Source organism: Loxodonta africana, chromosome 19 (genome assembly GCF_030014295.1).
Source record: "Loxodonta africana isolate mLoxAfr1 chromosome 19, mLoxAfr1.hap2, whole genome shotgun sequence".
NCBI lineage: Eukaryota > Metazoa > Chordata > Mammalia > Proboscidea > Elephantidae > Loxodonta > Loxodonta africana.
This window is the reverse complement of record NC_087360.1, coordinates 959,826-1,101,986: the sequence shown is the minus strand read 5'-3', so window position 1 is coordinate 1,101,986 and position 142,161 is coordinate 959,826. Positions and strand designations below refer to the sequence as shown.

At 50.7% G+C, this 142,161-nt stretch overlaps 2 protein-coding genes across 6 annotated transcripts; both read left to right on the top strand.

Moving 5' to 3' along the window:
- Nucleotides 1–29,949: 29,949 nt before the first annotated feature.
- On the top strand, nucleotides 29,950–110,061 carry SFSWAP (splicing factor SWAP). 5 transcript variants are annotated; one of them, XM_064272026.1, is made up of 19 exons: nucleotides 29,950–30,496; nucleotides 32,979–33,148; nucleotides 33,734–33,865; nucleotides 37,094–37,179; nucleotides 41,404–41,629; nucleotides 43,285–43,397; nucleotides 44,776–44,911; nucleotides 68,088–68,325; nucleotides 69,360–69,491; nucleotides 70,114–70,207; nucleotides 71,335–71,512; nucleotides 78,385–78,615; nucleotides 79,750–79,940; nucleotides 92,187–92,455; nucleotides 97,111–97,266; nucleotides 98,575–98,700; nucleotides 106,243–106,407; nucleotides 107,585–107,657; nucleotides 108,158–110,039. In XM_064272026.1, the coding sequence occupies exons 1-19, from the start codon at nucleotides 30,279–30,281 to the stop codon at nucleotides 108,221–108,223; spliced, it is 3,000 nt and encodes a 999-aa protein (XP_064128096.1). In that variant the 5' UTR covers nucleotides 29,950–30,278; the 3' UTR covers nucleotides 108,224–110,039. The 5 variants fall into 5 exon arrangements, with proteins under 5 accessions (XP_064128096.1, XP_064128098.1, XP_064128097.1 ...); XM_064272030.1 differs by having other exon boundaries at nucleotides 30,381–30,496; nucleotides 31,347–33,101; nucleotides 108,158–110,061; XM_064272029.1 differs by having other exon boundaries at nucleotides 30,383–30,496; nucleotides 32,979–33,101; nucleotides 108,158–110,059.
- Nucleotides 110,062–119,114: 9,053 nt separating this feature from the next.
- MMP17 (matrix metallopeptidase 17) lies at nucleotides 119,115–141,610 on the top strand. Its single transcript, XM_064272025.1, has 10 exons — nucleotides 119,115–119,221; nucleotides 126,806–126,938; nucleotides 127,887–128,016; nucleotides 128,974–129,257; nucleotides 129,696–129,872; nucleotides 130,879–130,969; nucleotides 133,293–133,375; nucleotides 133,476–133,628; nucleotides 139,178–139,435; nucleotides 140,563–141,610. The coding sequence occupies exons 1-10, from the start codon at nucleotides 119,135–119,137 to the stop codon at nucleotides 140,916–140,918; spliced, it is 1,752 nt and encodes a 583-aa protein (XP_064128095.1). The 5' UTR covers nucleotides 119,115–119,134; the 3' UTR covers nucleotides 140,919–141,610.
- The last annotated feature ends 551 nt before the right edge of the window (nucleotides 141,611–142,161 follow it).

The window sequence follows — 142,161 nt, the reverse complement described above, 5'->3', positions numbered from 1 at the left end:
GACAGAAATTCTGAGCAAAACCCTTTTCCTAGCAGACTTTTCACTATCATGTCCCCCAGGAGACAGCTCAGAGCTGGAGGCGATTTGAACAAAGCTGCTCTTGGCCTGAGGTCTGAGTCCATCCAGGCGGGGCCTGGGTTCTTCCCTAGTGGATGAAAGGCTGGGGCGGGAGGGGGGGCCTGGAGGTCTTCTGAAGACGCACAGACCACCCTGAACGGCAAACCAAAAACCAAACCCTTTGCTATCAAGTTGACTCCGACTCACAGAGACCCTACAGGGCAGAGTAGAGCTGGCCCATAGAGTTTCCAAGGAGTAACCTGGTGGATTCAAATTGCCCACCTTTTCGGTTAGCAGCCATAGCACTTAACCACTACACCACAAGGGTTTCCCTCTGAAGGCCAGAGGGTGGCATTTAGCTGAGAGCCCTGCAGACTGGGCTATTGTCCAGGCAGTGGCCTCAGGCCTGACCTCTGACCCCCTGAACCCACTCTTGGCTTCACTGGACACCGTGGAGCCCCTGGAGCCTCCGTGCCTGCAGGTCCTTGGCTCTAGTGGGATCGTGGGGGAGCTCATCCTCCATCCCCACCTGTGCCCTTCTGATCAGACTAGCGCACTCTCTGCTCGCCGCGCTGTGCAGAGACACGGCGTGGCTGACCGTGTGGGGCATCCATCCTCACGCCTTGTTGGTGCTGGGGGGCTGGATGGGGGCCCCAGGAGCCCTGGTCAGGAGGACGGGTGGTCTGCTCTGTCACTCATGGATGTCATCGATGCCCCGTGGAGCCCTACTGATGCAGGCCAGACTGGAGGCCGGGCTGACCTGCACCGAGGGAGATGCGCTGGGAACATGGCTCAGGGATGGGGGCTGAAGGGATGGGGGGGCCTCAGCACAGGCTGGAATAGCAGCCAGTGATCATTCTCAGCAGGGCCACCCTCCCCAACTCCCCTGCCCCTCACAAACTATTATGAAAACAAATCCATGAATTAAACACTCTGACAAGCTAGCAACACAGCATGTGATGCCCAACGAATTAGAAGAAAATCTTGACAAATTTATGCCTTAATTCATTCTGTGTCACAAACCGAATGCGCTGCTCAGGCTCATAAATCTTCAGGAAGGAAACTTGGCTCAGAAGAAGCGGCATGTTCAGAAGTGTCCCCTGCTCTCACGGCCGTGAAACAAAAGCCCCTCACAGACCAAGCTGGTCCACCTCCACGTCCCCCAGGTGCCCAGGGCCTCGCTGTCCTCACCGTGAGACCTGAGGGCCCTCAGCTCAGGACTGTGAGGGCGCAGGACTGAGGGGCACTCCTCGGGCTGACTTGGACTTCACACCGTTGCTGGAGTTTCTCAGCCAAAAGAGATTCATTAACCTGCGAGGCCAGAGGAGCCCCTAGGAAGCCCGGGGGCGAGGGATGTGAAGGAAGCGGGGACCTCACACTCTGAGGGGGCTGTTTCATTTCCTCTGGCTGTGGCCCTTCCCTACGCCTTTTCTGGGGGCAGGGCTGGATACACAATTTTGAGGCCCAAGGCAAAATGAAAACGTGAGGCCCTCTGTCCCCAACCCTGGTGGGACATGGCCCCAGGGGTCTCAGCTTCCCGCCAGTTCACCCTAGTACGTATATTGGGATGGACCAGACTCCTTGGCACTGCCAGCCTGGGGCAGGGCTGGCCACAGTCATGCCCACCCTGATCCCGCTCTCTGTGACCTTGGCACAGATGACGGTCAGGGAGGGGCCAGGGACACTCTTTGAATCCTGCAGGGCCTGCGTCGCATTTATCTACGTCCACCCAGTGTGTGACCAACATGGCCCCTCTATACCAACTACCCCCACCCCCAGGCAAAGGCCAAGCCAGGCCACTGTGCTTCCTGGAGATTCCTGGACCCAAAGAGGCTCAGAACAGAGGTTGACTCAGGAGGTTGACTCAGGAGGTTGACTCAGGAGGTAACAGGCCCAGGGGACAGCAGACAGCGACCCTCCAACTACACCAATCTTCGTTTTCACCCCCAAACCTACGTCCAGTTGTTAACCACCGTGCGCAGCTCACCAGACTGGGGCCAGTCGATGCTTCCTTTTTATATGGACACTAAGCCAAGCACATTAGAGCCCGTGACCAGAAGGCAGGTGAGAGGCAATGTCCCATCGTCAGGTCAAAAACGACAACAGTCTAGACTCCTCCATAAACACACGTCATAAGGACCCAAGCGCAGCACTCAGTGAGCGCAGGGCTGCAGTCCTCACTGCTACTGCGCAGTCACACGCGCACGAGAACGCTGTCCCCTGGCCGTAGGGGGCCCTGAAGGAGCCCCCACTCCGTGTGCTCACCCTCCGCGAGTGCCCGGAGAGCAGGAGAGCGTTTGGACAACATCCCATTGAAATGCCACGCACCCGTTACACATAGTCCCTGAGCTTTGTGTCGCTCGCTTGGGGAATGTCAGTAAAGTGTGGTAAGGCTGATAAAACAAGGGCAGAAACAGGGTGCCTCCTGCTCTCTCCCCTCCTCCCGCACAACCTGTCCTCCATGCAGCTGCCACTCGGGTCTCACCTGCTAAAGCTGGAGCTCTGAAAGCACCTACAGTGAGATCCACCTGTCTCACCATGACCTGCCTGTGGGTCTCTACACCCTGCCTCACCGTCCTCCAGACATCTGCCTCCACCCCACACCTTCCAGCCTCTCCTGCCTCCTCCTGTCCTGGAAGACCTCAGGATCCTTCCTGCTGCAGGGCCTGTGCACGTGGGTTCCCTCTGCGGGAGCACGTGCCCTGCAGGTTGTCCAATGACTCCTCCCTACTATTCAGGTCTTGGCCAGAGGAGCCTCCTCAGAGACTTTCCAGACCAGCCTGCTGAAGACCCTCCCCTGCCCCTCTGGCTACTCCCCATGCTGCTGTCCTGTTTCCTTCCCTCTTTGCACTACTCTCTGAATGCAGCTCACTTCTCTAACTGTTCACTTACTGTTCTAGAGTGTCGGCTCCAGGAGGACGGGGGTGTCTGTCCACTGACAGACAAGCAGAGCCCAGAGCAGCACCAGGGATGGAGGAGGTGCTTGGTGCACGGTGTTTCACTATCAACGTTTAGTGAATGAAGGAATAAAGGAGTGAGCGAAGGAATGAATGTGGGCCAGCACGAAAGGCGACCAGGGCCGTGGGGAGGACGGTGGGTCGGGCAGCCCAGCATTCTGCCCTGGCCCCAGGCTAGCAGAGCGGCAGGTGAGGGGAGATTTAGATTTGCACTGATACTCCAGGAAGACTCTCTCAATTGACTTGTATCATGACCCGAATATAGCAGGTAATTAATTTTCAAATTAGCAAATGGAATCTAATTTGGGCAAAGCGCGAGAAGTCAGATTTTGGAATCCTTTTGTATGTAAACTGCATTTTTAAGGCTGTTCCAGAAAGATTAAGTGAAGGATCAATTCATCCACATCACAATTATAACTGCTCTGTTCCCTCCCCTCCCTGGGTTTGAGGGCTTGTTGTTAACTCGGCCAATGTCTGAGCACCTGGGTGCAGCCTGGAGTGAGGTCTGAGGGCGAGGCTGGCTTCTCCCTTCACACAGAGAGGGATGTGCAGGTGTCGAGGGGTTCAGGATACACTCGCACAAAGCAAGGGCCGATGGGCATAACCACAGGACTCAAATGAGAGCTGGGACAACCTGGTTGGCCTGTCAGTCAGTTCCATCTAACATGAGTCCCTGCACCCTATAGACCACCTTGTGCCACCACTTCGGGACACGGCTGCAGGAGTTGGGGGCTTCAGCACGACTGGGTTGAGTGACTGTCTGCAGAGCTCACTCTGGTGTCAGCGGATCTGCTGAGATGGGAGGGACACCTGTTTCCTGCCGGCCTCCCACACGTGGGCTGCCCTTCGGCAGGGACAGGAGCAATTTGGTGTCAGATCTGATACTTTTCCCTCCCCCTGTCCTGTTCAGTAATGGCCCTGTCCCTCCAAGGCTGAGGCACCTGCCCAGGTGACTGACGTGGATGAGCTCACCACCCAGGAAGTGGAGAGAGGAAATGATGACGGGACAAGGAGAAGAGGGTTTGAGGAAGAGCTGCCCACAGCACACAGAGGGTGACCCCAGGGGGGCTGGGCCTGAAAGTTTCTCCCCTGAGGGGATGTGAGGCAAGGCTCTGGCCCTCATCCCCAGTCATCACCTTGCCCCTGAAAGCTGGCACCACACGGACCAGCACTTCAGACCACCGGTTACTAGGGTGACAACTGTTCCCACTGCATCTGCTTGTTTCAGGGGTGAGTGCAGAAAGCTATCCGGACACCCTCTTGTTTCTTCTAATCCTTGGCTCAAGCACCAGAGAACTTTCTAGAATTTAAGATTTATCAGGGAGAGGCTGAGTGTTCTTGGAGAAACTCAGAGCTTCATTTGGTGCCAGACCTCAAACAGACACAGGGTGAAGGGTTACAAGAGACAGAAATCCCAGCTCAAAGTAGTTTAAGCAGAGTTGAGAAGGTAATGGCTGTCGTCAAGAGTTTCAGAGCTTGAAGGGCATCAGGCACGGCTGGACCCAGAGCGCCAGCGAGGTCACCAGGACTCATTTCCTTTTCCCTCTTCTATCCCAGTTGGCTTTCCTGCATGCTGGCTTCGTCCTCAAAGTTTCTTCTCAAGAGGATGGTTCCTGGAAACCCTAAACTTTCATTCTCCCATTGATCATTTTTGCATAGCAATAATTTGGGAGGTTTTTCCTGAATAGTTTCAAGAAAAAGTGAGGGCGTCTCTGAACCAACCACGGTGACAGCAACGAAATACCCTAAGGGCCTGCATCCAGTCACTGGCCAACACTGAAGCACCTGCACATAGGGAAGGAGTGATTCCCAAGGAAGAGGGGGTGCTGGGTGGGAAAGCAGCCAATGCCCATCACACGGCGGTCAACGTGAGCAGGAGCCATGAGGGCAGGGAGTAGGGAGAGCCTGGCCCTGCCGATGGCTGACACGACAGAGGGTCTGCTGGAGCAGCCACAGATTCAGGAGTCAGTGGGAGCAGCCGGCGATGTGCCACAGGGCTCCTACTTAGCACCCTGGTCAGGCCACTTTCCGGGGAAGGCCGTCATGAGGGGTGGGGTCCTCCCCTCTGCCCTGCAGACCCAGAGAATCTGAGCATGCTGGGGCTCCAGCTCCATCTGGTTACCATGGCAACGGGAGACCTGGCCAATTGGACAGCAGCCCACTGCCTCCCTGTTGCCCTGGTGACAGGATGCAGAGCAGTCCCAAAGGTCCCTGATGTGAAGTACAACTTTGTTCCCTCAAGATAATGTTTAGCATCTCCAGTGCTGAACTTCTGCTTCTCTGGGGCCTCCTAGATTCCGTGGCCACCTGCCTACCCAGTAACCTGAAATCCCCTTCTGCTGAGTCTCTGCCCTGCCAAGCCCTCCCCTCGCTGCTAACCACAGCCCAGGACAGCCCCCTCCTTTGCAGCGCTCCTCTTCTGTCCTGGTGCATCTGACCTCTCCCAGGCTGCCGCTGGGCTCCCAGAGCAGGACGACCACCCACCATCTCAGCACCATTGGAAACACTACTTTCTTTTATTTTTCTGCGATTGAGCTTAGTTTTTGTTTAGACTTCTTCTCACTCTGGATGATAGCTCATCTCAGAAATGGGGGATCCCCACCCCCATGCTGCCTCTAGTGCCGTGTCAAGGTGTGGGGGGTGCTCCTCTGCATGATCTCAGCCAGGATCTTCCTCTTGGTGACAAAGGGGCTGCCAGAGGCTCTGGGCCATGGCTTCTGGGGTTTAATGGTGGAAAAGTGCCATATCTGATGGGCCTGCTCAGTCAGGAGCTCACCCTGAGTCCATCTCGGTGGTTGGGATGGAGTGCCCCGAGACTCAGGCCGGCATCCTGCCCCCTTCCTGGAGGGTGGACTCGGCTTTGCAGAATTACGGAGTACTGAATGTGCCCAACGTAGAACCTGGCAGCTATGAAGGCTAGAGACAGGCCTCCAAAACCAAACTGCTGTCCACTGGCTTGAATCCTGAGGGGGAGGGGGGGTGAAGTGGATGTGGGAGGTGGGTGCAGGTAAGGAGACTGAGGCACAGGCACCCATGAGGCCAGTAATGGGGTTAGGGCGAAGCCCACATCCCCAGCATTAGGGCCGGTTAGAAGTTGTACATGTGGACCCTGGTGACCCCTGCAGCATCAACAGGTTGGTTCAGACCCCAGACAGAGTGGTCTAAGGCCCCCGAGTATAGCGCCCTTGAAGGAGGCTGCCTGGCTGGGGCATTTGTGGGGCTTGTCTTCTGGGTCTTTGATCCCTTCACCCTGCATGTCCCCACTGGCTGCCTCCTCCCAGACCTCAGAGCAAGGTTGGGAAGACACAGGACAGATACCTGAGGGGGAAGGGGGTGCCAGCTAATGTGGCCCAGCTCAGCCTGTCTGCCCCTGCCCCCAGCTGTACCGTCCCACCTGCTGTCCATGCTCTGCCATTCCCCAGGGCCCCCAGAAGACAGGGAGGAGAACAGCATCAGGACACAGGTAACCATCAGACAGATGTCGGTACACTGCAGTCTGGGGGAGGGGGGGACATGACCCACTTTAGCACCAATTTGATTTAAAATCTCCTCATGGCCCCAGGTCTGGCACAGCTCCCCATGTCTGAAGCTCTGAGTCGTGGTTGCAGAAAAGGAAAACAACCTCCTCGCAATGTTGCTTAGGGAGGGACACTCAGGTGTCCTACCAGGTCCTAACATCTCCCTCCCTGGGGTGCTGCAAGTGCACGTGGGGCTTGGCATGGACTGGACCAGCATTGCAGGGGGAGGCTGAGGGATGTCACTGACATGTGGAGGACCAGCCAGCATTGTGGGGGCAGGCTGGGGGATGTCACCAACAGCATGGTGTGTGCAGGGCAGGGGCTGCATCAGGTAAAGACTGACCGAGGCCCTACTAGGGGCCACCTCACTCCAGGCCCCAAACGCACAGGAGCACACACACCCAAGTCCCGTGGGCAGACGTCCGAGATGAGAAGGAAGCCAGCCTCTCAGAACAATGACCTGGGTGTCCTTTCTTCCTGTGCCATCACCGTCCCCCCCCTCATCAGCCAGCCATGTCAGCTGTCCTCTAATTGTGTCTAGACCCAACCCCACCCAGTTCTCCGTGGTCCAGCTGCCACAGTGTCCTTTGAGGACATACAGAGCCTGCTGGCCCCGTCGTCAGCTGCCATATGGGTGCTGCAGGACACACAGCCCCAAGCTCAGGGGTTAAAACAGTGAGGGTTTTGAAACACGTCTGCAGCTCGTCTGGGCAGCTGGACATCTGTCCTGGGAAGGCTCATGTGTGGGGCAGCTGAGGGCTGATCTAGGGTGTCTCTCTGGACAACCGACGATTCGTTCTGCTCCACAGGGCCGTGGGCTGTCCTGGGTGCACCCGTCCATGGCAACAGGGAAGGGCAGGAGGCAAGTGGCCACATGCTGGCCCCTCGACACCAAGCTCAGAACTGGTAACCATCACTCCCAGATCAGTCTGCTACTGAAGCCAGTTTCAGTCAGGGATGTAGACCATGTCCCTCAGTAAGAGAACCTGTGGGGGTCACACGCTGAGGATGCAGGCTCAGGGGTGGGAGCTGGGGGAGGACAGAGACCCTCTACTACAGTGAGAGAACCTGCGGGGTCACACGCCAAGGATGCAGGTGCAGGGGTGAGAGCAGGGCGTCACTGCAATTTGCCCTGGCTTATACCCCCCTGTCAATTATTCTCACCTGAGCACCTGGGTGACCTGTCTGAGGACAGACCAGGCTGAGCCACTTCCCCAGTCCCAGCCCCCAAAAATGCCCATGGAGTGACCTGGAGTCAGAGGCCCTGTGTGCTGTGGGGACAAGGCCTGGCTAGTCAGTGTCCCAACCCTGTCTCCGCCCCCACGTCTCCCCTCCCCAACCTCTTCCACTCACTATGGTCCAGTCTCAGGGCCTTTCCCACCTCTGTGCCAACCCCGGCTGGAACGAAGTTGAGCCCTGGCACTCTGTCACCCTGGAAGGACCCCCGCTGCTCTGGGCACTTAGAGGGAGCCTTCCCCAGACGCTCTGCTGCCATCTGCTGGGAACTGTCCCTGTGATGTCACCCTATGACTGCAGTGGACAGGCGCCCAAGCCAGGCAGTGCACGACCTGGACATCCGTACCTGGTGGCCCTGCCTCCTCCTCTGCCCCCACCCAAACAGTATGTGTTTCCGCTGTTAGTTGTCTGTCTCCCCGCTTGTTGTAACCTCCCCAGGAACAGGCAGTGTTGTCTCTGGTACCCAACGTTGTGTTTCCGGTGCATGGACGGTGCCTGTCACAGAGAAAGGACTCGGCAAGTGTTTATAGGACGACAGCGTGAGGTACCGCGTGAATAAACAGTCCATTGATGAGTGACTCTCCTTTCTCTTGTCCCCTGAGCACTGCCCAGTGTTCCGAGAGGCCACGATCGGCAGTAACCGAGTAATGTTGTTCCCCAGCTAGACCCAGGTGTTGGGCTCCATCGCGTCCTTTGTTTACAGGACAGTGTCTGAGCCCATCACCAAGTGCCCAATTAAGCTGTCAAGTGAGGCCTGGAGAAAATGCACCAGAGTCAGGCTTTATATAAATATTTGCTTTGAAAATCATTTGACTTCTGTGAAATTTAGTGAGTAGAGTGTTGGGTTCCTGAGCAGCCGGTGATGGCTGACATGGGGAGGCTGTTTTGCATCACAGGGGAGCTCTCTCCCTAGTTTCATCATCAGTGGGAGAAGTCCTGACTGGTTAATCTTCCTTCCTGTGACCTGGGTGACTCGAACAACTTCAACCTCTTTAAAGGTGGCTATTTACCTTCCCGGTTTGAAAGATGGTAAAGCTGAGGACACCTCATGTGACCAACTGGCTGCTCTGAGGTGGCGTCGGCCTCCCCGCGAGGTGGGTGGTGGCAGAATGTGACTGGGAGGGGCACGCAACGTTAAGGTGCAGTCAGCTGACTGCATAATGGGCTCTCACTGTGGATCGGAGCACGACGACCACACCGGTCTGTGGGCATGACCGCCTCTGGGGCCTGGCAGATGGGCCGGGGGGGTGTGTGTCCACCCCGAGAGTGGTAAGGGGCTTCCCCAAGGTGTGGAGGCACAGGTGAGAGAAGAGGGGGTTGGGTGGTCAGCACCCCAGAAAACAGCAGCCCAGCCCATCCCCCCGTGTGAGCATTGAGGCTCTGAGTGGGTGACTGAACTCAGGGTGGCTGGCAGGGGCAGTCAGGACTGAGCCGCGTCTGTGTGTCTCACACCCCAGACTGCACTGGCAGCTGTGTCCTGCTGTCTGAGTCGGAGTGAGAAGCCACATCAATATTCCGTGTGTGGGCGAAGTAATTAAACTTAGTAGCAGGGAAGAGCTGACTGCGCCTGCTTCTGGAGATAATGAAATGACACCTGCCACACAGGAAATGGACACCGGCTTCCGGGCCAGAGCAAGGACCTGTCAGCTCAGTCCCTCTATCCCAGCGTCCCTCTGCCTGGGGTGGGAGGCTCCGAGGGAGGGAGGGGTTGGGTGGGAGCAGGCGCCTGCTGGGTGGTCTGTGGTCTTGAGGAGGGTTTTTAAGGCCACCAGCTACAATGGGGGTGGATGTGCCACAAGAGCTCACAGCGGGGGAGCTAGAGGCAGCCTGACATCAGCAACAGCACAGGCCCCTGCCCCCCAGGACTGAGGGATGGGGAGGGGTGACGGGGTCTAGGAAAGGGGTGGCCCTCAGGAGCAGGGCCTTGTCCAGGCCGAAAGGGCACAGAAACCACACGGGGAGATGGCCTGGAAGGACCTCCCAGGCACTATCTCCTGTGAGCCCAGTCATCCCTGCTGTCCCCTGAGTCCCTCTGAGCTGGGTCCCCTGACTGCACTGAGGGCTGCAGACACACTTGCCCACCGACAGGCCCCTAACAGGGAGGCCCAGCATGCAGATGGCCCACCTCTCCAGGACCAGGGGTCCCGTCACCCCAGCCCCTGGCCTCGCAGGAGCCCCTCCTGTTGGGGACAAGGAGACAAGCCCGCTTCCACACAAGACACAGACACCTCCTGGTTCGAGGCAGATGAGCCTGCCTGACTCCATCTCAGTGAATTACCAGTCACTCAGCTCAGGGGGCCCGGCAGGGAGGGGCGTCTTCCCAGCACAGCCGAGGGGACAAGATCAGACCGAACTCCCACCGAGAGGACTAAGGTCCTGCCTCTGGTCGCCGGGCACTGGGCGTCAGGACGTGAGGCCAGGTCAGGAGTGCAGCCTTCCCTTGTGCCTGCACCGCAGGCAGGTGTGGCTGGAGAGGGCGTGTCCTAATGGTGAAGCTACTGTGCCCTGTCCCCTGGCTCCCACATCTCAGAACAGGGTGCAGGAAGGTGTCTGCACGTCACTCCCCAGCTCCTCTCCAGGGACTCGCCAGCTCGGCCCTCTGCACGGCCACTGTCCTTCAGTCCCTCGGGGCACAGGTGTTCCACCCTGTTTTTCCCTGACCATACACCTGGCACCACCTGGGAACAAGGAAGAGAGGTTAGCTGCTCGGCTGCCCTGGGAGGGGAGCACCAAGATGCAGAACTGAGCCAGCAGTTCCCATCCCACAGGCCCTGCAGTGTGGTCACTCGCCTCCAGATGCTGTGCAGTTGATGGGAAGTCACTGGGTTCCCGGTGCCATAGCGACGGTGCCATAGCAACCTGCACATAGCAACCGACAGGTGGAGCTCCTGAGTGGAGGTTACTTTAGTAACATGATCACCCTGGAGAGTCAAGGCTGGAGCCACTTAGCACATGGGGCCTGATGTCAAGGACTGACTGTGAGATTACAGGAAGGAGCCGAGACCCAATGTGAAGATCATGAGGGAGCCCACAACCACCACTCGGGGCCCCCTGGAATCACCGGCCATCCCCTTGAGGGCTTCTGTCCCATGGTGGAGATTTAGGAGAGGATGAAGGACAGAGTCACAGGAGGGCTTCAAATGGAACATGACAGCAGCCTCATCCCGAGGTCACCAACATCTCCATCACCGTGTGCCGTGACACTCCATGCTTGCCGTTGTCATGAGGATGATCACATTCACCCCTGCACTCAGTCCTGTGAATACAGTGACAGACTCCTTTTACAGGTGGGTAAACTGAGTCTACCCCAAGTGTCTGTCAGTTAGTCATACTATGGGGGCTTGTGTATTGCTATGATACTGGAAGCTATGCCACTGGTATTCAGGAACCAGCAGGGTCACCCATGGTGGACAGATTTCAGCTGAGCTTCCAGACTAAGACTAGGAAGAAGGACTCAGCAGTCTCCTTCTGAAAAGAATTAGCCAGTGAAAACCTAATGAATAACAGCAGAACATTGTCTGATATAGTGCCCAAAGATGAGCCTCTCTGGTTGAAAGGCATTCAAAATATGACAGGGGAAGAGCTGCCTCCTCAAAGTAGAGTCAAACTTAATGACGTGGATGGAGTCAAGCTTTCGGACCTTCATTTGCTGATGTGACACGACTCAAAATGAGAAGAAACAGCTGCAAATATCCATTAATAATAGGAACCTGAAACGTACAAAGTATGAATCTAGGAAAATTGGAAATCGTCAAAAATGAAATGGAGTGCATAAAGGTCGATATCCTAGGCATTAGTGAGCGGAAATGGACTGGTATTGGTCATTTTGAATCAGACAATCATATAGTCTGCTACACTGGGGATGACAAGTTGAAGAGGAATGGCTTTGCATTCATCATCAAAAAGAACATTTCAAGATCTATCCTGAAGTACAATGCTGTCAATGTTAGGAAAATATCCATATACCTACAAGGAAGACCAGTTAATATGACTATTCAAATTTATGCACCGACCACTAAGGCCAAAGATGAAGAAACTGAAGATTTTTACCAACTTGTGCAGTCGGAAATTGATGAAACATGCAATCAAGATCCACTGATAATTACTGGGGATTGGTATGCAAAAGTTGAAAACAAAGAAGAATAATTGGTAGTTGGACAATACGGCTTTAGTGATAGAAACAATGCCGGAGATCGCATGACTGAATTTTGCAAGACCAACGACGCTACTGCAAGAAACCAAAAGAGACCTACGTAAGTGGAAACACTTACCTTGCTCATGGATGGGAAGACTTAACATTGTAAAAATGTCTATTCTACCAAAAATGATCTATAGATACAATGCCATTCTGATCCAAATTCCGACATTTTTTGAGATCATTGCAAATACATTTTTTTACCAACATAAATGATGACTATACACATGGACCTCGCCAGGTGGCATACACCGGAATCAAATCGACTACATCTGTGGAAAGAGACGATGGAAAAGCTTATCAGTCAAAACAAGGCCAGGGGCCAACTGGGGATCAGACCATCAGTTACTCATATGCAAGTTCAAGTTGAAACTGAAGAAAATTAGAACAACTCCACTAGAGCCAAAGTACAACCTTGAGTATATCCCACCTGATTTTAGAGACCATCTCAAGAATAGATTTGATGCATTGAACACTAATGACTGAAGACCAGACGAGTTGTGGACTAACATCAAGGATATCATACGTGAAGAAAGCAAGAGGTCATTAAAAAGACAGCAGAGAAAGAAAAGGCCTACCTGTATGTCGGAAGAGACTCTGAAACTTGCTCTTGAACACCAAGTAGCTAAAGCAAAAGGAAAAACTGATGAAGTAAAAGGGCTGAACAGAAGATTTCAAAGGGTGACTTGAGAAGACGAAGTATTATGATGACATGTGCAAAGGCCTGGAGGTAGAAGATCAAAAGGGAAGAACATGCTCAGCATTTCTCAAGCTGCAAGAACTGGAGAAAAACTTCAGGCCTTGAGTTGCAATACCGAAGGATTCTTCGTTTAAAATATTAAATGACGCAGAAAGCATCAAAAGAAGATGGAAGGAATACACAGAGTCACTGTACCAAAAAGAATTGGACGATGTGCAATCATTTCAGGAGGTAATATGTGATCCAGAACTGATGGTACTGAAGGAAGAAATCCAAGCTGCACTGAAGACATTGGCAAAAAACAAGGCTCCAGGAATTAACGGAATACCAGTTGAGATCTTTCAACAAACAGGTGCAGTGCTGGAAGTGCTCACTCGTCTATGCCAAGAAATTTGGAAGACAGCTACCTGGCCAACCGACTGGAAAAGATCCATATTTATGCCTATTCCCAAGAAAGGTGATCCAACCGAATACAGAAATTATTGAACAATATCATTCATATCACATGCAAGCAAAATTTTACTGAAGATCATTGAAAAGCGACTGCAGCAGTATATCGACAGAAAACTGCGAGAAATTCAAGACGGATTTAGAAGAGGACGTGGAACCAGGAATATCATTGCAGATGTCAGATGGATCTTGGCTGAAAGCAGAGAATACCAGAAGGATGTTTGCCTGTATTTTGTTGACTATGCTAAGGCATTCAACTGTATGCATCATAACAAATTATGGATAACATCGCGAAGAATAGGAATTCCGGAATACTTAATTGTGCTCATGAGGAATCCGTACATAGATCAAGAGGCAGTCGTTCAAACAGAGCAAGGGGATACTGCATGGTTTAAAGTCAGGAAAGGTGTGCATCAGGGTTGTATCCTTTCATCATACCTACTCAGTCTGTATGCTGAGCAAATAATCCGAGAAGCTGGACTATATGAAGAAGAACAGGGCATCGGGATTGGAGGAAGATTCATTAGCCTGCGTTACACAGATGACACAACCTTGCTTGCTGAAAGTGAAGAGGACTTGAAGCATTAACTAATGAAGATCAAAGACCACAGCCTTCAGTGTGGGTTATACCTCAACATAAAGAAAACAAAAGTCCTCACAGCTAGGCAGATAAAGAACATCATGACGAACAGAGAAAAGATTGAAGTTGTCCAGGATTTCATTTTCCTTGGATCCACAATCAACACCCGTGGAAGCAGCAGCAAGAAATCAAAAGACGCATTGCATTGGACAAATTGGCTGAAAAAGACCTCTTTAAAGTGTTGAAAAGCGAGTATGTCACCCTGAGGACTAAGGTGTGCCTGATTCAAGCCATGGTGTTTTCAATCACCTTATATGCATGTGAAAGCTGGACAATGAATAAGGAAGACCAAAGAAGAATTGATGCCTTTGAATTGTGGTGTTGGCAAAGAATATTGGATATACCGTGAGCAAACCTGTCTTGGAAGAAGTAAAACCAGAATGCTCCTTAGAAGCAAGGATGGTGAGACTACATCTAGCATACTTTGGACATGTTATCAGGAGAGATCAGTCTCTGGAGAAGGACATCATGCTTGGTGGAGGGTCAGCGAAAAAGAGAAGACCCTCAAAGGATGGATTGACTCAGTGGCTGCAACAATGAGCTCAAGCATAGCAACAACTGTGTTGATGGCGCAGGCCCAAGCAGTGTTTCATTCTGTCGTGCACAGGGTTGCTATGAGTTGGAACCGACTTGATGGCATCTAACAACAACAACAAACTGAGTCTGGGAAGTACTGTCCTTTGCCCGGGTCTCATGGCTGTGAGTGTTGAGTGCTAGCGAGATTCTCACCCCCTGAGCCTGCGCCTATCCCTGCCACTAGCTGGCTCCATGACACAGGGTTCTTCCAGTCTGACCCCAGAACTCCCAGCTCATGTGACGGCCTCAGGCTGCCTTCCGGCCCCAGCTCTCCCATTGCTCAGTTGAGGTGCGGGTTTGCTTCTTCTCACCGTTGCAGCAATTCATGACACTGGGGACCGGGCTGCCTTGGATGGTGTCATCAAACACCTTTTTGTCTCCAACTTCCTTTGCACACGCCAACCCTCAGACAGAAAAACAGCATTGGCATTAATCCTGAGCAATACGGTGCAGCAGACACACTACAAGAAGAATAAGGGCTCGCCACGTCTAAACTCCGGGAATTGCGTCCCAAGTGATGGCGTGGATGGAGCTTCCCGAGCCATCACTCCACCGCAGAAGTTCGCATCCCCTCTGAGACTTGATTTGTCACTCAGGTGTGAAGCAGACCGGGCTTTCACCCTTTTTCCACGGCGCTGGTGGTGGGTGATGTTGAGATGCACAACAGACAGCTCCCGGCTGCTCCGGGGTCTCGCAGACCCAGAAGGGTTCTGCAGGGAAGTGGTACATGCAGAAACTCCAGAACACCAGACCACGATGGCCATGCGTGCTTTTCCTCCCCGTGTCCTTCACTTCCTCCGTGAGGAACTTCTTTCCAACTGGGGGTCAGCCCCCACTGTCATCCCTGTGGTCTGGGTGGGACCCATGCTTGTCCAACATGTGACCAGGTGACCAGGTCCCCTAATGGACACCCACATCACAGACACAGCTTCAGGGTGTGGGCATGTGACATGGCCTGGACCAATCAGAGTGGCTGTCAGGACAGGGTGAAGCTGGTGGAAAAGCTGTGCTCTACTTGACGGCACCGGGTTTCTGGGATCGTGACAGCATTTGGGGTTCAGGACTGATGCGGTCACAGCTGAAGAGGCCCTGGGGCGGCTAGAAGACACCACATGGGCCTAAGAGTGACCCCCACACAGGGGAGGGCGGAGCGAAAAGTCAGACAGAGAAACCACTTCCTGATGGTAACTTCAGAGGCCTGAAGGAAGCCACACCTGAGACCAGGTAAAAATGCCGTCAATTCTTAGTGATGAGAGCCAGCAGACTCCCTTCAATGTGCTGAGACGTTCATATAAACCGTGACATGTTCAGCTGATACACTCACGACTGTGACCGTTTCCTGCCCGGCCACAAAAAGTACTATGAATGGGGGCTGCCCTCTCCTCCCTCGTGGGTGGCCTCTACCTGTGATCAAGGAGAGAAACAGGCATGAGTGATACTGCTGCTACAAAATCTCCCCCCGAAACGCTCGTACTTCACTGTGTGATGGAGATGTGTGCTTCGGACCAGACCCTCAGGAGGATGGAGTGACAGAGGAAGTCTTCGATCAGCGACAGGATTCTCACCTTCCATGCAGGAGACCTCATGCACAGCACCACCTGTCAGTGGAGGATTCCGAGTTGCTGCGATATTGAACAGGTTTCTGAAAGCTTCAGGCCAAAATGGACCAGGAAGAAAGGCCTGGAGATCTGCTTGCAAAAATTCAGCCAATGAAAATCGTGTGGATCACAACAGCCTGACCCTGTTGTGCATGGAGTCACCTTGACCCAGGGTCCAAATGGATGGCAGCCAGCAACAACACCAGCAATATTCAGTATCAAGGCAATAAGGGGGTATCTCTCGGGTCATTGAGTCGTCTGTCCACATGGATGGTGGCTGAGATGTCCGCTGTCCCAACCCTGGGTCCTGTGAGTCACCTGTTCTTGGGCTCTTGGGTCCCACACATGAACACAGCGGTCCTTGGGTGCTACCTGTGACCCCAGTTCCCTGTCCTGCAGCCTCTCCTCTGTGGTCACAATTTAGGCTGAGCTGAGGTAGGGCAGGAAGATGCCCCTGTGAATGGTGTCATCGAGAGCACAGAACACGTGCTTCTGAGCAGCAGACCCTCTTGGTGATCCTGATGAAGACCCTCGTCGTGTGTATGGTGCCCCTGATGCAGACAGCCCACTCGAGGTATGGACAAGTCGGAGGGCTGGGTGATCCTGTAACTCACCCTCAGCCACCTCCTCAGATGGGACCTGCTTCTTTCCCACACAGGCGGACCAGCTGTCTGTCCACCTGGGTTTTCATCTCACTGCCAGACTCCAGAGCAGTTGTGCTTCTAGAATCCAGACTGCCGACGCTGTGCTGAGGAAATCAATGTCAGAGTCTAGATGAGGAGAGAGCCACTTTGTGTCAAAGCTGGTTATGTCTCCCTCCAAGTGGAGCTGAAACAGTCGACTCTCCCGCCTGGCATCCGTCCCTAGGGACCCTGCGGCTCAGAGAAAGTAGTCCCCCCACCCTCAGGCTCCCTTTCTGGACAATGCAGTCCAGTCACTTAGTCTCTAAAGCTGCATTTCTAACTTCTTGTACAGCTATAAAAAGCTTAAAGACTTTTTTCCATAATTGTTGCTTTTGAAATGCTACGGACAACAGTAACTCCTTATATTTCCCTTTAACAACGATTTTTTCTGCAGTCCACATGCATACGGAGGAATTTTTGTGAAGTGAGAAAATCTCACCAGCAAATTCTTTCCAAATGCAGTATAAAGTTAGGAACGCTAAATTTAGTAGTTAGTGGAGTTGACATTTTATCCGTGATCGTAGACATTGAGATAACCATTCCTTAATTCTGGTTTTGCAGTTTCTGCTTTACGTTTTGTAGCTAGTATCTTTATTTTGGGTCCAATATATTTTTGGAGAGCCTTGAAACTTTGGCAGAATCCAGACCATCTCAGGCCCAGCCCAGTCGACAAGTGGCCCTTCACCGCGGCTCACATCTGTTGGTTTCCGCCCGAGAGACATCTTCACCAGCGTGCACGCACCTGGGACCAGGTGGCTCGTGCCCAGGGATGTGGTTGCGGGAACTGTTTGGTCTCCAGGACATCCCTCAAACGCAAGAAGACGGGGACTTGGGGGGGACGTCGGGATCCTGAGGAGGGACAGCCCGAGAGCAAAAAGTGTTCCCACCAGACCGTGGAGTCGGGTGGCACCGATGGAGTGTGTGTGTGTGTGTGTGTGTAAATATACGTGCACCCTCGCAGCTCCCCCAGGGTCTCCCCCAAATTTTAGCATACTTAATTTGTTATACTCTGTGGGCCTTTCTCTTTCTGTGAGAAATACATCCTGAAGATCCCCTAGACTTGTCCATAAACAGCATCTCAACATTTTCACAGGCCGCGTTGGGTTCCTGTGAGCAGACATTTATTGCGTCTCTTGTAACACAAGTGGCGGTGTGGTGGATGTCTCTGTGTGCATGACGCGTTGTTTGTAATGCCCGCCTGGTGTTCTGTCAGAACAATGTGCGATCACGTATTCGTCCGCTTCCTCGGCCTTAATCATTTCGATTGTCTCCGGTAATTTCTGCCGTTATAAACAATGCTGGTTGAACATAAATCTCTGCAGGCACCTCTGATTACTGCTCTGGGATGAGTTTCTGGAGGGAAGTGCTCGGTGAAGACAAACATCTCACCAGGCTGAGTCAGGGCTGCCCACGTAGGGCTGTCGGGAGGAGGCAGGATGTGCTGAGGAGGGGCAGGGTCCACCCACCAAGTCTCCAGGGGTCATCCGGACCAGGCGCCTTTGCTAGTGTGCTGTGTGGGGACAGGGGACCCCCAGGGCAAGATCAACTGTGGGTGACACAGAGGGGTAAACCGGGAGGGAAACTACATGTCCCCCGCGGTACCAACGTGTGTGTGTTTTCATCACCCCTGTTACCTTTTGTTGGTTACCCTTATCTGTGCACACTGCACCCTGGGAAGGCAGGTGACACGAGACACAGGACAGTTCAGAGTCCCAGCCAGAGGCCACCTCAGCACCACCTCCTTGCCAGTCCCTATCCAGGTCCCTGCTTCTCCTTAGACTACCTCTAAGGGCCTTGCGTCCTCGGTACCAAATCGCATCACTTTTCAGACAGACAGACAGCTGCAACCTCTCCACCTGCATCTTCCTGAGCCCTGTTTACATGAGTTTCATGGCAAGTGCTGCAACGAGGGATAAGGGAGGATTTACAGTGCGCAGCTCCGTGTCACTGGTCGTGTTCCATTCTTGGTTTACTGCATGCACATCGTGGCTAGGTGGCAGCGGCACTGACTTCTGGGCAGGGCAGAGCTCAGACCTGCACCTTCCTTCTGTCTGCCACATCCCACCCTTGTTCAGGGGAGGGGAGGACACGGGTCGGATGCAGCAGAAGCCACATAGAGGCTTTGTGGCCTGATGGGGAGGCGATGGGGCTGTCTGAAGCCTGACCCCCGTGCTCACACCATGGACTGGTTTTCAATCAGAGCTCTCAGAGGCTGATCACTGGGTGCAGTCCTCCCCAAATCCGCACCTCTGTGAGGGCAGGCACAGAGTGTGTGGCCTCAGCAGATTTAGCATTAGAGAGGATTCTTGGGTAAGTTGGGGTCCTTGGCTTCTGAAAAAGCTTCAGTGGAGCTGCAGGAGGAGACAGCTCATTCCTGTTTCTGTTTGGAGCTCAGGCCAATCGTGTCTTACGTAACCCCCAGGATCACCAGCAGAGTGGCTGCACGCAGGGAGGTGTGTGCTTTTTCTGCATCTGGCAGGGTCATGTATTGTTATTCTCTTACTGTGGTGCATTGTATGGTCTGGCTTTCTAATGTCAGCACAACCTTACATTCGAACAGCTTACCTTGGTTGTGGTGCCTTGGTGGATTCCATTTGTGAATATCTTGTTGGTGATTTTTGCATCTACAATCATGGACATGTTATTTTCTTCCTTGTCAAGGTTTGGTGTCAAGGTTATGCAGCCTCATAATACTTTCTGAAAGAGTTTGTACAAGATAAGTGTTATTATTTCTTTAAGTTTGGAAGAATTCAAATTTTTGAACCCATTTAGGGCTGGTGAAATATTTGTAGGAAGGCTTCTAATTATAGATCCTAGTTCTCCTATAGATATGACTATCTAGATTTTCTATTTCTTCTCGTGTCAGTTCTGGTAGACCTGTTTCCCCTTGAGGAAAAACACAACACACAGTGTCAGGCTCAGTGCATTAAGTTTTCTTCCTCTCTCTGATCTGGGCTCCTCAGGGTCTAACTGCCTTGGCAATGCCTTCAAGCAGATTTTTTTGTTTTTGTAGTTTAATGAGCTTTTCTAATGATTGTCAGTTGGAGGTTTGTGTGCTATGAGGTGGTCTACCATTACCACCAAAGGAGTATATCTTTAAATTAACTTTTAGTTACATAAGCAATATATGAATAAATTTTCCTCATTTAAAAACCAGACATTACAGATAAACCCAAAATCCCTTTGGCTCACCCTCTTCCCCTTCTCTGGCTGGTCTCCAAAGTTAAGTACTCTTAGTTGGTTGGTGCGTGCAGTCCTTGCATGTTTTGCTGTGCGTTTACCTACGTTTGTGTTTTCCCATCAGAGATATTTACAGTCAAAATGGGTCAAAAATCACAGCCTAGAGGAGTGACTTGGGGGGGGGGTGTTCATGTAGTTTCTCTGTGCCTCAGGTTTCTCACGTATAAAGTGGGGATAATATTCTACAGGGTTGTTGGGGGGACTGAATATGTGAACTAAGACAAAACCCTTATGCAGCAGTGCCAGAAAGTCAGGGTTGAATAAAGGGACCGTTGCAAGAATCCTGCCCCACTGCACACGTCTGTCTGTGGCGTCCTTTCTGTTCTCTCTCAACAACACACCTGGCAGAGTGTTCCACGGCAATCCACACAGATGAGCTAGACGCTTGAAACGACTGCGTGTCACTCCATGGGTGACTGCACCACAGGGCAGTTTGGCTAATTCCTAATTAATGGACACTTCGGCTTAAAAAAAAAAATTTTTTTTTTTTTGGCTATTCATACATTTCTCTTGTACAAATATGGTTGCAATGTGCACCCTAAAGCCAGCTTCGTGCGTGTGTCTGCTGTTTATTCCTCATCACAGCACATGAGCAGGCAGGCCTTCCCCACCTGGTGTGCAGAGCATGTCTGGGGAAACCAAGGCACATCGCTCTTCACGTTGGGGCAGCTCCGAGCTGCAGGTTGCCTTCCACAGCCCGCGGGGCCCGCTCAGAGCAGCTGTGGGGGGAAGGAGAGAGGCTGCCGGGGAGGAACAGAACTTCTCGAGCCCTCTTGTCTCCAGGGAGAAGACGGCCCTGCTTTTCAGCCACACTCAGCCCGTTTATTGGAACACCGCAGAAAGAATTGCGATTTTCATGTTGACGTAATCGTGTGCTACTTCTGAGAGCAGCATCATACTGAGAGCAATTGCTGTTTATGTGCACGCGGGAAAACAGAGGGGAACTGGAAGGCAATTTCTGTCCTTCCTGGCTAGGCAGAGGGGCTGTGCTCAGAGCGACCTCTCCAACTGGAGCTGAGGGGGCGGAGGACACAAAGAGCCGCCTGTGAGGGTGGCCTCAGATAAAGCTGGCCCTGGAGGCCTGGGCATCGATTCTCTCAGCTCAGCTGCCTTCATTGTGGACAGAGCAGAGACTGAAAACAGATAAATACAGGGATGAGAAGGGGGATGAAGAGAAGAGCCGAGCGGCTCTCAGGGGCCTGGCTCGGGGGGGTAGCCTGTGACTGCCGAGTGCTGTGGTGGAAGGGGTTTGTTCCTGATGAACCCCTCTCGTCCTCCACATCTGGGATCCCTCTGACCCTCCACGCTGACCTTTCGGTCCACATCCTCCCTCACCCCAAGCGGAGCCCTCTGAGCCCCCAGCACCTCTCCCAGAAGCCGCCTCCCCATCTTCTCACTCGGGACCTCCCTCCCCAAAATGCAGTAAGCTCACATGTTCAGTGCCCCAGCAAAGCGGCTCAGGTCACGCAGAGCATCAGCCCCTCCTTACGGGGCTCCCAGGTGGACAATGTGTCACTGTGAGCCCGTGGTGATGCCGCGGTGAATGGTGAGATCGGTCACTTGTCCAAGGGGCGATGTCATCAAATGAAGGGCATTCATCGTGGGTTGTGAGTCTCCGGATTAGTGCAGCTAGAATCAGGAAAGGGGGTAGCAGAAAGGGGGGACGGGCAGCCCGCATCTCTGACCATTTACTACCCCCAAGGCAGCAAGAAGACTCAGGGGAGTCCAAGGCTGGCCTGCAACCAGTGATTTGAATAACCTTTTTTATTTGTTTGTACTTTGATAGCTATAAAACACCTCCCTGTACGTCCCATTTGTTCAGAGAGAACATCACAATAAACGCTAAAACAAAAATGGCAGAGTTTAGAATGGGAAGGAATCTCGAAAGTGCTGGTCCTACTCACCTGCCTCACTGATGAGTCTAACTAAAAAAAAACCAAACCCAGTGCCGTTGAGTCGATTCCGACTCATAGCGACCCTATAGGACAGAGTAGAACTGCCCCCACAGTTTCCAAGGAGCGCCTACTGGATTCGAACTGCCAACCTTTTGGTTAGCAGCCGTAGCTCTTAACCACTACGACACCAGGGTTTCCGATGAGTGTAACAGTGAGCTGAAGCGGGGTCTCAAGGCAGTCCAGGGGTAATTGTCAGTGGGTCGTACAGATAATCGCTTCTGTCCTCTTATCTCCAAGCACTAACGCTGACTCTGGGATTGTCTGATCCCAAATTTATCAGGATGAATCAATGCAGATTAAATAGCTCATGAGTGGCACTCCAGAGTTAAACTGGACTGTAACACCAGTTGGTGGCTGAAATGATTACTGGGAACAATTTGATGAGGAGTTAAATAAAAAAAAACAAAAACCCATTTTTACATGACGAACTTGTGCAGTGGCTAATTGCATGTGTGATTCCAGCCTCAGGTACCACATGGCTATGTCACCAGGAGTAGAGATTGCCACTTACAGATTAGAGTCAGACCTCGACCCTGCAAAGAAATATGAGGCAGTTTCCAAGAGTACGTCATCACAACTGCTCAGAGCTTTCACTCTGAAAACTAGATTTCAAAAAAACTAGGCTAAAGGCCCGATGAAAAATATATTAAATGTAATAGCTCAGAAAAATGGGGAAACTGGAGATTGTGCTGGCTATTCTGTTATTTTATTTTTGGGGTTGTTTCTGAACTAGAGCAAAACACTGCTGGAGAGGGGAGACAATAAGAGACGTTTGTCTGGAGTTCAGGTTTTTGTTTCTATTATTCTTTTTGCTGAGAGAGTACTTTCTCTTCCTCAGAGTTCAAAGAAGCTTCTAGAAATAAAAAATGAGGAAACGGTAGGAGGAAGATGAAGAAGTAATTGTTAAGGTTTAAATGTATGTTATGAGATACACTTTTGTCTTTACACCGACAAAATTTCCCTTTACCAGATTTGATAGAAACCTTAGGGGAGGGTGAATTTATGTTAGTGGGGGAGGAGCAACTCAGAAAAGGAGGGTGAAAATAGTTACAAGACTCAAAAAATGTGATCAGTGTCACTAAATGGTACCTGCAGAAACTGTCGATGTATGTTTTGCTATGTATATTCTCAACAACAACAACTAAATAAAATTAATACATATAATTTTAAATTTCCCTTTACCAGCTGATGCACACTCTGTCGTAGTGGGCATAAACCAAAAAAAAACCAAACCCACTGCCGTCGAGCTCCGGCTTTTTCATCTCCAATCTAGGTTTTTAAAATATCAAATGGAGGAGACAGCCTCGGTCACACAGCAGCCAAGATGCTTTTATTTCAAAAGAACGTAATGGCGTAGGGGGACTAAAGAGTTTGTATTCAGGGTACAGGATAATAAAACGTCCTTCAAAGAAATCCCGACTTATGTAATGTTCTGCCAGAAAAGGTTTATTCTTTTAGGTATCTGTCTCCCCAACTTGACTTTGAGCTGCTCAAGGACGGAGCCTGCCGACCACTTGGTTTCATAAGCCGAGCGTGAGCTTTGGGCAGGACGGCTTGTTAAGGGCGCAGGCTCCGGGGTCAAACTAAGACCCTGGACATCATCGCTTCATGTCTCTGTGGAAGACACAGGTAACAGTGGCGTCTTTACAGAGGTCTCAGAATGGTGCCTCGTCCTCAGACCCTTCCTGCCGTGGATCTCCAGGCTGGCCTCGCAGGCTGGGAACCACAGGCTCCCTTGCCCATAGGTATGGAGGAAGGAGGAGGAGAGTCAGAGTACTGCTCTCTGTTTGCATTCTTTGTGTCTTCCTCATGGCTCCCACTCTCCCTGGACAGCCCTTCCTTCATAATCCACTCCACGGGGTGACCTCCTTCGAGAGTCCAGTCCCACCTCAGCTCCGATGACACCATCTCCTCCCACCATTCCTCAGCCCTAAGCGTGACACTACTTCCTGCTGCTGTGGGTCTCAGGACCGCCTCATCTGCCTGTATTCAGCTCCTCTCTGACCTCTATAACTAGTTCAGGGCGTTCAATTCCCTCTATCAAACCGTCTGCCTCAGGCTGTTTTCCTGATGAACACTGACTTATAAAATGCGCAATAAAATGAACCATTATTTCTAGAATGGTGGTTGTGGTTGTGTGCTATCGAGCCCATTCTAAACCATAAAAAAAAAAAACCATAGTGACCCCATATTACAGAGTAGAACTGCCCCATAGGGTTTCCTAGGCTGTAATCTTTACAGGAACAGATCACCACGTCTTCTCTCCCGCTGAGCAGCTGGTGGGTTAGCAGCCAAGTACTTAAACGCTGCACCACCAGGGCTCCTATGAACCATTATTTCTAAACTAAGCATTTTCAGATCCATAAAGACAGATTTTGTGCCACGGTATAGTGATTGTTTACGTTTCCCTCCCCCCCTCCCCGCCCACCCCGCATTTGATTAGGATTCAACAGTAGGAATAATGTAAAATGTAGCAGACACTGCTAATTGTCCCACCCAAATACCATTCTCCCTTCATGGTGAGACAACCACCTTTATTCAAGGAGACTATTAATAGTAACTGCGGTCCAGTTGGCCCCCAACTCACGGAGACCCCATGCGCAATGGACTGAAACCCTGCCTGGTTCTGTGCCGTCCCCATGGTGGGTTTCGGATCAGACTGTTGTGATCCATAAAGTTTTTTTTTTTTTAGATTGCTATATTTTTATTTAAAATTTAACATTTAATGCATGGGGAGGGGTCATTCTTAGTATTTCTACTTGATTATTTATTTTCAGTTTTGATAAGGTTTCTGATAGGAAGATCTTCAATGCAGAATATTCTTTATTTTTCTATTACATTTTTTAAATTTTTATTTTGTTGAGAACATACATATGCAGCAAAACCTACGCCAACTCAACCGTTTTTACACGTACAATTCAGTGCCACCGATAATGTTCTTTGACTTGTGCAAGCACCTCACCTCCTTTTGTGAGTTGTTTCTCCCCCATTAACTTACTGTCCCCTAAGGTTCCTATCTAAGTTTTCGAGTTGCTGCTGTCACTGATCCCACATAGATAGTTCTTAAAAGAGCATAATGCCCAAGGCAGACATTTTTTACTAGTTAACCTAAACTTACTGTGCAGTTTTAAGAAGACTTCAAGGGATATTTTTGGTTTATTGTTGTTAGGGGACATTGAGCTGGTTCCGACTCGTAGCGACCCTATGTACGACAGAACGACGCTCTGCCCAGTCCTGCACCATCCACAGAGTCATGGTTATGCCTAAGCCCATTGTTGCAGCTACTGTACCAATACATCTCATTCAGGGTCTTCCTCTTTTTCAGGGGCCCTCTACTTTAATTAGCATGATGTCTTTCTCCAGAGACTGATCCCTCCTAATAACATGCCCAAAGTATGTGAGACAAAGTCTCACCATTTTTGCTTCTAAGGAGCATTGTGGCTGTACTTCTTCCAAGACAGATTTGTTTGTTCTTTTGGCAGTCCATGGTATATTCACTACTTGTTGCCAACACCATAATTCAAAGGCACCAGTTCTTCGGTCTTCCTTATTCATTGTCCAGCTTTCACATACATATGAAAAAATGAGGCAACTGAAAATACCATGGCTTGGGTCAGGTGCACCTTAGTCCTTAAAATGACATATCTGCTTTCTAGAGGTCTTTTGCAGCAGATTTGCCCAATGCATCATTTGATGTCTCAATTGCTGCTTCCATGGGTGTTGATTTTGGATCCAAATTGTCCTCGTTATCAAGTCCTGGCTGTAACAGACATTCAACAAGTGGATGGCTTTAACAAAGAGAAATTTATTCTCTCACAACTAGGAGGCTAGAAGTTCAAATTCAGGATGCCAGCTCCAGGGAAGGCTTTCTATGTCGGCTCTAGGGGAAGGTCCTTGTCATCAATCTTTTCCTGGTCTAGGAGTTTTCTCAGCACAGGGACCCTAGGTCCAGAGGACACACTGTTCTCCTGACTCTTGTTTCTTGGTGGTATGAGGTTCCCCCATCTCTCTGCTTCCTTCTCTCTTTTATATCTCAAAAGAGATTGACTCAAGATACAATCTAATCTTTTAGATGGAGTCCTGACTCATTAACATAACTGCCTCTAATCCTGCCCCATTAACGTCATAGAGGCTGGAGTTAAAACACATAGGAAAATCACATCAGATGACAAAATTGTGGACAATCACACAATACTGGGCATCATGGCCTAGCCAAATTATTACACATTTTGGGGGGTACACAATTCAATCCATGACCAAGTAAAATGAAATCCCTGACAAGTTGAATCTTTTCTCTGTTTATCATAATATTGCTTATTGGCCCAGTAAGTATTTCTGTTTGAGTATTTCTGTTTTGTTTCTATACTGAAGGCTGTAGTCTTTGATTTTCGTCAGTAAGTGCTTCAAGTCCTCTTCACTTTCAGCAAGGAAAGTTGTATCATCTGCATAACGCAGGTTGTTAATGAGTCTTCCTCCAATCCTGATGCCGTTCTTCTTCGTATAGTCCAGCTTCTTGTATTATTTGCTCCGCATACAGATTGAATAGGTATGGTGAAAGAATACAACCCTGACGCACACCTTTCCTGACTTGAAACCACACAGTATCCCCTTGTTCTGTTTGAACAACGGCCTCTTGATCTATATACAGGTTCCTCACGAGCACAATTAAGTGCTCTGGAATTCCCATTCTTTGCAATGTTATCTGTAATTTGTTATGTTCCACACAGGTGAATGCTTTGCATAGTCAGTATAACACTGGTAAACATCTCTCTGGTATTCTCTGCTTTCAGCCAGGACCCATCTGACATCGGCAATAGTATCCCTCATTCCACGTCCCCTTCTGAATCCAGCTTGAATTTCTGGCAGTTCCCTGTAGATACACCGCTGCAGTTGCTTTTGAATAATCTTCAGCAAAATTTTACTTGCATATTAATGATATTGTTCAGTAATTTCTGCATTCTATTGGATCACCTTTCTTTGGAATAGGCATATAGATCTCTTCCAGTCAGCTGGCCAGGTAGCTGTCTTCTGAATTTCTTGGCATAGATGAGTGAGCACTTCCAGCGCTGCATCCATTTGTTGAAACATCTCAATTGGTATTCCATCAGTTTCTGGGGCCCTGTTTTATGCCAGTGTCTTCAGCGTAGCTTGGACTTCTTCCTTCAGTACCATTGGTTCTTGATCATATGCTACCTCCTGAAATGACTGACCATCGACCCATTCTTTTTTGTACAGTGACTCTGTGTATTCCTTCCATTTTCTTTTGATGTTTCCGGCGTCGTTCAGTGTTTTGCCCACTGAAGGTTGCAACTCAAGCCTTGAATTTTTTCTTCAGTTCTTTCAGCTTGAGAAATGCTGAGTGTGTTCTTCCTTTTCAGTTTTCTAACTCCAGGTCTTTGCATGCGTCTTCATAATACTTTACTTTGTCTTCTAGTGCTGCCCTTTGAAATCTTCTGTTCAGCTCTTCATCATTTCTTCCGTTCACTTTAGCTACTGCATGTTCAAGAGCAAGTTTCAGAGTTTCTTCTGACATCCACTTTGGTCTTATATTTCTTTCCTGTGTTTTTAATGACCCCTGGCTTTCTTCATGTATGATGCCCTTGATGTCATTCCACAACTCATCTGCTCTTCAGTCATTAGTGTTCAATGTGTCAAATCTATTCTTGAGATGGCCTCTAAATTCAGGTGGGATATACTCAAGGTTGTACTTTGGCTCTAGTGGAGTTGTTCTAATTTTTTCAGCTTCAACTTGAACTTGCATATGAGCAATTGATGGTCTGTTCCACAGTCAGCTCCTGGCCTTGTTCTGACTGATGATATTGAGCTTTTCCATCATCTCTTTCCAGATATGTAGTCTATCTGATTCCTGTATATTCCATCCAGCCAGGTTCATGTGTATAGTCACCATTTATATTGTTGAAAAAAGGTATCTGCAATGAAGAAACCATTGGTCTTGCAAAATTCTATCATGCAATCTCCGGTGTCTTTTCTATCACCAAGGCCATATTTTCTAACTACTGATCCTTCTTGTCTCCAACTTTTGCATTCCAATCACCAGTAATTACTCCTGCATCCTGATTTCATGTTCGATCAATTTTGGGTTTAGCTTAAAGATTATCTCAGAGCAATAGTTTCAGGAGTTCATCTAGCCTCCATGGCTCCAAAAAGTCCGGAGCCCTTGAGAATTTTAAATTCTGTTCTATATTTTCCCCTTTTTGATCAGGATTCTTCTGTAGAATCTTTGATCAAAATGTTCAGGAATGGTAGCTGGGAATCATTCAGTTCTGATCTTATGGCAGAAGCAGCAGCTCTTCATGGAGGCAGTTAACCACACATTCCACACCCTAGTATTCCTGACTCTCCCTCTTCCTCTGTTACTCCATGCAAATAGCCACCAATTGTCACGCCTTGGATGGCTACTTGCAAGCTTTTAAGACCCCAGGCACTATGCAACCAACTAGGAGGTAGCACAGAAGCACTAAATATTGTTAGGCTAATTAACTGGGATGTCCCATGAAACCATGAGTCTAAACCTCCAAACCAAGGAACCAAATCCCATGAGGTTTTTGGTTGCACATAAGCAGCCTCAGCAGCTTTTTTTTTTTTTTTTTGGTCGTTTTAAGTTCCATAGGGTTTTCACTGGCTTTCAGAAGTAGATTGCCAGCCCTTTCTTCCCAGTCCATCTTAGTTTGGAAGCTCCGATGAAGCCTGTTCAGCATCACAGCAACAAGCAAGCCCCCACCAACAGATGGGCGGTGTGTACGAGATGCACTGGCTGGAAATGGAACTGGGTCTTTGGCATGGAATTCCACCACTGAATCACCCATGTCTTCAAAGCTAATTGTAGTCTGGGGCTAAATATATGATGTCATGTGAGGTGGTGATAAGTGATATAAAGACAAATCAGGAGGTCCATGGGCGAAACCAGGAAGGGGAAGCTCCAGGCAGTGTGAACCACTAAGGTCTCCCTGAGTAGGTGGAGATTAAGACCTGGGTGGGGAGCCTGTCAAAGGAAAAGCCAGAGGAAATAAAAACACCAGAGGCCCTTGGGTGGGAACTATTTGTTGGACTGTTGATTAAATGGTGCCAAATTTTATAAAACCCTATGGGGTGGTTCTACTCTGTCCTATAGGGTCGCTATGAGTTGGAATTAACTCAACGGCAATGGGTTTGGTTTTTGGTTTTAATTTTATTAAAAGGAGCCCCGGTGGCAGAGTGGTTAAGTGCTCGGCTGCTAACCCACCAACTGCTCCAGAGGAGAAAGATGTAGCACTCTGCTCCTGTAAAGATTACAGCCCAGGAAACCCTATGGGGCAGATCACTACGAGTGAGAATCAACCTGACAGCTCACAACAACAATTTTATAAAGCCTATTAATCTTCACGTACATTATCCCATTTCAACCTTACTAGCAGGAAAACGTGGTGTTTTTTTTTTGTTTTTGTTTTTTTTGTGGAGAAGGAATCTGTAGTCCAGAAAAGAGAAGAAAGAGCTTACTCACTTTCGATTTCTCAGACTGACCCCTGGCCCCAAAGCCAGCGCTTTGGCACTCCAGCCCTCTTTACTCTCTGCCCCTAAGTGACAGGCGGACTGGAAAGCCCCTTAAGGAACCACAGGTGGGGAAAATGAGGGCCAAAAGGACAAAGGGTCGGCAAACCACACTGAATCCCAGCCTCCTAGACTGAGGCTCCCCCTCCGCCCCAGCCGCTTTCTCAACTCAGGTGACAGAACCCTAAATGTCGGTCACCCGGGAGGTGTTCACGGCTTACGAAGCCCTTTGACACCTGCTGTGGAAGCCTTCGGAGGCGGGATAGGGGTCACGGCCCTTCTGATCAGGACGCCAGCAGGGCCTCAAACGGCAGCGGCTCGCCCGGCGCAGAGCCTGGCCGGCGCCCCACCCCCCACGGGACCCCTGCCCCGGCGACATCAGGGACGACGAGGCTCGGGACGGTCGGAGGCCTTCCAGGCGCGCAGGAAGGCGCCAGCCCCCGCGGTGGGCCCGGAAGGCGAGGCGGGCAACGTCGCCAACCGCTCGGACCCAGGTCTCTTCCGCTCGGATGCGATCAACGCCTCCGCCCGGCCACGATGAAGCCGGCGCGCGGTTCCACTCCGCACTTTCGTAGCCACTCGTTGCAGCCGCCTGAGAAAACGAAGACTAAAAAAAATGCGCTCCCGTCTGTACACAATGTTCCCTATCGTGAAGGCGCTCCTGGATGCTAAAAATTAAAGGTAGAATATTTTCTAGCGGTTCAAACAGGCCTGACGGGTTACGAATCTGCCGAAACCCCTGCCGGATGTGCGGCTACCTCTCGCCGGAAGTGGCGTTGCCTCCATTTTGTTGCCCGCTATGGCGGCCGTATTAAGGTTGGGCCCGCGATGCAGAGCGTTTGACTGAGGGGGTAGGCCAGGCGGAAGCATCGGGGCCCTCGGCGCCGCGCAGAAGACGATCAGCCTGGAAGCCGGGGACGCTGTCATGTACGGCGCGGGCGGAGGCCGCGCCAAAGCCGAGAGGAAAAGCAGCGCGAAGGAGGAGGCCGGGCCCGGCGGCGCCGGCGGTGGGGGGAACCGAGTGGAGCTCCTGGTTTTCGGCTATGCCTGCAAGCTGTTCCGGGACGACGAGCGGGCCCTGGCCCAGGAACAGGGGCAGCATCTCATCCCCTGGATGGGGGACCACAAGATCCTCATCGACAGGTCGGTTCCTCCCCTCACCCGCCGACCCTCCCCTTCCCTCACCCGCTTGATTTCGTCTGATGTTGACTTGGTGGCCAGGACTAAAAGGGGCTTTGCGGAGCCGGCGGGGGCCCGGGGGCTCCCTCCCCTGCCCCCGCCTCCTCCTGGTTTTGGGGGTGGGGACGGTGAAACCTGCCCTAAGGCGCTGGCTGGAATCACGCGCCGCGTCTGCCGCCGTGGGGACCGTCTCCGCTCCCGCAGCCCCTCTCGACCCGGCCCCGGTCGCTGGCTTCCACTTGGCGGCTGTGGAGGCGGCCCGCGCCCCGGGCCTCTCCTGACCTGCGGGGGCTGCCGCCGGCGCTCCCGCAGATGAATGCGAAACGCCGCCGGTGAGGCGGGGGCTAGAAGCCTCTCCCGGACCCTGTGCGTTAGCCTTGAGCCTTTTCCGCCTCCAGCGCCTTCCACAGTGGAGCGCCCCTACACGGCCGGAACGACATCTGGTCCCTTTCCCTGTAGTAATCCGACAAGATGGGCAGATTCCGTTAGTGGGTGAAGTTGCCATTAAATCGGAGGCCAGTTGACTTCGTGATGACACTCTTGGAGCCAGTGTTCTTAGGGCCGGTTTCACCGTCTCTCAGAACTGAAGGGTGGAGCTGGGATAGAAGTGTGTTGCTCCTTTTCAAATCAAACCTGCTCTAAGGAATCACCCTTTGAAGATGTTTAGGATCGGGGCAGAGGGTTCCCAGAACTGGGATGTCCAAAGGTGTCTGATTTGAAAAGGATGACGTTACATGATGTAGGCTGTTTGCTCCCCTTTCCTTCCCTTTTTTTGTCAGACCCTCCTTTCCCCTCACTGGGGTTTTTTTTTTAGCCGATTTGGCAACACTACCTCTGGGGCCCGGACTGAAAAGCTAACTGTGACCAACCGTTAAACTGTGGAATAGCCTCCAAGTGAAGGAAATCCATCGTTTGAGACCATTAAAACTGGATTCTACAAAGTTCTGGAACATGACTGTAGGGGTGACTCCTGAGCTGGCCAGAATGGAGCACATTATTGACCAAATAGGCTGTTTCCACCCCTGACGTTTGCTTTTGGAGTTAGGTCTAGAAAACAAGGACTTGTGAGGGAAGGGTTGCCAGACCAGCTGAGATCTGCGTCTGATGGCTCTTGCTCTGCTCAGACAAGCTGTGCCTTTAAACCTGGGGGCATATGGAGCGATGTTGCCTCAGTTACCAGGCAGCTTGCTTTTCCCAAGTGCTCCTTGTGATGTTTATTGAAGTTTGGTAAGCGATGAAGACTGAGCTCTTTATACGGTTTTCACAGCGATCTGTGTAGTTTGAGTTAGGTCTTCCACAACTGGTGGGGAGCAGACTCTACACATGTACGTGTGTAATATCTTTAAATAATGACCTACATTTGTAAGTTAAGGAGGTTTACAGCAAAGTGAAATTAAATAAAATGCAGTAACTTGGCTACTCTGGAATTTTTGGCCTTCCCCCCTCCACCCCTTGTAAATGTCTCTTTTTTTAGTTAATATTTTTTTGTCCTGTTACAAAAATCAGCATTAAATAATTTGGCAAACTTTTGTTTGTTGCTCTACATTTGTTTTTGCAACCCTAAATCTGAGTGTTTTAAGTAAAATTCACTAACTCACTGATTTGCTATCCAACAGATGCGTGCTGACGATTAGCATACTGATTGAGTCTTTTCTGTTAAAAGCATAGCACAAAGTACTGTTTTTAGTCTTCATGTGGCTATAATACCTATCGGTCCATGCAAGACGAACGTGGATGTGTCTTCATGTATGTTATTTCCTGGGGGTAAAAAGTTCGGAAGAAAATATTTATGCTGCATCTTCTAATGGTTTTGCTCTGTTTCCAGTGAACCTCCTTAAACTGCATGTATATGTTACTGTTCCTATGTATGTGTGTCTCTCTATCACATAACCCAGCACTTATTTCCTCAGCCAAATGGCTAGGGGGCGAGCCTAGCCAAGATTTTACCTCCAATGGACGCAAGTTTCTTTGGTGAAGATCTCTCCTGAGAGTTCGGGACTAGCAGAAAGAAGCGAGGAAATTTCGACCGTTTGGTTCTTACGGATAGGTATTTATGTATTCGGGTTTGTGTGAATGTAAGCTATTTGACTTTTCAGAAAAATAATTTTTTTTTTTTTTGCAAGTGGCATTGAATGGTTAGCCATACATAAACGGTAAGATTTGCCAGTGAAGCGGATACCATTTATGTTATTATTAAAAGATTGTTTACCTTTATTTATAAGTCTTATTATACTGTAGAAAGAAATTTAGACTTTATTAAGATAACTTGACTTTAAAAGTAACCAAGACATGACTAGCCAAATTAAATATAAATCTGAGGAATTTTTATATTTGCTTTAATATTTTTACTTCTTTATTTTAATTGGTAAGTATGTATGTACATTGTCGCACACACACAGACCTAGACTTCAGTTCCTTTCCATTGACCAGTTTGTTCACATTACAGATATGATGGACGTGGTCACCTGCATGACCTTTCCGAGTACGATGCTGAGTATTCTACCTGGAACAGAGATTACCAGCTGTCAGAAGAGGAGGCACGAATAGATGCCCTGTGTGATGAAGAGAGGTATTTAGCCTTGCATACGGACTTGCTTGAGGAGGAGGCAAGGCAAGGTACTGCTCAAGAAAAACTTACTTAAGCCACAAACTTTTTTTAAAATTTTAAGTATTTAAAAATTTACTCCCATTCATTTTTTTATACTCACTCTTTCTGATATTATCTTGACAGTACCCAGTGGATTGGAAAAACAGGAGTCTTTGCGTATCTGAGAGGACCTCAGGATAGTTTATATATAGAGCTACAAAGAAATTTCCCAGCTTTTGAGGGCAGACTGGGATTTGAAAAAAACAAAAACCAAACTCTTTAACTGTTCTTCCTTAACAGTATCGTATGAATTAAAATTGATGTTCTTGTCTTTTCCTTAAGGATCTTTAATACAGTTCTTAATCCCCAAATTTTCCCAGCAGGAAGAAATTTTCCACAAAAGACGTGTACTCTGCTGTCTGTGGGTAAACATGTACTGGCAAAAGTACATATTGATAGACATGAAGTGTGCGTTTTTAGAAACATTTTCGCCTCAAAAAGAGGTTGAAAAAAGCGTATTGTATGCGTTACCGATAGCTACAACATTAGACATGTTTAAAAGTTTTCTCAGTAAATTTCCATTTTTGTTAATAAAATTCTCATTTTTATTCAAGAGGAAGAATATAAGCGGTTGAGTGAAGCTCTAGCAGAGGATGGGAGCTATAATGCAGTGGGGTTCACTTATGGCAGTGATTACTATGACCCCTCAGAACCAACGGAGGAAGAGGAACCTTCTAAACAGAGAGGTAAGCAGGGTAGACAGCCCGGGATCACGTTGGCCCACTGTGTGCCACACGTGTAATGGTCAGGCCAAGTCCTCAGCACATTTACAGAGCCCCGTGATTATAGCATCCCTCTGACACACGTTGAGGACTTGAGTGGTGCTCCTTCTTGTGGTGTAACAGTGCTAATCTCAGCGAGGATGGACAGTGGAGTCCGACTTTCTCTCGTGAGCTGTATTGGGTTGAGTTGCCTTGTCATTCATTTCTCTCAGATTCAGGTAACAGAAAATAACTCACTCCGGATTCTTTGTTTCCAGATTGATAGTTTATGTATTGGTATCGTTAGTGATCCATACTTGGGCCGTTAAAAGGATGGGCATTAGCTGGAATAAGTTAATGTGGCCTTACCCTCCTAGTAACCTGCCTCTACATAACCAAAACCAAACCCATTGCTGTCGGTTCAATTCCAACTCATAGCAATCCTATAGGACAGAGTAGAACTGGCCCCATAGTGTTTCCAAGGATCGAATGGTGGATTCAAACTGCTGACCTTTTGGTTAGCAGCCAGGCACTTACCCACTGTACCACCAGCTGAAACAGTGACAGATGCCCAGCAGAAGGACCCCTGCGGAGTTACAGTTATTACTAAACAACACATCGCCACAGACTTCCTGTTCGTGTTGGTAGGACCGAGGCATGTACTGCTTACGATACTTTAAAATAACGTGTATGTGAAATAAATGTTTTTCAGTTTATGCTTTTCTGGGTTAACTCTGGAAACTTTGAATATAAAAATGGCACTCCTCTAAAATCTGGGCACACATAGTGCAGTGACAGATACGCCTCGTCTCTGGGGTCAGCCCGAGAGCACTGTTCCCACAGCTCCTCACCAGTGCTCACCTCATACGACCAGAAACAGTGAGGATGGCTCACTTACATTCAGGGTATTTTATTTATAAAGGGAGGGAGAACTGCAAAAGCGTGTGCTAAACTTCAGAAACCCATTTAAAATGTTTAAAATAATTGCAGTTGCATCAGATGGGGATATAAGAGCTAACTTGATCCGTTATTTGGTTTATCTTTAGGTAACAAATCTCTTGGTGTATAAGAAGCAGTTATAGAGGTTTAACGTTAAAACAGAGAATGGACGTATGCCCCGCAGGCACAGCAGTGCACTAGGCTTCTCCCCTTACCCTCACTTACCAAGGGTTTTTATCTTAACAGAATAATAGGATATAGGGCCAGACATGTCGTAGAGACTTTCCTTTTTTAACTTCCCTTAGTCCTACTCACTACTTTGTGGGCAAAAGAATTACCGTTGTACATACAACATCTCAAATACTCTCTGAGCTTTTAAAGAGATTTTTCAAGTGTGATTTTAACTCTGTGTGATACCCAACACCTTTTGTGTGGACTTTTGAACCTGACCACCCCCGACATGTTCTGATGCATTGGAAGTGTTCTTCAGGGTCCAAGAAGTAAGCTCTCATTCAGTTATCCAGAACAGGTCCTCCTTTTAGGGTTCTAGATAGTTCAGATTTTGTCTTGTCTTGTCTCTGAACCACATACATTATTTCTGCTATAAATAAACCCACCGCCGTCTAGTCGATTCTGACTCATAGCGACCCTATAGGACAGAGTAGAACTGCCCCAATAGAGTTTCCAAGGAGCACCTGGAGGATTCGAACTGCCGACCCTGGTTAGCAGTCGTAGCACTTAGCCACTATGCCACCAGGGTTTCCTAAATATAATACATAGTGTTTTTAATCAAAAGAAAAGAATACATACAGTCAATGAAGAATTGAAATTTGTAAAGGCCAGCTGTTTTTTTCAAGATCGTAGTGACAATCTTTACAAAAGTCCATAATATTAATTCCTTAACATTCCAGAGCAGGGATCCACAAACTACGACCCACAGGCCGGATATTTAAATCCGGTCTGCCTTTTTAAATAAAGTTTTATTGGAACACAGCCATGATCATTTGTTCACCTATTGTCTGTTGCTGCTTTTTTGCCCTGCGGTGGCAGAGTTGAGTAGCTGCATAAGAGACCCTGTGCCTACAAAGCCTAAAATATTTACTCTGTAGCGTTTTACAGAACAAGTTTGCCAAGCCCTGTTCTAGGTGTTGAACTATTGTTTCCTTTAATTATTGAGCTGAATAATATTAAACTTGGTTATAATTACTGGATTTTAAGAACTGCATTATGACTTAGTTTCTCTTCTAAGTTTTAGTATGCTTTTCTGTTTACCGTAAAGTTCTCCATATTGTTTTATAGTTTGATTTCTTTTTTCTTTAATCATGTTCTCAGAATTTTGCCTTATATCGTAATAATTTTTTTTTTTAATGTGAGTTGGGCCCATGTGAAACTTACAACTTGACTTTTTATGTTGAGTTTGCACTGAGAGAAATAAAGCGCCATGTATGTAGACGCACACATACACACCTGTGGACGTACGTACATGCACACACACAATAGAATTCAATTTGGAGCCCAGTGCCACTAACAGTCAAATTTATTCATTTTAATGGAGATTTAATGTTCACTTTTTTTAGCATCTTTTTCAAAATAAAAATGTCAGTAAATGTTAAAATTTTTTAAAATGTCAGTCTCTGTAAGTTTACTATATTTTTATGCATTTCACTGTACTTTTAAGTTGGTAATCATTTGAGTTATTGGAATGTATTTAGGTACCTTAGAACTGAGGAAGTTATAATGTATAGCACTTGAGTACCTTGTGTTTGTTATGCCTGATACCACTGGATTCCACAGAAATAGTTTGAAAAGAGGTTTTAGTGATATCAATTAAATGCACACATTAATAAAAAGAGAGAGGCTGGGAAGGGAAGAGAAATGAACACTTACCGAGTACTGCTGAGTGTCAGGTATTATGGTCACTTGAACGTCACAACAGCCCTGGAGTTGATGATAATTGTCCACTTATACACACGAGGAAGCAGGCTGAGAGCAGGGAAGGCACTCTGGGCATCAGGAGGCCAGAGCCAGTAAGCAGAGGGCTGGGGCTCCCACAATGACCTGACCCCAGGCACATACTCTGCTGCTCCACCTCCCACCACGCTGGAAGTTGGTGAAATGGCTGAGCTATTTACACGCGGTGGAATGGGGCAGAAAACTGGAAAGTGTTTCTAGATGTAATAATAGGGAGGCGAAGAGTCGGCAGTTGTCGCGTACTGTTGGTGGGCATTCTTGTTGTCGTGTAGGTGTTTTATTTATTGATTTATGTTTATGTAGAAAAAAACGAGGCTGAAAATCTGGAGGACAGTGAAGAGCCATTCATTGCCCCGTTCGGATTGAATGTACCACCTGACGTGGAACTGGTATGTGTTTCTGCTTCATAGATACTGCTACTCTGCATTTTTATTACTGGAGTTACTAAATGCTGCTTGTGTGAGAACTCAGCGCCAATCATTACTGCCTCCTAACTGCTTCGTAGCTGTATGATGGCTTAAAATGATCTGTGAGTTTGTTAATAAGGAAGAATTCATACCCCACTTACTTTTCTCCGAATGAAAATGTCAGATACATTTCAGAAATCATATAGCTGAACCCACCTCCAGATTTAACCCAGTAGTGGTAATGGGGTGTCACCCACGCTTGAGGCTTAAAAACAGTCTCTCTCAAGGCAGCTTTGCGTTTTGTCTAGTCGCTGTGTTCTGGCTTTATCTGGGTTGGTATCTGTGGGTATTTGAGATATATATCTTCCCCTAAGACTTCCAAGCACTCCTGCTTCAGCCCAGTTTTCTTACTTGGGGTGACGAGGTCCCCCTGACGTATTCAGGGACAGGACAGGCAAGTTGGAATTCCTCCTGATCTGAGTACCGTGTAGCCAGTTCCCTCCTAGTGGGGCAGGTCTCCGCACTGCACTCACCTCACTGGCTCAGTTACCGTTCAGTGTGAGTCATGATGGGCGTCAGCCAAGACCAGGAGTGGTGGTTGTGTCATCGTCTTTTTCTGAGCATCGATTGAGGGCACTGTACTAGGGGCTCTTTATGTATTATCTCACTTAATGCTGACAACCCTAGAATATAGCTCTTGTTGTTATCCCCGTTTTACAGATGTCGAGACCGAGGTTGGCAGGAACCCTGATGCTCTCTTGCCTCACGTGTCTGTGGGGCTTTTCTGTATGCTTATTAGGAAGTGTTGAAACGTGTACGTGGGGCGGGGCGGGTATTCATACTCAGCGCGAAGCTTCGTCTTTGACATTTTCCTAACTGGACTACAGACATCTGCCACAGAAGCAGGTATTCGGGATTCTTTTTGGTTGTGTCCTGCACAGTGAGTCACTGGATGCTCAGTAGATGCTGAGAAACTACTAACCGGGTGAATAGGTCTCACGGTCTCGCTGCCGTCCCTTGCTGCTACTCTAGTTCAGCGTGAACTTGGTGGCTCTTGCCCTTCAAGTAGGAGCCCTGGTTGCCCAGTGGTTAAAGTTCTCGCCTGCTAACCAGATGTTGGTGGTTTGAACCCACCAGCCGCTCCGTGGGAGAAAGATGTGGCAGCCTGCTTCCATAAAGATGACAGCCCTGGGAACCCTATGGGGCAGTTCTGCTCTGTCCTGCAAGGTCGCTGTGAGTCTGAATCAACCGACTGGAGAGTAGTGGGTTTTTTGCCCTTCAATTTGATGTAATGACGGGAGATACCAGAACAGCCCTCTAAATTGCTGCCTCTACCCCATTCCTTCCTTCATCATCTGTATAGCTCCCCCTCACTTTATTTTTTTTTTCTCTTACAAATACAGGTAAAATTTTCTTTGGTTTTTGTCTTATGTTTTCCTCCACCTGTTTCTACCACTGAGCCTTTGCTGTAATTAAAGCTACAAATATTATCTGGAGATTTGATATCCCAAGACTTGTATTTGTATATTTTAAGTATTTGTGTCTGTTGTCTTCCTCCTTGTTCTGGAAAATGCTTTTTCTCCTACTTAGGAGACCTTTGAGATAAGTCCTCAAACCACTACTGCTCCCTTAGCTATAGTGATGCTAAAGCGCTTTTTTAAGGTTGAGTGTATGGAATTTTTGTTCTGGACCCAAAAGCAAAGTAAACCTGAGTATGTAGCAGTTTTGTCCTCTTATTATTGAAGAGTTTCTGCCAATATTTTTATAAAAAGATGTCTCTTGAATAGGAAGTATTTTTCTGGTTATATGGAAACTGTCTTTGAGAGCTTAATTAAGTCACTGATTTGCATGTTTTTTCCCTTTACCATAGTGTTGGTATTTCAGTATTCTTGAGAAATACTGTGTTGCTTTGTTTTGTTTTTTGTAGTAGGTCATTTTATATGGAGCCCTGGTGGCACAGTGGTTAAGAGCTCAGCTGCTAACTAAAAGATCGGCAGTTCGAATCCACCCGCTGCTCCTTGGAAACGCTGTGCGGCAGCTCTGCTCTGTCCTATACGGTCACTGTGAGTCGGAATCAGCTCAGCTGCAACGGGTTTGGTTTTTGGTTTGGTCTGTGTGAGAGGAGAAAGTAGACTGCAAGGATCTGCATTCTAAGTTCTGTTTTTTGGCCTAAGTATGGACATGAATCGTCACTGCCGTAGTGGGCAGAGAGGGTTGTGTGATTTGCCAAGCAGGAAAGGTCGGGCAGTTGGTAAAGAAAGCAGGGACTTTAGAGGATTCTCAGTTTTGAAACTAAGCTCCGTGGATTAGGAACTTTGTTAGTACAAGCTCTCTGAGGTTTTTGCGTGAAGAGTAAGGAGTAAAAAAAAAATTCGTGGCTTTCCCGTTGGATTTAAATTAGAGAAAAAATTTTCCCTTTTTCTGTCAATCTTTGTAATATATGCATATTTATATATTTACTAAAAATTTTACATGAGGAATGATCACGATATTCTTGAGTAGAAAAAGAACTTACCGTGAATTTATGTAATAAAGAGAGCAAAGGATGCCTTTTTCCACACTAAACATCTCATTTGTACTTGCTCTGTTTGCAGACTTTGGATATGTTAATAAGATGCTTTGTTTGTAATCATCGTTGCTCTGTAAAACTACCTAACATTTGCTTTTTAACCACCGTAGGCATAGTATAAATAGGTCTGCTTCTAAGAAATTTTGGATCAACCATTTGGCTTGATCAATAGAGAAAGCCTGTTCTGGGCGGGGGGGAACGACGTGTCCTTTTGAGGACCATTCCTTTGAAGTGGTCAGAAATAGCTGAAATACAGTTCTAAGATTAACCTTCCTGTGAAGCCCAGTGAAAACTGTATCAGGATCGATACTTCGGTGTAAAGTGTGTAGAAACTGGTATGGTGGGCCTTTAACAGACAATCTAACTTGTTTTGTGGTCAGTAAATAACATTATTTAGCAACGTTTATCTTTTTTAAACGCGAAAGATCGTGTTAGTTCGGGATTAAACTTGTGAATTAAGCTGTTTATATTTTATGACAGATGAGGCCCTGAAATTATAATAAGCATCTTAAAAGCTGCCCATTTCTAATGAGGATAATTTCCATCCCATTTGCGTGTGATTTGCTGGTAATGACCCCTTTGTTGATAGTAAGGGTGTTTTAGACAAGCAGCTCCCAGCGCCTGGCATCACGGGTCTCGAGTGGGTAGGAAGCGTCAATACTTGATGTGGTGGACGTGACCTGCTAGCAGCATGTGCAGTAAAGGTCTAGAAGTAAATTCGATAAGACAGCAGACCGACCACCACCTGGAGGGACCCCCAGTGTGGCTGTTCGCCTCGGCCCTGGCCGCCCACACCTGGTTGTCTTCCCCCGTGGTGTCCAGCCCACTGTCTCAGGGAATGTCGGTGGGCTCCTGCACAGGCCACACCTTGCTGGAAAGGGATGTGCGTGTAACCGTCGGCGAGGTCAGTTGCGGGAGGAAAGATGGCATGAGCGCGTTGATGGTCAAAGCTTTGGTGTCAGAGGGAGCCTCCCGGCTGTAAAAACAGTCCCAGAAGAAAGAGGGAAGAGGAGGGACCCTGAGAGTCCTGGAGGAACCTACTGAGACCTGGGCCCTATTCCTAAAAAAGTGCATACACAGTTAAACCTGCGAAAACCGCACCCCGTGTAAGGCGGAAACCTGTCAGAAAAGGAAAGTTCAAATCTTTTCTGCTAAAACGACCGATAGGTGGTAAGACCACATTCTGTCAAAAGCGGAAAACTTAGGAGCCCTAGAAAAACAAGCCAGTCCCATGAAGTTTCAGCTGCCGCAGGTTTCACTGTGTATGTACAAAACCTGAGGCCCATCTGCAACCCAGATCGTGAGCCCTGTTGTATAGGAAACGTGCTGACTTGGTGTGAAAAAAGAAATTGCCTCCTGTCAGTTCTGTGCAAGATGAAACCGGCTGCCTTGGTAGGTGAGTTTTTCCCCCACAAAATACTGGTGAGATACAGAGCAGACAGGGGTGGTCCTGTGACCAGGTGCAGAGCCAGGGGGTCCTTCCCAACTCCTCAGAGTACGCATTGGCCTCTTCAGGGGACCTGAGTCTTGTTTCCTATAAATGGCTGTGAAACCTAGTGATTTCTGTTCGTTAATTCAATCACATGGCCAGTGACAGAGGAAAAGTGAGTAACATGAATATGTGTGTTTTCCCATAGCCACCAACAGCAAAAATGCATGCTATCATTGAACGCACAGCCAATTTCGTGTGCAAGCAGGGCGCCCAGTTTGAAATAATGCTGAAAGCCAAGCAGGCCCGGAACTCACAGTTTGACTTCCTGCGTTTCGATCACTACCTCAACCCCTACTACAAATTCATCCAGAAAGCCATGAAGGAGGGGCGCTACACAGTTCTGGCCGAAAACAAAAGCGAGGAGAAGAAAAGTACGTGGGGCCACCCCTGTCCTGTTCAGACTCTGACCTGTGGGGCTGGGGAGAGCTCTGGAAGAGGTATAAAAGCTCTTCCTCTTAAAGAGGCCGGCTTGAGATTGAGACTTCAGAGTCCTTAGGGTATTTATGAAACCCTGCCGCTTGGGCAGGCTGCCGCTTGGGCAGGCTGGACACCCTGCTGGCTGGGCCTGTGTGTCACCTGAGGCTCCATGATATACCCTAAAGGCACACTGAATTCTGATGGGGTATTTTTACAGGTAGGTGAGATATGCTTCAATACTGGTCCTGTCAGACATCATCTTCTAGGTTGCGAGATGTTTCTTCTCCCTTGTTGGCTGTTTAACACGTCATAGAGACGGCAGGGGCTCACACTCCCTGGGGCATCTCCCATGTTGGCTGTTTAACACGTCATAGAGACGGCAGGGGCTCACACTCCCTGGGGCATCTCCAATGTTGGCTGTTTAACACGTCATAGAGACGGCAGGGGCTCACACTCCCTGGGGCATCTCCAACGTTGGCTGTTTAACACGTCATAGAGATGGCAGGGGCTCACACTCCCTGGGGCATCTCCAGTGTTGGCTGTTTAACACGTCATTGAGACAGCAGGGGCTCACACTCCCTGGGCCTTCTCATGAAGTACACTTGTCCCGCAGCCTGAGGGTTACAAGAGTAGTTCGAAGTGTCCGTGTCTCACCCAGAGTATCTGCTGCAAAACTCTTAGATTTGTAATCATGTCTGTGTTTGGTGCTCTTACACAAAGGCCAGTTAACTTTATTCTTAGTACTTTCAGAGAACAGTCTCTTTGTATTTATTTGTGTGTGTGTGTGTGTGTGTGTGTGTGTGTGTGTGCATATATGTAATCTTCCATTAAATTTTGTTTTTTTCAGCTGACCTATGTTCAAAATCAGAGTTGTGTAAATCTTATTGCAGATCTCATCTTCCCAAGTTAGTTCGTTTATTGCTGTTTTCTAATTTCTGTTGTTAACAGGAATCATAAATCATTGTAATTCCATTACGTCAGTAAGATTTTTGCCTTTTTTCCAAAAGAAAACTGAAACAGCTCAGTGAGTTAAAATAACACATAATACCTTCAGACTCGTTAATGCTGGAGGGAAGTTGCCAGACGGTCATGATCCATCTCCCTTTCTCTCTGGCTTTCTTCTGAAAACTTGGATGGCAGCGCTGTAGGGAATATTTGCCAGGCGTGTTTTTTTTTTTTTTTTTTGATAGATACCAAGAAATGCCCATATATAGCTCTGCCTTTGTCTGCTTGTAAGTTTTTACTTAAGTTATTTTGTACATTTTTCGTTGCTTCATAACAGTTTTAAAATGTAATTTTAGCCCCCAAAGACCCTTTTAACTCAGTACCGAAGCCACTCATTAGGTTCAGCCAAAGATTAGACGAGCCCGTAAAACAAAATGAGACTAAATGGACACACCAGCCCAGGAACAAGGATGAGAAGGCAGGAGGGGACAGGAAAGCTGGTAATGGGGAACCCAAGGTGGAGAAGGGGGTGCGTTGACATGTTGTGGGGTTGGCAACCAATGTCACAAAACAGTATGTGTATTAATTATTTAATGAGAAACTAATTTGTTCTGTAAACCTCCATCTAAAGCACAGTTTTAAAAAAGTGTAATTTTAATTTCAGAATCAGGGGTCACCTCTGACAACGAAGACGACGATGATGAAGAAGACGGTAATTACCTGCATCCGTCTCTCTTTGCGTCCAAAAAGTGCAATCGCCTTGAAGAGCTTATGAAGGTTTTTATCTCAATATTGAACTTTTTTCATGCCCTGACAAAGTGTCTGTGAATTTAATTTTGGAAGATACTGAACACGCTGTTTCTTGCTTATTATGGCTGTATCTTGTTTTATCATCATTGAGGTGTGTTGTGAAGATTGTTTCTGGCTTGGTGGCAGAGGATTTCCTTTGCCTATTTCTCGCATATACCACAGTATAAATTTTATAAGCAAATTATTTTTATTTTCTTATAGTTTTATCATTTGAGATATTTATCATAAGTAGGCTGTTGGTTAAGATTTGGAATTGTTTTGTCATGTATATTTCACTATAACAGGATTGGGTTTTATAGGTATTCAGAATATATGCTTCTTGAAGTACTCTGCCGCTTTTATAGGTGATTTTAAAGTAAGGATCTCTACATCTGATCTTCCCCTTATGACGCTTACTATGAAGGAGTCACTCAGCGTTGTCTGTGGTTAAGGCATGCCTGCGTTCTGCCATTTGTGATATGAAAAGGAGTCCATTCAGCCTACACATGTCGTGTCCCGAAGTCATACAGTGGGCCTACCCCTTGAGGGAACGACTCCTGATAGATCTGATGCTAAAAGTTGCTGGTGATTACAAATGACAGATTTCCTTCAGGAGGGACAAAATTTCGAGCTTTCAGTGACTTCAGAGGTTTTATTGGTAGCTGTCTTAGTCGTCTCTGCTTCCTTCCCTTACTGCCTGTTACGGAGATGATAGCTCTCCATTGCCTGAATTCCTCTGGAACTCACAACAAGCTGGAGGACTTAACCACAGTCAGTCAGGGACCTCCATGGGTGTCCATATTTGTGTGTATATTTTCGAAAGCATATGGTACACCAAAAAACTCATTGCCATTGAGTCAATTCTGGCTCATAACGATCCTACAGGGCAGAGAAGAATTGCCTGTAGCGTTCCCAAGGCCGTGAATCTTTATGGAAGCAGACGGCCACATCTCTTTGTGGAGTGGTGGGTTTGAACTGCTGACCTTTTGGTTAGCAGCCGAGTGCTTCGCTGCTGTGCCACCAGGGCTCCTAAGCATGTGGTTTAAACTGTTGCCATCTAGTCAGTTCCGACTCACAGTTGACCATGTAGGACAGAGTAGAACTGCCCTGAGGGTTCCCGAGGAGCGGCGGGTGGATTCACACTGCCAGCCTTTTGGTTAGCAGCCATAGCTCTTAACCACTGTGCCACCAGGGCTCCAGGCATGTGGTAAGACCTTAGTATTCTGAAAGCGTTTTAGAGATAAAGCTAGAAGGAGAATTATACATTCTGTATTGTAAAGTTGAGTTGGGCCTTTTTGCAACAGAAGAGTTCTGTGTAGTTCAAAATACAGACAATGATAACACCATGTCCTTTCTCTGTCTCTAGCCTTTGAAGGTAGTGGACCCTGATCACCCTCTTGCAGCGCTGGTTCGTAAAGCCCAGGCTGACAGTGCCACGCCCACCTCCCAGGCGGCCGAGGGCACAGCTGCACAGCCCGCCCAGGTGGAATACACTGCCGACTGTGAGTACTCGACCCGCGTGGCTGTGTTATGCTGAGTTACACTCAGCCTGCATGTAACAGATCCACGACAGTGGCTCAGCCCAGCAAGGGGTCTCTCTCCCTCAGGTAGACAGTCCAGGTCTAGTGCACGGTGCCACAGGAGCCTGGGAAAGGGCAGACGAGGGGCAGAGGCAGAAGCAGGTGCCAGCTGACTCAGCCCCTCTTTAAGGATCGTCCCAGAAGCCACACCACTGACTTCCTTTAAATCTCACCAGCCTCCCCTTCTGTTAGGAGGAAAAGGGGGAGAATAGATACTGAGCAGGCACCCAGCATTGTCTGCCACGCTGCTTTCTGAAGAGAGAGACAGCACGATACAGCAGACACGCATTGCACAGATATGCTTCTCAGTCGCTCTCGCAGACTGCTATTTTTATCTTTTTAATTACTTAAAGATTATTAGTTGAAGGTGAATCTTGAAGTTCTATTCAAGAAATTATTTTAAAGTGTTTGACCTTGGTCTCAATATCAGCTCCTTTTCGTTATTTTATTTGGTGATTAAATATTTAATGAGTGAAGGACCTTTTGCAAAAGCCACTGGTGTTTCTCTGTTCCGTTGACTTTTCACGGAAGTTCGATATAATGAATCCATCTGGGACGCTCATCTCTGTCATTTAGTTATCGGACGTTCAGCCAGAGCTTAATTCTGTTTTAAGATGGAAGCTGCTCTTCGCTTGGGGCCAACCTTTTACTAAAAATGATAGTTGTGCTCTTGGCATTCCCTTTTGGCACTGGTATGCAGTAGACTACTGTATAATTTTGACATGCTAAATTAGCACTTTTAGGCTTTAAAAATCAATCACTTGAGTGAACTTTCTTCCATGTTCTCAAAACCCTTAAACTTAAGAACCTGGGTGATTTCTTTAAGTGATGAAGTGAAATCAAGTGTCTTTAATTGTTCGAGTCAGAGAGCAGATCTTGTGTCACACAGCTGTGTTTTCCCTGGTGTTTAGATTCTGCAGTCAGTGCAGAACAACCGTGTCACAGCTAGGCAGGGTTGTTCCGGAACATTCTGTGAAGCACTCACAAAGCGTGGTACACGTGGCGTGCGTTTCTGTATGTACAGCCCTTATGTGTGGCACACCGTGAAAAACTTTAATCACACTTAACAATGAGATGCTCACGCTGGGGCGTTGTGTGAGGACGGGGCTCCGTAGAGACCAGGACATCCCGCTCCCCCCTTAGATTTGGCCAGGATGGAACTCACTGAGGGGAAGGTCTACTCCTTCTGTCTTGTTTCCTTTTTCAGAGCCTGCACTGAATTTGCATGAGTTAAATGTGGTTTTCGGGTACCTCTGCTGAATTCCTAAAGCCGGTAAACTTTGTTGCACAGAAAAGGAATAGAAATGGGGGAGACAGTACCTTGATTGTTAGCTTTGCTTGTCACTGGTGCACTTATGCATGGAACACACCTACAGTCAGTGGTTGGGTGTATGAGCTCCCATAGGGAGCCGAGGTGGGAGACAGGGCTCCTAAGGAGAGGGTGGGAGTAGGCTGTGGAGCAGGTGGAGCCTCCCTGTGCTGAGTGGCATCACAGCAAGTCACACAGGGTTTGCAGAGGTGTGTAAGGTCAGAGGGTAGGCAGGCTCCAGAGAGGCCACGGCGCAGCTCCCACAAGCCCTGCGTGTCCCTGCTGCCACCATTGCTTCTACTTGTCTTCTGCCCCAGAGGCCCGAGGTGAGTCATGGCCTGTGGCCAGGAGTCCTGGTCAGGCTTCGTTCACAGCCTCCAGAGGCCAGGGCCACTGGGAAGGGCGGGCTGGTGGCTCAGAAAGCTACGCAATGGTCTTATCGGTCTGTCACTACAGCAAAGACTGTCTTTGGGCACCAGTTCACAGCCTTCTTTCTCAATAAAATCATTGTTTGGAGTCCATCTTTGCCCTTTTTACAGTGAGAGGGGTGGTTCCTTGTCAGTGCAAGCACTGGGGTGTCTGACTGAGGCTCCCAGGTTTTAGATGCACACTCCTACAGTGGAGGCCCGCCTCCACGCCCAGCTCAGGCCCAGCGGAGGTCAGGCAGGGAGAGTGACAGGACCCTGCGGCAGGTTAGACCAGATCGTGGCAATGCCAGACAGCAGGGTTCAGGGCTCCAGATTCTCCCAGAGAAGCAGGAATCCACGCTGTCTGTGTCAGATACCTCAATTTACAAACGTCGGCCATGGATTCATATTTTAAAAATATGAAAAGCACATTGACAGCCCAGGTGCTGCTTGCCGGCTGTTGTGTATGCCTCTGCTGCAGAGGAGAGGGCCATGGGGTGGGTGGCGTCCCAGCAGGCACATGGGACAGGGTGCTGTCGCAGCCCTCCATGGAGATAGGGCCGCCATGTGAGCGCTGCCCAGAGGGAGGCGGCGCAACATCGTGTCCTCAGGTTCTACAGTAAACAGATTGCTGAGTGAAGTGAGAGCAGTTTGACTGAAGTCGCAAGGATCAGAGCCAGCTCCAGCCTGGGGAGCCATGAGCACCAACACCTCAGAACTGCAGAGGGTGAGGTCCAGACGGGGGGACATCACACCCTTCCTCCACACCTGCACACCCAGGGTCAAAGCTCCGTGTTCTTGCTTGTGCACCCTTTATGGCCATCTTTGCTCCTGTCTCACCTCCTTGTCCCTGCTCTCCCCTCACCCAGCAGTGTACTCCCAGACCCCCAGGGCTCTCGCCCCCCCCAGGTGCCAGCTCTCGCCACCCTGGATGCCGGCCTGTGCAGTTGTTCCTTGGCCCACTCTGACCTGACCACCCCCCAGTCAGAGGCACTCTGCCCAGCACTCAGCATGTTGATTTCCTGTGCTCGACGCCACCTGGCACGGCTCAAATGTGTCACCCACTGCTGTGGAAGGGCCCTGCACTGCTCTGCTCTGCTCTGCTCACCTTGAGCTCAGTACTGGACCCCAGTGCCTGTGGAGAGGGTTTTGTGTTTAAGGTGGGAGAGGCTCACCTGTTTGTGTTGTTAGAAAAGAAGCAGGAGAAAGGGAGAATTAGATGCAGGACAGAGGGGGAATACTTGCCTCTTAAGAAGGAGGGCTGGATCCCAAGCCGCTGGTGTGAATGAGATGGCGTTTATAGGAGGTGGGATTCCAGACCTGACTGGGCCTCTGAAATGGCCCATGCCGTGACCCAGGGTGAGCTGGTGCCACGTGTGCACTCTGTGTGGCCTCAGCCAGTGGCCTCGCTGGTCTGCCCACGAGGGCCCTCAGCATATGCCTGGCACGTGAGAGCTCTCTGAGTGGACATCAGCCTGGGCTCACCATCACGGCTCCAGGCCAGGATCCAGTCAGGTCCCAGTAAGAGGGGCCTGATGAGCTCAATGCACTGACTGTACTCAGGGAAGAGCCGTGGCCAGCACTCGGGTCTAAATCACATAAGGCCCAGCAAGTCAAGGTCAGCTCCAAGCTCCACTGTAGGGGAGGCAGCTCTGCCCAACCACTGCGTGCCTCAGATGACCGAGTGTGTCTGGATCCTGGAGCCCAGTCTGAGCCCTTGGGGAAAACAGCTGCCGCAGGAGCGCAGCCTGGCTCTCAGCTTCCCTGGGGCTCTGCCAGTCCTCCTCCTTTTCTCTTCCTGGGCTCCTCCTTGACGTGCCTGACCAAGCCCATGCCCGCATCACCATCTTCATCTGCTAATTCTCGGTTATTTTGTTTGGCCTGTCTTTGTGATTCTCTGAGCGCTCTTGAACTTCCACATCTAGAAGCCCCTGGTGAGCTTTGTTTCTGTGGCGTTACTGTGAAGTAGCCAGGGAAGCTGGAGTCCTGGTTGGGGCTGTTGGCTGTGGGCTGGTGCAGACAGTGGTCCAGACTGCAACTACTGCGTGGACACTCAGGCTCCAGCTCACGTCTGAAGTCGGTCATTGACAAAGGTGTTCACAAGTGCAAGTCTTTGTGCTAGAATTCAAGATAAAGTCTATTTAAATTCACTGTATGGTGTTAGGTCACACCATTATTCATATGGCAAGATCTTAACTGTGTTGAAAAAAACCGATAAATGCAGAGAACCGTACAGAAAGCGTTGATAGGCTGAGTTGCCTGTGATAGAATCGTGGTCGATTTTTTTCTCTATGCATACTTTAATTTTCAGATTTTTATGTGAGCATGTGTTGCTGTTTTTAAGGAACAAAGTAACAAAGTCGATAATCTGAAAATCTGAAGTACTGTGACAGCAAGGGCTTGGTTGGTTCATGACTTGATTCCCGTTGGTGTTGAGACCAGGTCCGTACATACCCTCATTGGGTCTCCTCTTGCGTTGTTAAAGTATATCGCTAAATTGAGTAGCAAAAAGACTATAACTTACTGCGGGGGCCTCATCAGTCTTTGTGAACATGGTATATGAAGTAGATGGGTCATTTCAAAGTTACTTCCTCAGCCAATCCAAAGACAAGCTAAGGCACTACCTTTCCACCTGGTATTCTCCTTGAGGCAACCCACAGGAGAGCTTGAGTGAGCCGTGCTCTGCCAGCTGCATGCTGCCCAAGGGCCTCCCCAGGTGCTCAGCGTCTGTCTTCTCTGCCTCTGACTCACAAATGTGCTTACAGCAGTCTTCCTCCCTGGGGGTTTTGGTACGCAATCTATTATTCCTTTCTTTTTAGTGTGTTATTTCCAGTACTCTGGTGTGCTTAACCTTCCTGCTTCTTAAACAACTGGTGTTATACAAAGAATGAATAGCATTCACGGCCATTTAAGCAATTCTCAGCAGAGGGTTAATAACAGTTTATGTTGCGGACTTTGCACTTGGGAAAATATTCTGGTAAGTTTTTAGAAAGAAAGCTTTCTTGAAAATTACTAAAATTACTAGTTAACTACTTAAATCAAGGTGATATGTTTAGTTAAAAAATCTGCAACCACCTTTAAAAAGGAGCAGCAAATATAAAAATGCATATACGGTCAGTAGCCTGTTACCGCCTGCTTTTACTTCGATAACTCTTTCCATGTGACAAGTTTTAGAGCTAGGGGACTGTGGGTGTACTCTGGCAGTTTATACAAACCCTAAACTTGGGAACAGATGACTGGATGTGAGTGTCTAGGAGCTGTGTGGCTGGCGTCTGTCACCATGGGCACAAGCATACAGAATTGCTTTCTCCTTCATGCAGGCTCTAGGACGGGCTCTCAGCTCCCCCGGAGCCAGCCGACTCCAGTGCCATGCCAGGTGGTTCCAGAACTTTGGTTTAGTGGTTGTTGGTTTTACTGTGATTTAGGAGAAAATGTAAAGCTAGTGCATCAAGCCATGCTGTTAAGGTTTGTATTAAACCACCAAACCAAACCCATTGCCGTCGAGTTGATTCTGTCTCATGGTGACCCTATAAGACAGAGCAGAACCGCCCCATAGGGTTTCCAAGGAGTGGCTGGTTTATTCAAACCACCATCCTTTTGGTTAGCAGCTGAGCTCTTAACACTGCTGACATTTTTTTTAGTGTGTCCAGCTAAGAAAACTGATTCATTAATAGTACAGGTGTAGGTGACAGCGTGGCCGGTCGTGGGTTGGTATCTCTTGAGTGGTATAGTTTACAGTATACCACAGTACCTAATTACTTTATCGTAAAGAACAGAGAAACCATACACAAGGGAAAAAACATCATTTAAACCTCAAAAAAGAGGACATGCCCTACATGGAAGCAGAGCTCTTTAACACTGAAGTGCACGCAGCTGCCCATACAGGAGCCCAGGAACGCCGTAAGTGCCTGGAAAGGAAAGACACGCAGCTCCAGCAGGGGATTTGAACAGCAGTTTCTTAAAAACAGGCTGGGTGGCTGCTGTTGAGAAGCCGGGGAGGTCTTGCTGGGACTCAGAATGGGACTCCCATTATCACATGGGCCTCACCCTCGAGATCACCCAGCTGTGTCCATCTGTGGTGTCTGCAGAAAGCGGAGCACGGTACCCACCATGCTTCTTGTAAGTCCTCACCTGGGAAGTTGGGGCACCCACAGGTCTCTCAGGGCCCATTAAAGGTGATAGCTTAGGATTTTGAGGACAGGTGTTGCGGGTGGTACTTTGTCGTTTGTAAAATAACTTCCTGATAGTAAAGGGCAGTGTGCATAATGAGAATGGTGCCCTAAGCTGTGCAGTGTTGAAGCATTTAACTCTCTGTGTAAACAGATCTGAGACAGGCCCTCGGGGTTTGTCTCTAGAGCTAAGGCTGAGAGTCAGGAAAAGGTCCAGATTTTCTAGGATCTTCTCAGTTTATGGACAGGCTCACAGTCAGGTGCCTGCATGCCTGCAAAGAGGAGGAGGCAGATTGAGATGGCCCCTCTGAGAGAGCGGCTTACAGGGCGGAGCTGGAGCCTGGGAGGAAATGGGCACTTCACAGTAGCTGTGCCAGGGCTGTGGCTTAGAGCAGGCACAGGGCAAAGCTCCCTTGGAGTCACAGTTGTGACAAAGCAGTAGGGAGAGTGAAGGGAGGGTCCCGAGCTCGCAGAGACTGTGCCACGACCTGTCTCCCCATCCCAGTGAGGCAGCTGTGGATGTGCACTCTCGGGCAGATCCTCCAGAGGAGAGGGTCCAACCTCCCAGATGAGAAAAAAGACCCCAAGTCAGCGCTGGGGAAGCTCCCTCATCTTCACCTGGGGAACTGGGGCAGGAATTTGGGGCAGTGGCTTGAGATGTTCCAGGGCTCTGTGTGGATTTCCCACCATTCTTTGGGAGGATCCAGGGCTCTGTGTGGATTTCCCACCATCCTTCGGGAGGGTCCAGGGCTCTGTGTGGATTTCCCACCATCCTTTGGGAGGATCCAGGGCTCTGTGTGGATTTCCCACCATCCTTCGGGAGGGTCCAGGGCTCTGTGTGGATTTCCCACCATCCTTTGGGAGGGTCCAGGGCTCTGTGTGGATTTCCAGCCGTCCTTTGGGAGGGTCCAGGGCTCTGTGTGGATTTCCCACCATCCTTTGGGAGGATCCAGGGCTCTGTGTGGATTTCCCACCATCCTTTGGGAGGATCCAGGGCTCTGTGTGGATTTCCCACCATCCTTTGGGAGGATCCAGGGCTGTGTGTGGATTTCCCACCATCCTTTGGGATGGTCCGGGGCTCTGTGTGGATTTCCTACTATCCTTTGGGAGGGTCTAGGGCTGTGTGTGGATTTCCCACCATCCTTTGGGATGGTCCGGGGCTCTGTGTGGATTTCCTACTATCCTTTGGGAGGGTCTAGGGCTGTGTGTGGATTTCCCACCATCCTTTGGGATGGTCCGGGGCTCTGTGTGGATTTCCTACTATCCTTTGGGATGGTCCGGGGCTCTGTGTGGATTTCCCACCATCCTTTGGGAGGGTCTGGGACTCTGTGTGGATTTCCCACGGCCTGCGAAACCAGCAGTTGTGCTGACAGGTGAGCGTGTCCGCTTCTGACCCAGCTCAGACAGGTGGCAGTAGAGACAGTGTGTGTCACTTCTGTCTGCCGCTGCTAAGGAAATTGAGTTCTAGAAAGGAGCTGGGCGCGGCCTCCTGTGCAGGGCAGCACCCAACGTCGCACTAGTACGTTTGCCTCATGACTCTAACAGTAAAGGTGCAAACTCTCGGCTTTCATGAAGGAAAGGATGCATATGTTTGTGGCTAACCAAGACCTAACCCATTCATTACTGAATGAGTACCTAGAAAATTGAGGAATAAAGGTCCAGAAGCACCTGCGTTTTGTCCGAGGGAGCAGTCGCACAGGTGTGTGGGAGACAGTAGCCATACAGCGGTAAACACAGGTACCTACATGTACGTCACAGTGAACGTGAGTGGGAAATGAGGAGAATCCTTAAAGATTTCACACAGTGAAAACCTGAGGAGTGTTTGTGGGATGGTGTGTTTTTATCTTGACAAGATGATTCTGTGGTTATCTGAAAAAGTGATGAGCAAGAACGTGAAAAATTTAAAACAGAGGCACAGAGGGAGTCGTGCCCTGTAGCAGTACAATGTGCTATTACAGTAGAAGTGCTCTGCAGGCCAGGACAGCTGGTGCTTTAAGCAGCAGCAGCACAGTTAACATCGGGTCAGAAGCATCTTGTTTTGACTAGAAATACCCACACGCACCATTCACCAGTCTTGCCCGCGAGGAGGCCACCTGCCTGTGCCACATACAGACATCCCCAGGCACAGAGCGGGGCGTCCAGGTGAGGCTCCCCTGGAGGGGCTGTGACACAACCACGATGGCAGAAGTCTTCATCTTTATCATCTGACTCCAAGGCTTTTGCAATCATTTATCCCTTCTCTAGTTATACACTTTTTTTTTTTAAACAATTTGCCTTTTGTTTGGTCTTTCCAAAGGATTCAGTGTTCACAGAAACAGTGATTCACTTTCTGTCTCAATTTCATTTGCATAAATGTTAAATAAGTATGTAATTGCCATAAGTTTAACTGGAAAAGTGCTGGTGGCAGCAGCCGGGCGCAGGTCTGGAGAGAGCCTTCTCCTTGGTGTCCAGGGTGTGTCAGCATTGGCATCCAGCCGGTGAAATGAGGCCCAGAGCAAGCCAGCAAGTCGGCCCAGAGAGTTTCTTCACTCTACTTACCACAGCAGTGCTAGCACAAAAATTAACAGAGCCCTGAGGGGGAAAGAACGAGTAGATAAGGCCCTGCAAAGAGACATACAGACTGCAAGGAGGGAATGCCTTAGTAAAGCAGCACCTTTGGGAAAGAGCCACTTGGAAACTAGTCACGTCAGCCTCACCCTGGGCTCTTCGTAAAGTGAGGGTGCTTTTACCTCAATGAAAATCATCTCGTAAACCCAGCTGGTGAAAAACAACGGAACTATTGAGAAACCAGGGAAAAAAAGCATGTCTTTAACATATAAAGAGCTTTTACAGTCAAATAGGAAAAACAAACTTAATGGCCCTGTGGAGAAATGAACTGCAGTATGAATAATTTACAGGGGTCACAATGGCCATAGATTTTTAAAAGGTTTACCCACACAAGCCACTAAAGGGCATTACATCTGTTGGCTTTGGACACTAACCTCTATAAAAAATGCAGCTTCATTTTTCACTTAAAGCTGACTGCAACCAGTGTATAAAGAACACGGAGGCTTCATAGTAGAAGGGAGTTTGCCCTGTGGGCAGACGGGGGACCTTTGGAATTTAAGTCTTAAATCGAGATTTCTAGGCTGTTAAAAAGCCTATTTCATGTGTTTAAGATTTTGGTATCTTAAATTACAGAGATTAAATGAAAGAAATGCAGATTTGGCCTGCAGTGACATGCTGGTCTTCGGCTGTCTCGTAAGCAAAGGAGGAAGCAGTACAGGCACCCCTCGCGTGGCGGATGCCTGACAGGGCATGTCAGGGTTACTCTTGTGCGTTTTTGGGGTAAGTTTGCACCCCTCGTGTGCCGGACACCTGGCAGGGCATGTCCGGGTTCGATCCGGGGTGTCTCTTTCCATCCACAGATGTGTGTGTAGGGAGATGCTGCGATAGTACTCTTTCTAAGTCAGAGTCTGAGTCGCTGCGGCAGGCTGAGCATAAATACCTACGTACACGTGACAGTGGGCTGCCCACACTGTGAGGCGAGAGCGTGACACGCGTGACCTGGGGCTTCATACTGATGGAGGAAAGAAGCGGAGGGCACAAGGGACAGCCGTCGGTATCAGACACTGCAGCAAAGGGACACGTGTACCCAACAGAACAGGCAGGAAGAGAGTATAGGGGACAGCTGTCGGTGTCAGACATGGCAGTGGAGGGACACGTGTGCCCAACAGGACAGGCAGGAAGAGAGTAAAGGGGACAGCCGTCGGTGTCAGACACTGCAGCAAAGGGACACGTGTGCCCAACAGGACAGGCAGGAAGAGAGTAAAGGGGACAGCCGTCGGTGTCAGACACTGCAGCGAAGGGACACGTGTGCCCAACAGAACAGGCAGGAAGAGAGTATAGGGGACAGCCGTCAGTGTCAGACACTGCAGCGAAGGGACACGTGTGCCCAACAGGATGGCAGGAAGAGAGTAAAGGGGACAGCCGTCGGTGTCAGACACTGCAGCGAAGGGACACGTGTGCCCAGCAGGACAGGCAGGAAGAGAGTAAAGGGGACAGCCGTCGGTGTCAGACACTGTAGCGAAGGGACATGTGTGCCCAGCAGGGCGGCAGGCCACCAGGAGCAGTGGTTAGCCAGGGCAGGGCAGGGCCTGGGGGAGGAAGCCCAGGGAGGACTTGAGCTCTTTACAATAAGACCGTATTTTACCTTCTTTTCAAAAAGGCACAGATTTATATGCTGCTTAATTTGGAGCTAAGCTGCATCCAGAGCTGAGTGTTTACAAACTCGTGGCTTTACGTTGGAGACTGTCTTCTCAGCTCTTGGTATATTCCGTTCAGGCTGAAGCCGTCTCCAGAACGTCTCTTTCCTTCATAACCTCGTGGGGGTGGCTCTGCTGTGACTCTCTGGAAGTGGTGCAGCCACTGTGCTTTTCATCTTTTCTCATAATTACTTGGCATTTAATAACCTGTAGAATATATACTCAGTCATTCTTTGTTATTTACTTTCTACAGATAGAGTTTCGGCAGCCTGGGAAGAAAAGCACCTATTTTTATGTGTAAGGAATATTTTTCTAGAAGCTCTTTAAGTATACATATGCAACACTGACAGTTTGTTTCATTTATTAGTCTGACAGTGAACCATTTTTCATGGCCTTTATTTTTTGTTATTACTTAGTTGTTCTCTGATATCTAGCTATGAATCCTTACAGAAGAATACAATAAATGTAATTATGCGGGAGTTATAATGCTGAAATACTGCCCACTGTCCCAGCACACCATTGTTTTAAAATGATAGGCCGCCTCAGGTTTTACACAGTGTTCATTCTGTAAATAGCTTAAGTGAAATTAAATCGTATCACATGGCTAGGCTGGATGTTTCCCTGCCACGATCCCAGTTTTTTAAACATGGTTTTGCTGTTGCCATTTATGGTATTTTCTTCTTTTCTGCAAACCATATTGAGCTTGAAGTGCTTTACTTTCCAGTCCCTCTTTTTAACGTGATCTGAGATTCTACCAGCCAGAAATGACTGCTACTAACCTTAGGTGAGCACCACTGACACGGCGGGAAGGACTGAGGTCATTGTCACGAGGGAAAGAGAAGACAGCACGTAGAGGTGCTCTGCATGCATCCACACAGAGTAAAAAGCTGGGTGCATGGGTAGAAAAACATTAAGTTGGAACTAAATTCTGGATTTTACTTGAATTTAACAGAAGAACCTATAATGTAAAATCAAAATAAAAGTAATTGCTGGACTTGAGATAAAAGTTTCTTCTATATCTCAAGAATTCAGTTCTGAAAGAACCCTGTAAGATCCAGAAAAGAGATTAGAACGTTAAGAGGTTGAAATTGCAGAGTTTGTTTGTTTTTAAGTTTTATGTTTGCTTTTTAGCAAGTATTAACTGTGCAGCTAGAGGAAATCACCTCTTAGAAAACACCTCTTCACGCCGTTTCCTCAGCTCCTGATTTTGTTGGCAACATCCATCTGATGCTCAGAGAGCTTATCAATAGTGTTTATGTTCTGTGCTGTGACTGCAGCTCCCTAGTGGCTTCGTCTGAATTGTACAGTGAGGTGGCTTGGTGCCCTCTGCATCACCTCTCTGGTTGAGTTCTTCGCTTGATCATCTCTGGGTCATTTGGATTTCATAAACGAGTGAGTTCTTCCAGGAAGAGCTCCATTTCGTTAACTTCATCCCAGCTAGTCTGAGTATAACATCCTCGGTGACACTTTCTTCCTCTCACAGCTTTCTCACCATTTGCTCTGCTAGAATCTAGCATGGTTGCTTTCTACCACAGAAAAACCTGGGGCGGCTGGTTTGCCGTTGACTAGTTGGGTTAGCTGGTTGGTTGGTTTTCATTAGTTGCTCCTGTGTGCCAGATTTTACTCTGAGATCTTTGATTTTTGGAAGCCCCTGTCCCTTCCCTTTTAGCCTAGATGGCAACTGGACAGGTGCTGTATACCTGTCACACTTGCCTCGAGCTCGGGAGACTGCTGCATTGTTTTCAGGAACCGAGCATTGCTGTGAGAAGGTGCGAGGCCAGCGTGGACTTCGCACCCACCCCTTGGCAGGTTTGCCTTTCTGACTGGACAGCTAAAGAGCCCCCTCTGCCCTTAAGCTTTGGTGATTTAATCAGCGTGCATGGCCCAGTTTTCCTGGAATATTTTGAACACCCTCCTGGCCTCGGGTCTGTTCTTCGTTTCAGCCAAGCTCTCTTCTGTGTCTCTGAGCGCCTTTTATGTTCCCTTTGTCGGCTTCTCTACTGAGAAGACACGTATTTCCTGATTTGGGATCATTTCTTTCTTCTGAGTCTGCAGTTTTCTCTGTGTTGTTTTACTCTTTGCTCTTCGTCAGCGCTTCTCAGGGTCATGTCCCTCTTGTCCTCAGTGTCACTGACTTCATTTTTTAGCCATGTCTTCCCACGAGCCCTAGCGGCACAGTGATTAAGAGCTCGGCTGCGAACCAAAAAGTCAGCAGCTCGAATCCACCAGCCACTCCTTGGAAACACTATGGGGGCAGTTCTCCTGTGCCCTATAGGGTCACTATGACTCGAAATCGACTTGATGGCAACGGGTTTGGTTTTGGTTTTTGGTCCTACTCCTTGCTGCTTAAAATGTATTGGTTCTACAGTGGTGGTGTTTTGGTCCTTTGTTTTCTCAACTACCGCAGGCGTCAGCAAGATCTTTATGTAAAGGGCTGGATGGGGGAGGATTTTCGATTTTATAGGCCATACAGTCTCTGACAGCAACCCGGCCTGCTACCGCAGGACAGGCAAGTGCGCGTGGCTGGGCAAGATAAAAGTTAAATGACGGACTCCGAAATTTGAATTTCATAACAAATTTTGCATGTCATGGTTTTTACGCCCCCCCCCAGCTGAGCTCACGAGATGTGCAAACACAGGTGGGGAGCCACTTACCCTGCTCTGCAGCATGTCTTTTGGTCTCTTGGTTGTTTTATTACCTTTTCCTTGCGCTTTATTGAATTCCTGTCTTATCACATTGGTCTGTGGGTCAAAACACTCAAAATGAATCTGAGTTTACTTCTGCACGGGTAATACTTTCTGCCAGACTAGGTTCTCTGCCGTCACCGTAGACTCCCATCCCCTCCCACCCTGGCCAGGCGACACTGGTAGCTGGTGGGGCTTCTGCTCACCAGGGTTCCTCCTCAGCTCTTCCTGGGCTATCCCTACATCCTCTGGGTGCTCCTCACCACGTTTGGACATCTTAGGCTTTGGCTGCTTGCTTTCTTTACCGAGAACTCTCTAAAACCTATTTTTATGTAACAAGTCTCAAAAACTCGTTACAGAATTAAAGATTCAAGAGTTTTTATTTGAGGGCCACTGATGAAGATTTTAAATAGTGTTTAGAGACGGGCTTTTCTAGAATAGTTTTATTTGCAAAAAAAAAGAGAGAGAAAGAGGTCACTTTTAAACACTGGGCTAAAATTCCAAAGGAGCACACTCATATATCTAAAATGAATTTGCATTGGCAGCTTTCCAGTTTTACAAATGTAATATTCTCACGTCTCTGCAGAGATCATTCCGATCATCCTATTCCCATTTGGTGATACGGAAACAAGTCTTTCATTTGGGGATTTTTTAAGACGTCAGGTGGTCTCGAGGTTACTACAGAGTGCAGCTCTGTGTGGTTATGGTGAACTGCACGTGAAGCTCTTCTCAAGTATGTTCGACCTCCAAAATATTTTCGGTTCGAAAATATTTAGACACAGTGAGTCATAATCCAAATAATAAGCACTTTTAAGTATTTTGGTAGATGGAGGAGGGCAGTAATTTTTTTTACTTAAAAAGTATGGATTGAGCATTTTAGGGAGGTTTTGGTTTGTTTGGTTTATTTGATATGATTTGTTTTCCGTTGTGGTACAAGAGTTAGTACTATATAAACCTAACAAATAAATGCCCACCAGAGCCAGAGGGTCTTAGGATTTCTGGAAAATTTTCCAAGTTCCAGGAGGTGAGGCCAAAAATCTTGAGAATGGAGATAGTTGGGTGGATAAGAGAAACCAAAAAGAGAGAGAGAAAGCGCTTCAGCTTTGTTTCCTCTTACTGGACTTGTGAAAGCCTTGAAGGTTTTCGTGCCCCCTGGGTTCACTAATCACTTTCCTCGCCCTTGAAAATGTGAGATTCAGTAATTATGGCAGTTGTCATTGGATTGCGGTTTGGGCGCCTAATTAAACTGATATTATCATGACCTCTCTGGGGTAAAGGTCTTCAGTGGGAAGAAAGCATAACATGAACACTTGTCAGAATAGAACTGTCCAGTTGAGTAGGCTGCTAGAGCCTGGAGAGCGTGTGAAATTAAAACTACTGCAAGGATCTGAGGCTTCACGTAACAGCGGCTGACTTCAGAAAGGCTTATTTTCAGCAAAAGAGATGCTTATTGTAGAATTTTATATTTGCTGTTGTTAGATGCCGTCTAGTCAGTTCTGAGTCATATCGGCCCTGTGTACAACAGAACAAAACACTGCCCAGTCCTGCACCATCCTCACAATCATGGCTATGCTTGAGCCCATTGTTGCTGCCACTCCGTCAGTCCATCTTGTTGAGGACCTTCCTCTTTTTCGCTGACCCTCTACCAAGTACGATGTCCTTCTCCAGGGACTGATCCCTCCTGATAACATGTCCAAAGCATGTGAGACATAGTCTCGCCATTCTCACTTCTAAGGAGCGTTCTGGTTTTACTTCTTCCAGGACAGACTTGTTCATTCTTTTGGTAGTCGCTGGTTATTCAGTATTCTTCGCCAACACCACAGTTTAAAGACATCAATTCTTCTTTGGTCTTCCTTATTCACTGTCCAGCTTTCACATGCATGTAAAGCGATCGAAAACATCATGGCTTGGATCAGGTGTACCTTAGTCCTCAAGGTGACATCTTTGCTTTTAACACTTTAAAGAGATCTCTTGCAGCCGATTTGCCCAGTGCAATGTTACTTTTGATTTCCTGACTGCTGCTTCCATGGGTGTTGATTGTGGATCCAAGTAAAATGAAATCCTTGACAACTTCAATCTTTTCTCCATTTATCATAATGTTGCTCATTGGTCCAGTTGTGAGGATCTTTGTTTTCTTTATGTTGAGGTGGAATCCATACTGAAGACTGTGCTCTTTGATCTTCATCAGTAAGTGCTTCAAATTCTCTTTATGTCAGCAAACAAGGCTGTGTCATCTGCATAACGCAGGTTGTTAATGAGTCTTCCTCCAATCCTGATGCCCCGTTCTTCTTCATATAGTCCAGCTTCTCAGATTATTTGCTCAGCATACTAGTGAAATAGTGAAATACCATGAAAATAATTCTTTCTGACATTGGTCTACCAGCCAAATAAATACATGGGATATGACCCCTCTGGAGCGCTGATCACCTGCTCACTTTAGGTGGCGTTCCTGACACTTAGCAGGCCATCAGCACTTTACTTTGCACTAAATCCTGGTTACTCACTGTGGCTTCCTCCGTGAGTCTGAGCTTGAATGTTGAATATACAAAAGCAAACCTAAATTGTCCTTTAGGAAATAATGCTACACATCGCGTGTTCTGTGCATAATACTGCAGAGTCATGTGTTTATTGGTTGGCCGTTGAACTAAACTGGAGAACGATCCCAGCGGGAGCAGACTGGACAGGAAGACAGGAAAATCAAAATCACAGCGGGGTTAGGGACCTGTGGCTACCCCACGCCCTTCCTGCCCTTTCTTAAGTGTGGTTGCCACCCACCCTGATGGTAAAAGCGTTCCCTAAACTTTTAAGAAAATGTTGACATTTAAAAAAAAAAAGGAAGAAACTTGACTCCAGTTTGTAGAGAAAAGAGGTGTTTTGCTTGAGGGTAAAAAAAACCTTTGGAATGTGGCACTCTGTCCCAGGAGTGAACAGACTCCAGCCTGCAGGCTCTATCTGGCCACCTGTTTTTGTACAACCCACAAGCTAAAAATGGGTTTTAAAGATGAACTTTTGCAATCAATTTGATGATGAGAACACTAACTTTGAACCCTAATTAAGTGATACGTTATCCCGCCCCCCCCCCCAAAAAAAACTCACTGGTCTATTTAAAAAAAAAAGTGCCCACTTGGTTTTATTATATTTTTAATTTCATCAGCAAAAAATCCGTGTAAATTTTTTTCTCATATATTACTTACAGAATACCCTGTTTTAGCTCTTGGCCCACAAAGACTTAAAATATTTGCCATCTGGCTTTTTATAGGGAAGTTTTGCCAAGCCCTGCTGTCCCAAAACTATTAAGTAAGAGAACGTACCTGAATGTAACTACACTCATTTATTTACTCCCTGTTTTCCTGATAGTCTTACAAACTTTAAAGTTAAAGCAGACATCTGTTTCATTAAACATTTGGCTCTCACAGTACATCATTATTTGCTTGCTTAGAACAGACAAACATGTTTATTGTTCTAAGACCTGATACTCTTAAATGCATTGTTATTGTGTCTCTAGCCTCAAGCTCTAGACGTAGTGTCCAGTGCCTCCCAGTGTCTCCCCTGGATGTGGAAGGGACCACCTTAAGGGTCTTCATTTCTCCCATGTCCTGCTTTTCCCTACTCCCCCATTTTAACTAACATGTCCCTTTTTGGGGGGGTTCAGCCCAAAGCACCACTGACCATCACCCGAGTTGTCTCTTCCCTCTTAGCCATGTGTAATTTCTGTGTGTCCGTCAGGGCCATTTTCAGGATCTGTCCCGACTCTGACGTGTGTCTCCAACCCACAGCTGCCTCCTGGCCCAGCCGTGACTCACATCCCATGTAAATTCTAGGGTCCCCTCTAGCTGACTTGACCCTCCACTGTTACTTGGAACTCAGCTCCCTCCCTCTGCTCTGTCACAGTTCTTCCTGTTCGCAGGACATGGGAAGGGGGTCCTGCCTCAGATCTGATGGGGCCCTCCCCGTTCCTCCAGACCTTGCACAGCTGCCTCCCTCTCAGCCCAGGCTGGGCCTTCTGTGGCTCTGCCATCAGAAAGAGTCCTTTGCTGTAAGTGGTCACTTTGGTGAAGGGTAAGACAGTACACAGGACTGGGGAAGCCAGCACAACCTGTCCAAGGCAGGGTCACGGAAGCTCCATAGACACATCCAGACTCCCTGAGGGACCGAGTTATGGGGCCAAGGGCTGTGGGGACCATGGTCTCGGGGCATGTAGCTCAATTGGCATAACACAGTTTATAAAGAAAATGTTCTACATTCTACTTTGGTGAGTAGCGTCTGGGGTCTTAAAAGCCTGTAAGCAGCCATCTAAGACACTCCACTGGTCTCACCCTGTCTGGAACAAGGGAGAATGAAGACAACCAAAGGTACAAGAGAAAGATTAGTCCAAAGGAGTAATGGACCACAACTACCATGGCCTCCACCAGACGGAGTCCAGCACAATGAGTTGGTGCCCCAGCTACCACCACGGACTGCTCTGACAGGGATCACAATAGAGGGTCCCAGGCAGAGCTAGAGGAAAATGTAAAACAAAATTTTAACTCACGCATTAAAAAAAAAACACCAGACTTACTGGTCTGACAGAGACTGACTGGAGAAACCCTGAGAGTATAACCCCCAGACACCCTTATAGCTCAGTAATGAAGTCACTCCTGCCGTTCACCCTTCAGCCAAAGATTAGACAGGCCCATAAAACAAAACAAAACAAAGTGGGCACACCTTTGCTCTGCCCCATTGTCTTCTGCTGTGACAGCCCCTCAGGCCCCAAGAAGCCTCCGCTCACAGGCCAGGGTTTATTTTGGCTTCCTCTGTAACTCTGACGCATTTAAACCTTTGTTTTATAATCAAAAGGATGAGTCAGCGATTTTGAAGGAGTGGTGGGTGTGGGGCCTGGAGCCTGGGGTGTCAGGGAAGGAGGGGCAGCACGGCCTCCTCCTGAGATGGGGCTGGGGAGGAGGGTGCAGGGAGGCCTCAGCTTCGGCCTGGACATGCGAGGTTTGCTGTCTTGTGAGATGTCCCAGTGGAAATGCTGAGACAGGAGCCCGGGGGTCCCGGGGGTCGTCAGGGCACTTAGAGAAGACCCAGGGATGGTGTAGATAGAGACACTGGGCTGATGGGTGTAAAGAGCGAGCCTGGCCCCTGGGCAGTGGGGTGGGGGCGGAACTGAGAGAGACAGACCTGCGCCAAGGCTCCCAAGCGCTGGGCGGCTGGAGGGCCAGGAGGTAGAAGGCTGTGTCTCTGGTGCTGCTTCCCAGACATGCTCAGCCAGTAACACATGAGTGCCTAGAAAGCAGTGCCATTTTTTAAACATTTTTTTATTCATAAAGTAGGTCTGTTTTAAGAACATACCTATTTATTCTCTCCATAGGACTCAGTAAAACTATTTTCATTTTTAACATAAATATACATTTCTCTTTCCTGAGTTGTCTCTTCAACAAAAGAGCTTGGTACCACTCATCTAAGCATCCCTGAGAACCTTTCAATGTGAGACTTCTGTGAGTTAAATGTACATGCGATTAAGATCACGTGGGAAATTGACTCTGAGCTTTGCAAAAAGCCAGTTGAATAGAAAGGTGTTTGGACGATAACCAGGCAGCTTTATCTGACCGTGGGCTCGGTAGCTCCGTACGTTCTGAAGCACATGCAGTCCTGGGGAAGAAGGGTTCACGAGCGAGCCTGGTGCTTCGCAGCACAAGGTTTTGCTGTGTGACTGACTGCGTTTCCCTTTAGGAAGCAGGGCCCAGTAAAGCATCTCTTGGACATTGGGAGTCGGCTTTTGTGATTTACAGATGGGAGTCAGTCCCTTCACGTCAGCATTTCACTGACTTTAAAACCGATCCCTCCAGAAATTCAACATAAAAACCTGGGAACAACAACAGACGTGGTAATGGGTCGTGTCCTGAAGCCTGATGTCACACAGACCGGCAGGAACCTCGGGAACTCCCTGCGCCCCATCCGTGTCTAGGGATGGGGCAGTTATCTTAATGTCCATCGTGTCCTGAAGCCTGATGTCACACAGACCGGCAGCAACCTCGGGAACTCCTGACGCCCCATCCGTGTTTAGGGATGGGACAGTTATCTTCAAGTAATGCCCATCATGTCCTGAAGCCTGATGCTAACACAGGCCGGGAGGAACCTTGAACTCCCCGCGCCCCATCCGTGTCTAGGGATGGGACAGTTATCTTCAAGCAATGTCTGTCATGTCCTGAAGCCTGATGCTAACACAGGCCGGGAGGAACCTTGAACTCCCCGCGCCCCATTCGTGTCTAGGGATGGGACAGTTATCTTAATGTCCATCGTGTCCTGAAGCCTGATGCTAACACAGGCCGGGAGGAACCTTGAACTCCCCGCGCCCCATCCGTGTCTAGGGATGGGACAGATATCTTAATGTCCATCGTGTCCTGAAGCCTGATGCTAACACAGGCCAGGAGGAACCTTGAACTCCCCGCGCCCCATCCGTGTCTAGGGATGGGATGGTTACCTTGGAGACAGGATGGTTGGTCAGTGCCCCTCATCTGCTTGTGGACTTTGTTCCTTCCTTGTCATGCCAGTGGTTCTCAAATGTCGTGTGTGTCAGAATCACTGTATGGGGGGTGTGTACAGAAGAAACGTATCTTGTAGTTGATGGCCAGGTTGACAGCTTTTCAATCCAGGTAAAGGATTTCTCAAGCTGCCTCTAGAACTCGAGTGAGAGGACCCTGACACTGTGCGTTTGCTCAGAGGCCACTGCAAAATGAGGACGATGTTGGCGTGGTGGCTTCATATAACCAGGGCTTCCTGCAGGCTCCTGAGGCACCGCACGCTCTAGAAGGGAGGCCAGGCTTGCCTGCCCTCCAGGGTGTCTGTCAGTGCCAACCGTGGGCCAGCTGCCAGGCGAGGTGGACGCTTTGTCATCGTCTGTAAGAGCCCGTGGGGCAGTGGCCGTGCCAACAGTCAGTTGCAGGGGATCGCCGCAGTGGTATGTCCCAGCTTCACTGTGCGCACAGAGCAGGGGCCTCCTGAGTCAGCCTGAGCACGGGGGCGTCCCCGGTTGAGAGCAGGGGAGGCAGGGCAGCAGAGGCGCCTGTGTGTGCACAGAGGGAAGTGTGGGCGCTTCCTGGGGCTCCCTAGAGAAGCTCCACAGCCCGAGGGGCTCCAGCAACCAAAACTTCTCTCACACGCAGCCTGGGGGCGCAGCCTGGGGTTGGTGCTGGGGGGAAGTGCCGCACCTGAGGGGAGCTGTGGGCCAGGGCTTTGGCTTTCTCCCGGAGACATTTTCAGGAGTGGGGCTGTGCTTTATGTTTATACCTAGAGACCATTTTTCTTTGCGTGAGCTCAGCTATGCGTTGTAAGTTTTTCATTACGTTTCAGTCGATATGTTCAGATGCCTGTCTGCGACTTGCCAGCACTGCTGTTGGTTACTGCTTGGTTGTTACCGCTCGATTCTAACCAACCATGGTGCTGGTTCTGGGAAGTCCTGACCTGCCCTTGACTGTGTTCTAGTCCTTTCACAGGTGTGAGGCCGCATCTTGAAAACTGCTTCTTCCCTTCGTTTCCATAAAGAATACATTGCGTTGGACTTGAGTAATATATACTGTTGGCTGAAACTTAATCCTAAACTGTTGTTTGTTTCTATAACTTCGTATGTCGTATTTGTTGTGGCTACAGTTTAAAATTAGGCTTTTGTGACCAGAGAATGGCTAATACAGGACATATGGTTTTTCCTTTCCCATTCAGATTGACATTTGGGCCCAGCAATGGTAGTGGGTCAGTGCTGGGTGGTTCCACCATGACTGCTCCTGGAGACCATGGGTGCACTGTGGGGCATCCTCTGGGAGCAGAGCACAAGTCGCAGGGCGAGGCAGGGCCTGGCCTGGTCCACTGGCGCCCACCCCCTCCTCGAGAGTGGCTGTGCTGGGGAGAATGCAGAGGAGTGTGGCGGAATGAAGGAGGAGTGGCCCGAAGGACTGCCTCCATAATTTCAGGGTAAATGTCTGTTACAGAAGCAGGTACTTATACTCGAATGCTTCATTCTGATAGGAAGAGCCGAACGGGAGCCATTGTGCCAGTTTGTCCGTCCTCTAATAAGTGTTGATGTCGTTGTCAGTTGTCACGTAGCCGGCTCCAATGCATGGTGACATTACGTACAGCAGAACAAAATGCCACCCAGTCCTGCACCATCTTCACAATCATTGGTATGAGTCCATTGCTGCAGCCACTGTGTCAGTCTGTCTCGCAGAGGATTTCCCTCGTTTTCACTGACCCTCCACTTTACCAAACATGCTATACTTTTCCAGAGATTGGTCTTCCCTGATGACATGTCCAAAGTCTTGCCATTCTCACTGTGAGGAGCATCCTGGTTGTATTTGTTGATTGAAAAACTCTGGTGTGCTCAGTGCCGGGGCTGCAGAGGCAGGAAGACAAGCCCTGGGCCCTGACTGGAGTGTGCTCAGTGCCGGGGCTGCAGAGGCAGGAAGACAGGCCCTGGGCCCTGACTGGAGCCGCAGGCCCAGCGCATGCACCGCCCTGCCCCCGGCCGCCTCCTGGCAGACAGCGCCATTTCCCCCCAGCCCTTCTGCAGAGTTCTTGTCGGGAATGTTTCTGTCCCAGAGGCAGGTGTGGGGGTGCACTGAGGCCGCAGAGTTTATTCTGAAATTTTAAGATACCGGTTGCACTGTGGGGAAACCCTGGTGGCATAGTGGCTAAGTGCTAGGGCTGCTAACCAAGAGGCCAGCACTTCGAATCCACCAGGCGCTCCTCGGAAACTCTAGCGGGCAGTCCCGCTCTGTCCTAGAGGGTCGCTATGGGTCGGAATCGACTCGACGGCAGTGGGTTTTGGGGGCTTACACTGTGGAATAGCAGTGCGTCGAGCTGAAGGATGACCCCTGAGGAGGCCCTGCAGCGTCATTAGTCAAGTCAGCCATCACCAGCATGATTTGGGCAGGTAAACACTCGGCTGCTAACTGGTGGGTTGGCAGTTCAAACCCACCAGCCGCTCGCTCTGCAGGACAAAGATGTGGCAGTCTGCTTCCATAAAGATTACAGCCTTTGAAACCATATGGGGCAGTTCTGCCCTGTCCTGTAGGGTCGCCGTGAGTCAGAATCGACTTGGTGGCAGTGGGTCTGGCTTTGGTTTGGTGCCTACAGCATCCGTCGCGTAGATACTTTCTAAGCTGAGCCAGAAAGGCCGTGACCCTGGTTGATGCTGGGAGCTTTAGGCTGCTCTGCCTCCGTGATATTCTCCTGCAAAGCAACCATGACCGCAAGCCGTGCTCAGCACGCAGATTCTGTCATCCGTAAAGTCACTGGTTTCTAATTAAATGAAACTCCTTAATCAGAAAAGAATTTTTACCATCCTCTAATGAAGATGAAATTAAATCTCTGTGCAGTCAGTACCAGTTGCTGTCTACAGTAGGATTGAAAATAAAAACTCTTAAGTAGCTCATTGAATCTTCTGTGATTTGTGCTGGTTTTAAACATTCTTCCAAAACGATGAATAAACTTAGAATGGGCTGCTGTCCCACAGGTATCTGTATATATGCCCAAAATGCACCACTGTGTGGAGTGTCCTGAGGCCACTGTCCCTCTGTGGGGGACCTGCTAAATGCATTACAGGATAGCCATATGAGGGAAGAGGACACATACTAGCAGAAACAGCCCCGGTGGGGACCTCGGTGGGGACACCCAGATGGGGAGGGGACACCCAGATGGGGAGGGGACACCCACATGGGGAGGGGACACCCAGATGGAGAGGGGACACCCAGATGGGGAGGGGACACCCAGATGGGGAGGGGACACGTGTTAGTGGCTATCCCATGGCTGGAAAGAGTAACATGCATTACAGAGGGAGTGGTTTCCAAGATGAATGTTTAAATGAGAAACCAAGATTCTGAAGAACATCGTTAGTGTCAAATAAGAAAGCAAAGGGTACGTGTTCACATGGTGCTTTTACAAGGTAGATTATCTCCTCAGATTGCGTGAGTGGCAAGTTGCTTCTAGAGAGAGTACTTTTTTTTTAATCTTCGCATTCTGAATTAGGGAGAAAATTCATTTTAGTGTGTTTGTGTTTGATTGCTGTGAATGTCCATGAGACCACACACGTCCCATTTGTCCCTGGCGTGTGCCTCAGCATTGCCTAGTTCTTTCAGATTGTGTGTTATGTGGGCAGCCTCTCTGGTCTCAGGAAAATGTAGGAGGAGGAGGGATGGCGTGCGAGCAGCAGCGGCTGCATGTGGTACGGTGTCTCGTGCCCCGTGCAGCGTGGACTGTGGCAGACTGGCCTGTCAGCTGCCGCTGATCCTCCACCTGTGTCTCCTGACAGCGACGGTGGCGGCGATGTACTACAGCTACTACATGCTGCCTGACGGCACCTACTGCCTGGCGCCACCCCCTCCCGGGATTGACGTGGCCACTTACTACAGCACCCTGCCCGCGGGCGTGACCGTGTCCAGCTCTACCAGTGTGACCACTGCCCCGCCACCTCCTGGGACCACGCCACCACCACCCCCATCCACCACAGAAACAAGCAGTGGGGTGACCTCTACGACCACCACAACAAGGTATGTGCATGCCCCGGCTCACTGTTCTGGGAGGGACTGGGCACAGTGTTACCCAGTACGTTGGAGATCTTGATTTGGGGGCTTTTGTAATCAGGATTCCTCAGAGCTCTTTACCAGGGGAGCATTTATTACCCAAATCCCCACGCCACAGAGGTGATAGGAAGATAGAAATGGTCGTGATGTTAACTAGCAATCAGAATGGAGTCTCATTTGACGTCCCACCTCTGCCTCAGCCCCGGCCTCTGGCCCTGTGTCAGCGTCTCAGCTGGCAGTCCTGGCCCAGTCAGTGCAGACGGAAACCACGGGTGTTGGCAGAGATGTCAGTTTCATAAAGTCGATGAGCGTGACACTGGCATACTTCTTGACTCTCATACGAGCCTCAGGGAAGCAGGGATCTGGCGAGTAGGCCAGTTAACTGCCAAAGAAGAACCGGTGGGTGCCGGCCTGGGTGACTGAATGCTAGGTTGCCACCTCACCAGTGCCCGGCCTCAAGTAAGGGTGCAGGGCAGGTCTGTTGGATGAATGGGTGCCTGATCAAGGGACTGGAATAGCACAAGTTTAAAAGAAAGAGACTCAGGACATTGGATTAGGCACTTGCACATTCCTACAGAAACGGCCCTTTTCCGCGATCGTGCACAGACATCACAGGTGAAATGAAGGGTGTGGAATCATGCTGACTGACTTTTTTTTTTTAACATGACAAGAAAAACGATTAGTGCTTGATTTGTTAGCATGTAATTGAGGGGAAGTGCTAACCAGGAGAAAAAAATGAACCTATTTTTATGACCTGAAGTCTCATTTTTCAATAAAGTCCTCATTTTCACCATTCTCTGTGATATTTTGGCCCCGTCTCAGGTGGATTGACACGAGTTAGCTTTTTATAGTACTAGTTGTGATTACCTATCACATGAATATCTGAGACAGTGAAGGCCCTCTACCAACCAGTGTGGCACTTGCTGCATCTAGCCACGGGGGAGTGTGTGCTTGCACCCAGCTTGTCCATGTGGGAGAGTAACCCCAGCTTCTCCCTGCAGTGCCCTTGCCCCCGTGGCTGCCATCATCCCCCCACCCCCGGACATCCAGCCTGTGATCGACAAGCTGGCCGAGTATGTGGCCCGGAACGGTGTGAAGTTTGAGACCAGTGTACGCGCCAAGAATGACCAGAGGTGAGATGAACTGTGTGCGCCGCGTGTGTGGGATCCGGGGTTGTAGCTGAGCTTGGTTTGGGTGTTTCCTCTAACTACATAATCCCCTTTTGTAATGTCTTTAATCCTTTTGTTGGTTCAGATGTCTTGAGATAAATACATCTTATAATTATCTTGTTAAATTACTTAAAATTGGGGAAGGTTTCTCTAATGTGTTATCTATATGTTTAGTTGGCTTGGTTTTGTTTTTTAAGCAAGACTGTTGAAGCTTCCTAAAATAAAAGGCTGAAGTCATGCCTTTCAAGAATCTGCCCTAGGAATTTAGACACAACCTTCCCCCTCCCCTTTTTTTCTCTTTCAGTCGAGTAATGTTCCATGCCTCGAGTGGTAAAATATAAACTGGGGGGTTCATTTGCAGGATGGTCTGTGTAACCCTGAGGCTCTGCACGCTGCAGCTTCTCTTATGTGCGATAGAGTGTAGTAGTAGCTCCTTCCTAACGTTGTTGAGGTAATGGAGAGTTAGTAATTGTGATGCATCTAGGACAGTGTCTGGCTCGTGGAGAGTACAGTGCCTGTCGGGTGGCATTATGTTGCGGCGTGCCAGTCGTGTTAGCTGACCGGCTTTCCTCCTGTCTGTTCCTAGGTTTGAGTTCCTGCAACCATGGCACCAGTACAATGCCTACTATGAGTTTAAGAAGCAATTCTTCCTCCAGAAGGAAGGTGGTGACGGTGCACAGGTACTGTCGTGGGAAGGCAGGGAGGATGTGATGCGCCTTAGCCTTCACAGCTTAGACTTACATACGCACAAGTAACTCTGTGAGTCCCAGCACGTCTGAAAAGCCCTGTTGATTGAACACACCTTGATTTTAGGTTCCAGGTACATGCGATATATGAGGTAGAACGTGCCTTCAGTCTGCTGACAGCTCATCCCACGTTCACGGCCCACAGATGCACATTTATCCAACAGGTTCTAGACAAAACATCCTATTTTTTCAAGCATTGGGTGTTTTGGTTGGCTATTGTTCTTAGTAACTTTTGATGAAAGCCACACACTGTTAATTGCATTAACATATACTTAAAACATACAAAATTTAAACCTGCGTGCTCACAGTCTACAGCCTGGAGCTACCGGGCAGTGCACCGTGGGGCCCTTGCCCTGGAGTTCTGGCTCCATGCACCCAGGTTCCCTCCTCACAAACGCCCACCCCCGTGTGTTTGTTGCATGTCCTCAACACTTGAAGCATATCTTCATGCCCTTATCATCCTTTCTTCTGCCTCCACTTCCCTCTTCTCAGTCAGATGAATGCCCTGACATTTTTAAAACCTAGATTAGTAGAGAGATGAAGTAGACCTTGGTTATCAGTAGATTCCCTCAGACGGAGAAGGTCGCCCCGTGCGAAGGCAGTAGGCAGATTCCCTCAGAAGAAGAGGGTTGCCCCATGGGAAAGCAATGGGCAAATTCCCTTAGATGGAGAGAGTCACCCTGTGGGAAGGTGATGAGCAAATTCCCTAAAATGGAAAGGGTCACCTGTGGGAAGGCGTTAGGCAAATTCCCTCAGACAGAGAGGGTAACCCTGTGGGAAGGCGATGGGGATAGCCTGGCTCACTGGCAGTGCCCTCAGCGGCCACCCTCCGAGGAAGAAGGCACTGAGTGTTGGCTACAAGACCACGTCAGAGCTCTGAGAAGCATTGTGCTCTCCCAGGGGGACAAAACCTCCTCCTCTCTTCTTTTCCAGAGAGTGGCAGCTCCGAATTTGTGCTGCCTGGGCAGTTCTGTAGAAATGCTGTGTCCAGTGAAAAACACATACGCACCTCTCGACAAGCTCATGTAACTTCCTGTGTAGCGATTTATAGTCCTGTTCAGTCTCTGCAGGCTGCAGCAGCACCAGAAGAGGCTCCGGCCGAGTCGGCCTCTGAGAACCCGAGTGAGGCTGCGGACGACGGGGTGTCTGAAGACGCAGCTGAGGGGGGAGGAAGGGCAGCCTCGGGAAAGAAGGAGGCGGCATCCGGCAAAGCCGTCCCTGATGGGAAACTCGTGAAAGGTATGCTGTGCGCCCCCACATGCCCACCTCCTCACCTGAGAGGCCACGCTTTAAGCGGGCAAGAAGGAATTCCGGGTGACTTAGATTAGTGCCTGTAACTGTCGGACAGGCTGTCGGACAGGAAGGAAATGGCAGTTCGTTCTGAGGTGCTGTGATGAGGCCGCATCCTTTGCAGCACTCTCCTAATTTGGAGATGGGGTCGTGTAGACATAAACTAGTCTTAGGTACGCGTGTATGTAACAGCCTGTTCTTCTGAGCAACTTGTGGAAATGTTTAGGACGTTTCAAATAGCGCTCCGTAGCCCTCAGACTTAGAAGATTCTCTTTATCACCGGCTGCTGTACCAATGAAAGTAGCGCTCTGTGTTGCTTAGAAGTGCCTTGAGGCTGTCACCAGGCAATACTGCGCACATCCAGTTTTAGTTACTTTGTTATGAACCATTCCCACGGGGAGTCTCTCGTGTGGCAAGACAGGCTGACATGTAAATAGCCAGAATCATAAAAAAAAGTAGGATGAAAAAGGCAGGAGCAGATGCATTAGCAAAGAACTGTGTGGTAAAACGCAGATAAGCAGTTAGTTCCACCTGGGAGGGTGGGCAAGGCTTTGTGGAGAAAGGAGCACTTGAGCTAGGTTTCCTGGGCTGGGCAGTGTTCCAAAGACAAAGACGGGGACGTAATCATGGCAGAGGCGCAGGGCCTGGCTAAGGGGCTGCATGGCCTGGGCACACGGATGGGTGGATGAGCTGGAAACGGAGAGTCTGCCCACTCTTGGGGGTTCTTCCATGCTGAGGTCACTGAACTATTTACAGAACCCCTCCACAGGCTTTATGAGAATAACCGCATCCCATCTGGTGGCTGAGATAATGCACGTTGGAGCGGCAGTACTGCTCTCACGGCAGGCCTCGGTCACAGCTGGGTGGGTCACAAGAGTGGGCAGAGCAGGCCCAAGACTTTCAGGACTGCCCTTCTCTGCACAGAGGCCCGTGTTTTAATAGGAATGGTGAGCGTGACAAGTAACTAAATTGGCTTCCTGGGAAAATTCAGCTCTTTAGGAAAAAGTTTTACAGTTTCTTTGGGCCTTTCATTCTAGCAGGTTAGCTGAGCACTTGTGTTCATTCTCTCACCCCTCCTGGCCCCCTGCAAACTGTCACTGAGACCTCTGAAGGATAAATGTGGGAAAAGCTTTAGTTGCTCTGGAAACCAGGAACAGGCACTGTACATACTTCAGAAGCTATGAGGCCTTTGATCAGATGCAGGCAGAAGAGACAGTGGTGGAGGGCATGCCTGCCAGCCTGGACCTGGACTCACAAGGAGCCTGCTGTCAGCTGGGGTGCTGGGAGGGGCTAGAACAAACGGGGTACTCGGGGAGCAGCTTGTTGGCCCTGCCACTGTCTCCAGAAAGTGCACGGGCCTCCACTGCTGGTGGGCTGAGCACAGTGCACCTGCCGCAGCCAGCATGGGCTTCCCAGGTGCCAGGGCTGAGTCACCTGATGGATGCAGCATCTTCCACTCTCCGTGCCCAGTCCTGTAATCTGGAAAATGAAAACAGCACGTTCCAATGGGGCACCTGGATAGAGACCTACACGGGGTCTGACCAAACCCTTCCCAGCTCACTTCCTGAGAAAGAGGCGCACCTCCCGCAATGATAAGGAAACAGGAAACCCACTGCCATTCCTGTAAAGATGCAAAAGGTCAAAGGAGACACGCCTGAGCTCCTGGGCAGATGGGCACCCGTGAGATGACATAGCAGGTCAAAGGAGACACGCCTGAGCTCCTGGGCAGATGGGCACCCGTGAGATGACATAGCAGGTCAAAGGAGACACGCCTGAGCTCCTGGGCAGATGGGCACCCGTGAGATGACATAGCAGGTCAAAGGAGACACGCCTGAGCTCCTGGGCAGATGGGCACCCGTGAGATGACATAGCAGGTCAAAGGAGACACGCCTGAGCTCCTGGGCAGATGGGCACCCGTGAGATGACATAGCAGGTCAAAGGAGACACGCCTGAGCTCCTGGGCAGATGGGCACCCGTGAGATGACATAGCAGGTCAAAGGAGACACGCCTGAGCTCCTGGGCAGATGGGCACCCGTGAGATGACATAGCAGGTCAAAGGAGACACGCCTGAGCTCCTGGGCAGATGGGCACCCGTGAGATGACATAGCAAGCAAACCTGTAATTTGCATTCTCCCATCTGCCTGACGTCTGTGAACCTAGTGTAGCCCGTAATCCGGCATCTGGGAAAGATTGCCAGATTTTAAAATATAACAGAGGCACCAAAGGACAGATTGGGTAAGAAGACAAGTTCGGAATTTTTCTCAAATCTCAGAGGAAAAGGATGGAGATGGAGAAAAGTGTCCAGACAGAAAAATGTACAAGTTGTCCTCCACGGGGGAGGAACCCATCAGGCCACGCCATTCACCATAGACCATGGAGCCATACCTGGAGTTCTGAATGGAAGTGTTCTGAATGCAGCAGGTAGGCTTTCAGACACATCAGCACCCTGAAATAGTCAGAGAGAGTGAAGACAACGAGATAGTTCTTACCCAAAGATTACCAGATGCAGTAAACATTTTAGAACAGTAGAAAGCCTGTTACGCCTGTGTTGATTACAAAAAATAAGCACAAAACAAGCGTCAAATTCAATCTGGGAAGAAACTATAGAATGCATCAAAGGAGGCAGGAAAGGGGGCACGATAAAAACAGAAGCGCAAATTAGTGAGGAAATAGTAGAAAAGTCTGTAAAACAGTCGTTGTACACGTTTAATAAAAACACATATAGATACATAGTACCATCGAGGAATATCTTTTTTTAAAGTATACAAGAATAATATATGTAACTAAATTTGAATAAATTTGAAAATCACTGAAAAATGTCATTTTCTAAGAAAACACAAATTGCTAAACTTATTTCAAGAGGAGGTGGGAAACCGCCATGTTACCTACAGACCTGAAAGAATTTAGAAAATAAATTGGTCGGCGAACCAGCTCTGAGGACAGGCAGCAGGCCAGCACAAATGGACGGCAAGTTCATGTGCCTTCAGGAAATAGAAAGACCTGTGTCATTAAAACTACCCCAGAGAATTAGGAGAGATGGAAAATGATGACGCCTTCAGAGCCTTCCTATTCAAACCTGGCAATGCTTAGCAGTCTGTAGACCGTGATCACTTACAAGTAGAGATGCTGACATCTTAAATTGAACCCAGCTCTGCATAAAATAAGTTGTGAACAAGTGGGATTCGTTCCAGGACTTCGCGTATGGCATACCACCAGACGGCCTTTCATACTTTATCGTATTAACAGGTGAAAGACTTTTCATGTTTTTATCTCAGTAGAAGCTGGAAGAGCCTCAGTATTTCCTAAAATTTTTAAAGTGAAAACTATTACAACAATTGATATTGTAAAAACAGGCTTTCCATTTTTGGGGAAAAAAATTAAACGTGACCCCTATAGCACGTGTGACAACAGGAATAATTCCGGGGAGATTAAATATCTAAATGTGAGAAATAAAACCGTAAAAGTAGAAGAAAATGTAATTTTTTAAATAATCTTGGCGTTTCGAAGGACTTCTAAGCCACAAATCGTTAGAAAAGATTAGTAGGTGTGATGGGGTAGGGCATAAATAAAGGACAAAGGTCAAAATAGTGGTGATTTCTAACATAATGGAAGATAAAGAATTGATACCCTCACTATAGAAAGAGTGCTTATAAATCAATAAAAAGACAGCCACTGCAGTAGAAAAATGAACAAAACATGAAAAGATAGCTCCCAGAAGAAAAATAGATGGTCTATAAATAAAACTTTTAAACATACCCTCATTGACAAGATGCTGTTTTTTGCCTCTTGAGTTGATAAAGTTAGAACAGGTAATACTCAGTGATGGGGAGGATTGTTCTGGAAGTGGAGTCTGGCACAGCCTTTGTGGAGGGCAGTCTAGCCCTGTGCACCAGAATTTAAATGTGAACAAGTGTCTTGGCACGAACATACCATTCACAGAGGCACAGCACCTGCTGGTGTTTAGAAGGAAAACCTGGAAACAGCTGTGGGTAACTGCGAGGTAAATGGACGTGTCCCTTCTAAGGCATACTGCTGCCACTGTTATAATGTGGTGTGTTTATTGACATGGAAACGTGTCTGCAGTATTTACGTGGAAGGATGTTCCTCGCCAAGTGAACACGGCAGGTTTTGAAACTACGTCTCTGTGAAAATGTGTATGAGGGCAGGCACACATGCCTGGGAACGCCGGCGGCTTCTCTGTAGCCCATTTTCCCAGGTCAGAATTGCAGTTCATCTTTGATCTTGTTCATCTCTGCTTTCAAGATTTTGCATGGAGAATACCTATTACTTAGGAAGTTAGATGTCGAAAGGCCTACGTGGTAAGTGAAGCCTGTGTGCTCTGGATGGTGGAAGATTTGGTTGGTTCATTCGCCAGTATTTGCCACGTCTGTCACGTGCCAGGCACCAAGCTGGGTCCAGAAGTGCCTCTACCACACAGTAACCCATCTAGGGTCCTGCCCCTGAGCCTGGGGGCGAACAGACAAGAAACAAAGGCATAGATACAACTATAGGTAAACTTAGACACGAGTACTGCGGTGATGAAGGGGAGAGGCTGGGAGGGCAATCTCCGGAGGTAACATCTGAGGGATACTCTAAGGAGGAGAAAGAACCGGCACGGGAAGAGCAAGGTGATTCTCCAGGCAGGTTCAGGGCACAGCGTGCCAACAGGGGAAAGCCTAGTGCAGAGGAGCAGAGAGTGGAATAGCGGGGAGAGGAAGGCCTGCTGCCTCCAGGGCTTTCAGGGTTGGGGGGCACCACTGAGGACTGTAGGAAATGCTTTTCCTATGCTGTGGTGTCTCTGCAAATAAGATCGGGGGAAGAAGCAGTAGTTGTGTAGTTGAATAGTGCTACAAAACGAACTAATACCTAATCCCCTGCTGACTAGCTGGGTTACCTTGGGAAGGTCTGTAAGATGGGAGCCTAATGGCACCTGTCTCACGGGGCTGTTACTGCCAAACGAGGTGTAGGTGTGGAGAGTGCGAATGAGCCCCTTCAATTAGATTGCTTTAAAGCACATACTGAGTAACGGTGCTATTTGGTGTTGTTTTTGGTACGCTTAAATGCTCACTTGAGGATGTCTGCTTTACAGTGAGTGTTACATGTGAGGTAGAGAACCTCGAGCTTTCCTTTTAATATTTGTTGATTGCTTACTTTCCTAGTTTGGGGCAAGAGATGGTTAAGGAATAATTGTAAAATTATTTTGTGATTTAATATTCCATTGCTGGCCCCTTGAGTAATTTTGATTAACATTTTAAGTGAAAGTTTCTCTCATTTTGAAAATTTCCTTGGCCCTTTGTTTATTAAAGAGACCGTATTACTACAGGCAGTAAAAGGTTAATTTTGTTAAACTTTTTTTTCTTACGGAAAATGTCAAACATAGACAACAACAGCACAGTGTATAATGGCCTCCTGCCCCACACAGACTCATCAACCAGCTTCAACGACTCACCCAGGGCTCATCTTCCTTTGCGTACTCACACAGAGCCCCCCCGGCCGATCACCTTGTCCATGAATATTTTAGCGTGTATCTCCTGAAAATTAGGACTTGACCGCAATAAAGTGGTTACTACTGACTCTACTTACAAAATATTGTTTTTAGTCCCCTGTGTTATATCTTTGTTTTGGGGGATTGCTCTGAACGTGAACATAAAATATGTAACGTTGCAGAATCAATACAGAGACTAATTTCTCTCTTTTTTAATTTTAACTGACATAAGTCTCCCAGCACTCACTGCCTTTATCTTGGGGTGTGCTTTGGTGCTTGAAGTGACTATTGATGAAAGGAGGTTATATTTCAAGATCATCTTTAAATCATTCATGGGTTTGGAACCATAAAATGTGAAAAGTGGGACAGACCTCCTGGACCAGCTGGTCTGAACTATTGTTGGGACCTCAGTTACATCCTTCACCACGTTCAGGAACCTGCCGTTGTTTACCCAGAATCCATTTTCCTTTCAAAGTCTGCTGGTTTGCAAGGCTTTTAAAATTTCTTTTCATTGTGTTTTACCTGAATATTCTTTGTGAATAGTAAGGATTGGGTTGTAAAAATAAAGAGTATCTTATTAAATCAATTAGCAGTTGTAAGAGCCATTTCCCCCGTATCTAAAGAGAAGGGGCTCCATGAGCCTTTACTGAAGTGAATGGGGGTGAGGAAGGTGTTTTCCTTTGGGGCCTTTGTGTTACTCTTAAATAAAATTTTCCAAATACTCTACGGGAGAAAAGTTCAACCACCTAAGTTTTTGTTATACTAAGCTTAAGAAATTGTTAGAGGTATGAGAATAAGCTAACCTAATGCCTAGCACAGTCAGCATCCAATAGAATGTTTGCTGAATTAAGGAACGGGTCCCCTGATTTTTGCTTCCTAAGAGAGGACTTTTTCGTATTGCCAGGATCTTCTACTATACCTTTTTATAGTGGAGTCGCACCATATGCTTACTTAACATATATATGCTGTGTTCCCTCCACCTGCAAAAACAGGAGAATTGACCATGTGGAAATGCCAGTGGTCCCACTGTGCCCTGCAGTGTCCCCGACATGGGAGCTCTGTCAGTTGGGTTTGATGTGGCTCTCTGTGAGCGCCCCCGGTGAGAGTGGGTTGGTGGTCGTAATAGCGTCTTACTGTGCGCAGGATACACAGAAATGGGCTTGTGTGACAGGCTCACCTCCCTCCTGCATGCGGTGCGGCTCCACTCTAGACTGTTCCCTTCCTGCCGTCGGCGTGCCCACAGGTCCTGTAAGACGACGGTAGGGCCTGTGACCATTTCTGCTCTGTTCTTCTGGTTTCCTTAAAATGTGTTACAATTTTCGCCTTTTCTCAATAGCTTCCTTTGCTCCAATAAGCTTTGCAATCAAGGCCAAAGAAAATGACCTGCTTCCCCTGGAAAAAAATCGTGTTAAGCTAGATGATGACAGTGATGATGATGAAGAAAGCAAAGAAGGCCAAGAGAGCGCTAGTAGTGCTACCAACCCTAATCCAGCAGTTGTCCCACCCTGTGTAGTTGTTGAGGAGAAGAAACCTCAACTTACCCAGGAGGAGCTAGAAGCAAAGCAAGGTTTGTAGACACGTTTTGAACTTCTTGAAAGAAATAAAGTACATAAATCCAAGATTAATCTTACTAAGCCAGAAACACTGAGACTGCCAGCGAGAATCTCAAGTGTCTGGAAATGAGAGCCCTCTGGGTGTTGTGTACTCTTTGTGAGCATTTGGAGAGCTGGAGTGATGAGCGTGCCCTTCATTAGCCTCCGCTGCCAGGCCGCTGGCGATCTGTCTTCAGAGCCGTCGTGTTGGCCGTCCTAGCTTGATGCACCACAGCAGAGTGCTCTAATGGAGAGGCTCTTTGCGCTTGGATTGCAGCCTGGGGTGGAACGCTCGGCCTGCATCCCCGCTCGTGTTAATGTACGAGGCGGGGAGAGGCCTTCTGTGAGGCTGTCTCACCACAGAGCCCCCTGGCCCTGAGACACCCGTGCCCTGCTGGCTCCCAGACTGTGGTCCCCGCCATGGACATGGCACGGCCTTCACGCACGCCTCTGGAGTGTCTGCCTGCGGCAGCCAGGGGCAGGACAGCCTGAGTCCTTCCACCACAACCCAAAGTGAAATTACAGTCTGTATCAAATCAACTCATTGACGTTTACCTTTGTGGTTTTACCTATTCTGACTGGTTTTCTCAAGGTGCTTTTTCTGTACTTACATGAACAGATCAAGCCATATGTGTAAAAGGTACTTTTTAATCACAATATGCCTTACTGTCTGGAGCTGGCGTTGTGCCCGAGCTGCTGTCCCTCAGCAAACTCGTCTTCACGCGTGTGTGTCTACAGCCGCACTCACTGTGTGCAGACTCAGCACTTGCCGAGTCATGTGGACGGAAACACTTCATGGGGTATTCATTGCTTGGTGTGGGTATTTGACTGTCCGTGTGTAGATACGTGCCTTTCTGAGGTTCTCCATTATTCCAGCTTCCACTAGTATGGACCTTCTCACTGTTTCCAAAGTAACATGTCAGAAAAATAAACATAAACTAATTCCCTCAAAATCTCTTTGCCCATTTGTTTACCTGTTCTGAATTTTGTACCACGTTCTCTTTTTTAGTAACTCCATTCATCACCTTTTTGCTGCCTGTAAAAATTAAGATAGCACGATAAAAACACTGCTTGCCCTAAACCTCATCTTTTGTCATTTGTTCCTTAAGCAAAGCAAAAGCTGGAGGACCGGCTCGCAGCTGCTGCCAGAGAAAAGCTCGCCCAGGCTTCTAAGGAGTCAAAGGAGAAACAGCTTCAAGCAGAGCGTAAAAGAAAAGCTGCTCTATTTTTACAAACCTTAAAAAACCCTCTGGCAGAAGCAGAAGCTGGGAAGATTGAGGAGAGCCCTTTCACTGTGGAGGTAAGCCAAGGAGGCAGCGCCTCAGCTGCTGGGGAAGCCCAGCTGGTCGTCACCTCTGGCCACCCAGACCTGCTGGCGTGGAGGATGCTGGCACGTGTGGGTACCAGGCTGCACCTGACTGCTCTGGGCTTGAGGACCTGTGTAGCCTCCCTCCCTACGTGCACGTGTGCACATTCTCGCCAAGTGTGGGGTTCAATACCAAGACTCATAGGCTCTGGGGCCCCAAGTTAGGGGATAGTGCTTTGTGGCCAACTTCACAGGGCCGAGAGGAGAGCTTCCTGGCACCTGACATCAGGTCTGCAATGAAACGCATCAGACAGACGAGCACACTTGGATACGTGGACTTGGGGTCTGGCAGCTGTACTCTGATTTATGTGTGTAGACCCAATATTAGACAATAGGTAAAAAGTTGTGGCTTTTTTTTTTTTTTTAACATAAGAGCAGTTAATTGTTTTTAAAAAAACTTTGTCAATTTACTCCTTTTAAAACAATAAGTGTTAACTCCCAGAATTTGACTTTTTGAAAAGCTTTACACCTTCAGAAAAATGGACAGAAAAGTACAGGGAGTACCAGTGTGCCCTTCACCAGGTGGCCAGACACACACGCCTGCAGGTGTGCACATGTATGTGCTCACTGGCACATGGATGCACATGTCTGCATGCGTGCTCTGATAAATGTGCCCACGCCTTTTTTTCAAACCATTTGGCAATCAGCTGCAGACATCTTGCCCACTTGCTCTCCCCCAGACACTTCGGTGCCTGTCTCCCAAGAAAGAGACCCTGTTCTGTGTGGCCACAGTGCCATGGTCACAGAGTAATGCTGGCACGTGTCATCTGGCGTGCAGCCGCATCTGCATTTCCCCAAGCGTCCCAAGAGTGCCATAGACAGCTGGGCAGTTCCCTGTAGTACAGAAAACTCCCTTGGCTCTTCTGACTTTAATTACCTTGACATTTCAGAGTCTGGGGCCATTGTTCAAAACTCATTTTTGCTGAATGTAGGCATTTGGTTCATTCGTTCCGTGGAGAGCAGCATTGTTATATCAGACACATAGCATTCTATCAAGGCACAATCCGCTTTCTCGTCTCAGAAATCCATCTCAAATTCTCGCAAATCTGGCAGGAGACCTCAGGAAGTAAGAGCTAAACTCCCTGGGGGAGAATTTGAGTTTTCACTGGATCTTGTCAAACTGTGGAATGTAGCCTGGTGGGCTGAGCCCTTCTGCCTCACTCTCAGGTTGTCCAGGCTGTGGAGGTTAGTGTCAGCTCTGACACTGCTAACGGCTCTGCCCCTGAGTGGTCCTCTGCGCTGCTGTGCCCAGCAGTGGGGTGGTCCCAGCCGTGACGGCTGTGACTCAGCCCCCCATGGCCCTTGGGATGGCCACCTGAGCTAGGGCCTCCATCGTGTCCTCCTCTGGCATCTCACCTCAGCCCGTTATGGCCAGAGCAAGAATGCCCACTGGAAAGGGCTCATGGCCACTCCTTGGCTTCAAGAAGACTTCTGCAACAATAAGGGAACGAAATAGGCAGCAACTAGAAATGATCTTTCAGCTGACCATGACCACACAGACGAATGCTTTTATAGAATAAAGAGAAGAAGCAGAATAGAAAATGGCTCTGCTTAATGGCTACAACTATGAAAAGTATGTGTACGGTGAGGTGGGGAGGAAACTGCAAAATGCAAGGGAATTGTTATGGTGGTGGGAATGTGAGTGGTTTATTTTGCTTTCCTTTATTGTTAGGATGTCATTTGTGCAGTGAATAAAGGGTTTAATTAAAGGGTACCTGCAAGTATAGATACTTTAACCAGTTATATTACATATCGCATCTATATTTTCTAATGAAATTCTGTTTTAATGAAAACTCAAGTCGCAGCTCAAACTGTTCATCGTGAATCCACTGTCTTTCCCCACATGCCACATGGGCCTGGTCGCAGCCCGGTGTCATTTCCTCACAAGCACACACACTGTGCCCCACTTCCTGCCCGTCTTCTGCTCACCTCCAATTGTAGCTGCTCCCACCCTGCCGTCTTCAAGGACTGGTGTTGATGCAGTAACAGAATGAGTTTTCTGCTGCTTTTTAAAATCGCTTGGATGATTTGTCTGGATATATAATGGTGCAGATTGTAGCTACTAAACTATTTCAACAAAAATGTAATGTTAGCAGATGTCTCTAATTGCTTAGAAACAAAAATACTTGTAATTAAATTGACAGTTGTCATAAATAAGGTTCATACTCTGGAATTTTTAGCCTAAAGCAATTCTTGGCGATGTGTTGCCTTTGACTTTTAACTGAACATCCTCATGTGCACTGTACTCACAGATTTTGGTACATGTGACCACAGCGCATAAACACGGAGCGCTTAGCATTCAAAAGCACCTACGGCATTACCTGGCTTGGCGGCATTGCCGGGTCTGGCTGCCTCAGGCCCTGGATATGCAGAAACCTTACAAGGCTGAGGAGTGAGTGGTCTCATCTTATTGGCATTCCCAGAAGATGTCCTCCCAAGTGGTCCCCTCAAGGTCCTGCTCTGCTGTGCCCCAAGACACAGGTGGGCAGTGTAGATGCTCACACCAGGAGGCCAGGCACAGACGGATGGAAATTTCCCTTTTTATAACTTCCAGTTTCCTGAAAACAGCCATAGTGCTTCTGCTTTGTCTTAAAGAAAGGCAGTTTCAGACTTTTTACATTTTGTAAAAGCAGTGCATACTATGGTTTAAAAAATTCATCACACGCCCTGATTTCAAAACATACTATAAAGCTATAGCAATCAGAACAGTCCAAAGCTGGTATAACGATAAGACATGTAGACCAGTGGAAAAGAATTGAGAATCGAGAATAAACCCATACATCTGTGGTCAACAGATCTTCAACAAAGGATTGAAGTACATCCAGTGGGGAAGGCAGGGTCTCTTTAACAAGCAGCAATGGGACAACTGGACCTCCATGTGTAGAAGAATGAAGCTCGGACCCCTGCCTCACACCATATACAAAAATCAACTCAAGATGAATCAAGGACCTAAATGTGAGAACTGCTGAAACCATAGAACTCTTAGAAGAAAACACAGGGATGGTGTTTCAGGAGCTGGTTTTCAACGGTGGGTTCTTAAATATGATACCGAAAGCATAGGCAGCAAAAGTCAAAGTAGATGAATTGGATTCCATCAAAATTAGAAACTTCTCTGCGACAAAGAGGTAACCTGCAGAATGGGAGACAACTTGGAGGACCCGTCTATCCGATAAGGGTATAATATCCTGAATATGTAAAGGACACCAATAACTCTACAACAAACAGACAACCCAGTTAGAAAACGGACAAAGACTTGGAGAGACAGTTCACCAAGGAGGCTATACAAGTGGACAGCAAGCACATGGAAAGACGTTCGGTGTCACTAGTTGTTAGGGAAATACAAACTAAAACCACAGTGAGATACCACTTCACCTCCACTAAATGGCTACAATTAAAAAAGCAGAAAATGGTGGGTATTGGCAAGGATATGGAGAAATCGGAGCCCTCATCCGTTGCTGGTGGAAATGGGAAATGGTACAGCCACTGTGGAAAACAGTTCGGTGGTTCTTCAACATAGAACGACCATGTGACCCAGCAACCCCGGTGCTAGGTGTACACCCAGAAGTGAAAGCAGGACCACACACAGAAACCTGTATAATACCAGTGTTCACTGCAGCACTGTTTTCACAATGGCCGAAGTGTTCCAAGCATTCATCGACAGATGATAGATAAGCAAACTGTGGTTTATACACATCATGGAATACCGCTGAGCCGGAAAGAGAAACACAGTCTTGATGCACGCCACAACATGGATGCACCTTGAAACGTGGCCCTGAATGAGTTAGACACAGAAGGACAGATGCCGTATGGCCCCACTTGTATGAAACAGGCAGTTGTCTATTAGTGGTTATCGGGGGGGCCGGGAAGGGGAAGGGGGAGCCTTTGCTGAGGGCAGCAAGTCTGTGGATGGTGCTTTCAGAACACGCTGATTGTGGCCCATGTCGCCGGATCCTGCTTGTGAGGGATATCGAATGGGCGGGCATTTTGCTGTAAATATTCTAACCACGGTAAAACAATTAAAAAAAAAAAAAAGGGCATGTCACTGAATTGTGCACGAGGGATGCTGAATTGGCAGATGTTGTGCTATAAATAATGTCAACCACAGTGAAACAGCTTTAAAAACCCAGGGCCTAAAGCTCATGAGCGTAAAACCCAAAGCTGAATAAATCATGTGAGTTAATTTTGTCTGTCTTCTCTTTTTCAATAAAATATCATTTCACCTGCAAAAAAAAAAAATTCAGATGCTAAAGGAAGGTATAGAGTGGAGAGTAAAAGCCTTTTCTATCTTCTTTCCCCAAAGAAACAGTTTCTGCTTCTTGTGTATTCTTGAGGGAAAAAGTTGTATTTATCAGTGTATGGCTTTAAAATTTCACACTAATAGACCCACACCATGGACATTACTCTGGCATCTGCCTGTTTTCCCTCACCTCAGAGGTCCCTCCTGTCCTCTCGCAGCTCATGGTGGTGCTGGGCACCTTGGGGCATGCGGTGAATGCTGGCGGGGTGAATGACTGTGGGGACTTACATACCCACCCTAAGTACACCACAGTTGAGATGTCCATGACTCAGCCAGCCCTTCCCTGTGCTGGGGATATAGGCCGCCCCTGGTTCTTGCTGTTGATAACAGGCTGTAGTGAGCACATGTGTGTCCTGTCCTCATGTGTGTCAGCATGCTTATCCCTCAGGCAGAGTCCTGGCTGGAAATTGCTGCATCGCGGTCTCTGTGCCTTTTTATTGGAGACACTGCTGAATGGGCCTCCAAAAAGGCCACTTGCCCACCTCCGTAGAATAGGAAAATAACCGCCCGCACCCCCTGCCAACACTGGTTCTCATTAACCTTTCATTTTTGACCCTGTTGGGATGGCAGAGCCCTTTGTTTTAATTTGCACGTTTTACTTATCAGGGATGTGCAGTAACCTTTCCTGTGGTGCTTGTCCATTTGTGCTTGTTTTTCCCATGAGCTCACACCCTTGACCTGTCTTTGTTTTGGTTGTCTTTCTTTGTCTGACTGTGTTAGCTCTTAGTCATCAGTGTTGCAAACATCACGTCACTGTGTGCTTTCTAGTCTGCCCCACCTGGGATGTATTTCTATATGAGAAGCAAGTGGAGATGTACTCCCCCCATATTGCCAGTCAGTTGTCCCCACACAATTCAATAAGTCATACATCTTTTCCCCACTGATTTAAGAAGCCTCCTTTTTCATATACAGTCACGCACTGCGTCACATCCATTCAGGCAACCTCCAACCGCTTGTTTGTCTGTGGTTCCGTCAGGTTACACAGGCAGTTCCTGGGTTACAAACATCCAACTTACATACAACCAACCCCCACAAAGCCTATTAAATTAAGAATTCAAGGTACATACAATGGTTCGTAATAACAAACGGGTGCTATTTTGCAACATGCATTAAAACATTTTTATTTTTATTGTTCTATTATGTTAAAGATGTTTTGGTGTATCTGGAAGGGTGTGTTTAATATTTTTATGTCTAGAAAGGTACACTGTATGTACTAAGACAAACATGACTGACTGACGGTAGGTACAAATATCACCTTACTGTTCCAACTTAAGGTACAAATTCCACTTAAAGTCAGCCTTAAGAATGGAATTCGTTCATAATTGAAGGACTGCCCTGTGTAATATTGTACAACACCCGAATCACCAATGCCCTATTTCACAGAACATACCATAGACGGTAAGTGATGCATACCAAACCACTGCCGTCGAGCCGATTCCGACTCATACCGACCCTATAGGACAGAGTAGAACTGCCCCAAAGAGTTTCCAAGGAGCGCCTGGCGAATTCGAACTGTCGACCACTTGGTTTACAGCTGTAGCGCTTTACCACTACGCCACCAGTGATGCATGGCTATACTAAATCCCCCGTGTTTGTTTCCTGTTTCTGCATCCCGCCTGTTCTGTTGGTCTGTATCAGGAGAGGTGGTTTTACGTATCAGGTGTAATTTTAAAATGATGGCTCAGAATGTCTGTTGACATGGAAAGATGTTAACACTACATTAAAGTTTTAAGCAGTATGTAAAATACAGAAAAGCAATCTCATTTTTGCTGTGTGCATGTGTATGTATTTTCTTAATTTGAAATGAAGATAAATCAAAAGTCTTGAAATGGACCCCTTTTGAGTTATATAGAAGAGCCCTGGTGGCTCCGTGGTTAGCTGCTTGGCTAACTGAAAGGTTGGTGGTTTGAAGCCACCAGCAGATCCAAGGGAGACAGATGTAGCAGTCTGCTTCTGTAAAGATTACCGCCTAGGAAACCCTGCGGGGCACTTCTGCTCTGTCCTGTAGGGTTGCTGTGAGTCGTACTTGACTCTACGGCAACAGGTTTGGGTGGGGTTTTTTTTGTTTTTCCGGTTATGCAGTTGTTCACATGGCAGCAGCAGACTTGATGGCATTTTAAAGTTATTGACCCTGCCACGTTTATTGGTCCAGTAAGAGTTTGAAAGAAAATAGTGACAAAAACCAGCCAGTGTTTGTTGAACATGTTACATTCAAGGCACCGAGGCACTTTGGGATCTGAATTAGGAACCTGTTTTTTAGCAGTGATTGAAAAACTGGTCTCTGTGAAGTTGAAGTTCGCACGTGAACGTTGCCAGCAGGACAGGCCTGAGGCGGCCCAGAGTGTGTTCTGGGTGTGTGGTGGCAGGGGTGCCTGTACCTCCCCAGGAAGGGACAGATGATAACCGTCTGCAGGCCTGCAGGATCATTACACCTTGGAGAGGTGCAAGGAATAGAGAGGACACGTCAGGCCAAAGACCCCAGTGGTTAGGGACAGACAGGAGGAGACAGTGAACTGAGAGTGGTGGCTGGCGGCAGATTGGAAAGCCCTGCGCATCGGAGCACATGGAAGCGGCTGGACGGCGGCATTGTTTTGCAGGAGGCATGTGTGACGTGACATGACACAGGTGACTGGAGCACAGCTGCACGGACCAGGCAGCACCCAGGCGGGTGTGAGTTTTTGGGCAAAGGGTGGATGGCCTTGAACATGGCCGGCACGCCTTGGCCTGTGGGTCCTGTGGAAGGCTGGCCTGACTGAGGCTGGCAGTGGTCCTCTGCCGACGTTCTGAGCAAGCACTGAAGTCTGCAATTCCAGACAGAAGACCTTAAGTCTTAGGTGTAATTATCCCGTTTCATTGTTAATGTAGCGTTACTTCACAAGTAAGATTGTATTTTATTTTAAAGTACGTGTTAATCTGCTCTTCAGCAGTTCATTTTGCCACAGCAGGAAATAATAGTTGTTAGTTTTTGCGCTGATTTGTTACAGACACTTTATTGTGATCAAAGGACCAGTCGACATTATTTTCCAGTGTTACTGGTTTTCAAAAGTCTCTCTCTGATTTGTCCATATACTACCAAACCAACCTGCCTGGCCCTCGCTCGTGGTGATTTGTGTTGTGATGTTTTCTGCTGGAATATTATAATTCCTTCCCTAAAAGGCAGCTTTGGTTCCTGGGAAGACTGACTTGGCCCTGGTCAGCGCGCGCCACCACCATCGGGCACCTGCGGCATCTCGGGCAGCTTGCTTCTGACGGCTGTGCAGAGGGCCCACCAGGGCGCCCACCAGAGCGCCGTGGGAGGCTGCAGTCTCGACTCAGCATGACCACCTGCTTTGTGTTCCCGGCTATTCTTACACCCAGTTTAAATCTGCAAGGCAGTCAATCAGGAATCTTTTTGGTAAAGCCAGAAGTAGCATTTACATTGAAAGTTACTGTTTGTTGAGGCCTGCACTGTCTGACATGGTCACTAGTGTGGGTGACCTGCTGGCATTGAGCCTCTCTGACATGACCAGCCTGACAGGTCCTGTGGTGGCCTGGAACACGGCGCTAAGTGGAGTGGAGGGGTGGACTATGTGGCCGTCTCCCACACTCCAGACATAGTGAGAGGTCCGTGCTCGTGATTTTCCCAAGCGGGGTGGGTGCTGGTTGCGGGGAGAGCAGCCGTCCACTGCAGTTGCCTGGAAGTTGTTTGTGGTGTTTCCCTGCCCGGCCTCAGGCTTGCGTCATCGTGAACACCCACTGAAAACCCTTTCCACTGCTCTTGTCGTCACCATTTTCGTTGCTGTCCAGGTGCTCAGGAGTCCCTCCAGGATTGTTTGCAGAGGCCAGGCATGAGCTCTCATCCTTCTAACATCAAAAATGCAGATTTCAGCCCAGAGACTGGGAGCAGAAATGCCACGTAAGGCCCACTGCTTATCCTCCAGAGGTCGTACCTTGGGCCTCTGTTCTTCCCACTTACGAGCATGATCTTGCATGGTGCCCACCACCCCTCCCCTCCATCTTGACGGTGAATGGAGTGCTGGTTCCTCCGTGGAGTCCATCTGTGAAGGCCACGTCTATGCTCCCGCTTGTTCTTTCAGTGAGAGGCACAGCTTCGGGGACCAGGTTGTGTGGGCTGAGACTTCAGCTCCTCCTCATGTTTGTTGTAGGATCCTGGGTGCCTTGCTTCACCTCTGAGCCTGTGTTTCCTCTGCAAAACGAGGGCCATCACAGCCCCCACCTCACGGGTGCTGTGAGGATGACGGCCCTGGTATAGGACTCACCCTGGTGGGCCTGTAACAGAGGCCATGATAGCCTCCACCTCACGGGTGCTGTGAGGACGACGGCCCTGGTGTAGGACTCGCCGTGGTGGGTCTGTAACAGAGGCCGTGACAGCCCCCGCCTCATGGGTGCTGTGAGGACAATGTCGGTAGTGTAGGACTCGCCACAGTAGGTCTGTAACAGGCCATGACAGCCCCCACCTCATGGGACTCACCATGGTGGGTCTCTGACAAGAGCCTCTGCCAGTTAGGATGGTGTGATGTCTCCAATTGTAGGACATCCTGATGTCAGAAATGGCAAAGTGTGATGGGTAGGTACATCTCAGACGCCATGAAACATGGCAGCACCTAACACAGCATCTCCGTGGCACACAGGCCTGTGCACTCTGATGGCTCACTGAGTGCTGTTCTTTGTGTGGTGTTGGTTACCCTTTGCTTTTTTATTCTCCAGTTTGGTTACTGGGTTTTGAAAATCCTTTTAGTACTGTTAAGGAGCCCTGGTAGCACAGTGGTTAAGCACTTGACTGTTAACCAAAAGGTCAACGGTTCAAATCCACCAGCTGCTGCACAGGAGCAAGATGTGGCAGGCTGCTTCCATAAAGATTTACAGCCTTGGAAAGCCTGTGGGGCAGTTCTCTGTCCTGTAGGGTTGCTGTTCAGCCATTTCAGGAAGGAGCATATAATCAAGAACCGATGGTACTGAAGAAAGAAGTCCAAGCTGCCCTGAAGGCATTGTCGAGAAACAGGGCCCCAGGAATTGACAGGATAACAATTGAGGTGTTTCTGTTTGGAAGGCGCTGGAGGTACTCACTCATCTCTGCCAAGAAATTTGGAAGACAGGTCCCTGGCCAACCGACTGGAAGAGATCCATACATATTTGTGCCCATTCCAAAGAAAGGGGATCCAACAGAATGCTGAAATAATCGGACAATATCAGTATTACACGCAAGTAGAGTTTTGCTGAAGATGATTGATACCACCAAGACTCGATGGCACCGAACAGCAGCGTAGGATGACTGATTCAGAATCGACTTGGTGGCGGTGAGGTTCTGGAGTACTATTACGGTAAAAAATAGAAGTCAGCACGGTGAATGATCTTAGTGCAGCCTGCCAAAGGTCACCATAGTTCAGAATTATGCATCGGGCCACTATTCGCTTTAATGGCGAGGGATAATCATTTTGTTAGAATAAATAGGTCCCATGATTTGATTACAAGTTGTATTTTGAAAATATTAAGATTACCTCTTTGCTTCAGAAAAGAGTACCAAATGTTAACCACAGTGGTGAAATAAGTACTTTGATGACAAACATTAGTTAAGACAAAGGCAGTAGAAATAAGATTCGGAAATACACGTTAGTAGATTGGCAGTAAAAATATAGATAGAAATCAGCGAGTGCGTTTGCTGTACATCCTTTCGCCTTGGTCTATGGCGGTGCCTCATGTTTCCTCTTGTCCTTTTGTCTGTGGCCTCCTGCTGTTGTTTGTGTCCCAGGACTATGTCTGTCCATCCGCCCCCCCCCCCCCAGGGCACAGTTCCACACGCCCCAGCTCATTGCAGTGGTTTTGTCAGTGTCAGGAGTCTGTAAGGGGAACTCTTGGGGAGAGAAAAAGATCGCAGTGACTTCGTTTTCTTCCTTCTCATCACAGAGTAGACCGTTGCTCAGGAAGGAATGTGTGGCTCAGTTCTGAAAACGAGCTTTCTCTGTTGCCCCTGGGAAGCGCCCTGTGCCTTGTTTCAGAGGGCTGCAAGCCGAGCCGGCTCTGCCTTTTACAGTTACTTGCATTCCTGAGAGCAGATCGGAGCGTCTTTGCTGTCTGCCCCGTATCCCTCCCATTTCACGTGGTCTGTTTCAGGGACGTGGCTGGGCACGTGGGTGTTTGCCGACCTAGTGCTGAATCTGAGCGTGAACACCAGCAGCCCCGCGAGCGTCATCGTGATGTGTGTTCCTCGTTTAGAGTCCATGGTATGGGGATTTTTAAAAATTCATGAATTTGTTCTTGGTCTTTGCATGTTGGTGATCCGTCTCCCCTGCAGCGTACGTGGGAAAGGGTTAGCAAAAATGCTCACCCAGTACTTCCCTTCCGCAGCCTCCAAAGTAACGCAGCTGACTACGTGCTACTTACTCTATTTTAAAGTGTTATTTAGCACGTGTGCCTGTGGACAAACCTTGACTGATGCTGGGATGGAAACAGTTGTCCTCAGGTATACAGGTTGGGTTCTTATCAAACGTTTAAATGTCTTGTTTGTTTTCATAAGAGTATTTTGAAACTTAGGTGATAAATACTGCACTGAAAGGACTTGAAACGAGAAAGAGCTCTTTGACAGTAAGAACTGTCCTACAATGAATGGGTTCGCTTGAGGAAATTATCTCTTGTCCCTGGAGATAATTAGGCAGAGCCTGAAAAATGAACTTGGCTGTGTCAGTGTGTTTGTGTGCGTCCCTCCTGGGGACCAAACACCAGAGAGAAACTAGAGGACCCCAAGCCACTGTGCCGGAGGCCCTGGCCGCGGAGGCCCTGGCCATGGGCTGTTCTCCCTGGGAAGGAGCTACTCTGGAACAAGGCATACTCTTCCTTGGGTGTCCCTAGCCCTCCTGGCTCCCTCCCTCTCCCCTGAGAATCTCTGCAGGACCGTGGGTGCTGTGGGCAGTGGTATACTGTGAGCATGAACAGCAGGCTGGGTGCCATCGGGCCTTCCCGGCCTTGACTGCACCCACCCCCCAGGGTGCCATTGTTGGCGTTGCAAAGCCAGAACGAGCACATAACGTCCAAATAGCCGTTGTTCCCCTCAGCCAGGTGGCCTTGAGGGTGGCCTTGTCCATGCAGATCCAAGGAGGGAGGGAAGGAAGGAAAACCCAACTGGCAGGTGAGGAATTGCGAATGCCGTTTGCACTCGCGGCCTGGAGTTCGGGTGGAGGCCAGCCTGGCACGGGGCGGCGCCTGCTGGAGCTCGACCCTGTGTGCATCTGGGGCACAGGCGGGGGTCGGCTGATAAATGGCAGCTTCTCAGCACGTCTGGCCTCTCGGGTGAGGAGTTTAATGGTGGTGGTTAAAATTCATTTCACATGAGTGGAGGAGTGACCAGCGAAGGGGAAGGGCTGTAGGAGGAGAAGTGCCGGTCTTCATAAAACCAAGGGTGGCGGTGTTTGTGGTGGGCACACCCTGCAGAGTGCTGCCACACTAGTCAGACCTTCATTAAAATTACTTCCAGAGCACACAGAGATGCATAGAAGACCTAATGCTGGAGATCTGGGCTCTCTTTTTCAATGAAAAGGTGAAATTACTTCTTAGAAGAGCAGACGTAGATCTTTCTAGTTTAGCGTCCTGGACATGTTGCTCCTTTCATTACGTCTCACGTCTGTGGCCTCCAGATTGGCGGAGTTGCTCCTGGATAGGAAGACACTCAGTGGAGGGGAAAGTTCTAGTTGTTCTTTAGGCGCCTGAGGAGTCCTGAGCAGAGGGTCTTGCCAGTTGTCCTTCCCCTGAGGTGCGGGGAGGACTTGTGGGAGCAGATGGAAAGCCAGAGGAGGGGAGGTGGTCCGTGGTGGGCATGAGGGGCTGTCGGTGAAATCTCACAGGTCTGCATTTAAATCCCTGTTCACACCCAACGTCTACTTTGCTCGCAGGAAGCCAGTGCCGCCTCGCCCTGTGCTCCACTGGCTGCAGGGAGAGCCCTGCCCGCTCTGGAAGGTAAACCGCCCGACAGGCCTTCAAGCAGAAGCAAAGATCCACCCCGAGAAGAAGAGAAGGAGAAGAAGAAGAAAAAGCACAAAAAACGGTCTCGAACGAGATCCCGCTCACCCAAGTACCACTCGTCATCCAAGTCCAGGTCCAGGTCGCACTCAAAAGCCAAACACGCCCTCCCCAGCGCCTACCGGACGGTGCGGCGGTCGAGGTGGGTGTGCAGGGCGGCGCTGCCGTCTGGCGTGGCCCATAGAGCCGCGCAGGGTCTGTGACTTAGTTACCTGTGAGGACGCAGGTGTGTGTGTAGATACACCCCTGCAGAGCCAAGTAAGGTCTTTAAAGGTCTGTCTTAACTTCCTAAGCTTGTCGACTACTGCCAGGGTAAATGTGTACGTATGTATTTATTTACGTTTTAACAGGTCCTGGGAGCAAACCCAGCACACCTGCTGGATGTGTGAAAAATTCCGCAGAGTGCCACGCTGGTGGTGGTGGTGGTTGTGTTTGTGTGAGTGCGCTTTTCCATGCTGAGTTCTTTTGAATCTGGAAAGCTCTAAACGGAAGGAGGCTTCACCAGTTCACCTGCGTGCGGGTTCTCCTGCTCCACGTGCGAGAGCCTGTGAGAGTGAGATGCGGCCGTTCAGACACGTTTGTCTTCCTTGTCACTAACGTGCCTCTCCAGACCTCCCACCACTCGTCACGAGAAGCCAGCTTTTGGGAAAGCACTTAACATTCCTGGCAACAGAAATAATAAACATGAAAACCTTTAAGGGTCGTGGAGTTTTCTGCTTACTAAAGCAGTAAAAACAAAAGTGACGGGCTTGCGGGAGGCTCAGAGAAGCAGGCTGCTGTTTTTGGAACCTGCACCTACCTTTGGTTGTCCTGCTCGGTGTCGATGGGACTTCCCTCAGCCTCTCTGCACAGCACTCGGCTTGTTGTGATCTGGTTTTTCTCCTTTGATAGATGTCAGTTCTTAACTTTCCATAGGAAAAATGCAGATGTCCTGTACTTTTTGCCCTTTTTTTTAAAAAAGGAAAATTGTACACATTTGCCTCTCTGAATATATCCTAAAACAATGTTTTTGCCCAGACCAAACCCCAGAGAATTGACAGGTATTTACACTTACTTGTTGACAGTGAAACTGGACATGCTTGGGTGATGAATAAGTGTGATCTCTGGACGTCTGCATTTTTACTAATTCTTTCAGAGATCTGTCACTTCCACCCTCCACCCCCCCACACACACTTGAACACAAAAGACTTCTGCTTTAAATAAGTGAATAATTTTGCTGACGTTGGCATTCTGTTTTTGAAAGCTCCCAGGAGTTTGTATGTAGATATCAAAACTTCTTTAAGATTTCTTATTTGAAAAGTCTCTAATGCCATTCTACAGCTGAAAATAAATAACCTGGGCCTGAGCCAGCCAGGTAACACCAGGTGTGGGCCTGAGCCAGCCAGGTAACACCAGGTGTGGGCCTGAGCCAGCCAGGTAACACCAGGTGTGGGCCTGAGCCAGCCAGGTAACACCAGGTGTGGGCCTGAGCCAGCCAGGTAACACCAGGTGTGGGCCTGAGCCAGCCAGGTAACACCAGGTGTGGGCCTGAGCCAGCCAGGTAACACCAGGTGTGGGCCTGAGCCAGCCAGGTAACACCAGGTGTGGGCCTGAGCCAGCCAGGTAACACCAGGTGCAGCAGAACTCTTTATTGCAGGGCTCAAACAGAAGTAAAATATACTCAGTTTATAAACCCCCACTCTTGGGGGCTGCTAACTGTAAAGGTACTCCTATATATACCATTTCTCTAGAGTGAGAAATTGGTTCCGTTTTGAATGTTGGACAGATACAGTCGATTCTGGGCGCTGGTGTTGTGTCCCACCTGTTCAGCTTTAAGGGAAGGATGACATAAGACCATAAACTTTTTCCCCAGCTTGCTTCCTTGAGGTGGAAAGAGTCCATCTGACACTTGGAATATTAAGTTTCTCGGTTTTATGTCTTCTTCTTATCTATAATAGAATAAATCACTTATATATTATTGAATTTTACTTTTTAAGTATTTTTTATATTAGAATAGATTTAGGGTTACATGTTTTTATTTTACATTAAAATAAAATTTACTGTTTGAATATACTCAGTGCTAAGTGCGAGAAGCAAATTCTTACTCCTTAATTTGTAACTTTCAGTTAAAATAAGAAAAAAATTAAAGTTTTCTGAGTGTGAGTTCTACTATGACATTAGGCTACCAATTTTACCTTAATTTGATCTACAGTTAAAATATTGTGCAGTGTGAACAGAGCTTTTTTATATCAGTGGCTGGGGCAGTATCTACTTGATACCAAAACTGTTGGCTTTGGTCAGCTCAGCCAACTGATAAGCTCCCTAAATGAGTTAAGCTCTGGGTGTTTAGATACAATATCAAGGCACGGTGCAGCTTTATTACAAAACGACTAATGTAATGAAGCAAAGCCTTCAAAGTATTTGATGATGCGTGGGGTGCTACCTCGAAAGTTAGTACGTGACGATTGTTCTCCCTGGTAACAAACCTGTATTCCGTGCTCAGCCACCTGAGGTGGTTGTGAAGGGTCTCAAGTAAGAGGCGAGGCCGAGAGACCAGCTCTCCTGTGGTAGAGGAGGCCCAGAAGCTAAGTTAGGTGAGCTGGTAGTTGCTACTGTCCCCTCTGTGGGAACCGGCCTCAGCTCTCACTCAGGAGAGCTGTACTGCCTTCTGTCCTCAGCTGGTTGCAGACTTCATCTCTCGGTCACAGCTTTCCAGCACTGATAAATCCAGGGAGGATCCAGTCATAAAGTGGGATGGGTTGGTATTCTTCTCAGTAATATGAATTGTGGAATATAAAAAATAATTAAATTCTGACCAAAGTATTTAAGTTGCTAATGATATTGTGATAATTTTTTCTTTAACTATCTGTCTTTTCAGATAGAATAACCCAATACAGACATAATGTCTACGTAGGACATAGGAGACTTGTTTCTTGTGCCTGAGACAACTTAATTGATTGTTTTAAAATGACTACTGCCAGCTCGAAGTAAAATGCTGCATTTTTTAATATTTCTAATTGTGGGAGGATGCTACAATTGAAATATATTTTTCTTTTATATGTTAAATGGCTAAAATTCTATAAAAAAATGTAGAAAGTTAAGATTTAGAAAGTCTTTTATAGCATAATGAGTTTTTGTTTATATATAATCTTTTACAGTTAAAGTCCCATTTATTCAGAATGTCTAAATAATGAGTAACTACGATTCCCATAGGCGAATTACTCTTAGAAAAATCTTTAAGGTAAAAGTCTTTTTCTCTTGTGTTGTTGCGTATTTTATTTGTATTTTTACATCCCATGAGATTCTCCACCTTAGTGGATGATTGTTTTAAGAAGTACTCCTTGCAGTTCACTTACTGCCTAAAATTAAACTGGTTTTAATGGTTTAGGTATTCTTAAACTGAAATTTTAAGAGTAAAGGTTGAAGCCAAGTTTGTTCTTAAGACTTTTGGGAAGATGTCCTTTGGTGTTAGCTTTACCTGTCTTCAGTGCTAGTCTAGCATTTTGAGGGAGGTTCTGTGTCGAACTTCGAATTTCATCATTTTAAGATCTCCTCCAATGAAGAGAACCTAAGTGATAAAGATACATTGCATTCTAGACGTTCGCCCCCTAAGTAATTCTACTTTGGGGAAGAGGAAGCTGGGGGTTAATAGTGACTTTTTTAACAGTTGTATTCAATATTCAAAAAGAATTCAAGCGGGCAGAATTGGGATCATATTTTAGTTTGAAATGTGCGATTCATGACTCCTCTTCCCCTCAGTAAACGGCACAGCAAACCAATAAAAGTACCTAATGTAGTCGACTGATCCTGTTCCAGGAAGGGGCGAGGCAGCACTGTAAGTGTCCCACCTGGTCACATTCAGAGTGCTGACGTGAAGTAACCGTAAACAAGACCCCGAGCAAACATGGGATGTGGTCAGTAGTTAATGATGCAGGAGGGAGGGGTAGCCACAGCAGACACCCAGCCTGTTAGGAAATTACTACAAACCCATAGATGAAATTTAGTCCGCAGTTCACAGTTGAGGAAGACACAAAGCCAGGGGCCTCTCAGGTGTGAAGGCGCAGTTGTTATCCAGACCCTTGCTGCTGGGTCAGCTGTCCAGATCGTGCAGCTGTGTAAAGCCCCACGTAGTGACGTGGACGGAGGAAGCAGGGAGATGAATGGTGACGTGCAGGTAACAGGAAGGTGTTTGTAAATACGATCACCATCATCCAGATGAAATTTCTGGGATTTTATCATTGAAAAAAGTCTCATCGTGCCTTTACTTTGAAAGTAGAACGTTGTGATTTTTCAGGAAAGAATCTCGGAGTTGCATGATGCTTGAGAAGTTTTCATACAGGTGGTCTCACCCCCTTTCAGAAGCCCCCAGGCACGTGGTGCAGATAACGTCCTTATGAAACGGGACTCCCGTTTCTACGCTGTGTTGTGGTGGCAATACTAAAAGCTCGGTTAACAGAATAAAAATCATTAAAGCTTCTTTAATTAAAATACAGCTTAAGGAATTATCTGATGTTGTTTACTGGCCCCAATTCTGAGATGGGCTTCGTTCCCAGATAACTTGCAATCTCGTATTAACAGCCACTCAACTTTAAAGCACCCTAATACTAAAAAAAAAAAAGCCACTGCCAAATGGTACTGTATTTCAGAGTTGTGAGCTTGCAGGCATTGAAAGCTAACCTTTTCCTGATTCCTGGGTTTGTATAGAGTGCTACACTTCAGCTTTCCGTAAGGTGCTGTAGCTTTGACCAAGGTGCAGAGCTTTTTCAGGACTCTAGTCCCAGACCAGCATATTTCATTCTGGGTGCCTCCATACCACAGCCCCACAGCCCCCCCAGGGACACTGAGCACGGAGCCGGGGCACAGCGTCTGGCGAGCGGCAGCGGCGGCTGAGCAGGAGCGCTATCAGGCAGCCTCGACCACGAAAAGATTTGACTCCTGGAGCTCTTTTGAGGGAAAACCTGGTAAAATGTCAAGGTGTCTACTGACTCACCTTTGTAATCTCTTTTATAAGTCTTAGGAAAGGTCTGGGGGAAAAAAAGCCAAAGCTTTTGACAAGCTAAAAGCAGCTAACTTGTTAACAGTTGAGGGGAGAAGCCCGCCCCCAGCACTGTTCACTCTGGGGCAGGTCTAGTCCAGGACGGTCCAGCTTTTCCACCAATGACGCAGGCTTTTCTCTGTGACCCGAGAGTGGAATGCCACTGAGGGCTGATCGTTGGAGCGGCAGCATGTGTTGGGGTTTTTGTTCTGTTTTAATAAATGCAGGGAGGGGGGTTACTGCAATTAAAATGAGTCAATGTAGAATTTTTTTTAAAAGGCAGAATCAAACTGCTCTTCTTTATATTGTTTTCCAGTGGGTTGTCATGGAAACAGAAAGGGAAGAAATGAGTTTTTTGGTTTTTTTTTTCCCAGATTTCTGCTTATTGCAGGTCTTCCCAAAACAGTGGTTTTACTGAGTGAAAACAGAACTGCAACAAAAGTGCTAAGCCCAGCACTAGGGGCTCTGCCTTTAGGACCTGACCCCCATGTGGGCGAGGGTCCCGGGCAGGTTCCGACACTGACTGTGGGGTCCCTGCTGCCCGTGTGGGCTGTGTCCCGCTTGAGCAGACACAGTCTCTCAGGCACACCCAGAGCGAGAATAGCGTACTAATGGACACTTTTCCACCCATGAAACCTCATCAGCTTCAGTTGTTTAAATTATTATGAGAATGGCATGTTCAGAATGGAGGTTTAGGCTTGATGCCACTGTGCCCACAACCAGTTCTTGGTGTTAATTCATGTTCATAGACCCCAAGAGGAGTGGGAACTAAAGAAACTTCCAGTTGACCCCCTAACTTGATTACTGTCTAGTTTCTGTCTCCACTAAACCTACCGTCAGTATTCAGAACAAGGAGAAGTGACTCCCCTACCTACTTTTGATGGAGATTTCAGTAAGCTGAAGGTTCTGGGGTGATAAAATGGGCAGAGGCGAGAAGAAGGAGGAGAAACAGGTCTGAGACAGCCATAGACTGCAGTCAGGCCTTTAATGTGGAGAATCGGTGGCTAGTGGCCATTTGAACCAGCCGCTCAGCTAGCCTCTGGCCTTAGACGGGAGTGTGCATTGGTTAGGACCTCCGCACTGGTGTGGTGAGGAGAGGCGGTGTCTGCCGGTGGAGTAGGGGGCCGGGAGGAGCCCACCCCAGCACCTGCACAAGCTGTGCTGCCAAGGCCCGCAGACTAAGGCCACAGAAGATGGTGTCGGGCAGACCAGACTCAGGAACTAAACCCTGCTCCTCCTCTGTTCAGGTCACGGTCCCGGTCCCCCCGGAGAAGAGCTCACTCCCCAGAGAGGCGGCGGGAGGAGCGTGGCGTCCCCACAGCCTACCGCGTGAGCAACAGCCCCGGGGCCAGCCGGAAGCGGACACGCTCCAGGTGGGCCACACACTCAGGCGGGTGGGCTTAGTGTCGGAGTCACAGAGCACAGCTGTGGAAACTGAAGGGAGACTTGCCCTCAGTCCAGCCTCTGTGACTGCTATAGCCTAGACGGGCAAGGGAGCGGGCCCTGAACATTGCCGGCTGGGACCGCCAATGGGCAGGGAGGAACCCTGCTTTGGCTCACCTACCTGCCGGCGTTGGCTCCACGTCCATCTCCTGTGCTGGACCCAGCACAGCCCTGACGAACGCTTCTTTGCTGGCTGCGAGAAGAAAGAAGCGTAGGTGGACAGATGAAAAGAGGAGGCAGGGCTCCTGGTCCAAAGACTCTGGACACGCACAGAGTCACTGCTGCCGTCTGAGTGGTCCATGCCAGTGACTGCGTACACACCCGTGGCACCCACAAAGGCACAGGGTGGGGGCGGTGGGGGGCACTAGCAACCCGGTCAGGGTTGTACAAGGCCAGCACGTGGGGTTGGTCTGTCCTCTGAAATGGGAGCCCAGCCACATACCTGCTCTCCACCTCTGATCCCAGAGCCACTTCCTCACCATACAGGTGCAGCAAGAGGGCCAGTGGGTGCCCTAGGTGGGCTCCACTCTCACAAGAATGGCCTGGCTCCCGTCTGTGGCACTCACAGGGCTGTCATGACCCCAGGCCAGCGAGCACAGTGGGCAGCAGTCTCCATCGGTGCCACAGCAGGCCTATCCAACCTGTCCCCGCTCTGGCCATGCCCTTGGCCATAGGTGCTTTCCAGGGACAGGCCCTTCCTTGGTTTGCTCGGCTGGGCTCAGGTTCAGGGCTGATGGCGGCCGCCCAGGTGTTTCATAGCATTGAGCTTGTGCTTCAGTTCTCCCTGAAAACTAGGGGTCCTGAAGAGTAGAGCTGGTGCTTTCTATACGTGCTTCTTCCCACATGGGTGCTACTACAGGCCCAGCCAGCACAGCCAGCACCATCGTCCAGTGACTGGCACTCTGCAGTGGGGGCGGCAGTGTGGCCCCTCTGCAACCTTGAATTTTACAGTGCCGTGTCAGCATGCCCACGTAAGGCTCAGGACATGTGGGGTCCAGGACCTCAGGATCATGGTCTGGGGAGGTACCTGTGGGTCCAGGACTTTCAGGATAGTGTTGTGCGGGGCACCATGGATTCTAGGACTTCAGAGTCACGGTCGGGGGGGGCACCTGTGGTTCCAGGACCTTCAGGTTCACGATGTGGGGGGCACCACAAATTCCAGGACTTCAGGGTCATGGTGTGGGGGGCACCATGGATTCCAGGACTTCAGGATTACGTTGTGGGGGCACCATTAATTCCAGGACTACAAGGGCACCTATGGGTCCCCCCTCTCCCTGGGCAAACACAGCCACTGCCCAGTGCAGCCCACCTGCTGAAGACTGTGGCCAGCCGCCAGCCTCACGTCAGCCCCTCCCTCAGATGCACTCACAGGAGAAGCTCTGAGAAGGCTAACGGGAAGTTCTGCAGTAATCTAGCCAGTCGTACAGTGGTTTCCATTAAGCAGTAAGATGGGATCTCTTCTTCCTGAAAGCCAACCGACTGGCTAAGGCTTCACACCCAGCTCACTCAGCCCTGTGTGATTCACACCCAGCTCACTCAGCCCTGTGTGATTCACACCCAGCTCACTCAGCCCTGTGTGATTCACACCCAGCTCACTCAGCCCTGTGTGATTCACACCCAGCTCAGCCCTGTGTGATTCACACCCAGCTCGCTCAACCCTGTGTGATTCACACCCAGCTCACTCAGCCCTGTGTGATTCACACCCAGCTCACTCAGCCCTGTGTGATTCACACCCAGCTCACTCAGCCCTGTGTGATTCACACCCAGCTCACTCAGCCCTGTGTGAATGGCATTTCCTGCCTTGGTCCTCCGTCAGCAGGCACACGTGGCTCTTGGCGTTGTAATGGGAATCCGCTGTAAGATATTCTTCCTTAAGCAAGTAATTGTTTAACATTTCAAAATCATCATCACCTTCGGTTTATGGAAAGAGCACGGTCTAAAAATGGATTCTGGGTAGCAAAAGATCTCTCAACGGAAGAGTTCTTTGTCTTCAAATTAACCTTTGAGTTGAAAGAGCTGTCGCAGGAGAAGATGGTGATTATACTGGGAATCAGTGAGTGTCTTCTAACCAGGCTCAGACGTCAAAACCTGCGTGATCTTCCTGATACTGTCATTAGGACTTTAATAAGGCACACGTCCTGATAGATGGAATTACACCCTGTGAACCTAGCTCCGAGAGCTCTAAACTAGTTAACTCTGCAGAGGTGAATAGACTGGCAATTACCAGCCGATTGGGTCAGCTGTCGGTGCAGAACAGGTTCATTAGCAATTGAATTCTGTTAACCCTGTGGTCAGAACGTACCCTCCATTTTCCTATCTTGGAGTGCCTGTGGGCCTCCACACTGCTGTGACTGACTCACTCCCGCTGTGACTGACTCACTCCCGCCATGCTATCACTCAGCCTCAGGAGATCACCCGACAGTGGGAGGGGGCCGCCTGCCCAGATCTGACAGGAAAGTTAACAAAAAGAGTGCAGTGAACTCCCTGTACATATAACCTTTACCTCAGTTCACCAAGTGTTCACATCTGCTTTCTCTCTCTCTCTCTAAAAATACAGGTTTTTTTTTTAACTTTGTAGATACAGATATACTTTGTTTTCTCTGAACCATTGGGAAGTAAATTGCAAGCTTTGTGTACTTCCCGTAAATACACCCCCATGGATCACGCCCAAGGATGTGCTTCTCTCTGGCCAAAATGTCATCGGCGACCCGTGGACTCATCTGACAGGAAGTTTGTAAGGCAGTAAGAAAGGTAGAAGGCGCAAAGATTGGAAAAGAAAGTTGCCTTTTTACAGAATTATGTAAAATCCTAAGGAATCTACAAAATACCTGCCGGAACTAAAAAATGAATTTGCAAAGAGGCAGGATACAGTCAATATTTTTTAAAGTCAATTTCTATATACTACCAATCGCTGTTGAATCCGTTCTGACTCAGTGACCCAGTAGGACAGAGTAGAACTGCCCCGTAGGGTTTCCAAGGCTGTCATCTTTACAGAAGAAGACTGCCACATCTTTCTCCCGAGGAGCAGCTGGTGGGTTCTAATCAGCGACCTTTTGGTCAGCAGCCGAGCACTTAACCACTGCGCCAGGCTGCGTACTCCCCTAGAATAACTGAAAAATGGAGTTAAAAACAGCCCCATTCATCACAGCATCAAAATACCCAAACTGCTGAGGGGTAAATTCAACGAATGTGTGCCAGACATCTCTGTATTGAAAAACACAACATTCCAAAGAGAAAATTTAGACGATGGAGAGAGAGCCCATATTCACAGATTGAAGACTTGGTGTTGGTCACATGTCTGCTCTCCCCAAGCTCATCCACAGACCCAACCCACCCCCGGTCAGAGCTCCCACAGTCTTTTGTTGAAGTTGGCACACTGATCCTAAAACTTGGGTGGAAATGCAAAGGGCCCAGAAGAGCCCAGGCAACCTTGATGAAGAGAAGTTTGAGGCTTATCCAACCCAATTTCCAGACCGACGAGAAAGCGGCAGGAGTTGAGGCTGAGGTACTGGTTAGGGGGCACAGGCAGAGCAGCCGGTGGGGTGGAGAGCCTAACAGGACCCTGCGTGGCCTCGATTCCTCACAGAGGCGCCAGAGCAGTCAACGAGGAGAGGAGAGGCATTTTGTCAAAATTACTAGAACAACCGATACCAGAACGGGAAAAAAGCAAACCACACACCACACACAAAAGGTACATCAAGATGGTCAGACCCAAACATAAAACCCAGAACTGTGCAACTTTGTGAAGAAAACAGAGGAGAATGTATTCTGACCCTGGCGGTGGCAAAAATTCTCAGGACTTAGAAAACCCTGCCATAAAAGAAAAAATAAGTTAGACCTCATTGAAATTAAAAAACTTCCCCTCAAGCATCACAGTTAAGAGAACGGATAGGCAAGGCCCAGACTAGAGAACAGAGTCACAATCTGTATCTCTTAACAAAAGCCTTGTATCAAAATTAAAAGACAACGCAGCCCAGTTAAGAAATGTACAAATGACTTGAACAGGCCTTTCTCAAAACAATATAAATGGTCAGTAAGCTCAGGAAAAGATGTCTGGCATCATTGGTATCAAGATGTGCAGATTAAATCCTACTAAGTGTTGGCAAGGGTGTGGAGCAACTGAAACTCTGTACTGCTGGTGAGGGTGTGAGATAGTACAACCACTTTGCAGACGGTTTGGCATCTTCTTGTAAAGTTAAACATACACAGCACCATGGCCCAGGAGTTCTGTTCCTAGGTATTTACTTGCTGTAAAGTAAACATTTGACCACAGAAACTTCATAATTGCCAAAAACTGGAAACACACCAGTGTTTATTTACAGGAGAATGGATAAACTATGGAATATTCATACAGTGTGTTCATGTTCCTGAGTCTAAAGAAACAAACTGTCCCAACATCATGGACATTCTGTTGAGCAAAGGAAGCCAGACACAAGAGTGGGCGGCATGTGGCTCCGTGTCAGATTTCCGCAGTAGAGATGGTTACCTCTGAGCGTGGGGAGGGGAACATACTGACAGAAGTGGCATTGAAGAAACTTGCTGGAATAGGGAGATGTTCTCTGTCAGGTTAGGGCTCTGGGTTTCACAGTGTACGCACTTGTTAAAACTTATCGGACAGACAGGGTATTTCGCATGACGTGAAGTAACCGCCATCAAGAAGAATGAACGAGTGGGCCTGCTCCTTCGGCACGTTCGTGGCAGGTCGTGTCATTTGAGACTAAGTTACAGCAGCGTTGTACCTGATTTACAGTTAAGAATGGGTACCCTGCCTTTAATTAATTCATGCAGGGGCCCATAGCTTAGCCAGATGGGGGTTTGGATCATTTTTGACTTATATGGCATGCTGGTAAATTTTGTTTGTTTCTATTATATATTTTAAAAGTAAAAGTATTATAATGACATGTATAAAGACCTGAAGTTAGAAAACCAAAAGGGAAGAACACACCCGACATTTCTCAAGCTGAAAGAACTAAAGAAAAAATTCACGTCTCGAGTTGCTATATTGAAGGATTCTACGGGAAAAATACTAAACGATGCAGGAAGCATCAAAAGAAGATGGAAAGGATACACAGGTCACTGTACCAAAAAGAATCAGTCAACGTTCAGTCATTTCAGGAGGTGGCATATGATCAGGAACCGATGATACTGAAGGAAGAAGTCCAAGCTGCACTGAAGGCATTGGCAAAAAACAAGGCTGCAATTGACGAAGTGCCAATCAAGATGTTCCAGCAAACAGATGAAGCACTGGAAGTGTTCACTTACCTATGCCAAGAAATTTGGAAGACAGCTACCTGGCCAGCCGACTGGAAGAGATCCATATTTATGCCTACTCCCAAGAAAGGTGATCCAACCGAATGAAGACATTATCAAACAATATCATTAATATCACACGGAAATCTGTTGAAGATCATTCAAAAGCGGCTGCAGCAGTATACCGACAGGGAACTGCCAGAAATTTAAACCAGATTCAGAAGAGGATGTGGAACCAGGATATCATTGCTGATGTCAGAAGGATCCTGGCTGAAAGCAGAGAATACCAGAAGGGTGTTTACCTGTTTTATTGACTATGCAAAGGCATTCAACTGTGGGGATCATAACAAATTACGGATAACATTGCAAAGAATGAAAATTCCAGAATACTTAATTGTGCTGATGAACAACCGGTACACAGATCAAGAGGCAGTAGCTCAAACAACAAGGGGATACTGTGTGGTTTAAAGTCAGGAAAAGTTTGCGTCAGGGTTGTATCTTTTCACCATACTTACTCAGTCTGTACTCTGAGCATATAATCCGAGAAGCTGGACTGTATGAGAAGAATGGAACATCAAGATTGGAGGAAGACTCATTAACAACCTGCAACATACAGATGACAGAACCTTGCTTGCCGAAAGCGAAGGGGACTTGAAGTATTGTTGAAGATCAAAGACCACAGCCTTCAGTGTGGGTTACACCTCAAGATAAAACAAAAATCCTCACAACTGGGCCAGTGAGCCACATCATGATGAACAGAGAAGATGGAAGTTGTCAAGGATTTCATTTTACTTGGATCCACAGTCGACACCCACAGAAGCAGCAGTCAAGAAATCACACGATGTATTATTGCATTGGGCAAATCTGCTGAAAAAGAACTCTTTCAAGTGTTAAAAGCAAAGATGTCACTTTGAGGACTAAGGTACTCCTGACCCAAGCCATGTCGCTTCATATGGATACGAAATTTGGATAATGAATAAGAAAGACCGAAGAAGAATTGATGCCTCTGAATTACGGTGTTGGCAAAGAATATCAAAGATTCCGTGGACTGCCAGAAGCAGCAGATCTACCTTGGAAGGAGTACAGCCGGATGCGCCTTACTTAGAAGGGAGGGTGGCGAGATTTTGTCTCATGTACTTCGGACACATTGTCATGAAGCACCAGTCCCTGGAGGAGGATGTCATGCTTGGTAAAGAAGAGGGTCTGCAACAAAGAGGAAGACCCTCAACGTGATGGGTTGACACAGTGGCTGCAACAGTGGGCTCAGACATAACGACAACTGTGAGGATAGCACAGGACTGGGTGGTGGGTGGTGTTTCTCACCGTTGTACACAGTGTCGCTATGAGTCGGGACCGACTCAAATGCACCTAACAGCAACATCATGTATTTTAAAGGGATGCAATTTATAAAGCAAGAAACTGGTAACTATGGTCCTGTCTGAGGAGGAACCTGGTGGGTCGAGGGTGCGGAAGGAGCCTGAATACCTTTCTGAGCTGAGCGTTTCTTTTACTTAAAAAAAAAGTTTTACGGGGAGTGGGAGGAGGGTAGAGGCGTCTTGGAGTCAGGTTGGGAGAGGCATTGGAGGGCCTGTGGGAGGGGAAGGCTCCCTAGCCCTTCCTTTAGAGAATCCTGAGCATTCAGCAGTCCTAAGATCAGCACCAGGGTCAGAAAGAATGGTGAGCTCCGTGTCTGTAAATACTTTTAGTAATTTCCCGTTTTCTTTTTGGAAATTCTCAGTAAATCAGCATAAATGAAAGCAGTATAAACAGCATTTGCCTGTTTATCTTATTATGTATTTTAAATGCACATAAAGTGCTGATTATATGTTAAATTCCATGAGCCTTTTGTTGAAGAACCATAAATGTGAATAGGAACAGAAGCTCCCTTCCACGAGAAGATAAGATGGCTCTCATTTTACTCCAGGTGACTTGTTAAGCCCGCCGGTTGTTTTGCTGAGTGAGTGAGTGAGTGAGTGAGTGAGTGAGTGTAAACCTGTTGCCATGGAGTCTGTTGCGACTCACAGCGACCCAGTTCATAATGACCCTATATATGTGTATATATACACACCTGTATCTCCTAAAAGGAATTAATGTGTGTAGAAAGGTAGTATCACTGATGTGTCACTGCAGAATATCTTAGACCCCAAATGTGCTCATTCCTGCCTAGTGCCCTGTCCTTAAACCGGAATTACGTTTCTCTCATGGACGCGTTTCTCCTCCAGGAGTCCCCATGAGAAGAAGAAGAAGAGGCGGTCACGGTCACGGACCAAGTCCAAGGCCAGGTCTCAGTCAACATCCCCAAGCAAGCAGTCCACACACAGGACGTCGGCACACTCGGCCAGCATCTCTCCTGTGGAGAGCCGGGGGTCCAGCCAGGAGCGCTCCAGGTAACCTCGCCACCACCCTCACCTGCACCCTGGACCTCGACCTCTGGGCGTCACAGTAGGGGAGCGCAGGGAGTCAGAACTCAGTGCCGGGTCAGAGGCCCCCGGGGGGCAGACAGGAGTCTTAAAGTTCCCAACAGAGGGCTCGCCTGTCAGCCGGCGCCCGATCTCGTCTGCACTCCCTTCACGTGTGAGCGGCGCTGTTCCGGGCTGTCCCGCGTGGGCAGAGTGCACGGGGCTCAGGCTGCAGTCGCCTGATGACAAGATAGCCATCTGTGTGGAGGTCCCTGCTTCCTAAGCTCCTTGTCACACAGAAATTGTTCTTGGTTTGCTCCTGGGGGCAGCCCCCACTGCTGAGACTGCACTTTATCCCAGGGGAGCAGGGGAGCCAGGATCATGCCTGTGGACGTGGTTACAGCGCCCCACTGGACCGGGACGCGGGCACACCAAGGCCAGAGTGATTGTCAGTGTTGGAACTGGCCAGGACCCAGATGCAGGCTGTCTCACTAGTCAGCTGATGGTCCTCCCGTTTGTCCGAGCGGCCTGAGAGTAGACTTTCCTGTCAGATCTCCACCCGTCCAGTGGCCCAAGCCCTGACAGGTGGGCTGAGATCATATCGTGTGGGAGAGAAGTTTGCTGGGACTTGGTCACGAACCTGCTGCTCTGATGAGTCAAGACAGTGCCCAGAGCTGGGAGTTACACATGTGGCTTTTCCTGTGAAAGCAACAGGGAGACCCAGCTGACCTAAGGTCACTCAAGGTTGACGGTGTGACATCACCATTAAAACATAGAGGCGTGGGTCCCCAACCACGGCGTGCCCATGGAGCTGCCCCTCGGCACAGAGCAAGGAGGGTCTGGTGGGCTCTGGAGCCCTCAGCCCAGAGAGGCCACAGCTGGGGACTTCAGCCTCCTCCTGGCGCTTCTCCCCCCTCCCCCCCGCCCCCGTCCTCTTTTTAAATGCGTTTTATGTAAATGTTTATGTAAAAATATTCTCTGGGTTAGGTTGTACTTTATAAAATATTAAAACTCTGTGTAACAAATATAAGAATGAGATACATATTCATACTGTTATTTCTAGGGAGTGGGAGTACCGCTGTTTATGTTTTTCTTTGCACTTTGCTACATTTTAAGCTGTCCCAACAGTTTCTGTTGCCTCTCAGACTTCTGATCTCTGTTTTAGGGGAGTTTCTCAGGAAAAAGACGGTCAGATCTCGTCAGCAATTGTGTCCTCTGTGCAAAGCAAAATAACTCAGGTGAGACTGGAAGGTGGCTCCCTCCTCTGTCACAAAGAAGGGGCCTGTCTGCCAGTGGTCTTTTCTCCTCTGCTGGCTCTTGTTGCGTGGATTCGGATGGGCATCCTGGGCTGACACCGCCCCCCCAGGGGGCCAACAAGGTGGGAGGAGGGCAGCGGAAGTGCAGGGTGTTTCCTCTGGGGCCTGAGGTCCACAGGGTTGCTGGCACTCCACAGGGCACTCAGCCCCCTCTCCTCCCAGAGAGTCAAGACAGCAGGGGCTGGACCACAACACTGCAGCCACTCAGCTCGTGAAGCCTTGCCTTTGTTTAAGCACTTAGTTGTCTGCGCCTTCCCTCTCCCAGCTCTCAGCTGGTGGAAGAAGCGCTGTCTCCTGTCTTTACCGGGATGTTGCCCGTAGTCATCTCCCACACGCTGGGGCTTTTCCTGAATCCACAAGGCGGCGCCTGGGTCTCGGTGGCACTCACGCCAGGTTCCTCCGTGTCCTCTCGCCTTGCACAGGACCTGATGGCCAAAGTGAGAGCAATGCTTGCAGCTTCCAAAAATCTGCAGACCAGTGCCTCCTGAGCCCGAAGGCCAGCTGTGTGGCAGCCCCTCGGCCGCCCACCCACCGCTGGGACCGGAACAGGCGTGGCTATGGTCTGCGGTCTGTCGAGGAAGAGCCGAGATACTTCTTCTGTCCAGAGCTTCACAGACACCGCCCAGCGTTCCACCCTGGCCCCCTCGCACAAGTGGTGGCATTTGTAAATTAATTTTTGATGACATTTTCAGTTTAAGATTTTTGACCAGCAGTCTCTTACCTGTATATTTGTAAATAATATCATGTTTCTGTGAAAATGTATCAAATAAAATGAGAGGAAGACACCTTTTCTAGCTGGCACTGGGGCGGTCCCTTCCTTGCCTGGCCTGTGACTGTTGTTACCCTGTTGCCACCCACCCGTCTTCTGGATTTGCACCTCGTAGAGAAGCTGTGGGGAGACTGTGTGGGTGGCTGTGGAGTTTGCCTGCCCGCTCCACCGGCCTTGGGAGGAACCCTCTTACCCCCTCCTCTCTGCCCCCACCCCACTTCCCGGCACAGCCCTCCATCCAGTTCCCCCGTAGGTATGGTCACTTCAAGGAGGCTTGGTCCCAGCTCACACATGGTTGCTGCTGGGAGAGGCTCTCACTTGGCCCACCACTTGGCTCTGGTGATGCCAAACAGTGGAAACAAGCTGCTCACGGTCATGTTTGCAGCCACCGGGGAGGCCAGATGGGCCCAAAGGGCTTCGTGGCAGTACCTGGATCTAGCTATTCCTGAAGATAGCCTTCCTCCTCCCTCAAGTCATATAGGCTGAGCACAGGCCCTTTTCTGATTAAGTCATTTGTGCTGGTGTTCTTTCTTTTGCATCCAGAAAGTCCCAACTAAGATGTTGTTGGCTGCCATCAAGTTGATCTCAACTAATGTTATCCTGAACCATCCCTTCGTCGTGCCTGAGCTCTGTCAGCTTTTGCCCTGGTGTCTCCTGAGACTCCAAATTACCCTCGAGAGCTTTTCAGCTCCAGTCCTACGTGAAGTCCCGTGTTGCTGAACACGGGCCACTGCAGTCTAACCTGCCCCGCGTCTTCTGTAAAACACCATAAATGAGGGCCTGCTGGTGCATCCTCCCTTGAGAAGCAAGTTTGTGTGTACAGCTTAACTCCCTTCTGGGTCACTTTTCCAAAACCAGAACGTGAGATTTATGATTTTGCCTTCCTTTAAAATGGTCCTTCCCGTGGACACCCAGCACAGAGGAGATACAGCGTGTGGCCGCAGAGCCACCCTAGGGGTGACCACATGCCTGGCTGGGGTGGAGGAGCAGGGTGAGGGGCACACCCCTCTGCTCCCTCAAGTGCAGTGTGTGTCCAAGTGACATTTGTGTGGACACACACCCACACCTCCCACACAAACACCCGCACACCACACCGAGCGCACCCACGTAGACATTAACGTGGACACACATACCCACACCTCCCACACAAACAGCCGCACACCGCACCAAGCGCACCCATGTAGACATTCACGTGGACACAAACACCCACACCTCCCACACAAATGCCCGCACACTTTGCACCGAGTCCTGTTCTTTTTCACGTGTTTATCTTTGAGACAGGGCCTTGGTCTCTCGAATGGCTACGGCCATCTGTGTGGCACACTCTCATGGAGCATCTCACCCCACAGAGGGCTGCTCTGGCCTCCTGGTGGGTGCTCACACTGAGAGTGGATTCCCTGGATCCAGGGATGGCACCCAGGGGTCCACAGTCTTCCACAAACGATGCTGCACTAAGTGTCCCCCTACAGGTTTCGTCTTCACACACAGCTACGCTCAGCTGCAGAGTGAGCCCTGGGAAGTAGGACCTCTGGGCCGGAGGGTACATGCAGTTATAATTTTGACACAATGAGAAGTTGCCTTCCAGAAGGCTCTGCGTCCTCCCCCAGCGTGGTGCATTTGCAAACGCTTTTATGTTTGCTTAGTGAGAGACAACGTGCTCTTACTTCAGCTTCATCTCTGACGAGCACAGTAGAGCACAGCAGAGTGGCATCTGTGCGTCCGTCCTTCTTTATGACACTTCCCTGCCCTTTGCCTGTGTTTTTGCTGTTGAGCTTCTCACAGAATGGCAAGCGCTGTCCACATCGGAAGGGACCAGCTCTCTATCATTTACTTTGCAAATGCTCATGTCCCAACTTGTCACTTCTCTCGACTTCCTTGCAGTTCCTTGTTGACATGCAAAAGCTGACTTGCATAGTTGCCCATTTTTACCATGACTTCTGAGTTCTGTGTCTGATTTAGAAAGGGTTTCTGCATGCCAGGATTTTCTCTTATTTCTCCCTCGTTACGCTTCGGTTTTTGCATGCAGTGCCATTGTTGTGCTGTGTCGTTTTCTACTGTAAAGGGACTTGGCTCATTAACCAGAAATAAGACAGTGTTGATGGGGGGCTTTATGGGTTGAATTGTGTTCCCCCAAAATAAGTGTTGTGAGTCCCAACCTTTATGCCTGTGGTTATGATCCCATCCGGGAATGGGTTGCCTTTTTGTTATGTTGATAAGGCAGGATTAGTGCAGAGTGTATCTTAAGTCAATCTCTTTTGAGATATAAAAGAGATAAAATGCAAGCTGGAAGCAGAGATGGGGGAAGAGAGGTGCCAAGCCACATGAAGCTCACCCAGGAGCAGAAGCTCAAAGAGACAAGGACCTTCTCCCAGAGCTGAGACAAATAGAAAGCCTTCCCCTGGAGCTGACACCCTGACTTCTAGCCTCCTAGACTGTGAGAAAATTAATTTGTTTGTTAAAGCCACCCACTTGTGGCATTTCTGTTAAAGCAGTGCTAGATAGATACTAAGACGGGGGAAATAATAATTTGGGACCAGACACCAGCAGGGCGATTCTCGTTCCCTGTGGGGGGACTGTGCCGGCTGCATCTCTGCTCTCCTGCATCCAGAGGCCACAGCCATATTTCTCATATGAAGAGAAGCTGCAGGCTGGGTTTTCAGAGAAGGTTCTGGGGCGGTTTGTGGAGTTCTGTGGGAGCTGGCCAGACCCTGTTTGGTGTGTCGACGGTTTGCGGCAAGGCACACCAGGGACGATGGCTGCGTAGGCGTTGCGGTGTTGTCGTGGTGGACGGTTAGGAAGTGTCCTAGAAGCATCAGAGGGCAGCGCCCTGCAGGCCAAGCTCCATCACTTTGTAAGGAAACGCATTCCTTACATGGACTGTGCCAGGAGGAAAGCCAATTAGCTGGTAGCTGCCCTGAGGAGATCACACTGGGGATCTACAGAGTCTTAAAATCAACTCACCATTGTGGAAAACAGAGGAAAAACCCACAACTGCACCACCCAGCCAAGCGGGCTTTCCTGTCCCACACCGTCCCACCTGGAGTTGTGTAGGGCTCCTCCCGCTGTGGTCCTAGAGCAGGAGGCCCAGCTCACCAAGTGGGTGCCCTGGTCCACTGCTGACTCACCCATGCCCTGGAGCAGGAGGCCCAGCTCAGCAAGTGGGTGCCCTGGTCCACTGCCGACTCGCACACGCCCTGGAGCAGGAGGCCCAGCTCAGCAAGTGGGTGCCCTGGTCCACTGCCAACTCGCCCACACCCAGGCCCGGTCACTGGCCTGCCAGCCTCGCTGCCCTCCTCAAGGTTGTCCAAGCCCACCTGCCACATGGGAACAGGACTGGGCCGGTGAGCGCGCCCTCAGAGCGTGCACAAGGTGGATCCACCCCACACCCTCCAATGCCCCAGCACACCCTCACATCCCTCAAGGAGCTCAGGGGCACACGCTCCCGTGGCTAGAAGTGCTGGGAATTCCGCTTTCACAGGACCTTTGTAACATGACTCCGCGCCACCATTGGTCACTGGATGTTCCTGCGAGGACCTTGGGCGCTAAACCCAGAGCCTGGTGCTTTGTGCCACGCTCGGGGTCCCCCCGGCGGTTCTGCCTGCACAGCTCCTGCACCCACGGCCAGACGGTCCTTCAGGTAAGAACACTGCAGGAAATCTCTTGGTCAATACAACTGTTTTCCCTTAAAAAGAACATTTTCTTAATGAAAATTGGCAGTAGTTTTTTGGAGCATTTCTAAGGCACTTCAAATGTGCTGATAAAAATGTTCTAAAAGAAAAAAGAAAGTTCTCCAAAGCATAATTTCACCTGATTTTGCAGTTTTTTCCAATGTTTTTGTGGGAAACCGGTGTGGTGGTGTCTTGGCGCCAGGGGATGGCATGTTGCTGGGATCGTCCGGCCCTGTTCATCCTCGATGTGACCTGCGTCGGAATCTTAAACTTTCCATGACCTAATGCAAGCTGAGCCAGCCAGCTGCTCTGCCAAATTCCCGGAACGGAGCTGGCGTGGAGCTGGCGGGGTGACTGGAGCAGGCTCTTCAACCAAATCAGGAGGCCAAAGGGAAGGGAGATGACTGGGAACAGAGCACAGGTGGAGGAGAAAGCCGGGTGGGCAGAGACACCGAGGGCTCGAGGTCCCAGTGATGCTGAGGAGGGATAGAAAGCTGCAACCTCAGGGCCAACTCCAGCAGACGTTTTTGACCAGCATTGGTTTATTTGTTTCAAGTAAGTGATGTGTTCACGTGGTTAAATGTTAGTTTCTTATGAACCCTTCCAAGTTTCTTTTTACAAGTATGAGCAAATGTGAAATTTAGTCTCCCTTCTTACACACACACACACACACACACAGAGACACACACACAAAAAGAAAACTTTACTACGTGCCTGCTTCCCTGGCTTTTACAGTTACTGTGTCTTGGAGCTTTTTCCAAATCTGTGCATAAAGAGCTTTCTCATTCTTTCTTAGTTTTTAATGAACATTTTATTTTAAAGCAGTATTATGAGTTGATTTGTGTACTCTAAAAAGACAGGTTGTGGTCCTAGCCCCCTGCCCCCCGCCCCAGACCTGTAAACGTGACCTTATTTGGAAGCAGGTTCTTGCATGTAATTAGCTGAAGGCTTCTGGGTGGGCCCAGATACAGAGGGGCCAGGATGGAGATGGGGGAGATGCTGCCAGAAGCAGCTGAGGACCTGGGGCCACCACAAGCTGGGAGAGACAAGGATCCTCCTCTAGAGCATCCAGAGGGAGCGCAACCCTGCAACACCTTCATCTCCCCCCGGCTCCAGAGCTGTGAGAGGGCGCTTCTGTTATTTCACGCTACCTGCCTGCGCTGTGCTAGGCGGCCCTGGGAAGCTAAAGCCATTGTAGACTTAGGGAAAAGCTGTTGCTACTACGGGAGTTCCCAGGTTCTTCTCATTGACATGCTACGTTAGTACAGTGTTTGTTACATTTAATGAGCCAAAGCTGATAAATTATTATTAACTAAAATCTGTACGTGATTTGGAGTGGTTAAGAGCTCGGCTGCTAAACAAAAGGTCGGCAGATCAAATCCACCAGCTCCTCTTTGGAAACCCCATGGGCAGTTCTACTGTGTCCGATAGGGTCCCTATAAGTCAGATCGACTCGATGGCAATGGGGTTTTTTATATATGTGATTCGGGGCCCTAGTTTCTCCCTCATGTCTTCTTTCTGTCCCAGGGTCCCATCCAGGACACCGCCTGACACCGCTTGACTTCTCGTCGACATGTCTCCCAGGGCTACTCCTGGCTGGAACAGTGCCTTGTTCTCTTGATAGTTCTTTGGTTTTGCATTTTATAAATGAACTACGAGCAATTAACCAATCCTTCCCTGATGAACTTCAGGGTTGTTTCTGACCTTCTGGCTATTACAAACCACATGGTGACAAATGCTTGTTATTTCTCATATCTGCATGCACAGCCGTAGCAAGAAGCAGGGCTCAGCAAACTTTTTCAGCAAAGAGCCTGGATAGTAAATATTTTAGGATTTGCGAACCATAATTTCCATGGCAACTACCTGACTTTCCTGTTGTAGCAGGAAAGCAGCCAGAGAAAATAAGTAAATGCATGAGTGTGGCTGTGTCCCAATAAAACTTTATTTATAGACACTGAGATTTGAATTTCTTATCATTTCTGTGTTTCACAAAATACTCTTGATTTTCTTTCAACCAATTAAAAATGTAAAACCCATTCTTAGCTCACCCAAACCATTGCCGTCGAGTCAATTCCGACTCAGCGACCCTACAGGACAGAGTAGAACTGCCCTATATGGTTTCCAAGGAGCGCCTGGTGGATTCGAACCGCTGATCTTTTGGTTAGCAGCCGTAGCTCTTAACCACTATGCTACCAGGCCATACAAAAACAGGCAGCAGGTCAGATCTGGCCCGCAAGTTGAAGTTTGCTGACCCCCGGCATAAAGTCTCAGGAGTGGGTTGCATTTGTAGCAGGCAGGGTGTAGCCAAATTGCTCTCCAGGAAAGTCAAAACAACCCACCAGGTGTAAAAGGGCCTCATCAACAGTCTTACCCCAGCATTGCTTTTATAAGTATGTTTAAGAAACATTTGTACCCAGAATAATCATATCAATCTTGAAAAAGAACAAAGTTGGAGGACTGACACTTCCTGGTTTCAAAATTTACTACAAAGCTACCATAATCAAGAAGACAATGTGGTACTAACATAAGAATAGACACAGATGGAACAGAACTAAGAACCTAGATTTTCAAGGAGGGCACCACAGCAATTCGATAAGGAAAAAAATAGCCTTCTCGATAAACAACGCTGGGAAAACTGGACAACCACATGCGAAAGGATCCACCTCACACCGTGTGCAAAAGCCAACTCGATGTGTCAAAGAACTAAAACTATACAACTCTTAGAAGGAAACACAGGCATATATCTGTGTGACCTTGGGTTAGGCAGTGGTTTCTTAGATGGACTTCATCAAAATTTAAAACTTTTATGCTTCCAGGAACACCATAAACTGAAAAGATAGCCCACAGATTGCAAGAAAGATTTTGAGAATTACATATATGACAAGGGGTTTGAATCTAGAATATATAAAAAGCTCTTATAACTCAATAACAAGAGACAACCCACTTTAAAAACAGACAAATACTTATTTTTCCAAAGAAGATATGCAAATGGCCAATACATACATGAGAAGATGGTCAAGGTCATTAGCCATCAGGGAGATGCATCACCAGAGCAGGGATGGCCCATTCACACAACCATTCAACCAGAGTCCCGACTCCTCAGAGCGAATGACCTCCAACCCTTCCCAATGTTTTTCAACTCTGTTGGATTCAGGTTCCAGGGACTGGGCTTCCAATCAGCACAGCAGGGTCACTCCTAGGCTAAGGCCAGCCCGGCCCCTTGATGTCCCCAGTAAGGACTGTTCAACCCCTTAGAGGGCATTGGGGTGCTGTTACCAAAAAAAGGTGCAAGGACACTGGGCCCTGGAAGTGCCAGGCATTCACCCTGCCCCTTGGCCCCGTGAGTCAATTACTTGCCATGTGGGCCTCTTCCTTCCTGCAAACCTGGGTGGGGACCCGAATGAGCGTGGATGTGGGGTTCTCTGCACTTGCTCCCCAGGCCCAGGACCCCTACAGGTTTGTTGAGGCGTCCCTCAGTGTGGCCCTGTCCATCTCACTAAGATGTCACAATCCCCAATGTTTGGTAAACCCCCAGTGTCTCAATTGTGTTCCTCTGGCTGCACTGACAGACTACCTGGGAAGTACAAGCCGCCCTACCTTTCCATTACAAACAACGCGGGCCGGGGCGGGGGAGGGGGGGGCATGGCTCACTTCAAATGGCTGAAAAGTTGCTTTAATTATGACTTTATCAACTGTTCAGCTGGGGCAGATTAGGTAAGCATGAAAGAACCTTGGCATGGAGGATTTGAGAAAACACTCGAGGTGACTCGTGCATTACAACTTCCAAGCTGTGCAGAACTGAGTTGGGCCATCTCCGCTGATGACCATGCTCCAGGTTGTTAGACTGCAGATGAAATAGGCCAAGGGATCCCCTTACCGTGTTAGAAATAGCCCTGATTATAAGTGATTGACACAGAGACTCCCCCCTCGAGGAAGTGGGGCAGAACTCCCCACTCCTCAAGTGTGGGCTGCACCATCTCTCAGTTCTGGAGGTCCAAATCGGGGTGGCAGCAGGGCTGTGCTCTTTCAGAAGGCTCTGGGGGTACCCTTCCTTACCTTTTACAGTTTCTGGTGCCCCCAGGTGTCCCTTGATTTGTGGCCGCATCACTGCATCTCTGCCTCCCTCTCTTCTGTCAAATCCCCCGTGTGTCTCTTACAGGGACACGTGTCTGGATTTAGGGTCTTATTCCTCCAGGATGACCACATCTCAAGATCCTTAAGTTAACTACATCTGTGAAGACAGTTTTCCCAAAAAGTTCCCATCCACAGGTTCCAGATACCTTTGGGGGGCCACCATTCAGTCCAGTGTAGGGCCGTGGAAGACAATTCCAGAGACCATGGAGCAGCCCGAACGCCTGGGAGAGCTGCATGGGGGGTTAGACCCACAGGGCTGCGTCCCCTGGCCCAGCAGCTTGAGTTCTTTATGAACTATTTTAGGAAACATGGCATCATTTTCTCAGTGCTCTTGATGACCCAGAAGACGACAGTGTGGAGGAAGATGCAGATCTTGCCGACCCATCAAAGGGTTCAGGAGCTTCGGACGGCCAAGGTTTCCGGGCGCAGTGACCCGTCTATTTTCCTTCTGTCACCCTTTCCGTGGGTGCTCAAGAGCGATATGTGATAAACTCTGTCTTATTTAGTCCAAGAAATCTCTTTCAACCCGCGGGAGATGAAAGTTGCAGATGACTAAGCAGCGTGTCAGTTTTCTTGGCAGCATTTTTTCCTTCTGAGCAACAGTGTACGTCTTGGATTTGATGCAATACAGAACCCTGGCTTTCATTCCCTAGGTCGTGCAAACAGTTGAACGCACTCATCTGCTAACCGAAAAGTTGGAGGTCCAGGTCCACCCAGAGCTGCCTCAAAAGAAAGGCCTGGCAACCGACTTCCAAAAACTCAGCCACTGAAAACCCTATGGAGCTCAGTTCTACTCTGACATACATGGGGTCACCAAGAGTCAGGATTGCCTGGACAGCAGCTGGTGTGATGAGAAATTAGGAGGAACACCTTCTCCGGGTGAGAACTGAAATCTTGCAGAGAGGGCTGAGGGCCTCTCTGACCCCCACGGGTCTTAGGCTGGGACCCTTGAACAGACCCTCAGTGGAGCACCCCACACAAGTGATTTATTAGGCCACGTTCCAGGAGATGGCCGGTGACAGGGACCAGGAAGGGCAGGAGGCCCAAGAGTGCCCTGGAGAGTGAGCTGGAGATGGTACAGGTATCCTCCCAGATCAGGACTATCAATGTCCCCCAGCAGCTGCCCAGGTTTCAGGCACAAAGCACAGCAGGTGTAGACTCAGGGCTGCATGCAACAGGATCATCACCCAGGTCAGTCCTTTTCCTGTACTTTTACATACACACATGCACACACACATGCACCCACGAGCACACACGTGCACACAGAAACACATGCATGGCCCGGGACAGCTACAACCCGCATCCTTCCAGTCCTGCAAGCCCAGCCCAGAGAAAGACTCTATAGTTCAAGCCAAAGTCTATCTCTCATTGTATGATGGGGCTCATGTGCCCATCCCCGGACCAATCACGTGGCCGGCGGAGGGGGCGGGGTGGAAATAGGCTGACTGGCCTAGGCTGAGTGAAGAGTTCCAGGGGCAGGGCTGACAGTGGGAAGAGGAGGATGAAGCCAACAGGTTCAGAGAGAGAAGCTGTGCTCTGAGCTTATTGTTGGGCAATTTGATGGAGCCTTGCCTGAAGTCGGTGCAGGCCAGGAAGTCCCAGTTCAATGAGCCAACAAATCTCCTTGATTAGGGCCAGTTTGAGCTGGGTCCGCCACTTGTAAGCAAGTTGTCTGCTGCACTTGCCCAGGGGCCAGGATGCACCTCGTGCAGGTGATGGCCCTGGGTCCACAGGCTGTCTTGGGGAGCAGGAGCAGCATCTCCCATGCCAGAAGTGTCCACCCAGGCTCGGGGAGTAACCAAATGGGCCAAAGTCACAGCTGGGGAGTGGACGCTGAGGAGGGGCTCTGCCTGACCTGGGCCTGCCTCAGCCTAGCCGCACTGAGATCCAGGGGAAGTGCCTGGGCCTCGGTTTCCCTGTCCAAGAAAGACACCTCAGTCCTCACCGAAACAGCAGTGGCTGCAGTGAAGTGTCCTGGAGAGCCCGCAGGGGGAGAAAATGAACACTGCCTGGAGGAAGGGTGAAGTGGTTGCATTGGGCCCCCCCCACACCCCAAGATCCTTTGGGGGCAGCCTGACCCGTTGGGCTTGCAGTTTATTCAGGCCACACTATTCACCTCAATCACCACCCTGCTGCGGATGGGGCCCCGGCTCTGCCACTTGTGACCTCTGAGGCCTAGGCAATTTCCTTAATTTCTCCGGGCCTCAGTTTCCCATTTCCAGAATGGGAACAATAGTTTCCATCACAAAATGTTAACGCATACGTGAAGCTCCAGGAACGGGAAGCACTCAATTACGAAGCTATTAATAGTCACCCCTCCCCAAGCCTGCAGGGGTCCGCAGTCCCCCAAACCCCTCCCTCTCTCCTCCGCTCGCTCCCCCGCCCCCGCCGTGTCCTGCGCGGAGCGCGGGCTCCACCACGAGCCGAGCGGGCGCGCTGCAGGCTCCCAATCCCGGGGTCTCCCAGCGGAGACCAGGATCCGGGCCTGGGGCCGAGCCCGCCCGTGCGCACTCGGGGCCGAGCCGGTCCGCTCCCCGCGGCTCTGCCTCGCCCCGGGCCCCAGCTCGCCTCGCGCCCCGCTCGGGTTTCGGCTCCGGTCCGCAGGCTCGAGCCCTTTAAGAAGGGGGCGGTGTCCGCCGCCGTGTTAGCATATATTAGCGTATATTAGCATACGCCTGGCCCCGCCCCTCCGCCTGGAGGCGAGCGCGGCGCGCGCGGGACTCAGTCCGGCGGGAGCGGCCTCCGGAGCGGAGCACCGAGCAGGGAGCGGAGCCATGGGGCCCGGCCCGCCGCCCCCCGCGCCCCGCGCCCCACCGCCCGCGCAGCTGATGCTGCTGCTGCTGCTGCTCGCGTTGGAGGCTCGCGGGGGTTGCGCTGCGCCCGCGCCCCGCGCGGAGGACCTCAGCCTGGGAGTGGTGAGTGCGCGGGTGTGGGGGGGAGCTGGCAGGACCCGGGGTCTCCGGCAGGACTCGGGGACCCCGCGCGGCTGTACCCACTTTCCGGGCAGGACCGTTGAGGTTGGGCGCGGAGGAGCAGACGGCGGAGCCCCCGGCTGCGGGCCGACCCCCAATCTGGGCAATCTGGGGAGGGAGTGCGGGGTCACCCCGGCCCCGTGCGCCCCGAGTTCCCGCAGCGCAGGAGCCCGCGGGGTGGGGGCGCCGGGCCGGAGACCCCGCCAGCGGGCCTGTGCGGAAGGGAGCCCTGGCGGTGGGGCGGCGCGGCGGCGCCCGGAGCGGTTGCTGGGGTGAGTGGCAGGGTGCACCCCGAGCCCGAGCTGCGCGGTGTGGGCGCCAGCCTCCCCGCCCCCACTGGGCACGATGTTGACCCTGCCCCCCATCCCCTCCAGGGCAGCCACCCTTACCTGTCTCCTCCAGGCTCTGTCCTGGGACAGTTGGGGGCCCCCTTCCAGCTCGGATGCACCCCGCGCCCTCCCCAGCGTCCCCCAAAACCCAGTGCTCAGCTGTTCCGCCGGCATGGAAGCCCCATTGGGGGGGTGTCCTCTCCCGTGCAGCCCCCGGGGCTGGGGTCCCCTCCTGTTGCCTGACTTTGTGGGTGTTGGCACCCCAGGCCAGCGAGGCCAGGCAGAGTGAGGAGTTCCTGGACAAGGTGGATGGATCCCTGGGAGTTCCTGCTCTGCAGCCCTCCTCCAAACTAGGGACCCCGACCCGGGCTCCGACTCCACCCTGCACCCACCTGCGCTCGGACATTGGGGCTCCAGAACACTGGGCGGGAGGAGTTGGGGGCCCACGGGGACGTGGCCACTGGTCCGACAGAGGCTGCTTCCGGGCACGGAGTCCGTGCAGCCCCTCAGCCCGGGGAGCGCCCCTGTGCCCGCGCCCAGGCCGGCTTCCCCTGCCAGGCTCCCCTGACCTCGTGCCCCTGCCGTCCTGCCAGTTTGGAGTGGGGGCGTCGCTGCACCCCTGGGGCGCAAGCCCTGGAGGTGACTTCTCCAGCTCAGGGGCCAGGAGAGCCAGACCCCCGCCTCAGGGCCCGACTGGGGCTGACGGAGCCAACACACGGTCGGGGAAGGGGCCGGAGGTGGGGGCGCGTGGAGCCCTCGCCCACCGAGCCTGGTGAAGCCCAGGGCCGCTCCGAAGTCTCCTGCCCCGCGCCCCCCCTCCAGGAGGGACGCGACCGACCCATCCTCAGTCAGACCCGCTCTCCCTGCCCCTGGGGGGCACTTGCCGCGGCCGGCACCTGGGGACCACGGGGCACGGGGCGGCGGTGGGTCCGTCCGGTTGGTGGAGGTGCAGGTGCTGCGGGCTGGGCAGCTGAGCCCGAGGGAGGGGGAGCGTCCGCGGGGAGGGAGGGCAGGCCTCTCTGGTCTGTGGGCGCAGGGGGGCCTCTCGTGGCCGTCGGGGGAACAGCGCTCAGAGCGCGCGTGGGGGCGGGAAGGGGCCGGCGAGAGGCCGGATCTGGGCGGGGCTTCTGGCCACCCCCGCCCGACCCGGTGGACGACCGGCCTGGGGCTGCGACGAGGACAAGGGCGCTTTGTAAGCCGACCCAGCTCTTCAGACAGAGTTGTGCCTGCGTCCTGTGGATGGACCCACACCCCCAGCCCGGCATTGGCATCCTAACAGCGCTGGAATGACCCCGGCTGGCCTGGGATGGGCCGTGGGGACAAAGAGCCCGCCCGCCTCCTGTCCGCCTGGGCTTTGCCTGCAGTCCTGGGCCGGAGCTGTCTGCTTCCTTTAGTAGAAGCCACAGCAAACTATCCTGGCCAGATGGTAGGGCCTTCAGTGGGAGTCTGCCCCACTCCTTCCACCCACGTACCCCACTCTTAAGAGTTTTCTGCAGTTCCCGGAGACTATTGCCACGTGCCAGGCCGCGTGTCCCTATCCCTCATTTTCTGCAGCACGCAGCGCACTCGGCATCTCTGGAGAGCACCCCACGGCTGAGCATCATTGCCTCTTCCTTCTGCCCACGGCTCCCCATCCCTTCCACGGATGTCACAGGCACAGATGGGCCCTTTCTAGTATTCTGCCAGCTGGCATGCGGGCAGGGTGTGTGGGGGCCGTCCCAGGCAACGGTGTGAACATAAGGTGTCAGTAGGTTTGCAGGACTCCCGAGTTTCTGCTCCGATGTTTGTTCTGGCAGTCTATGCCTTCTTGCTGCCCTACGGGTGGGCGTACCTCCTGGTCCTCACCTCCCTGCCGGGGGCAAGGAGGGCGGTGTTTGTTTCCGTTTTGGGTGTCAGGATGCCAACCTTTCTTGGTGCCGGGGACAAGCAGAGGAGGGGTCTCAGGCTCTTCAGCCAGAGCACCCCAGGGGACCCGGATGGGCCAAGGGGTGGGGTGGGAGCCAGGTCCTCATGTAAGCCCCCTCCCCAGGCATATGGGGAGAGGTGGCAGGGTGGCCGTCACCCCCACGCCTGGTCCCAGCCACAGCCTCTGTGCCTGTCAGCACCCAGCGTGTTACAAACATGGCTGGGGCAGGACCGTTCCTTAGTATGAGTGGCCTGGGCCCCCTGGAGCTGGGAGTGGTGACGGGGTGTGGACGTCCCACTGAGTGAGGCCAGAGACCCCCCCCCACCCGGGCCCCACAGTCCTGCCCACATCACACAGTAGGACGGTCTAGGACTTGCTGTTTCCCTTCAGTGCAGCCAGTTTCAACACAGGCCAGGTGCTGTGACCAATCAGCCCTGTGCCTCAGTCTACCCATCTGTAAAAGTGGGGCAGTTGTGAGTGATGACTGGGGAATGCTTCTACATTGAGTACAACAGTGTCTGGCAGAAAGTGCTGCCGTCAGTCTGTCTGTTCTAGTCCAGGTAGGGGTGGGAGGGGAGAATCGGGGTGGATGTGGGGGCTTGGCAGGTGCTCTCTGCTCTGGTGCCTTCGCGAGGAGCTTCCCAGGGTCGTTGCCTCTCGGTTAGCTATGGATGTGAGGTCTGGTGCGACGCTACCCTGGGCTCTGGATGCAGGTTGTGCTGCGGACGTGAGAGTGATGCACCTGACACCTTAGTTGATGCCTGCTGTATGCCAAGCTCAGGGGATGCAGGGCCACCCTGACACATCTGTCTGCTCCCCGGAGAAAGGGGTGGGTGCTGGCAGGTCTGGATTAGGATCTGGTCCCAGCTCCTTACTGGCCCCACGTGACAGGCCCCACCTACTTCCCCAACCCATCCAGTCCTCCAACCCCACCAGCTTCCGACTGGTCCTAGAACTGCCCAGGCCGGCTCCTGCCCCAGGCCATTTTCACTTGCTGTCCCCACTGCTGGGAACGCTTCCACAGATCTTCACTCCCCAGCTCCTTCTCACCCTTCAGCTCTCAGCCTAAAGTCCATCCCCCAGGGTGTCCTCCTCGACCACCGATCTCTCTGTTCCCAGCCTGTGACAACAAGCACTTACACAGTCCCTGAAGCCAGATGGCCCGGGTTCCAACCCTGGCTCTGCCACGCATGGCTGTGTGCCCTTGGTCTGATCTCCCTGTGCCTCAGTTTTCTTCTCTTTAAAATGGGGGTGATAAGAGAGGCGGCCTTGTGGGGTTAAGTAGTTCAGCAAAGGCTCACTGTGTGCCTGCTGTATGCCGGGCGCTGTCACAGGATTAGCCCAGAGGAACCCCGTCACTGCTGCCCTGGAGTAGCTTCCTGAGAGGGGTGCTGTGAGTACTTAGCCCTCAGTGCGGGAAGAGCCCCCTCCTGTGAACCGCATTGTCATTAGGGGGCTTGTCCTCATGACTGAGCGTCCGTTTATTCGGGGGACAAACCACTTGTTTATCACTTCCCGCGAGACTGCCAGCTCTCCAACACCAGGCCAGGGACTCGGGGTCTCCCCAGTGCCTGGCACAGTGGGCGCCCTGTGAAGGTGTGTTGGACAGACAGCTGGTAGGATGGTCAGAGAAGTGTGGGGGCATCCACCCTGGGGAAGACACTGGGGTGTGAGGATCCAGAGTGCACCCCGACGTGGATGGGGCGAGAGAGCCCAAGCAGCCCAGCGGTCAGCCTCAGACTCCAGCCAGGCCTCCTGGGCTCACACCTGCACTGTCAGATCCTGGCAGGTCTCCAGCCCCTATGGCCACAGTGGCACCTGTAAGTGGAGCTGCAGGTCACACTGTCCCATCACACTGCACCCCCGAGAGGAGGGGAGTGGAGGGGGTGGAGGACAGCATCCTAGGGAGCCCAAAGAGGCTTTGCCTGATGCTAAGGCTGGGGGCACAGGAGCCCGAGCTCTGCCACTGCCCTGCCGCGGCCCCCGACCCTCCGTTTCTTTGTGAAATGGGTACATGGTACCTGCTTTCAATCCCCCTGCCCCCAGCGTGAAGCTGGTCAGGGTCAGGTCATACGCGGGACGTAAAGGACGCCAGCTCAGGTGCTCCTCCCCATGCCTCCCAGGCAGAGCTACAGAAACCCAGGCAGGGATGCCCTCACGGCGGGCGGGGACTGTGGCTTTTCCACCTGACGCCCGAGTTGGGCAGTGCCTGACGGGGGCTGCAGGCATGGGGGCTGAGAGAGCCCGGGCTTGGGGATGACCTCAGGGCCCCAAAGTTACAGCGGGGCCCTGAGTCCCTCTCCTCATGCTCAGATCCTGCTCCCCACTCATGGCAGGTGGGGCAAGCCTCTTCTGTGCCTCTTGGTGCCCACCTGTGAAACAGGTCTCACAATAGTGGCTGCCTGTAGGGTGGTCGTGGGAGGACTAAATAAGATGCTGCTTCCAGAATGGCCCCCAGTGAGGGTTTAGCGTTCTCAGGTCATCCCAGTGCAGTGCCCTGCCAGCCCTTCTCCCTCCCTCCTCCAGCCCCCCTTCCTCCATCCCTCCTCCAGCCCTCTTCCAACCCTCTGTCCCTCCCTCCTCCAGCCCTCCTCCACCCCTTCCCCCACCTGATCTCCCTATAACCCTCCATCCCCCATCTCTCTATTTCTCTTTCCCCCATTCCACCATTCCCCACCACCTCTCTACCCTCTATCTGTCCCTCAGTCCCTCCATCCTCCATCTATTTCTCCCTCCCCCGCATCCCCCTGCCATCCCTCCAAACATGCTTCATGAGACATCCAATAACTCAGTGGGGCTGATGGTCGTTCTACTCTAAAGTTTACTAAAAGTCACCAAATTGAGTTTTATGGTATGTAACTTACACCTTGCTAAAGCGATTAAAAAACACACACACGTGAGATGGTGATAAACGTTACAGAGAATACCACCACCAGGAGGATGTTGGTGCTGGGTAGCCAGGAGGAGGTGGGACAGAGATGAGGACATGCGTGCGGATCTACCTCCTGGGCCTCAGTGTCCCTGTCTGCTGTAATGGCCACTCACAGTGCTTGGGCAGGTTCCCTGAGGGCCTCGGGGTCTTTATTACCTGTGTTCGGGAGGCAGCTCTGTGGGGGCCCCTGGAGCCCCGCAGCTCCCCTTCCACTCTTTCCCCCTCCCGCGTCTCTGGCCCCTCCTGGTTGCCTTCTGGAAGGTTCACCCGCCCAGTTCCGCTGCGCCGCCCTCCCCAACGGCAGCCTCCCGTTGCCCTGGAGACTGCTGTCGCCTGGCGACCGGAAGCAGGACCAGACAGTGGGTGGGAGCAGCCGGGTGGGGAAGGGTCCATGAGAGACCTAGCACGCAAGCCGCATGCAATCTGCCCAGCACTCCAGGTATTGTGGGGATGGGGGGGGACACCTGAAATGGGGGGGTCTACAGCTATACCCCCACCCCAGGCACCACGGCAGTGGGGGGAGGAGTGCTCACCCAGGGAGGGCCGGCAGGGGTGTACCACCAGCTGCATTTGCTCCAAGATGCTGGGACGTGGGGGTTTGCAGTGCCCCCCCAGCTCCTGCCCCTCTGCAGGGACCCCAGGCCCTGAGGGCGGCTCTCCTAGTTTGGTTAACCTTCGTCCCCCTTGGTTAACTACACGCCCGCCCAGCAGCCTGGTTTGGCATTGCAAAATGTCTTCACCTATCAGGCCACAAAATGTCTAACCCTGGGAGATCTGGTAAGTGCTAGGTTGGGAGCCCTGTAGTGGGAGATGCCACCTCCCGCTGGGACGAACTCCTCGCTGGCCCCTGGCGGGGTTGGGAACTGTTTGTTCAGCCATGGGACACAGGAACCTCCCAGAGGCCCAGGGAATGGGAAGGTGTGAGGCTCACAGACACCTGCACAGCCCCCAGAGATCCAGCGCTGCCTGCACCCCTAAACCTGCCAGGGGCTCATCTTGTTGGGCTGCCCTGGGACATCCCCTGGGGGTTTTCGGGAGGTGGCCAGGAAGGTGAGCCACGCCTTTGGGGTTAGGGGTGTGAGGAGAGGTTGGGAGGTGAAAGTGAAGTGATGAACGTGGCCACTGGCCCTGGGCTCAGCGGGGGACAGAGGGGTGGGGGGACAGCTGGCAGCTCAGTGTGGAGGTGCGGCTTGAAGCTCAGTGTGGGGGGTGCAGCTCGCAGCTCAGTGGAATGGGGGGCAGCTCACAGCCCAGTGGGGGAGGGCAGCACACAGCTCAGTGGGGTCGGGGGCTGGGGGCCAGCACGCAGCTCAGTGGGGCAGGGGAGGGGCCAGCACACAGCTCAGCAGTTGGTCCCTCATTGTTGTCACAGTGTAAGCCACAGGCAGGGCACTTGAGTCCTCAGGGCAAAGCTGCCTTTAAATGCTTGGAAATTACTCAGATCAGAAGCCTTGAAGTGCCCAGGGCTGTCCCGGAGACAGTGGCCCTGGCGGGGCAGGATTTCCGTAGGACCAAAGGAGGGTCTTCTTTCTTCATAACCCCCCTGGAAACTCTGGAGGGGCTGGGGGCCAAGTGCTGCCCAACACCAAGGCCAAGCTGTCACCCAGCTTGTTGTGGGGGGATGGTCACAAGTCTTGCAGTTCTCCCAGGGGCTCTCAGCTCTGTCGCTCACCGCCCCCCCCACCAAGCTGCTGGCATGGGTGAGGGGCACCCACCTAGACGGACCCTCCCCTAGTAAGGGAGTGCCCCTCACCCAGCATCATGCATGCTCCAAAGAAACTCTGGAAGGCTTCCTGGAGGCGGTGGTGGCCTCATGATTCTGGGTGGCAGTGGTACCCGTGAGGCACCATAGCCCTGTAGCTTGAGCCTGTAGTCTTAAGACAGGCCTCCTGTGTGTGTGTGCATGTGTGCTGCCCCTCCCTAAATGTGCCTGCTTGCGGGACACCTTCAGCCGTGGTGTGAGTCCAGTGCCTTCTCAGCCCGGAGGACCTTGGTTCCAGCACAGCCCCTCACTGTCAGCTCAGGCGTGAGTCAGCACTGGTTCAGTTTAACCCAGTGCCCTTGAGTCGATTCCAACTCATAGTGACCCCGTAGGACGGATTAGAACTGCCCCATAGAGTTTCCAAGGAATTTCACTTTCTTCAGAGTCCCTTTGCTGCCTTAGGGAGGACGGAGTGGGACCACCACCACGAGCAGCAACTGCTCAGGTTGTGCACGGCATAAACTCGCCCTGGCAAAGGAGCCTGGGAAGTGCCTCTGGAAGAGGCAGGAGGTGTCTTGTGGGCTGATGGGGATGAGGACCAGTTGCTCTGGTGGGGTCAACCCAGCGCCCCACCCCTCAACCTGCTCTCTGCCCACAGGAGTGGCTGAGCAGGTTTGGCTATCTGCCCCGCTCAGACCCCACCACTGGGCAGCTACAGACCCAAGAGGAGCTGTCGAAGGCCATCACCGCCATGCAGCAGTTCGGGGGCCTAGAGGCCACTGGCGTGCTGGGTTAGTCCTCGGGATGGCAGGGATGGGGCTCCACACCAGACCCCCACTGCCTCGTTTCTCCAACGCCCCACCGTGAGCTCTGCCCCTCTCCCACCTGCATGGGAGGGGCAGCCGGGGATGTGGGACCCCCCATTGCCACCCCTAACCACCTGCCCCACCCCACGCTCTGCAGCAGGGCCCCAGACTTGGTGCCTACTGGGCGAGGCCTGCCGGAGACTGTGCCGCTGGAGACACACACCCTCTCCCAGGGCGCTGCCTGCGGCCTCCATGAGGCCCGCCCTATGGAGTGCCCGCCCTGGGCCACCAGAGCCTCCAGCTTCTGGGAGAAAGTACCAGAAGTCAGGGTGTTTCTGCGAGACACCCTGCTTCCTAACCGTGGGCACCGAGGTCCGGTTTTGTAGATACCTGCAGGGCTGGCTGACGAAGCACCTCCCCCAGGCCTCTGCAGTGGCAGATACCTGTGTATGACACACAGAGGTGACAGGTGTGGGTCACCTGAGGAGCAGGAAGCAAGGGCAACGTTGGAGGCAACGTGCCCCTGGGGGATGCGCCGGCTCAGCTAGGCCACTTCTGATGGGTCAGGGCTCTGCTGGTGGCTATTCTGATTGGTCAGGGCTCGCCCATGACCCGTCTGATTGGCCAGATCTCTGCTGTTGGCCATTCTGATTGGGCAGAGGTCAGCTATGTCCTCTTCTGATTGGCCACAGCTCTGCTGCTAACCGTTCTGATTGGCCAGTGCCATGCCTAGGCTAGTAACCGTTTTGAATGTTGCCCAGTCCATGTCCACGAGTACACACCCTCCAGAAGCAAGGACGGCGGGTATCCCTGTCCGGCCTGCAGTGGGGCCCACGTGGCTGGAGGCCGGGCGTGTCCCCCAGATCAGTGTGGGAGGGAGGAAGCAGACGGGCTTGGAACAGGAGCCTCCCTGACCCCTGCTCCTTCCCACAGACGAGGCCACCCTGGCGCTGATGAAGACTCCGCGCTGCTCTCTCCCCGACCTCCCTGCCACAGCCGCTGTTCGACAGAGGCGCCAGGCTCCCACCCCGACCAAGTGGAACAAGAGGAACCTGTCCTGGAGGTGGGCACGGGAGGGGGTTATCCTGGGGCTCCGAGGCAGGGCTCCACAAACTGGAGGGCTCAGAACAGCAGGAATTGAAGTCTGGAGGCCAGACTTCAAATCAGGGTGTCAGCAGGGCTGGTTCCTCCTGGGGAAGGGGAGATCCTTCTTGTCTCCTGCAGCTCCTGAGCTTCCGCCCTCACAGGGTCTCCTCCCTGTGTGCCTGTCCTTCTCTGTTCTTAGAGGTTTGGAGAATCCTGGGTGGTGCAAAAGGTAATGCACTCTGCTAACAGAAAGGGTGGAGTTTCAAGTCCACCCAGAGGCACCTCAGAAGAAAGGCCTGGCAATCTACTTCCCAAAAGTCATCCACTGAAAACCTTACGGAGCGTAATTCCTGCTGACACACGTGGGGTCGCCCTAAGCTGGAGTTGACAGCAGCTGGTGTTTGGCTGCCTTGGTGGATAGAGCCCACTTTAACCCAGGAGGACACTATCCCGAGCTTCACCTAGTCACTTCTGCAAAGACCCTGTTTCCAATAAGTGCCACCTTGAGGTTCCAGGCGGACATGGCTTTGGGGGGACACTATTCAGCCCTCTGCCATCCTGGGCTCAGAGCTGACTCAGGGTTAGTGTATGAGCTGACCGTCACGTGGGCCCCTTCAGGCTGGAGCAGGCAGACAGGACAGGCGGCAGAGGCTGCAGCTGATACCGGTTGGTTGGCCCAGCGGCCTTGGCCCACCTGGACTCAGCCTCCTAACGTCTGTGGAGCATCGTTCGTCCGGGGTAGACTCCCCGACCTTGCTGGGACATAAGCCCTGCATCCTGCCAAGGGGGAGCAGAGGGGCGGACGCCTGCTCTGGGGACACGAGGAAGCAGCCCCGCGGGAGTGCTTTCTCAGGGGAGCGTGTCCCAGCAAGGGCACTTCGCCGGGGGCGGGACCGGGTCTGCATGGTCACGTGTGCGCCCCCGTCCCCCGCAGGGTGCGGACGTTCCCTCGGGACTCGGCCCTGGGTCGCGACACGGTGCGGGCGCTCATGTACTACGCCCTCAAGGTCTGGAGCGACATCGCGCCGCTCAACTTCCACGAGGTGGCCGGCAGTGCGGCCGACATCCAGATCGACTTCTCCAGGGCCGACCACGACGACGGTTACCCCTTCGACGGTCCCGGCGGCACCGTGGCCCACGCCTTCCTCCCTGGCGACCACCAGGCCGCGGGGGACGCCCACTTCGACGACGACGAGGCGTGGACCTTCCGCTCCTCGGGTGCGTCCGGGCTATGCGCCCACGGGCGGAGCCCCTGGGGACCCTACAGTGGGAGGGGCGTTGCAACCCCAGAAGGGTTGGAGAAGTCACAGCCTGCTCAGAGACCACACAGGCAGTGCTGTAGAGGGCTTACGGGGGGCCTAGCAGGAGGGTCTGCTGTCCATGGGCGGACTTCGCGGCCCCGCTCCCGCGTGTGGTCAGCACGGTCCACCCTGTGCAGAAAGGCCATCGAGCCCACCCTGAGTGACATGCGTGGCAGGGGGAACCGGGACAGCAACCTGAGAAGCCCCTGCTGACCTCGCAGCGTCTGCCTGAGCGGGGAGCGGGCTCTTGGGCAGCGCGCGGGGGCTGCCACCTTGCCCCCCACCGGCCACCCCACTTCTGCGCACGAGCCCCGCCCCTCCCCCGGCCCCAGCTCACACTGCCCGCGTCCCCCAGATGCCCACGGGATGGACCTCTTCGCAGTAGCCGTCCACGAGTTCGGCCATGCCATTGGGCTGAGTCACGTCGGTGCCGCCCAGTCCATCATGCGGCCGTACTACCAGGGCCCAGTGGGCGACCCGCTGCGCTACGGGCTGCCCTATGAGGACCGAGTGCGCGTCTGGCAGCTGTACGGTGAGCTCTGCCTCTGGGCGTCTGCAGAGGCGGGGAGTCCCTGGGGTGGGCCCAAATCCCAGCCCAGGTGGAGAGCTGATGCCTTAGGATGTCGGCACCACAGGGCAGCCCTTACTTCACAGACTGCTGGTCCTGGGCAGGGTCCACACCCATCCTGTACACAAAGTCAGGACCGTGGTCCTGGATGAGGTGCCAGGCCGGGGCAGAGCACATCACAACCTGCAGGTGTGAACGAAAAACTAAGGACTGAGATATGTGGGTTCCTAGGGTAACCTGATAGTGACCAACAGCAAGGTTGGAGCCCTGAATGGGCTGTAACTTCTGCTCTGCTGGGACATGTCAGTGGGTCGGACAGAGGAGCCCTTGGCCAGGGTCCAGGGTCCTGGAGGAGGCATATTTGATATTGAGATCAAAAATGAATTTCGAGCCTGCATCTTCCTACTCTAGATTGCTCGTGTAAGTGGGAGTATACAGCCCTTGTCCTTTTGTGACTGATCTGTTTCACTCAGTGTAATGTTTTTGAGGTTCATCTATACCATAGGATGTATCAAGACTTCTTTTCTCTTTATGGCTGAGTAATATTCCATTGTGTGTACCTACCACGTTTCGTTTATCCAGTCATCTGTTGATGGACACTTGGATTGTTTGCACCTTTTGTCTATCGTGAATAATGCTGCAGTGAACACTGGTTTCTGTTTGAACGCCTGTATTCTGTCCTTTGGGGGCATACACAGTGACATTGCTGGGTCATATGGTACCCCAGTGTTACCTTGTCGTAGGTGCTGTGCTGGTATATTACGTGTGTCAGTCCTCAACTCTGCGGGGCAGGGATCTTGGCCTGCTCTGCTGATTTCGGGATCTACAGTCCCTGACTTGGGGGAGGCTCTTTGATTATCAGCTGAGTGGTGTCGGCTCCCTCCCCCAGGAATTCCCAGAAGGACTGGGTGGCCTTGGGTGGCCAGCAGGCGTCTCAAGGTTCCGTCTGTTCCTTCCTTGTCTCCCACAGGTGTGAGGGAATCTGTGTCCCCCACCGGACCCCCAGAGCCCGATTCACCGCCTCCCCTGCCAGACCCACCTGACAACCGGTCTAGTGCCCCGTAAGTCAACTGCACCCCAACCCGTCCCAGGCGGCAACCCCCCAATGGTGGCTGTGAGTCCAGGGGTGGAGTCAGTTCTGAGAACACCATGCCCCATGGGCTAGCTGGCCCTGAGTGCTGCTTTGTGTGTTTTACTGAACTCCCTCAGGCGGGAGAGTAGCCCCTGCTCACCACAGCTAGGGGACTCAGAGGGGCTGGGTTCAGATGTATGACCCTCTTCCCCTTCACTGAGTCACCTTCTGCTGCAGAACAAACACCCCATCCTTGTGGCACCAACAAGCACCATTTTATCAAGCTTATGGGTTCTGTGGGTTAGGAATTTGGACAGGGTTTGGTGGGGATATGGTCTCTGCACTCACTTGGGGGGAGGGACATGGAGGTTGGGGGCTGGAATTCTCACTGCAGGCATCCTGAGTCACGTGTCTGGTGCCTGGGCTGGGTCGACCCCAAGGCTGAGCTCAGCTGGGACGGTTCTCCAGAACCCACGCTAGACCTCCTCATGAGGCTTGGGCTTCACAGAGCATGGCACTCAGGAGGGCACTCAGAGCTGACTTGGACAGGCCAGGTGGAAGCAGCTGGCCCTCTGTGACTCAGCCTCACTAGTCACCTGTATCATCTCAGCCAAACCCCATTGTAAAAGCAGGCAGAGACCACCCAGATTCCAGGAGGGCACAGAGACCCCATGCTCAGTGGAAGGAGGGTTAAAAGATTGACAGGCTTTATTTTTAAACCCTGTCCCCTGCCCATTCTCTTCCCCTCCTCTCCCCACACGCCCCCTGTAATCAGTGCTAACAGCCTTTCATGCTCACGTAAACACACGCATCCACATACTCGGAGTCATGGTTTTATTTTTTTACTGTTTTTCTCGGCTGTGACATGGCTGGTTCTGTGCTTTTCTTGCTTAGCTGTGTATCATGAATTTCCTTCAAGATCAAAAAATATTGCTCCAACTTTTTTGTTCTTAACTGCACGTATTTACTGACTAACAGTGCATGCCGAGGGTACAGCCAAAGGACACAAAAAACGTGTAGTGAAACGTGACTTCTTCTCACCACTGACCCACAGCACCAGTCCTCCTCCCAGGGGCAAACATTTTGTGTATCCTTTCAGAGGTTTTCCATGCAGTAAAAGAAAAGGCACAACTGAGCCCAATGGGACAGTCACGCATCCTGCCCGGCATCTTGCATCCTGCACACAGTGCCCTGGGAACCTTTTGTGTCAGCATGTGGAGAAACGCAGGGCGGTGGGAGAGCTGTGATGTTCTGGGGCGTGAAGGGGCTGTACTGTATTTTTTAACTTCTCAACTGCTGGGCATCTAGATCGTTTCTGATCTTTTGGCATCCTAAATAATGTTGCTGTGAGGATGCCCCTCACAGATGTTTGTGCGGGTGGCTTTAGGGCCGAGTTCTGGAACTACAGTTGGGAGGACATCTAGCATTTTGATTTAAAAAAAAAAAAAATGGCTAGGAGAGACTGGAAGGAGGGAACAGGCTGAGTCATTAGGGCAAGAGTAAATGGGAGTATGTAGTAAGGTGTATGTAAGTTTATATGTGAGTGACTAACTTGATTTGTATACTTTCACTTAAAGCACAATAAAAATTATTAAAAAAAAAAAAAAAAACTAGCTACCATGACCCTGACTCATGGAGACCCCGTGTGTATTAGAGTAGACCTGTGCTCCACAAAGTTTTCAGTGGCTGATTTTTCTCCCAGGTGCCTCTGGTGCACTCAAAACTCCAGCGTTTTGGTTAACAGCCCAGCGCTTAATTGTTTGCACCATCCAGGGAGTCCAGCAGGTTTTAGCCAGTGCCCTAACGCCCTCTTGGGTCTTTGTCAACCTAAATGCAAAAAGCGGGCTCCCCTTTCTGTTTGCCTTTAATGTGCGGCTCCTACCACGGGCCCCTGAGACCTGTTGAGGGTCACAGAGCTGCACACTGGTCTTTTCCATGGTCTGACTGGGAGGGGCCTGCCCGCCCCCCCCAGCCACCACCCCCAGCTGCCCTGCCCGGTCCCTGCCCCTTCTCCGCCCCACCCCCAGCCCACACTGCACCGCCCACCCGCCTCTCCACCCCGCCCCCAGGATGCATCACCACGCCCACCTGGCTCTCTGCCTGGTCCCCAGCACGTGCTCCCTTGCCCACTGGAGCTCTGCCCCCAGCAGTGCTGCCCCGCCCACCGGCTCTCTGCCCCGCCCACCAGCTCTCTGCCCCGCCCAGCAATGATGTCCCACCCACCGGCTCTCTGCCCCACCCCCAGCAGTGGTGCCCCGCCCACCGGCCCCCCGCCCCGCCCCCTGCACACAGTCCTGCTCTCCACCCCGCAGGCCCTGGAAGGACGTGCCTCACAGGTGCAGCGCGCACTTCGACGCGGTGGCCCAAATCCGCGGGGAAGCCTTCTTCTTCAAAGGTAAAGGGGAGGGTGCGGCGGCAGCGGGTGGGCTAGGGGGCGTGTCCACCCCGCCCGGACCCCAGACCACACCGGCCTGCGCCCCCTCCCGCCCCTCCAGGCAAGTACTTCTGGCGGCTGACCCGGGACCGGCACCTGGTGTCGCTGCGGCCGGCGCAGGTGCACCGCTTCTGGCGGGGGCTGCCGCTGCACCTGGACAGCGTGGACGCCGTATACGAGCGCACCAGCGACCACAAGATCGTCTTCTTCAAAGGTGGGCCTCCCCGGCCAGCGTCCGCTGGGGCCCGAGCGGAGAGCCCGGGCCTGTGCTTGACCTCTTCCTGCCCTTGTAGCCCAGAGTGGGCAAAGCCGAGGCAAGCTGCCCCCTCCCAGGGCGCGCGATGCACCCCACGTCCGAGTTGCCATAAGAGGCACTTCGTGCAATGGGGAAGTAAAAGGGTGGAGGGAGTCCTGTGGGCCAGGAGAGCTTTCTGAGGAGGGGCTTGGGGAGCACCGTTTGAGCCAAGGGAATAGCCAGGGCTAAGGCCCTAGGGCACAGCAAGTGTCCAGCGTGGGTCAGGAGCCAGGGTCCTCATGAGCGTGATGGAAGCTAAGGAGCTCACTGACCTGGTTCCAGTCCCACCCGGGAGGCACTCTTCCACCCTCTGACTCCCCCGTGGCTGGACTGGGTCAAGGCTGGGGGAGATGGAGCCTGTCTGTTTGTGGGGAGCGGCCAGGAAGCAGGAGACACAGGGGTACTGACCCCATAAGTCCTGCAGTGCCTGGAGGTTGTGAGGCTTTCATGGTGACATGCTACCTGCTGTGTTACGTGTGGCCCTGGCCTTTGGGGTGGCAGGGTCCAGGGCACCCCCATATTGTTTGGTGGGCACCAGGTGAAGCTGCCCTCATGCCCTGGACCCAGACCCTCCACCCCATCCACCCCTGAGTGGGGCCAAGGGGCTGGCCCATCATGTTCAGGGACCCCACAGCCCACTAGGTGCCTCCCCTTGACAGTGGACATTGTCTTCTGGGTTCAGTGACTAAGGCAAGGCGACCGTCAGTCGGGGTGGGGGCGCTGCACCATGGTTTCTTTTAGATGTGAATTTGAACACGGAAATTAAGGAAATGGGAGTTCTCCCTTTAGAATCCAGCTCTCCAGCGTATCTGAGCGGCCATTTCAGCCAGTTGCCCCTCTCTTCACCCTGCCCTGCACCCCCAACACAGAGCACAGTGTCCACTGCCTGTATTGTTGGGTGTGCACGGATGTGTGTCTTTGAGCTGTTTTCATCTGTCAGAAGTGACCCAGGAGAGGAGTGTGGCTGGTGTGGGAGTGTCCCACAGCAGCTGTACCAAGTACCACAGATCTGGGCTGAAAACAACGCAGTGTGTCCTCTCTGCGCCCTAGAGGCAGGGAGCCCAACATCAGAGTGTCGGTAGGGCCACACTCCCTCTGGATGCTCTAGGGGAGGAGGCTTCCTTGTCTCTTCCAGCTCCTGGTGGCCCCAGGTGGTCCTGGGCTTGTGGCCACATCACTACATGTCTGCTTGGTCTTCACATGGCTGCCTGCTCTCTGTGTGTCTGTGTCTCTCATAAGTCATTAGGTTAAACCTGAACCAAACCCATTGGTGTCAAGTCAATTCCGACTCATAGCGACCCTATAGGACAGAGTAGAACTGCCCAACGGGGTTTCCAAGGAGCGGCTGGTGGATTCAAACTGTCAACCTTTTGGTTAGCAGCTGAGCTCTTAACCACTGCACCACCACGGCCCCAGTCATTGGATTCGGGCCCTCTTAATCCGGGATGACCTCTTCATGACTTGCAAAGACTATTTACAAATAAGGTTTCATTCCAAGGTTTTGGGTGGACGTGAATTTGTGGGGGACAGTATTCAACCCACTCCAGGTTGTGTTCCCACAGAAACGGGGGAGACCATGTTTCTTCTTGTGTGTGTGTGTCAATTTTTTTTTATTGTGCTTTAAGTGAAAGTTTACAGTTTCAGTCAGTTTGTTGTTCAAAAACATACACACGATGTGACATGACCCTAGTTGCCCTCCCTGCAATGTGACAGCACACTCCTGTTCTCCACCCTGTATTCTCCGTGTCCATTCAGCCAGCTTCTGTCCCCCTCTGCCCGCTCACCTTCCCTGCAGACAGGAGCTGCCCACAGCCTCGTGTGTCTATTTGACCCAAGAAGCTCACTCCTCACCAGTATCATTTTCTGCTTATAGTCCAGTCTAACCTTCGTCTGAAGAGTTGGCTTCAGGAATGGAGACCATGTTTCTTTGGGGAGGTACAGAATGTTACAGCATCTTTATTTCGCTGTGGTCTTGCCACTCCTTTATGTGACCTGCCAGCTTCATAGGCGTTGAGTTTGGCGACCCTGAACCAGCTGTGAGCTTCCAGGGCAACCACTCCAGTGGCCACTTGGGGGCGCCTGGTTTCTCCCAAAGGTGCAGCCTTTGGCCTTTGAAACCTGTGGGAACTGCCCGGTGAAGCGTGGACATGGCCTGCAGGTAAGGTGACAGCAGCACACGGCCAGGACAAGTGGTGACGCATGGACACGGCCTGCGGGTAAGGTGACAGCAGCACATGGCCAGGACAAGTGGTGACGCATGGACACGGCCTGCGGGTAAGGTGACAGTAGCACATGGCCAGGACAAGTAGTGAGGCGTGGACACGGCGTGCGGGTTAGGTGACAGCAGCACACGGCCAGGACAAGTGGTGATGCATGGACATGGCTGCAGGTAAGGTGACAGCAGCACATGGCCAGGACAAGTGGTGAGGCGTGGACACGGCGTGCGGATAAGGTGACAGCAGCACGTGGCCAGGACACGTGGTGAGGCGTGGACATGGCGTGTGGGTAAGGTGACAGCAGCACGTGGCCAGGACACGTGGTGAGGCGTGGACACGGCGTGTGGGTAAGGTGACAGCAGCACGTGGCCAGGACAAGTGGTGAGGCGTGGACATGGCGTGTGGGTAAGGTGACAGCAGCACGTGGCCAGGACAAGTGGTGAGGCGTGGACATGGCGTGTGGGTAAGGTGACAGCAGCACATGGCCAGGACAAGTGTCCACGCTTCACCACATCATCCCGCCACCACTGAGAAAACCTCACAGCCCCCGAAGCTAAAACTCCCCTTTTCCCCTCCCCAGCCACCCCTGGTGGCCACTGATAATGTCTGGCTTCTGTACATTTGCTGATTCCATGTATGTGAGATCGTACAGTATTTGTCCTGTTGCGATGGACTTACTTCGTTCGGCATAGTGCTTAGGAGGTTTATCTATGCTGCGGGCTGCATCAAGGCCTCATTTCTCTTTATGGCTGAGTGATATCCCGTTACGTATGTGTCCCATTATGTTTCACCTGTTGATGGGCATTTTGGCTGTTTCCACCGTCTGGCTGCTGTGTGCAGTGCTGCTGTGGGTAGCTGACGTGCAGGTTTCTGTTTGCCTTCCCGCCCCCCTTGCTTTTTTCGTTTGTCCACATCTCGGGGTTGCTTCATGTCTGTGCATTAAGAGCCTCCTCATTCTTTAAGCTTTCACTTTGAAAAAAACTCTAACTTCCAGAAAGATTTCAAAAACGTGTCATCTAGGTTCACCCCTTGTTAACATTTTCCTACATTTGCATATATTTCCTACGTACACTTACAGCCTAGTTTTTTCTGAGCCAGTTAAGAGTAAGCTGCCAACACCCACCCAACCGTGTGCGTCTCCTGAGCACAGAGATGGTGGACCCCAGGTGCTCAGCACCGCACGATGCTGTCACCTTACCCACACACCGTGTCCACGCTTCGCCACTTGTCCTGGCCACGTGCTACTGTCACCGTACCCACACACCGTGTCCACGCTTTGCCACTTGTCCTGGCCATGTGCTACTGAGCCGGGTCCAGGACCACACAGAACGTTACAGCATGTTGTCACCACCTTTCATGTGGAGCTGCCCTCTCCTCTGGGCCCCCTTGGCACACCTGGAGCATCCAGTCCAGCACCCTTCATGCAGGCCTGTCTGGAGCTTCCTTGTGGTCAGGCCTCCCTACGTCCGCATTCAGCAGGGACGTCTCAGAGGTGATGTGGTCTCCACTGTCCTCCCAGGGACACGCACTGCCTGGCAGTCACTTAGATGAGGGTGTCTCCTGGGCTTTACTGTAAACTAGCGCCCTCCATGTGCTGTTACGTCACCTGTAGGGAGATACCTGAGACCACCTGCTGTGGATTGCATTGTGTCCCCCGAATACGTGTGGGAATCCGACTCTGCAGATGTGGTCCTGTTTGGAAATAGGGTTTTTGTAACATTAGCAAACCCATATCAGTGTGAAAACCAAACCCATTGCAGTCAAGTCTATTCTGACTCACAGCGACTCTATAGGACAGAGTAGAACTGCCCCATCGGGTTTCCAAGGAGCGGCTGGTAGATTTGAACTGCCGACCTTTTGGTTAGCAGCTGTAGCTCTTAACTACTGCACCACCAGGGCTCCATATCAGTGTAGGGCATGTCTCGATCCTGATCTTTCTAAGTTATAAAAAGCAGAGTAGACACAGAGGTGGGTACACGAGGAGGAACACAGACGCCTTGTGAGGGGGCCAAGAACCAACAAACGCCTGGGCTACTGACAAGGAAAGAATCCATGTGGCAGAGACCCTGATTCAAATTGCTAGCCTCCAGCCCTGTGAGAAAATATCTGTTCTTTAAAGTTATCCTCTGTGGCGTTAATGAGACTCGGACACCCTGTGAGCAGCGTCCTCCCACGACTGTCCACACCTGGTCAGCTCCAGGCTCTGCTGGCAATTCCTGGCGACTTCCCAGTGCTGCAGTTCCTTGGCGGCAGTCAGCTGGCTTCAGTCCTGTTCTTGCCCCCCACCTCTGCTGGGACGTTTGTGGGCCCGCCTCCTCTATTTAACCCCCATACCCCCGTCCTTCTTACGGACGTTAGCTCACTCCTTGTCTCGGGAAGGATTGTCGTGTGTCTTGCTTCTGTGTCGAGTGGAGCAAAGGTGTGAGGGTCACAGTGCCTTTCTCATCTCTTCGTGAAGATCGCCCAGCTGCCTTGGGCCAGGAGTTTACGAGACAAGAGCAGCAGCAGGTGGCTTCTCTCGGGTTGGTGGCTTGTCCCAGCTCTCCGTATCCCCGTCTGTCAAGGGGTTGCCACGATGGAGCCATGCCCCCTGAGAGCGGCCCTGTTGTGAGGTGAATTGTGTCTCCGACAAGGATATGTGCACATCCTGACTCCCGACACCTGTGAACGTGACCTCATTTGGAAAGAGGTTCTTTGCAGATGTCATTGAGTTAACGTGAGGTCACAGAGAAGGATGGGTCCTGATCCTATACAACAGTGTCCTGATAACAGAAGAAGACACACAGAGGGGGTGGCCATGTGAAGACAACACGTAGGTGGAAGTGATGCAACCACAAGCCGAGAATCACCTGGATCCACCAGAAGCTGGAAGAGGCCAGGAAGGAGCCTTCCCCAGAGCCTCCGGAGGGAGCTCGGCCCTGCGACACCCTGATCTCAGATTCTGGCCTCCAGATTGTGAGAGAATAGATCTCTGCTCTGTGAGTCTCCTCGCTGTGGTCCTTGGGGATGGCGGCCCCAGGACACTTGCACAGACCCTGGGGCTGGCTCGTCATGGTGCTCGGGAAATATCTACGGAGGTGCCTGTGATCATGATGCATCCTCACTGGGGCCTCACGTGGAAGCCGCAGGCCCCTCCGTGCCCAGGGTGGGGGCAGCCATTGCAGTGGGTGGGGAGGGCTGGAGCCCCTGCCCCACGGGGTGGGGATGGAGCAGTCCGCCTGCATTTTCTTAAGCAAACTCTTTCGCCCCCAGGAGACAGATACTGGGTGTTTAAGGACAATAACGTAGAGGAAGGATACCCACGGCCCATCTCCGACTTCAGCCTTCCGCCGGGCGGCGTGGATGCCGCCTTCTCCTGGGCCCACAATGACAAGACTTATTTCTTTAAGGACCAACTGCACTGGCGCTATGATGACCACACGCGGCGCATGGATCCCGGCTACCCTGCCCAGAGCCCCCCGTGGAGGGGCGTCCCGAGCCCGCTTGACGATGCCATGCGCTGGTCTGACGGTGAGTGCCAACCCTCACCTGGAGCATGGGGCCGGACGGCTGGTAGAGGGCTGGCTGAGCCACGCTGGGCGTGGAGTGAGTGCTGTGGAGTGGACACCCGTCCACCTGCTGTGCCGTGGGCCCTCCCATGGGCCTCATGGCTCTCAGTGCCCCCTCACCTCCTCCCGCCCACTCCTGGCCTCCAGCTGCCTCTGGGACCCACCAAACATGCCCAAACCCAGGGTCTCTGCGTCTGCTGTGCCGTCCTCTCAGACACCCAGCATTCCATCTGTCACCTGCTCTAAAACCTCAACCGTGCAGAGGCCTTCCTGAGCAGGTCCCCGGCCTCCAGCGCCCCTTCCCTGCATGCTCAGCCTGCCGACAGCGCACAGATATGCCAGCCTGCGACGGGGCTGGTGCTTTGTGGGCAGGAAGTTGGTCGTCACCAGGGTTGTTTTCAGTAATGCACCCCAACACCTAGAACGGAATAGTAACCAGCTGACCAGTTCCCATGGAGTCAGCTCTGACCCGTGGTGACCCCACGAGTCAGAGTAGAACTGTGCTCCAGAGGGTTTTCTTGGCCATAATCTCAGTGAAGGCAGATTGCCCGGCCTTTCTTCCACAGCACCACTGGGTTGGTTCAAACCGCCAACCTTTAGTTTAGTAGTTGTGTGGAAACCACTGGCATCACCTAGGAACCCAGTTGCCATTGAGTTGATTCTGGCTCATGGCAACCCCATGTATGTCAGAACTGTGCTCCATGTTCTCAAGGCTATGGTCTTTTCGAAGTAGTTTACCAGGCCTGTCTTTTCAAGCACCTCCAGGTGGACTTGAACTTTCAACCTTTCGGTTAGCAGCCAAGCATGCTAACCATTTGCACCACCCAGGGACAGAGTAGGCAGCCCTCCTTATGCACCTAGCAGGGGAAGAAAGCCTAGTGGCCATTGCCCCCCTCCCTGCCTGCAGGCACGCTGCTCCTGAGCTTGTCAGGGCTGTGAGGCACTCGGTGCCCCCGTGTGCTGACTCCATGAGCGTCTCCGCCTCCCCCGCTGACTCTGCAGCCTCCTGCTCCCTGACTTCTTCCGCTGTCTAGCTGAAATCCCTCCTGCTGCAGGCCAGGCTGAGCCTTCCTCCTCTCCCCACCCCAGGTGCCTCCTACTTCTTCCGTGGCAAGGACTACTGGAAGGTGCTGGACAGCGACCTGGAGGTGGCGCCTGGGTACCCGCAGTCCACGGCCCGAGACTGGCTGGTCTGTGGGGACTTGCAGGCCGGGCACCACGACGGTGCTGGCTCGGACCATGAGGACAGGGCTCAGGCCCAGCCGGGCCAGCACGACCAGAGCCGCTCTGAGGGTGGATACGAGGTCTGCTCCTGCACCTCCCTGGCCTCCCCGCTCCCCAGGGCCCCAGGCACGCTGGTGGTCACCATGCTGCTGCTTCTCCTGCTGCTGCTGCCTCCACCGCCAAACTTACCGTGGACAGCGGCCCAGGCCCAAGCACTATGACAGCCGGCCTGGCCTGAAGGAGGAAGAGAGGGCCACCTGGAACACAGAGAGCTGGGACAGAGCCCCCACCCACCAGGACCTGAAGCAGGAGCTCCTAGACAGCAGCCCGTCGTGTGCAGTCCAGAAGCTAGCCGTGCAGATAAGGCTGGGCAGTTACCAGCCCATGATCCAGGCCCACTGCAGCCTCCCAGGGCTGGGAAGAGGCCCACAGAGGGCGCCGTTGCTCCATCAGGGCTGATCTGGGTACGGACCTGTGGATGATGCAAGGTGGGAGGGCAGGGAGCTGTCCTCTAAGGCAGGGAGTGACTGGATCACAGGGACCTTGGCTGATGCATGAGGAGCTGTCTGCCCTGGGTCACAGAACAAGGCTGAGGGACATTAAATCACACCACGGCTGCCACTGGCCTTCCACGGACTCACCCCCACCTGAGAAGAAGCCGGGGCTGGGCAGGTGGCCCCCCTCCCACACTGGTGTGGCCGTCCCGCCCATTTATGCACACTGCCACCCCTGGTTCTCCCATCGCTGGCCACGTTGCGGGGCTTCTGGCCCCAGGGGGCTGCTGGCCACCATGCCTCAGGGCAACCCCACCACCACCACCACGACCACCGATGGGCCCCTGGCTGGGCCACAGCCATCTCCCCTTGTGACATGTTCGGACAAACACGACCTCCTGCTTTGTGCGGGCTCTTGACTCAGCTCTGTGGTGCACTGGGATAGAGCGGCAGGTATCCTTCAGGGCCTCGAGGGGCTCTGACCCCAGACCCCCTGGGCTTTGGGTGCCAGGGGCTTCCAGAAAGGCCTGTGTTCATCAGCACCTTCCCATCCAGCGTGTCCTTGAATCCACTGCCCTGTGAGGTTCTTAGACCCATTTCACAGATGGGAGAGCTGAGGCCAGAGCGGGGAAACCAAGTCTCCTGCCTGGAGGTCGGGGTGGGGCTAAGCCACTGCATCCAGCACGTTCCGTACACTTACCCTCACCCACAATCATTTACTGAGTGCATGCTGCGTGCTGGACACCGTTCCTGGGACCTCCATTCTCGGGGATCACTTGGTGTGCCACCTGCCAACGCTGTCACAGCCTAAGCGGCTGAGCCCCAAGGAGGTTGTTCAACCCACAGGAAGTCGAGGCAATGTCCAGCCTGGCCAGTTCAGGGCCACGGCTCCAGCCATCTCTGCTCTGTTTAGGCCAGGGCTGCCCTCCTGGTCCATGGCTGCTGGACCTGACACCCAGGGAGGCAGAAA

Bases quoted from the DNA above. Each gene is read 5' to 3' on its own strand.
- MMP17 (XM_064272025.1), top strand. From the start codon at position 119,135: ATGCTGCTGCTGCTGCTGCTCGCGTTGGAGGCTCGCGGGGGTTGCGCT. The intron at 128,017-128,973 runs GTGGGCACGGGA...CGTCCCCCGCAG, and splicing joins AAGAGGAACCTGTCCTGGAG to GGTGCGGACGTTCCCTCGGG. The intron at 133,376-133,475 runs GTAAAGGGGAGG...CCGCCCCTCCAG, and splicing joins GGAAGCCTTCTTCTTCAAAG to GCAAGTACTTCTGGCGGCTG.
- SFSWAP (XM_064272026.1), top strand. From the start codon at position 30,279: ATGTACGGCGCGGGCGGAGGCCGCGCCAAAGCCGAGAGGAAAAGCAGC. The intron at 97,267-98,574 runs GTGTCTACTGAC...TCCTCTGTTCAG, and splicing joins AAACCTGGTAAAATGTCAAG to GTCACGGTCCCGGTCCCCCC. The intron at 107,658-108,157 runs GTGAGACTGGAA...CGCCTTGCACAG, and splicing joins TGCAAAGCAAAATAACTCAG to GACCTGATGGCCAAAGTGAG.